The sequence below is a fragment of the Astyanax mexicanus genome, chromosome 10 (assembly GCF_023375975.1).
Source record: "Astyanax mexicanus isolate ESR-SI-001 chromosome 10, AstMex3_surface, whole genome shotgun sequence".
Taxonomy (NCBI): domain Eukaryota; kingdom Metazoa; phylum Chordata; class Actinopteri; order Characiformes; family Acestrorhamphidae; genus Astyanax; species Astyanax mexicanus.
Genome location: NC_064417.1, coordinates 17,485,276 through 17,629,454, shown reverse-complemented (window position 1 = coordinate 17,629,454; position 144,179 = coordinate 17,485,276). Strand labels below are relative to the sequence as shown.

Here is a 144,179-nt window from a genome sequence, read left to right as displayed (position 1 = left end):
CAAACTAACTGACAACATATGTTCCACTGTGTAGATTAACTGTAGTGTAAAGGTTTTGACCTTTCTATACAAACATAATAAATGAACCAATAGTAATCTAAACACTAAAACATTATGCACATTTTATATTGCAGCTCATATTAATTGCATTTTTGAATCTACACAATATGTTTAAAGCTAAATTACTAAAATAATGAAATTAGATGTTTATTGTTATTTTACAATGTTGCTTACTTTTCGCATGCATTTTTTATTCTAGCACCCCATAAAAGTATATATTAGTATTTTAAGTAACACCACTAATATAAAAAGTGCGCTTTATTAAGAACAAGGTAATCACAGAATATTTTTGTGATTAACCGGATTGTTTTAATCTCTCTCTCTCTCTCTCTCTCTCTCTCTCTCTCTCTTTATATATATATATATATATATATATATATATATATATATATATATATATATATATATATATATATATATATATAGTGTGTTTATATAGTTACAGGGTGTAGGGGGAGTAAAGCCCCCTCCTCCCCTCTCCCCGGGTTGTTTGCGGTGTTGCGGATCCGGAGCGGAAATTCCTTTCCGTTTTTGTGAATGACAAACTCATTAACTATTCATGTTCGCGGCCTGTTCCATCCGGCTCCGTTGCCGAGGCGACCAGAGCTCGGCGCTCTCCCATTGGTCGGCGCGTGTAGAATGCGGCCATTGAAACGAAACGCCCCTCGCGCCCCGAGCTCCATTCACTCTGTGCTGTCTGTCTGTGTGCAGAGGAAAACCTGCGCGCGCTGCTCACAGATCCGCTTCTAAAACCAGCGAGGCTCGCGGAGCAACATCAAAACAGAACCGCGCGCACTGAACGGAGAGTAACCCGCGTGCAGACCGCGCGCTGTGCCCGATACACTCTCCAACACCGGAGCGCGCTGCGTTATATAACGAAAGAGGCGACGTCAGCGGCGGCGGCTCCGCTCAGTGGCTGCCGCTCGAGCCATTGATAAACGCGCACGCGTTCTCGGTGCACTGCATGAATGGAGAGAAGCTGAGCGCGCGCGGGCTCGACTCGTTGACGGGGATTTCAGTCAGCAGCGTGTTCTCCCTCCTGCTGCTGCTGCTCTGGTGAACGGATCTGCTGCTGCGTTTAATGCTCAAGGCCTTGCGGCTCCGTGATCTTCGTTCGGCTCGGTAAAGGGGTTTCAGACAGACCGGAGGCGCGCGCTCGCTCGCTCCCTCTCTCTGCTCAGTCCCAATGCTCGATAAGCTCCGGCCCGCGCAGCTCGACTCGGCGATGGCGATCAGTAAGAGCGCTGAATGGCTGCGGGAGCAGCTCGAGACGCGGCGCGACGGATTGCTGGTGATGGACTGCCGCGCGCGCGAGCTCTACGACTCGTCGCACGTCGATACGGCCATCAACGTCGCCATCCCGAGCCTCATGCTGCGGCGGCTGAAGAAGGGAAACCTGCCCGTCAAGTCGCTGCTGTCCAGCGGAGAGGACCGCGAGAGGTTCGCGCGGAGGTGTAAGACCGACACCGTGGTTCTGTACGACGAGTACAGCCGGGACTGGAACGAGAATGTGGACGGAGGCTCCGTGCTCGGTTTACTGCTGAGGAGGATGAAGGACGAGGGCTGCAGGGCTTTCTACCTGGAAGGTGTGTGAGATTAAATCACAGAATCCGGCTTTAACCTTATCATCTCTTATAGTTATCATATCATAACTTTTTGTATAATGGGTAAAAATGAGCTGCAGTGGTAAGACGTTATATTTTATTTGAAAACGTAAATCTTAACCTAGTAATATAATTCATTTATATTAACATAGATTTTTGGTTTAACATTTTGTTGCTTAAAATATTCACCTTCAAAACAAATGTACACTCTATTCATAATGTAAGCGTGTTTCTGTGTTTCCGTAATCTGCCATTTAAAACATTAGTCAATAGAACATTGTGTTCTTACTCCAGTCTTAAAGCATTAGTCATTAGTTTTTAATTACTTTATGTATTTATATTTTTCAGTGTTAAAGGGACTTAATCTGCAAAAACAGGTCTTCTCATGCCTTCCCTATAATGTTTTAGTCTTTATAAAAGAAGGCATTAACCTTAGTGATAAAACCATACACTGAATTGTTAATCTTCTAGTAAAAACATTTGTCTTAACTGTTATCTTAAAAGCATGCTGAAGTCTACAGTAACACTCCTGATAAAACTTGCTTTGTTCCAGTTGAAATCTGGTGTGTTTTTTTTTTTTTATCGTGGCCTGTCTTTTTACAGCCTATGTTAGTGAAAGCATTAGGAAAGTCTCAGTGCCAGATCTGACTTTTATTAAAATTAAATTTTTGTACACTTGTACTCAGCTGTTTTTATTATTCCTAACAGGGGGCTTCAGCAAATTCCAGGCCGAGTACCCTGCACTGTGTGAGACCAACCTCGATGGCTCCTCCAGCAGCAGCTCGCCTACGGCTCAGGTGCTGGGCCTGGGAGGGCTGAGGATCAGCTCGGACTCCTCGGACATCGAGTCGGACATTGACCGTGACCCAAGCAGTGCCACAGACTCGGACGGCAGCCCGCTGTCCAACCCGCAGCCATCTTTCCCTGTGGAGATCCTGCCGCACCTGTATCTGGGCTGTGCCAAGGACTCCACAAACCTGGACATCTTGGAAGAGTTCGGCATCAAGTACATCCTCAATGTTACCCCCAACCTGCCCAATCTGTTCGAGAATGCCGGGGAATTTAAGTACAAGCAGATTCCCATATCCGACCACTGGAGTCAGAATCTCTCCCAGTTCTTCCCAGAGGCCATCAGCTTCATTGGTAAGTGTAAGATAAATACAAAGACAAGTACACGCAGTCTGATATAACATCTGCAAACTAATGTTGGGGAAGCACCTGGATTTGTTTTTAATTTGTTTTATTATGACAAAGGATATTTTTGTCCTCTGATTTACAGCAGCTCATTTCACCAGAGCACATTCGAAGGCATGGCATGTAAAAAACTTAAATGTAGCCTTTATTACACAAATGGGTCAGAAATAAAACCTAGATCTAACATTAGGAAGATCTACTAACCCAGAGCCAAGAAAAGGCACCTCTTTGTTTAAATTGTAACTAGTCAGTGTTTGAGTGGATGCCACTGTTCCTTTATATTTGCGAGTTTAGCTGAGCCTTGTGCAATTGTGGTACAAAGGCTTAGGATGAAAGAGGAGAAGGGTAGGGGGGTGGGTGTAATTTGAGCTTAACAGGAAGGAAGCAGCATTGAAAGTAATGTAGGACAGAGCAGTGTTTCTCCACACAATGGGGCCCATTTACAGGGGAATGTTGACATCCTGCTAGCCATGACAGGGTGCCCCCATGACTTCTACATTTACACACCCAAATGGTGCCATTGTCAAGTAACCTGGTGAGCGGAAGGATCATTTGATAGGCCATAATAGCCCATTTCCATGTCAGAATTCACAAAGAAAATGGAAGATTTGTTTTTTTCCCTGTCTTCTGTCATGCACTGGAGAGTCTAATGAATTCTGACACACAGCCCTCTCTCTGTCTCTCGGCAGCATGGCTAATGTAGTATTACACATTTATAAGGGCACTTTGCCTTAGCCACGCAATCTCGCAAATTATATGTAGAGGAAACTGAGTTTGTGGCTCCTCAGGTTGTTTATCTGGTCTTGCCAGATTGGTGCTTTGTTTTGTTTGTGTTGTGTGCATATGTGTTTGTATGAGCCCTGGAGGACATAAATTAATCAGCTTTCTTCTTCTTTCCTGTTCAGATGAGGCCCGAGGACAGAAGTGTGGTGTTTTGGTGCACTGTCTGGCTGGCATCAGCCGTTCGGTCACAGTGACCGTGGCCTACCTCATGCAGAAGCTTAACCTGTCTATGAACGATGCCTACGACATCGTCAAGATGAAGAAATCAAACATCTCACCCAACTTTAACTTCATGGGCCAACTCCTAGACTTTGAGCGCACACTGGGCATTCAAAGCCCCTGCGACAACCGCGCCACATCGGCCCCTTCGCAAGCGCTCTACTTCTCCACCCCCACCAACCACAACGTCTTCCAGCTGGACCCCCTTGAGTCCACGTGAGAGCAGTCCTTGCTGGTGCACCCCTCCTGGCTCCTAAAGGTGTTCAAGTGTATTGAAACATGGGTTTCTCTTTTTCGTCACCTGTCAGAGGGTTCCTGATGTTTTTGACACAGTTGGCTTGAGACAACAGCTGACGAGAGTAGCCACAACGCGGCGTGTGGTTTGGCCGAGGTGGAAACGGCAGCTGCTGTATTCTGGGACAAGAGACAGAGAGCGGGATTGCTACAGTTCTGTATCTCTCTGAGACTCTGTAAGGTAGTTCATGTTTTATATCTTCGTTTCCAAGCATGTAAAGACTGTCACAGATCAGACAGGACTGTATTGTGGAACGTCCCATACAATATGGCTGGAGTGCCAAAGAGACTTGAACTGGAAATTGACAATTACAAAGACTTTTTTAGCACTTGCACCTTCACATTTCTTGGGTGTGCTCTCCTTGTCTTCAGTGAAGACTTGCCTGTGTTGGGGATAAAACAAAAAACACCCTCATTGATGATAGCACAGTATAGTGTACTCCAGTTCATTTGCGTGGAGTCATTTTTGAATCGTTTATACATATGTATATTCAAGACATTGGTAAGCCTTGCCCTAGCCACAGTATACCTGTCGCAAAAGAGCGGCTATTGATTCTTTTTTTCCCTCCATGTTTTTTGACATCTATATAAACATGAACTGAATATTGATCAATATTATCTGAGTTTAATGCCAAAAATTTACTAGGTTTTGTGAGATCATACATGTGTATATGTATAATATATTTCTTCTTTTTTCATTGCTTTATGGATAAATTCAGCCTTTATCAGCCTTTTATTATGCACCCTTCCACACTTGGAAAGTCACCTTGTTCTCTTGCCTTAGGTCTTCTGTACATAGGAGTATTGTTGTGCATTAATCTACCTGAGCAGTCCTCCCCATAGGCTTATCAAGTCACCAGCTTTCAGTTGTTCTCTATAGGATTGAGCTATAAAAATCATCATATTCAGAAAGTATTGTTCAAAAAACTTCTGTATCTGTATGTGTTAAAGGCATACCTGAAAACCAAGTCTGTGTGAATACGGATGCATGCTCACGTTCAGTCTAGAACCAGGACGCCTTGATACTACTACTGTTTTTTATTTTGGTTTAAAATGGGGACGACGGAAGGCTGAAGTGACTGACGCTTGCTTTTTGTGCAACAATTTGAGGTTTCTGAAATGTTGACAAGGCAGGAGACATTTATATGCCTCTTCTCTTCAGGGAAATTATGTGAAATGCATTTACGCTGTCAGAGGAATGATTGAAATGGACACTGGTTTCCTCATTGCAAAGGCCTGTTCTGAAGGGGGAGGGACTACTTTTCAAAGTCCCTCACTCCAACCCTACGAATGTAAAGAGATGCTAAGTTATTAATAAATTGCTATTTTGTCTATTCAAACTTATTTATATTTCTTTTTGTCTTCTTTTTGCTCATTCAGTTAATATAAATATTATGCAAGACGTGGCTTTTAACTGCACATGGGCTCCCCCTTCAGTTAGGGATGATACATTACTTTTAAACCACTGTTTTAAACACAAATTATACTTTGAGCCCCCCCTAATGGATCTGTTATGGTTTCCACTCGTTCCATAAAATACATAATTAGAAACAAACACTGAGATCAATTCTGCTGATGCTCTTCTTCTGCCAGTCTGCTGAGTTATGACATCAAATCAGAGCAGGGGCACCTAATTCATCATGAAACAGTTCTCTTAACCAATGAAAAGAGCTGCCAGCGTTGCTATGATACGCCGGACAGAGGTGTGAGATTAAAAAAACATTTTGAGCTCGTTCTGTCGGCTAAACAGAGACGGTTAGAGAAATGCAGAGGGGAATGGAGAAATACCCACCAGTTGCTGTAATGTGTGAGAGACTAAGCGCTCTGTCTGACACACAGGTCTCTCTACACAGCAGTTGCAGCATGTCAGTTCAGCACAGTCAGCTCTCATCAGTAGCCAATCCTCAGCCTGGTTGTTTAGCTTTTTGCTCGCCAGATTAGCAGAACAGTAAGTGCTGATAGTCGTAAAGTAAACCTGGATAAAGTTGCATATTCTTTTTGTAATAGACAGGTAGGGTAGGCCTGAGAATATTACACCTGATGATCACTGTATTTGTAGTTGCAGTTCTACATAACCAAGATTCAGAACCAGTCTGCATAACCTGGCTTCGTAACCTGGCTTCGTAACCAGGCTCCATAACCAGGCTTCGTAACCTGGCTCTATAACAGTGCTCTGTAACCAGTCTGCATAACCAGGTTCCGTAACCTGGCTTCGTAACCTGGCTTCGTAACCAGGCTCTGTAGCCGGGCTTCGTAACCGGGCTTCGTAACCTGGCTCCGTAACCTGGCTCTGTAACCAGGCTCTATAACCAGGCTCCATAACCAGGCTCTGTAACCAGGCTCTGTAACCGGGCTTCGTAACCAGGCTCCATAACCAGGCTCTGTAACCAGGCTCTATAACCAGGCTCCGTAACCAGGCTCCGTAACCGGGCTCTGTAACCGGGCTTCGTAACTGAGAGAAAAATGAGAGATTGTTAATGAGAGTTCTGATATTTAAACTGAAAAAAGAATGACTTATAATGTTTAATGGTAATTTATGAACATACTAATCATACAGTTATCAATGTAATATACAGTACCGGTCAAACATTCAAACCTTCTTAATAACATGTTCTTTATTTTGTATTATTTTAATTTACTACAACTGTTGACAATATTATTCTACAAACAGTAGGAAACAATAATAAAAAAGAAGAAAACACATTAAATGAGAAGGGGTATGTCTAAACTTTTGACTGTTTACTGTATTTAAACACATTTTAAACATCTATTGTCTGTTTAAAAGCAACACAATGTGGTAAAGTAGAGACATGTGGTAAATAATATGGGTTTTGTTTAAATATGGATAATGTTTAAATTAATGTTTAAATAATAAAAGGCCCTTAACCCTGAGCTGTACAATTAATACATACACATAATTAAATGAATATGTGTTACTGCACTCAGCATAGTGACAGTATGATATGTAATTTTGGGCAGTTTACCCACTCTCTACTTATGGAGTCATTGCCTACATGCCAGTGAGACGTGCAGGCAGTGAAAACAAGCCCACAGCAGGTTGAGGCTATACTTGGTCTGTGTGTTAATCCCGTGTGAAGGGTTTCAATCCCCATCATCCTGCTGTGACAGGCTGCCCTGCTGAGGATTTGCTGGCACCCCTACCAATTTCCGGTCTTGTGGCAGCTCGAGTTCCAGCTCCCCAACACGAACAAACACAAATGTAAACATGCCGGTTGCTTCCACACACCCACACATGCTCACCAGCTGCACTCAGCAGCAGCAGTGCATGAAGAGTGTTCAGATCTCTCCGTCTATATTCATTATTTTAACCCATTCAGAATGGCCACTAGGATTTGTTGGTTATTTCCAACAAAACTGTGTTATGTCTGTAAAGACTAGAAAAACAAGAAAATAATCTATATTTATTTTTTTCTCCTTTTCTTCATAAATATTTCTATTCTCATTCACACTTTTATCTCATTTACACTCTCTCTTTATTTGTCTCTCTTACTTTCTTTTTGCATCTCTCTATCTGCGTATCTGGGAGGAAAATCATTAAACAAAGCTACTATTCTTCATAAACCACCTCCCACACAACAATAGACAAACACAGTCTGCTTAAACTAATAACACACAAATAATTACTGTATATGTTTGCATGGTTTTATTAAACACAACATTTTAACATTCACAGTGAGTAGGGAAAAAGTATGTGAATCTCTAGGCTAATGACTTTTCTAAGAGCTAAGTTGAGTCAGGATGTGATGAGATTGGATGTGTTAGTTAAAGCTGACCTGTCCTGTAAAACACAATTTTGAGTTTGCTGTTCTTAAGAAGCATTACTTGATGTGAACCATGCCTCACACAAAAGAGCTCTCAGAAGATCTACGTTCAAGAATTGTTGCTCTGGTTAAAAAAGTCTCTAAAAGCCTTGATGCTCATGTGTCCATGGCAAGACAGACGGTCTACAAATAGAAAAAGTTCAGCACTGTTGCTACTGTCTCTAGACGTGGTCGTCCTGTAAAGATGACTGCAAGAGCACAGCGCAGAATGATCAATGAGGTGAGGAAGAATCCTAGAGTGTCAGCTAAAGACTTACAGAAATCTCTGGCACATGCTAACATTTTTGTTTATAAATCTAAAATAAGGAAAACATTAAACAAGTATGAAGTTCACCACAGAGGACACCACGGAGGAAGCCACTGCTGTTCGCCAACTGAAGCTCAACAGACGATGGATAATGCAACAGGACAACGACCCAAAACATATTAGTAAATCAACAACCGAAAGGCTTCAACAGAAGAAAATACGCCTTCTGGAGAGTCCTGACCTCAACCTAATGGAGATGCTGTGGCCTCAAGACCTCAAGAGAGCGATTCCCACCAGATATCCCAAGAATATTGCTGAACTGAAAGAGAAATGATCCAGAATTCTTCCTGACCGTTTTGCAGGTCTGATCTGCAACTACAGGAAACGTTTGGTTGAGATTGTTGCTGCCAAAGGAGGGTCAACCAATTATTAAATCCAAAGATTCACTTAGATGAAGAGCACATTTAATGACAAATTAATGCAGAAATCCAAACAATCCCAAAGGTTTTACATACTTTTTCATACTTTTTATATACAATAACTATATTCATACAGTGGTATGAAAACGTTTGGACACCCCTAATAATTTTCATAATTTGGTGTGTGTGTGTGTGTGTAAGTGTGTGTAAGTGTGTGTGGGCTAAGATCATTAATAGAGCTCCATTCATCTGTCTCTACCTACACACACATGCAGGAATGTTATAGTAGAATGGTTTGAATGGTACAGAGAGCTGCTTTGTTATGAGATGTTTATTATTGCATTTCTCAGGCCTGAACTCTGCAGTCCAGCAAAACAGGCCCTTCTCTCTGTTCAGAAACTATCTATCTACACACACACTACACACATCCAAAATCTACACACACACACACACACATCCAAAATCTACACACACACTACACACATCCAAAATCTACACACACACTACACACATCCAAAATCTCCACACACACACACTACACACATCCAAAATCTACACACACACACACTACACACATCCAAAATCTACACACACACTACACACATCCAAAATCTACACACACACTACACACATCCAAAATCTCCACACACACACACTACACACACACACACATCCAAAATCTACACACACACACACACTACACACATCCAAAATCTACACACACACACACACACACTACACACATCCAAAATCTACACACACACACACACTACACACATCCAAAATCTACACACACACACACTACACACATCCAAAATCTACACACACACTACACACATCCAAAATCTATACACACAATACACACATCCAAACTCTACACACACACACACACTACACACACTCAAACTCTACACACACACACACACTACACACATCCAAAATCTACACACACACACACTACACACATCCAAAATCTATACACACAATACACACATCCAAAATCTACACACACACACACACACACTACACAAATCCAAAATCTACACACACACACACTACACACATCCAAAATCTACACACACACACACACTACACACATCCAAAATCTACACACACACACACACTACACACATCCAAAATCTACACACACACACACTACACACATCCAAAATCTACACACACACACACTACACACATCCAAAATCTATACACACAATACACACATCCAAACTCTACACACACACACACACTACACACACTCAAACTCTACACACACACACACTACACACATCCAAAATCTACACACATACACACACTACACACATCCAAAATCTATACACACAATACACACATCCAAACTCTACACACACACACACACTACACACACTCAAACTCTACACACACACACACTACACACATCCAAAATCTACACACACACACACTACACACATCCAAAATCTACACACACACACACACTACACACATCCAAAATCTACACACACACACACACTACACACATCCAAAATCTACACACACACACACTACACACATCCAAAATCTACACACACACACACTACACACATCCAAAATCTATACACACAATACACACATCCAAACTCTACACACACACACACACTACACACACTCAAACTCTACACACACACACACTACACACATCCAAAATCTACACACACACACACTACACACATCCAAAATCTACACACACACACACACTACACACATCCAAAATCTATACACACAATACACACATCCAAACTCTACACACACACACACACTACACACACTCAAACTCTACACACACACACACACTACACACATCCAAAATCTACACACACACACACTACACACATCCAAAATCTACACACACACACACACTACACACATCCAAAATCTATACACACAATACACACATCCAAACTCTACACACACACACACACTACACACACTCAAACTCTACACACACACACTACACACATACAAACTCTACACTGTACTACTGTAAAATAAACCACAATTACAAGCTTATTGTTGTTTTTTTGAGCATGAACAGCACTGCAACAAACATGCTGTATAGACTGTAAAATATGTAGATTGTTTCAGAATGTAGGAAATTATGAAGTTAAAGAGAAGAAGGAGCATACGATGGTGGGTGATGGGGAACAGGTATGGTGTGCAGTGTGTTGGGGAAGGGTAGGTGATGATGTGGGCAGTGTTGTAGGGGGAAGAGGGGCATAATGTGTCTCTACGCTGCCCAGGAACACTCATGATGGCACTGTGTGTTATGATCTCCCTTCACCTGAGCTTGTTTAGTAAGGGTTAATGCTTTATTGTGTTCCACTGCAGCTATGCCTCCAACAGCAGTACAGCACTGTAGTACAGTATAGAATACATACACAGCTCTCAGTATTGTATTGTACTGCACAGACCAGTGAGATGAGACCACAGCATATCTGCACATATTCACAGTGCAGTTATTTCACACTGACAGATCATTTCTACAGTTTAGCAGCTCAGATTAGACTGGACTCTGATCAGCAGCCTGAAAACTAGAAAAAGGGGCCTAGATCTCATTAGTGTTGGTTGTTTGTTCTTTTATTTACCATTGTCCTCTTTTCTTTTCTCATCCTTTTCTTTTTCTCCTCTGTTCCTCGCTGTTCCTAAAGATTTTTAAAGATTCTACTAAAGAGGTTTCACCTGGCTCAGCTGGGTTTCAGTAGCTGGTATATGAGTGTAGTGTTTGCAGGTCAGTGTATCATAAGTATAGGTTCCAAGTACAAAAAAGGCTTGATTCTCTTCCACAAAAAAGAAACCATGGCAAAAGTCCACAAAACCACTGGGTTAAAAGTTGAACCGTTTATTTCTCAAAAAATAGGTTGATAAAGAATTGTTTATATCCAAAGTCCTTCCAAAAGTTAACCAAAAGGAAGCTCTACAAAAAGAAAGAGGTCCAAAAACTGTTTGGCTTAACGGCTCCATCTTGTCCATTTCCAGCACACACTAAAAACTCACCCATCCCTTTCCTGTTTCTCTATAAAACTCTTAGCTCCTCCCACAGCCTCTTAATAATGTAATTACCCACAGTTATTCTATTGTACATATATGTGTAAAAACACCTTAAATTATACAAATTTACCACATCCTTCAAACTAAATTAACTGTAATTAGTGATGAACTGAAATATTACTAGTGAATAACAGTGAATAACAGAACAACCAAATAAACATTTTATATGCAAACTAAACCTAGGCTCCTACAATAAGTGTAATATAAGAATCACAGGTTGTTGAGTAGGGAATAGGGAACTGTTTGTATAAAGATGCGTTTTAAGTTGCTAACTGCTAACTTATTCTAAAGCAGAGAATGAGTTAGTAATTCCCATAATTGTGCTACAAGTACCATTTTTTGGGACTTGGCAACGACAAAAACTGTAATGTTAAGACCATAGCTGAGAGGCAGCACATCATATCAGAGACTGTATGGTCTTATATTGCTTTTTCACAGCTGCAGTGGATTTCTGTATAGATGTCCAGACTGAGTAACCTGAGAAATAGAGAGGTGTGTGTGTGTGTGTGTGTGTGTGTCTGCAGTGGCTCTCTAAAGGAACACTCCAGCTGACATGAATCATCCACTGCTGTCTCTGCTGAGCCCACGCGCCGCTTAGAACCAGAGTTAAAAATAGTCATTATCATTTAAAAAGAACTTTTAAAAATAACGTGTAGGAGAAAGAGAGAGCGAGAGAGAAAGAGAGGCTGTGAGAAAGGCCCACGCAGCCTCCAGCAGCCCTGATATTAGACCCAAATATCTATCTATCTATCTATCTATCTATCTATCTATCTATCTATCTATCTATCTATCTATCTATCTATCTATCTATCTATCTATCTATCTATCTATCTATCTATCTATCTATCTATCTATCTGTTTGTCTGTCTATTGTCACCGTCTCTCTCTCTCATTCTCTCAGGCAGACACAGGAAGTAAGGTCTCCTGAATGGCAGCTCTCCAGGAAACGATTAAAGCCTCCCATAACAGGACAGGATGTGAGACAGAGAGAGAGAGAGAGAGAGAGAGATCATCTAATTTGACGCAGTAACAGTGGAAGATTACTGAGCTTATCTGTGTGCCAGAAGGATTCACACATACTACATTTCAGCTCTTAAAATCTGTCCATTTTATTGCTGCCTTTATTGTTCCTGCTGCTGTTATCCATCTGAGAGAATTTCATGAATATGTCCTGCTCCCCCCGAACCCCCCCTCTCTCTCATTCACATTCAGACAGAAAGTGCATTCAGAGCTTTTATCAGCAGCGGCCTGTCCGTCTGCTCTCGGCTCCACAGCCTGACTCATCGCTGCCCTGCCTTGCTTTGCGGCCCTGTTGCTAAGCAATTGCTCTGAGAAAAATAAATAAACAAACAATAACACTGAATGAGTAGAAGCAAGAACATCTATAGTGACTTATATTTAGAACTAGAGCTGGCCGATATGGCAATTTTCTCAAAACTCAAACTACAGATGCCAAAGAAATGGTTCAAAAGGTTTACCTTTATTTAGATTTCACCTTTTTGAGATAGTACAGCCATGAGTCTTCTTGGGAATGATGCAACAAGTTTTTCATAACACACCTGTCATAATTGCTTAATAGTTTATATATCTTAATCATAATCTCAGAATCCGTAGATGGTCTTCATGATACTGACAAAAGATTATTAAATTTGGTGTCTATTTTTAATATTAAATATTAATTAAGTTCTTCTGGCCTAACACACACTTGCCAGTCTCCTGTCCTGAAGTTTATTGATAGTCAAAATGTCAAAATGTATATTTTTAGGGTTAAAAGGTCTCAGTGGATGCTCAGAACCCCTACAATTTCTACATTCACTTGCTTATCTCTCCTCAGATGCTCCTTCAGCAACATTTCACAAGTCTGAAGTGACTCACTCTGGCCTGTAAACAAGGCCAAACAAACACACGACAGACACAGGAAGTGCATTAGCCCTCAGTAACAAGTGTTCGTTTTCTTTCAGTACACTGATCATTGTGAAACCTAACACTGTTTAACCCTCTGCCCTTCCACATGCCACAGGCCTGAAGCCAGCGGCCTGGGTTTAGTTCTGCATGAACACACATGGCCAGGTTTTATATATCGAGATACATTTTTCCTATGTGGGTGTGTGTGTATAAAATAAAAAATAAATAGTATAAAATGAACACAGACACACAGTTGCTAGGTAGAGTACGTTTGAGACAAGCTATTAGATCAACCAATCAGAGGAAGTATAATCTGCTGCACCATTTCAACGCAGAACTGATCTTTTAAACTTCTTAATATTTAAAAGCTTTAACTGTGAATGAACTTTAGGAATGTGGAAATTATGAACTGTTCCTTGACTAGTATAGGGTGTGGTCTGGTGATGTTTCTGCAGCAGGGTTGTAAAATCTAACAATAAAGAGTAAAACAGAATTGTGGTAAAATCAGAGTATTGCTTAATTACATTAGTATTTATATGTGTTAGAAAAAAGGCAAGTCTACATCTAAACCTAATCCTAACCCTAATCCTAAACCAAGCGTTTTACTGAGTAAATTAAGTCCTCTCAGTTGGATAAAAAAGGAAAACGATGACTGTGTTGGTCCTGCAAAGTTACCATATTTATCTCTTTTTTCTACTCATACACACACTCATGCCACCATATTGCCATTCCTTTGTGTGCTGGCATTTAACAGCATAACAGCCTCACATCCTCCTTTATCTCACACACACACACACACATTCACTCACTGAGGGAATGTGGATGGCCCCTCAGTAAACTGACCAGCACCTGGCCAGGCGTGACCTTCCTCCTCTGTTGGTGAAGTGGTGTTAAATTGCTTGACCTCACATTCAACCCACTCTATATTCGACCAAGGGGAGGGGGTGGGACTTCAGACAGCTTAGATAACATCACTATAGCTCTGAGATGCTATTGTTTTTCTTGTTATTGGGAAAAGAATAGGGCTCGGGGGTTATTGCTGTCTTCAGGGGCAGTAGACCTTTGAAGGCCTTTTGGGTCAATGTCAGTACAGCAAATACCCCAGTGTTAAATCAACACTGTAAGTGCTAAACGTTTCACTACAGGTGTTTTGAAAATGGGCTTTGTATTTGTATAAAACATAAGTTAGTTCAACTTATTAAATCATCCTGTTTCTGAAAAGAGCAGTGAATTATCATTAGTCTGTATAGTTTCTGAATGAGTTAAGCTGAGGAGCATTCATAAGTCAGGATCATTGGAACACTCCATCAGCATAAATCCTCACTGTAAGCTTTAGTTTTTTTATATTTTGTAGGGAGTTTTCATGTGTTGTCTTTTCTTTAAATCTAGTTTGCTCTTGGAGTGTTTGGGACACTCTGCCCTCTAATGGATGTGGGAACACAAGGGAATGGAAAGGGCAGCTTCATATCCTGTGGGTCTAGATCAGGTTTGCCCAGTTCTGATGCTTTGTGGCTTCAGTGTTGTGCATTTAGGCATTCGTCCAGCATAGTTTGGGCATTGGTCCAAAACAGTTTAGGCCTTAGTCCAGCAGAGACAGGCCTTATTCCAACACAGTATGAGTTAAATAAACACACCTGATTCAACTCATGACTCACTTTTCAGGTTTAGTATGTGTGATTAACCAGAAAAACTGTCCCAGACTAAAGCCCAAACTGTGCTCCACCAAAGTGTGCTGCTAGTCTATGATCAAACTGTGTTGACTAAAACACAAACTGTGGCAGAATAGCCCCGGTGAAAAAAAAGTAGATTAAAGTATACTATGCATTATAATACTACAGTACTATATACTATACTATTATACTATTATACTATTATACTATAGTACAAGGGCGTAGGAGCGGGCTTGATATTGGGGGGGGAGACATTTGCTAATATGAACCAAAGCCCACCCTATAGTTTCCTAGAACAACATTTGTGGAACTATTTTTTATCACAAATAATCTTTTTTTAAATTTTATTATAAGTTAACATCCAAGAAAAGGTGACTTTACAACCTAAACATGTTACTCCACGTTACAGTTAGTGTTGTTAGAAAAGAAATATGCATGCAATGTCTGAATTATATACACATCACAAAAACTGATCAGTTATCACCTAATATTTAAAATAATATAACATATTAGGTAATAAAGTAAGTGGTGGTATGATGTGTTTAATACACTGCTGATATACATAATGATTAATTTAGTCTCCATAGGGGGCTAAAGGATTTTAACAGGTAAACTCAGTAAAGGACTGTTTATAAGATGATCAGTTCAATCTGATGGAAAACACAATTTTGGGGCAGTGATCAGGATTAAGAAACTGCTTTAAACTACCATCATTACCCAGTGTTGTACTAAATTCTAGCTATCCCCTACATCCAGCTTCTAGATAACTAGTTAGCTAAATTGATTTTCGTTCATTATAGCTCACAGTAAGTCCTGTAATCCTAAATTAATAAACACAGTTTGAAAATGAAATTAGCTAATGTGATTAGCTGATCAGGTACAGAGCAAGTTGAACATTACATATACAGTTTTTTTTTCTTTAACCTTGACTCCCAATCTAGCTAATTCCAAAGTTAAGCTAACTGACTATACAGCTACAGTTTATTAATCACAGTGGGTTTAATCTGCGGGCTGATTCAGAGACGTGTATTTTTAACCAGCTATCAGAAACATATCATCACAGTTTACATGATTAGATACCATTACCTTTCTTTTAGAAATAAAAATCCCCGTATATCCAGATCTTAAAATCAGCTGCACCAATCTCACAGCGAGGGATACATTGATACATTGTACTTTAAGTGAAATACTGTAACAGTTGTTTTTGAAAATGTTTTTAAAAATGTACTAAAGTAAATTTGGAAATAAGTATTTTAGAAGTATATTTAATTACATTAAACTAAAAGTGTACTTCATAGTAGTCTAGTAGTAGTTTTTTTAATACACTATATTGTACTTTTTAAAAAGTATGATTAAATTTTACTTTCAAACATTTGATGAAAACATAATATTAATGTACTTTTAAATATTTTAAGTACATCTATAAATTTGTTAGTATATGTACAGCATACTTAGACATTTTTCAATATGTTTTAAGTACAATTAAGTATATATTTTGTCACCAGGGAGGACTCAAACTTTGATTAATATCTAAAAAAACTAAAAGCCAGACTGTGTTGATTAAGGGTCAGACTGTGTTGATTAAGGGTCAGACTGTGTTGATTAAGGGTCAGACTGTGTTGAAGTAAGGATAACACAGCTCTTTTTACATCCGATATAATCGCAAAGCAAACTTTACAAAAATCTGTCTGCAGGACAAAGGCTTAAAGGGTAATTCAAGGCAGGTAGCAGAAGTTGGCCTATGGAGGATGTTTTTCACTGCACCTTTCACATCTACAATTTTTTTGAACCCAACTAAAAAGCCCAAATGTTCTAAAGCCGGCCCCCCTCCCATTATCTCCTGTACCTGAGAGACAGCAGTGTGAGTGACAGCTGCACTGAAACCTCCTCGGGGGAGGAGGAAGAGCTGGTGAGGAAGCACGGCAGGGTGGGGGAAATGAATTCTTTTTAGGTGGATGAGGGGGATTCCCAAACCCCTTAGTGTAAAACTATCTTAGTGGGCTTTCAATGCCCTGCTGCTCCACCCACACCACAAACCTTTACAATCTAACACTTAGATAGCCTGGCCTAAACCATTACTGTTATTTTTACCCACAGTATTAATCTGAATATTATAAACTACAGCAATAGTTTTAAATGATTTCTTTAGCATACTACTACCTTTTAAATATAAAGTATCCTGAATGATATTTAGATTATAACTTCATTTTTGAGCTTGTAGTGTTTTATAACTTTTTTAGACAACATGTAATCATTCTGAGCACATACATTTTTATTTTCACAGCTTCCAAATACATTATATACGTGATAAATTCAAATATATTAACCAGATACAAAATCATAAAATAACATATAAATTATATTTTCCTGTTTTGTGAATATTTCAGTTTGTGATCAGTAAGAAAATCCTTTGACTTATATATTAAGCCCCCAGGAGATTCACCCCAAAACTTCCTTTCTGCTTTCCTCGATTCTGCTGACCTTTATCTGTATGGTCCAGTAAGAACACTCATAGAGTTTACTATTATGTGGATCCACACAGAAACGGCAGAATCTAAGAGGGTATTGGAAAGCAGCCTGACCCACAACCTGCCCTACTGCACTCTACAAAAATTATACTTATTTTTCATTTCTAAAGTATACTTTTTAATACATGATTAATTGTTGTTTAATTTAAACATATTATTATTCTTTTTTTTTTTAGAACATCCACGCAGATGCACATCATGCTCATGGGTGCAGCAAGGAGAGAACGCGGAGACGCACACGCAACTTATATTTATTAAAAACAGGAAACAAACAAACCAATAAACCAAAAACAGGATTACTAGAACAAACAGACTGAAACGCAACAGAAATATACGACTACACATAAAAGAACTGATAAACTAACACTGAAGACACAGAAACTTAAATACACACATGTGGTGGGAAAGGAAGCAGGTAACACTTGGGGACTGGTAATGAGGGGGAGGAGCTACAAATGAGCATAGGTGGGAGCCAGAAAAGGTAGAGATACAGATGAACACAGAACCACTTGGAAGAACATTGGATTGGGGTGGAGCTACAAATGAACACAGACAGCGGCACGTGGAGGGACAAACACAGAAACGTGATCACAGAAGGGAAATAATAGGGAAACGGGGCAAGGACGTGATAAAAGCTCCCCTAAACGCGTAACTACTTCTTTCTTCCCCTCCTTCACTCCTCTATCCCGTTATTTCCCTTCGACCTCCTTTAGGCCCTATCTTAAGATGTTTTTACCTTTAACTTCTATTACTTTTGTACTATTGTAAGTCACTTTGGACAAAAGCGTCTGCCAAATGTAATGTAATGTAATGTAATGTAATGTAATTTAATGTTACACGAACAGAGACTGGAAATTGGACAGGAACTGAGATAAGACGTTGGACTGGACATTGGTCGTGAATGATGACTGGGACTGGACAAGTCTGGACGGGGGAACAGGGACCATAACATTGACAGGGACGGACACAAACACAGTAACAGGGACAGGAACTGAAACACAACTAGTACAGGGACACAGGTGAGAGCCGTGAATGCAGGTTCCGGGACGGCGGGAGCTGTGAATGCTGTCTAATTTTGTTTAAAGAATGTTTAAAGAAGATATTTTAAGTAATAAACAGATACAGAAACAGATTCACTGTGACTGTCTTACTCCTACTCCATTTCTCCTACCTTCATTTTAGTAGTTACTGTGAAGCTGCATAGAACATTTCATGTTTATCCATCTTTTACTTGTTATATTTTAGACAACTGAGCCATTACTTACTAACACACCACTACTGACTGATTAGCCAAATCAGGGGCCACTAAAATCTGTGTGTGTGAATGGGTGCTTTACTGTTGAAGTGTGTGTGCTCTCTCTCTCCGACAGAAAGCTGCTGCTAGGTTACAGCAGTGGGCTATCAATCTGCACAAAGGTTGTTGATAGGCCCCAGTGCCTGCAGACACTGAAATGGACCCAAATACACCCCCTGCCCCATTACCCTCATCCCACCTCCTGTCCCGTCACCCTCACCCCAACTTCTAGCCCGGCTGGAGAGCAGATTTCACGCTGTCTGAGGGAGGAAAGGCGAGCAGATTGGAAGTGTAGAGGAGGATGGGCTCTGTGGATGCTCTTTGAAAGGCGTTAAATGATAGTGAAATGGTGGGATTAAGTGGGACAATGAAGGGCACTAATACCCTTTTCCACACCCCCTCCTCTCTTTTTCCTCCTTCTGTTCTACTCCTCAGCTTGTGCTCCTTATCCAACCCCCACCACCCCCAGAATCTGTTTCACCCTCCAGGGGTCAGCAGAAAGCTTAATGTGAAACAATGAAGGAGTGGGATGAGGGGTATAAAGGTAAAAAACAAGAGAAGAAGAAAGTGATGTAGAGAGACTATTAATTAATAGAGAAATGATAGAAAAGGCGGAGACCATCAGCTCAGCAGATATTTTATCATAACAAAACTTTTATTTTGCATACAGTCATTTCAAACAGTCCTGAAAATGAAAAAAATATATATATATTTACTTTTTATAGATTTTAATGTATTACTAAATGTGCAGACTATCAAGGGTCCCATGTTCTGTGATGGTTGAATATTAAGTATGTGAGTGTGGTTGAGGTGGGAAATAGCATAGCCTACCCTAGGTTTTTAGGACTATAAAAAAAATAGCAAAGTTGTTTTCTTTTATAATAAAAATAAATAAATAATAAAAAAATAATAATAATAACAATAATAATAATATTAGCGCCTTTTATACAACAGACATGCAGTTCAAAATGTTATACAATACAGAGCTGAAATAAAAAAAGTTATACAGGGAATTAATTTACAAAATCCTACAGTTGAACACATAATTGTTTAAATAATTAAAAGTTATGAGATTAAATAACAAAAAACATAACCAATCATTTAATTTATTCTTATTTAAGAATAAGAATAAGAGCATTTAAAATCATACAACTAAAAAATAAGAATACACTAAAATGAATAAAATTTAATAATAAAATGAAATGAAGTAAAATTCAGTTAATTATAAGCTTGATTATAAATTAATGTTTGAAGTTTTGGTTTAAAAATGTCCACTGAAACTGCTTCTCTAATGCTTTTTGGTAGATTGTTTCACAGTTTGGGGGAGTAGGTGGAGACGTGGTTATTTATTTGGGGATTTTGGTATGTTTAGGAGGATAGTGTTAAAGATCCTGAGGGCTCTTGGAGGGATATATATTTATATGGACAGAGACTCACAAACCATGGAAAGCCTTAAATACAAGTAAATGACTGAAATAACTGAAAATCAGTTCACAGGGAGTCAGAGCAGTGGAGCTGGAACTCCTGGTTCTGGTAAGGGTCCGGCAGCAGTTCTGGATTAACTGTAGTTTCACAATTGATATTTTGTGAAGACTAATAAACAAACCATAACAATAGTCCAGTCTACTCGAATTAAAAGCATGAATCAGTCTCTTGTGGAGTTAGAAAAGGATGTATTTTGGAAATGTTTCTCAGGTAAAAGAAAGTTTTTAATATGTGGTTTAAAATTCAGGATCCAAAATTACACTCAGACTGGTTCAGGTGGATAGCCACACCAGCAGTGGAAGCAGTTAGAGAATGCCTGGTTAGAGGTCTTATAAACTTGGATGTAATGGGGAGTGGAAGGGGAGGAGCTAGTCTGAGGCAGGTGGAATAAACTGGGTGGTGAGCAGCTGATCTGTGGTGGGTGAAGAGGAAGCCTGACTTTCAGAGACCTCCATCGGTCCAGTCGGAGTCGTGGGCAGTCAATAACTCAGAGAAATGCAAAAACATAGAATTAGTTTTAACTGGATATACAGTACCAGTTAAAAGTTGGGACACACCTCTTCTCATTCTGTGTGTTCTCTTTCATTTTATGAAGTTATTAGCAACATGTGGAATTAAACAAACCATAAAATGTGTTAAACATACCAGAGTATGTTTTATACCACATTTATCTTTAAGGACAGATCTGCACACTCTCGAGTCACCTGGAGTGTGACCTTGAAGGAGTTCCTGGTAGGCGGATCAATTCAAACATCGATAATATCGCTGGTATTGGTATTGAGCAATACTCGTGTAAAAAGATCGATACTCAAGCTTTTTTTTCTGCTAAACATCAAAGTCTACTCTCTGTCTGTAAGAGTAGCCCTGCGCTGCACCCCCACTCCTCTCTCCCCTCTCTGGTATTTTTTCTGGTGCACATTGTTGCACGTGCGTCACGTGGCTCAGCGGAGCCAGCCAAACAGCCAACAGGTATATAGAGAGACACCACCTGAGTGTTTCTTTTTTATATTTTCACACTCTGTTTATTTAAGAAGAAAATAGAATTGCACTGAGGAAGAAAATTCCTTATTTTTTGTTGTTTTTCTTCGGAACAATTCTATTTGAAAAAAGAAACAAAGAAACAAAGAACTAGAAAAGATGTCTATTGAGGAGAACATTTTATTTAAATTTTGTAATGTGTCTGCTCGTTTTCTACCTAAAAATATATTTATTTTCCTAATGTTAAGGCAAACTTTGTTTTGTTACTGTTCCATTGTTTCTCAACCAAAATGTTGATTGTGATAAAGTATTTAATTTTATTCTAGATCTTTTGGATCTTTTGGATTTATAAAGCTTAAAATATTAAAAAGTATCAGTATCGGTATTGGCAATACTGCCCCTGCATTTACTTGGTATCAGATCGAAACTAAATTCCCCAGTATCGCCCACCTCTAGTTCCTGGAGATGCTGAACAAGCTCATTCCAAATCACCCTAAATTTGGAGTACAAACGATTTATTTTGTTTACTGTGTAATTCTATATGTGTTAATTGTTTTTATGTATTTATTATTAATCTACAATGTAGAAATACATAACTACAGTTTTTATTCTAGAAATACACTATAATACACTATATAAGTTCCATTAACCCTTGTGTGGTGTTCGGGTCTGTGGGATCATTTTTCATCAAATGATACTAAAAAAATATTTTTTCTAACTCAAACTCATTGGCATTGGCTCATCTTTTGTGAAAAACATATATCAAAACATATTTTCGATAAACACACACTGTACAACCCCCCCTATTTTCTATTCATATCTTGAGTTTAATTCATTTTCTTTTACATTTTATTAAAAAACGAATAAAAAAAGAGTAGTACTTTTTGAACGAAATGTAACATAAGAAAGGTGAAGGGCAAATATTAACCATGTAAGCTGTTTATATTGCTTGCAGTTTAGGTGAAGCAAGCATGTGTAAAGCATTTTAATGTAAACTTGCTTAATTTTGCTGAATTAAGTAACAAAGTAAACGAGTAACAAAAATATGAACACCACACAAGGGTTAATGTGTTTGCTTATGCTTTCACCCAAGTGGTCGTTTTTGGGCAGTCAGGGTGTTGGTAGCGGCTGGAGTCCACAGGACTGCAGGTCTGAAAGAAAAGCCTACTCAGAGGGGCTCAGGGGTCAGGGGTCAGGAGCTTCCTGAGTGATGTGAGGGGGCAGCTTTGAGCTGTAGAATGGGGGGAGCAGGACAGATAAGCATGGAATGTTCCGGGTGAATGTCCACGTGGAGCTCAGAGCACTTCGATGTGACTGTGACAATGAAGAAAAGCTTTTGAGCATCCGTCACGCTGAGCTGCTCTTAAACTTCCCAAATCCAGGCAGCTGCCACCCACTGAGACACAACGACTCAAAGTGATTCCAAATGAGACAAAAATCTCTGTGTTTACATTGATCTCTCTCTCTCTCTCTCTCTCTCTCTATGCCTACCAACACACATTCCTGCTTTTCTTGTGTAATACTATGTTGGCTAACATTATGTTTCAGAAGTATTAAACAGTGATTGTTACAAGAGGGAGGGGGTTATAATGTTGTTCATAAGAAAGTCAAATAAAAAAAAAGATTATTGAAATGTCAAATGTATTTCTATAGTGCTTTTTACAACTGATGCTGTTACAAAGCGGCTTTACAAAAATGTTGGAGAAGGACATATGATCAGACTAAACCATTAAACATACAACACCTAGTGAGTAACATAACTTTAGATAGTAGTTAACAGCTTTGGCTTTAGCTCGAAGATTTCAATATTCAATCTTTAGCTTTATTACATGCTATCTTTATGTGATGATGTGGAAAGTATATTTTCTTTTTTTAAATTCTGTTCTATTCTATATTCTGTTTTCATGCGTGTTTCCAAAACAGAATCATACTGCTAAGACATACAGGGACAAGAGCAGGTAAACACTTACAGTAAGCTTTTATCATAAAATCATTTCTAGATGATGCAGGTAGCTGGTGTGATTATTTAAGAATGATCTACTACTTTTTTAATACTTGCTAGAGCTAGTATTCTTTACGTCTTCAAAGCTTAAGGCTTAGTCCAGTGTAATAGCAAGGATTTATTAGAGTGCTGGCCCTTTAATTACATGCATCTCAGATAAGTTACTACATCTACATTGATGATGATTCAGTTGCAGTAAATTAGGACCCACCCAGGTCTTAATATCTTTCAGACAGTTAAAAATCAACTTAGTAGCTAAGGACACATATAATTGTGTTTCATCTGCATGTTGGTGGAACAAATGAAATTACATTTACTAAGCTCTGTGGCCAACAGAAAGCATATGAAGATTAAAAAGAGAGGGACCCAAATTTAAAGCCTTGGGGAATGCCACAAATAGGTTCTTTGACCAAATTTGACATAATACTGATAGACTTACTAACATTGCCTATAATTTGTAAAACATTATATTATATAGAATTTAAATTTAACTTATAACAAATCAATGAGATTAACACTAATGTACCTTAATAACATAACGACAGTGCTGTGGAGTGCTGATTACTATTAATACTGTCTAATGTGTGTGGTTAGTTTATTACAACAGAGACAAGTTCTTAAAATTTAACAAGTTCTTAGAACAGTAAACACAGCGCTGAGGAGTTAAGAATATAAACAATAAACAGGTTAAAGTTAGCTGAGCTAAAGTTACTTTGCCCGGAATACACAGACATGAACTTACTGTATTGTGTCATTTAGTCTTAGTGATGTCAATGAATTAGATCTGAGTAGTGTAAAACATAAATAAACAAAAAACAACATTTTTAATACTTTTGTTGTCATAATTATTCCACAGGTCTTTATGTTTTTCGGAAAACATCCCCTGTCCAAGAATGTGAATCTACTAACTTGGTGGTAAAAGAATGCAGTACATTTATCCAACACTGGCAGAAGTGGCAAAGTCTCTGCTGTTGAGAAGCTAAGATGCACAAATAAAGCCAATGTTTATGCCTTTAATATTGATTTAACTCAATTTCTTAAATTATTAATTATGAAATTATTACTTGTGGTATTTGTCTATTTTGTGTTTTATTTATTTCTATTTGTGTTTGCAGTGTGGAAATGTATGTTGTGAATTTAAAAATTAAACAAATTGGTAATTCATTATAAAGTGAAATTTCTTGTTTTCTCTTGTGAATTTTAAGTTGCTTTTCAGGCAAGCCAATATGTTTTATCCAATTACTCGATTAATCGAATTGATTTTTCATTAGAGTGCTCGATTACTAAAATAACCGATAGCTGCAGCCCTATATGTGTGTGTGTGGAGAGAGAGAGAGAGAACAGGTTGGAATGTGTGAGACGTTGGTGGATGTGTTATAAACACACTGCTGAAAGGTATGGCAGCTGTCTGCGTTCTGTACCACACCCTGGCCCTGGCGGGGTTCACTCAGAGGCCACTGAAGAGAGCAGCTGAACAGGCCAGGTCACACACGCTCACTCCACCTCTTCCACCTACTGAACTCTCAGAATTCTCACTCTGTTCTCAGAGGTCCTGATGCCAAAGAGCAAGTACAGATTCTTATGATGCTGCCAATGAAACATGGAAACTGCACAAATATTCAGCCTCTCGAACCCTGAAACAGAGAAGAAGTGACTCTCAGAGGTGGGAAGCACTGGAGGCCTCCTAGGCCTTTATAGAAGGACGAATGATTCTTAGACATTTACAAATACACACATAATATTATTACACTAGATATATTCCAGTGTTGGCTGGCAATAAAATATCTGAATTTAAATGGTAAGTTTGTACATGTATGTTTAAGAACACTCTATAATTAATTGGGAATTAGGCAGAACTAGGGCAATGCAATTACCACTAGCAATTTTACAAAGCAGAGGAATAATGCATGCTTTTCAAAAGCCTTCAAACTTTGATTGGCTGACGATACGTTAATATTAGTCTACACTGATCAAGTTTGCAGAGCCTAAAAAAGTGGGAAGTCTGCCTTCAGTGCTCAGACCATATGCCACACACTGCATCAGCTCTGTGTGCATGGCACTGTCCTAGAAGGAGGCTTCTTCTAAAGCTGATGCACAAGAAAGCCCACAAATAGTTGCTGAAGTAGAAGTGTTGTAGTGTTGTTGCCATGAATAGATATGATAAACTATTTGCATAAATGTGAGTACTGTGTACTGTGTGTACTGACTTTTGGGAGATACTGCACATGTTTTTTTTTAACTGACAGAATTTATTAGAGACCCAGAAGGTTTCCACATGATGTCCCAGGCATGAAGAGCTGCAGGGAATGGGCTGGGGTTTGAGGGTGTTAACAGTGGGAATGGCATGTTGCTGTTGCTGCCATCTGTTTGTTTGTTCCATATTCACTGTACCCACATCTCCAGGCCCAACTTTAAGAGATCCAGCTGCCTACAGGCTCTCACACAGTGCATTCAGAGCGGCCTTTTTAGCCACTCACGCTTCAAAAACACTTACTGTAAGTGTGCTATAATTAACAACAAGAGCAGCAACGAGAGCTCTTACTCCCAAGCTCTATTGGCACCGGGAGGTTATTTTTTATAATGAGACACATTAAAAAACACAGAGCTTTCTAAAGCTGTAAATAATTTAACCTACCACTTATACTCTCCTGAACATTCACCTACACAACAGAGGAGAGGACCATTATAACCTTCACCCAGGTCCACAGGGGTCGTGGTGGCTCTTGCATGACCCTCACGGCTGGAGTCTGACAAAACACAGCCAATAAAGCCTGCGCCTTTACTGCCACTCTGGGGAGGAAGCATGCCTGGCACCTCCTTCGTTTATTACCCTTGCATATCGTAAAAGGAAAGTTCAGTTAGCAGCAGGGGGCTGGTGGGGAGCTCATTCAGAATGGCCTTGAGGAACATGTTTACCTCGTGTGAGATCCTAATGAGCAAGAGAGCAGGCATTGTTCTTTAAATTTTACTAAGCTACCTCTAATAAAATGAGTGTTTGGGGATAATGACAGATGAGAGGAAGGAAGCAGTGCAGGCAGAACTCCAGTCTTACCAGGGGTCTTGTCGGTCTAAAACCATAACGGGTTCAATTTAATGAGGTGGAGGTAGTTAGGAGGCTGTGGAGTACAGCCATTTTGTTATTAGTCTATGGTGTTACCCTCAGGCCATTGATTGCCAGTAATCTATATTGTCTTGCAAGCAGGTTTATCTCAAGTTCTCATAGAAAATGCAGCAAGTGAAGCAATTGGACCAATTAAAGGACCAGTCAATTAATGTATTCATTACCAGTGAGATTATGTATAGTGGATAACTGGCTTGTTCATAAAAAACAATGTTGGTCATTTTATTATTTTTTTAAAGAATATTTTGCACACCTGTGTTTCCTCTAGTGGACAAGACGTTATCTGAATTATGGTGAAAAACAAAAAGATACAGTATTTAGTCAAAACTAGCTGTATCGTACATAACCAGCACATGCATGTTACACATGTTAGAAAAAAATGAATGCTTGCACAGTCATGATTAGACAGAGAAAATTAATTTAGTTTTAGTCTAGATTTAGTCAGTTTGTTATTTTTATTTTAGGAATTAGAACAACTTTGATGATCATCATGTATGTATTTGCATGAATTGTATTAAGAGTCAATGTCAAAAGTGTATATATAAACAATATAGTACAATCTAGTAGTATAACAATATAGTACTATTCTGCTGGCCTACATTGTGTTCATTTATGTGTTCATTTATGTAAAGCTTGGATGGAGCTGCCTGGCTTTTGAAAGCCTTTCTATGAAGTTATCTACTCTCTACTGTTCTTGATCAAATCTAAAGGCCACATGAAGTCTGGAGGTCTGTAGTGATTGAAAAAGTTGCTGACCATGCTCTGTAATTTGACATGTTCCACCAGTTTATGGCTGAGTTGCTGTCATTCCCAGTCACCTCCACTTTGTTTGTTTGAATATTTAATAGTGCGGAACTTTTATGGAACCAATCTGGAATTCACTGAGCTCCTCAGAGCAAGCCGTTGTTTTAAGAGGCAGTCTGCATGGCTAGGAGATCAATTATTTGGATGGGGGAGCAAATACTTTTGGTAAACTAGTGTATGTTGAACAACAATAATTATGAATTTAAAGACAATAATCACAACTATAAATAAATAAATAGGTGCCTTTTGCTTTGAGACTGATGATAGCAGCACATGAAACAAACAAGCGAATGAATGATTGACGAGCAGTGAGCTTGGTGCCTCTGTCTTCATTCAGAGTGTTATCACTAAGCAGAGGCAGAGACGATAGGGATGAGGTCACGGTGTGGCGCCAAGGAGAACTCTCAGAGCCCATCCATTTTTAAATGGCGGTTTGTCATGTCCCTGAAACTGCCTTTCTTCTCCTCTCGCATGACTGCCACTTGATTACCTGAAGTTGCCCTGCTGACATAACCCAGGGCGAACTTGATAAGAAGGCCTGAATCTGTTATTGCTATAAGAAAATCCCACTTTTAGCAACAGCTATGATCAAAGTTTTCAAATCATATAATTTACAGTTATCCAGCTGTGGATGAAAAGGTTTTTTTTTCAGCTTAAAGCAGAATTATGGCATATTTTGCACTGTGATGCGACACTGACTGTTATATAAAAAAAAGTCTGTCTATGCTACTCTGGATTTAGCAAGCTGCTAACTTCACTATATAACTTTGAAGAAGTAAGTAGGGACATTTGTGATAACCACATGAAGCTGTGTAACCACAGTCACAGTCAAATCTTTGTAAATTTTACTCTACCACATTGTTCCACATGTCTTTCACTTTCAGAAATGGTTCTGTATCTCTCAGCTCCACTAGAAATGCTGTTTAAAGACTGTCTGTTAGGTGTGGCTTAACAAAGTCACACTTGAGAGTAAGGGGAGCCCAGGAGCAAGAAATGCTAACATGAGGTTGTTTTTAATTTATTGTTTAAAAAGTTCCAAAATGTATTTTAGTGTTTTCCAGTTCAGTCGTGATGCTCATCATTTTATAGACAGCAGTGTACAATTTCCCAGATGCCTACAAAGAGCATTCAGGAAAAATCTTTGACCTTTGGACTCTTTATTCTGGTCCAGCCCTTCACTGATTAGAGGTGTAGGCCTGAAGGATTAGTTTAGTTTGAGGGAGTGAGGTTGGCAGTGCCAATGAAAGTGTTCATTCTCTGAGAACACAAACAGTGTAATCTCATTGCTGTGAACCACACCCTCGCTTACAGGTGTTGTCACGATATGCCACAGGCTAGAGCTGTGCTGACCACAACGTCAACTCAGTGCCCTCACTCACATGACTCAACATTTAATACAAACAGGATAAACAGAAGTTAGGAACCATAAAACCAGCCTGGTTAATAGAAGACAGGATTTTTTTTTTTGTTTCTTTACATTGATGAACAAATCTTAGAAATGCATGTTATAGCCTTCAAACAATTAATCAAAGCAATCAAAAAATTCTGTCTGGGCATTAAAATATAATCTTTCTCCTCCGCCGCCTGCTGCTATAAAATTTTAAATTAAATCTTTGCTCAGTCTTGTTATGGCACTCCTGGAACAGAGACGCTTACATGCTTTGCTTAAGTTTAACAGTTTAGATGTCTATGTTTATATTTAGATTATTTCTATGACTAAGCTGGAGTTATGCAACATCCCACCATCAATAAGCCTTTTTGTCACTCATCTGCTTCACTCTCACAATCTAATAGATCACTCCATGAACACTGTTTGAAAGCCCCTTCTCCACAGTGCCACTCCGTTCTGGTTTTGATACAAACTAAACATAACATCTGTTTACCACAGACACTAGCTGTCTTTGGAGAGCTGAAATTCCTCAGTCTGTGCATGTCATGGGATAAGGGAAAAAGGGCGCAGCTAAAACGGCAACTATTTTGTGTTTGCGTCCACATGACTCTCGCACAAATAAGGCAATTCATGAACTTGCAGAGAGAAGGGAAATGCATTGTGCTGCTGGCTGCAGCTGGGGTTCAGCCCTTCAGAGCAGACCAAGCCCAGCAAGGCCACATTCACTTTATCCCAGTTTAATAGCATGATGCTGATTAAGGTCACATCCAGCACAGCATTTACGCATAAAATAATTCACAAACTTAAAATGCAACTGTTTAGATATGTATGTTTTAGTTTACTCTGGACACAAACTGTGGTAAACTGTGTGTTGGTGTAAGTTTTTGAAAAAAATATTTCATACAACACACAATACTTGAGTTGAGATGTCTGAAGCAATCATGTCATTGTCATTATGAAATCAGCAAAGATTAAATTTTTTCTCTAACGGGAAAATATTTAGCCCTGTTACAGCCTGTAACCAAACCGTGACTTCAGTAAACGCTATTGTTTTGCTTTATGTGATTTACTTTTTTGTTGTGCATGTTCTTTTTAATGGAGCTGTGCTTAAGCTCAATGCTAAACCATGATGTATTATATATACTAACAGTATCTGCCCCATCCTGCCCTACAGAGCAGGGGTCAAAGCTTTTGGCCTGATGCAACAACACTTTTCCCCTCATCCCTCCCCCAACAACTCTCCCCGTCCTCCAGCGCTTTATACCCAGTTATAAAAATTCCACAGTGCTCCGGCTGGTGGTGGGCTGCTGCATGTCTGTCTTTGTAGAGGAGGTTCAGAAGGTCAGCATGGAGGGGCAGGAAGAAGCCCACACCTGATAAACAGGAGATTACACCCCGCAGGGCACGCAGGCCGCTTTCAACCTTTTCAACAAGGGAAGAGGCAGAAAGGATTTGCACTTGATGACCACACAGCGTGACACAGGATGAGCACTAGAGTGGCGCCTCTGTGCTCCTGTCTGACCGCCTCACTCTGCTTAATGAAGGTAGTTTGGAGTCAGTGAAAGGGGTTTAACAGGCTGTCTTCAATAAATGCTTTGTAATTACACTGAAAGGAGCTCTGCTGCTCCTCTTTCTGCCGGGTGCCTCTTAGTATACTTGTTCTAACTTGCTGGAGGTTTTTTTGCCGGACAGCAGGACAGAGGCCCACAGGCTGCAAGACATGTTTTGATTACGCCATGATAACAACAGACTTTTCAAATGAGACAGTCAGAACTGAGAGAGTAAATGCTGAAACTGTTGATCTACTCTTCAGTTAGATTCAAGATTCAAAGATTCAAAGAGTTTATTGTCATGTGCACAGTAAGAAACAAGTTTCCTTGTACAAAGAAATTCTTTCTTTGCCCCTCTCCAAATATGCTGCATAAAGATAAAAATAGAAAATATACAATAAAGAAAGAAATAAACTAACTAAATATAAATATTAAATTGGTGTTAAATTTACATCCAGGATGGAAATATATACATGAAATCAGTAATGGGTTATGGATATTATTTACAAGTAAGTACATGTTATCTACAGCAGTGGAATATGAAAAAAGTGCAGGTTCAGTAGTGCAATAATAATTTTATAATAATTTTATAATAAAAAGTTGTTTACAGGAGTGGAAAATACTCAATTAATTATACTTATTCACTTTATTTAAGAGTTAATTTTCTCAATCACATTTCAATCTAAAAAGCAAAAACACTTTTTATTCACTACATTTCCATCTAGCTCTTCAACATACCTGTTATAAATCTGTTGTACAATTACAACAGTCCATTGTGATGCCTAGGACTACACACTAACAGTAAACCAATATTTAAAAGCAAGATGTTTGTTTTAACAAGTAGTTGATAAAATATATTTTCAGAGCTCTGTGTATTTAACACAGCCACGTGTGTGAGTGAAAATTCTGTTGTGACTGATACATAGTTACACATTATGGCCACCTGGTGGCGCCTATCACCCATGTGTTTTAGCACATATTGGATTAAGCTACACTGTGCTACTGTTTTCTGCTAAGCAGTCACTGTGATGCTTAAGCAAATGCTGTTAATGTTCTTAATTTATGCTCTTAATTAATATTGTTCTTTAGATATTTAAAGCCTTGAGCCTTGGTCCTGATTCCTCCCCCAGGGTATTGGATGCCTGGAACTTTGTGTGATCTAACAGCTCTGATAGAAGGACACCCCATTCACTGGTGTCCCATCTGAAAAAAGAGCAATTGCATGCAGAAGAGAACACAGTGGAACTGAACTGGACCACACACTTTTTTATTTTTATTGGTATTTTATCTGTTTATCTGTTCACTCATTTGATTCTTGTAAAATGTTCGTTGCTGTACTAATAATTTCCTGATTAATACAAATATAAACCATTTAATTAAATCCAGCCATTTGTGCCTTTTTGTAACATGGTCTGAGTCACTAAAATTGTCTTTTAAAGCTCACCAGCTTTTTCACGAGCGTAGGTCTGCTCCAAAACAATAATCTGAACCACTGTAGTAGTGTTGAACCGACTACATAAATCAAGTTCTAAGAATTACCCATTATCAAAGTAATCACCTAGCAACAGCCTAGCAACCACAGCCAATATCTATATCAAAGTAACACCCTCACAACACTAGGAACAACCAACTCTTATATTATACTAACAACTTAGCAACCACCAACAACACCCTAGCACCCAACACCTACATTACAGCACTGCTGAGCTGCAATCTCTGCATTTTGTAGTTACTTAATAACTTCTTACATTTATTTAGTAAATGCTATTAAATATTATTTATTATTTAGATAATATGTAGATCATACAGTATATGATTTATGCATTTAAGGAACCATATTTGTCTACATAGTTTAGTTGGTATCATCATACTTTCAGCCTTATTTTGCCATTTTAATCTAGTATCACTTGTGGTAAAGATCAAAATACATAGTGAAATATACTGTACTATAATAAAATATAATATGAGGCATCATATGCATGCAAGTTATGAAACAATGTGAAATTGTGTTTATTGTAAAGAAAACAACACCTATTAGCTGTACCACTATATAAGCTGCAGTTTTCAAAGCATGTAAAAAACGTAGCAGCTTACAGCCCAGAAATTACGGTAGTTACTAGAAGTCACAGTAATAATAAGAAGAGAATAAGTTTGTTTTAACATCAGAGATTTAACACAACACTGAAAGATTTCAGTATTGAGGAGCTCAATTTAACTTTCCGAAGAGGAGGAGCCAAACAACCAGACGTCTGTTCTTACCATTTAGTGGAGGAGAAACCAACACCAGAACATCCTGACCAGCCTGCTGAAATGTTGGGTTAGCATAGCTGGCTGCTTATTGATCCACATCATATGACCAAAAAACATTTAATATTCTAACACAAATACAGAAAAAGAGAACTCTTGAAAGAGGGTGTGGCAGAATAAAGTGAAGAATTTAAAAGTGACTCTCTTAGTGTTTCTGCACAGTTTACCAGAAAGACATCACACTGCAAAAAATCCATTTCCAAAAACTAGATATAATGTATAAAAAAATAGATCTAAATGCTTATATTAAGCAAATAAATCTGCCAATGGGGTAAGCAATTTTTACTTGGTAAGATTTCTTAAAATAAGCAGTATTAGCTAGGCCTTTGCTTTGCACTTAGATGTCTTAAAACTAGTTAGAAAATGTGTAAAAAAAGCATTTTATACTCAATATAAGCCAAAATTTAATTTCAAAAACTAGACAAAATGTACAAAATATGAGATGTAAACACTTATATTAAGCAAAAAAATCTGCCTATGGGGTAAGCAATTTTTACGTAATATTTTTTCTTAAAATAAGCAGTATTAGCTAGGCCTTTGCTTTGCACTTAAATGTCTTAAAACTAGTAAGAAAATGTGCAATTAAAGCATTTTAAACTCAGTAAAAGCCAAAATAATTTTCCAAAAACTAGACAAAATGTATAAAATATGAGATGTAAATGCTGATATTAAGCAAAAAAAAAAAATGCCAATGAGGTAAGCAATTTTTACTTAGAAATCTTACTAGGTCTTTGCTTTGCACTTATGTCTTAAAACTAGTAAGAATATATGTAAAGAAAGCAGTTTAAACACAAAATTGTGCTTTCCCTCAAACAAGTTTTGATTGATCAGACTAAGTGATAAAACTTACTCAAATTAAACCATATAAGTGAAGTCTGCTTATCAAAGAAGAAACTGAAAATCAGAATGTTGCTGTGACTTTTTTTTAAATTAACCAACAAATGTAAAACATACATGTAAAACGTTGTCAACATTGTAATCAAAAATAAGTTGGTGTTTATATGCCACATTTTGCCTCAAAAACTAACATGAAATATGTTCTGTCTTTAAACATTAAGTAAATTTTTTGCAGATTGGACAAGTACCATAAAACTAAAAATTACAGGATACAGGAATACTAATACTGGTATCGGGCCCAACTCACATACAGGGTCATTTAAAAAAAAGTTAATATCTTTGAAAAGTTACTCATTATATAGATGTATTACACACAGAATTATCTATTTTAAGCGTTAATTTATTTTATTGTTGATTATGGCTCACAGCCAATAAAACCCCAAAAATCAGTGTTTCAGAAAATCAGAATATTATATAAGACCAATTGGTACTTTCTGCAGTGTGGGCAGTGTGCCAAGTCCTGCTGGAAAATGAAATCTGCATCTCCATAAAAGTTGTCAGCAGAGGGAAGCATGAAGTGCTGTAAGATTTTGTGGGAAAACAAAACTGCACTGACTTTAGACTTGATAATAAAACACAGTGGATCAACACCAGCAGATGACATGTCTCTCCAAACCATCACTGATCATCAGTAAATTTTACATTTTATTTGTAAATCAAGGGAGCAGAGTCTGGAGGAAGAGTGGAGAGACACAAAGTCCAAACTGCTTGAGGTCTAGTGTGAAGTTTCCACCAATCAGTGATGGTTTGGAGAGACATGTCATCTGCTGGTGTTGATTCACTGTGTTTTATCAAGTCTAAAGTCAGTGCAGTGTTTTCCCTCAAAATCTTACGCTTCCCTCTGCTGACAACTTTTATGGAGATGTAGATTTCATTTTTCAGCAGGACTTGGCACACCACCCACACTGCCAAAAGTATCAATTGGTCTTATATAATATTCTAATTTTTGGGTTTTCATTGGCTGTAAGCCAAAATCATCAACAATAAAAGAAATAAACACTTAAAATAGATCACTCTGTGTGTAATACATCTATATAATATGAGTTTCACATTTTGAACTTAACTAGTGAAATAAAGTAACTTTGTATCAAATGTTTTGTTTTTTAATTCTTACAATCTGCTGTAAAAAAAAAAAAAATAAATAAACAGTATTGGCTCATATATAATATGAGCATGTATCGCACAATTTACCACATGAACGATGGTGGCGATGCAACAGGGAGTATCAAATGTACATAATTGTACGGGTGCAGAGACAGGTTTTGGTGCATATTAATTTGCAAACTTCTTCCACTCTGCCAATGCTCTCTTGTAAGAAGCAGTGGCATCCTGCTCATGGAGCACATCACCCAACACTTCAGTTTGCAACACAGAGAGAAGTGTGGAAATGCACTTGGGATATGTGAGATGTAGTGCATAATAGTATGCCAGGACATACAGAACACCTTCGTGCAGCAGGTCTCTGGAAAACGTTGTCACTGGATTCTTCCCAAAGCTGATGACGAAGTTCTCCTCGTCAATTAGAAGCAAGGGGCTAGACAAAGGGAATCTGCTCAGAAAGGCTGCTGCATTTTCTGAGGGCTGCAAAGACAAACAACCGAAAGACACTATAAGCCACAGGCATGGACAGAACAAACTACATTCAAAACTTCAAAAGAAAACATATTTGCAAACAGGTCAGTGGGCTGCAGCAACAAATTAATTCTTTAAACTTTATACACTATATTGCCAAATCTATTCGCTAACCCATGCAAATCATTGAAGTCAGATTACAATCACTTCCACAGGTGTATAAAACCAAGCACCTACAATGGGTCAGGAGATCAGTGAATTCCAGCATGACACAGTAAGAGGATGCAGCCTGTCCTGATGTTTCCTCACTACTAAATATTCCAGTCAACTTTAAGTGGTATTTTAACACAGTGAAAATGACTGGGTAAGTTCATGTGTCATTTAGTGTGTAGCAAACGTAATAAAATTGGTTTTCATAGCTGAACAGCTGCATCCAAACCTTACATCAAAAGCAATTTAGGCCAGCAGATTATTTTAGCAGTGTAGTTTACTCAGGTCTTGATAAACTCTTGACTCTTTGGACAAAGTTCAAAAGAAACTAGGGGTGAAACGATTACTCGAGTTATTCGAGTTACTCGATTTAAAAAATTGATCGAGTAATATTCTGTGCCTCGAGTAATCATTTATTTAATTACAAAGCTCAGCGCGCAGGAAGAAGGAGAAGTGGTGGAGGTTTTAGTTTAGAAGAGGGTATTTTGAAGCGGCGAGGGAAAAGCCCCCCCCCCACCACCCCGCTCTGTGGAGACGTCATGGTCGCCCGCCGCACACACCCCCACCACAACCACCACCACCCCGCTCTGTGGAGACGCCACGGTCGCCCTCCCCACCACCACCACCACCACGCTCTGTGGAGACGTCACGGTCGCCCGCCGCACACACCCCCACCACAACCACCACCACCCCGCTCTGTGGAGACGCCACGGTCGCCCTCCCCACCACCACCACCACCACGCTCTGTGGAGACGTCACGGTCGCCTGCCGCCGCTGTCAGGGTGAGTGCTGACTGGCGTTTGGCGGTCTTTTTTGGTTTGGGTCTGTTTTTGGTCTCTAGGTTCTTGTGCTGCAAAAAACAAGCTGCTAATGGTTTACTACACACTGGGAAATATAAATCCTAAGTACAGATCTAAGCTTTCTGCCATTCGTCTTCTAGCCATAGCTAATTCAAATGATCTCTCTGACACTGGACTGGATGCAGTACTACAAAGAATACAAGAAGACTTGGTTCTGTTGTACAATGGTGTTAAAATTCAGACAATTGAGGGCGAGAGAGAAATTCATGGTGCAGTCATTTCTGTCTGTGGAGACATTTTAGCACAGCATGAACTATGTGGTTTCAAAGAGGGTGTAGGATTTGCATACAGCAAATGTAGACATTGTGAATGTACTTTTGAGGATATGCAGAACCACTTTAATGAGGATGTCTTTGTAAAAAGAGCTCTGGATATACATATTAGACAATGCAATGAAATTGAAAAGGCCAGCACAGACTTCTTAAGAAACAGTCTATCCACAACATATGGAATAAACAAAAAAAGCATGCTAATTGATTTTCCAGGTTTTGATCTTATAGAACAAACGCCACAAGATATAATGCATGTCATCCTTGAAGGCATTGCTCAGTTGGAAGTTAAATGTGTCCTTAAACATCTTGTACTTTCAGGACAAATTGATCTCGATAGCTTTAATTCAGACATTCTAGGATTTCCTTATGCTCCAACAGATGTCAGAGATAAACCATGCCCTATCACATATGCCACATTGGCATCTAATGATAACAAAATTAAGCAATCCTCAGGGCAGATGCTTGTTTTGCTTAAAATCCTGCCATTTCTGTTTAGTACTGTTGAAGGAGACCAGTTTGTTAAATTTCTTCTTGAACTGATAGAAATTGTTCAAATTATCTTTGCACCCGTTATCTCCCTTTACACTATATCAAATCTGAAAGTACTAATTGAGCAGCATTTGAAGCATATGAGAGATCTTTTTCCTGAGTTTAATATCACCCCAAAGCATCATTACTTGATCCATATTCCATCCCAAATTAAAAGTCTAGGGCCAATGGTCAGACACATGTGTATGCGGTTTGAGTCAAAACATTGTTTTTTCAAGAAGTGGGCATCAAAACTAAACTTTAAAAATGTCTGCAAATCTTTGGTTAAACACAGTCAAATAGACGAGTGTTGCCAGAACACTAATGCTTCAGACCACCCTATTTTTACCAACGAGCAGGATTTAGGACCAGTATCTGAAGTAAAGAACATGACTTATTTGCAAGAGAAATGTAGAGTTTTCATTGGTGTTGAAGGAATTGAGCATGTAGTATCTGTGAAATGGCTAATACTGAATGGCAACAAGTATATATGTCACAAGTCCTTGATTATTACTGGTGTTACTGATGATGACATGCCTGTATTTGGTCTCATACAAGATATATTTGTCCTAAATTCAACAGTTTATTGTTTTGAGATTCAGTCATACAACACAGTGTGCTTTGACAGTCATTTTTTGTCATATAAAGTAGAAGTTCCTTGCCTTGCTCAAGCAAATGAGCTGGTGACTGCAGACAGTCTTGTTGATTTCACTTCTTACTACATATTTAACAGTAACGGAAATATGTATGTTCCTTTGAAGTACTCTGTTGTTGATGTTATTGGACTTTACAAAGCGTCTAATATATAAACTTTATGGAAAAAGTATTGTGACACGTGCAAACTCAGTTTCTTCTGAAAACGTTTGTATTGGAAAGATTGTCTGCTTTGTTCTGTATTGTTTAACTGCCTCTACTGTCCAAGGAAGGCTTTCAAATGGGATTTGAAGCATTGTTGTGAGAATTTGATTGTATCAATTGACGGGAGAATTCGTGAGATCAGGATGCTGGATGATCAACCCATTTCTTTTCCAACTGTTCAGCTCATCAGAAATTTTGATTGTTCGACAGCCAAATACTGGGGGCCCACACCTGCCGTTAGTTATGTTGTCAATAGATTCATGTTTATCTGATCCAAAGGGTTGTATTCTATTGGCTTTATGCATTTATTTGATGGGGTGTCAGCTTTTGGATATGTAATATACATGATGCAGGTGTGTTCTGATGTAAAACTGGGCTGGTGAGGGCAGACAGAATCCTATCATTTCTGTACATTTTATGACCAAGACTGATGACAATAAATATTTGTTCATACCTGTCACGTGGTCCCTGTCTGTTCTCGTGTTTCTGTGTTTATTTACCTTTTCTGTGCCTGTCTCTGCTTGTGACTGTGAGTGTGTCTCCCACGTGATCTGTGTTCCTCAGTGTTTCTTGTTCTCACCTGTGTTCATTTGTTACTCCGCCCCTTAGCCCCAGGTGTTTTCTGTTTCCCGTGTGTGTGTTACACTATTTATAGTCCGTGCTCCCTTTCCCTCGTGTCGGTTCTTGTGCTTTGTTAGCCTGTTATGGTTGCGTCTCTGTGTCCCGTGTTTCTTGTTTTCAGTTTAGTTTCAGTTTATTTGTTTATTTTTGTCTTTTGTTTATTGTTTAATAAAATCTCTCGCATTTGCATCCGCTCTCCTCGTCCCTCCTTCACGCACCCTGACAGAAGAACCGACCAAACAATGGATGCAGCGAGTGGCGTCTACTTGGGTTCCAGATTGGCGATCCGCCGCACCTCCCTTTCTCGCGGCGTGTTGGAGGAGCAGCCTTCTCCTAACTCCTCAGCTAGCCGGCGCCGGAGGAGGAAAAGACGGCAGCGGCGTTCTCAGCGCTCCCGCTCGCCAGAGGAGGATCCTCTCAAGGGGGGAGCACTTTTTGGGGGGGCGCACCGTGTTGGCAGGGACGCAGGTTGTGAGGAGTCTTATTTCTGGGACTATGTAGACTTCCTCACACCTGCGTCCAGCTCGGAGGAGGAGGAGGGAGATTACCTCCCTACACCAGCCCGTCGGCCGTTGCCTCCAGGGGCAGTTCTGCCTCCCGCATGCCTTTGTCCGCCCTGGTTCCTGAGCGGTCCCGAGCCGGACTTCACCGGCGACCCAGCGCCCTCTGAGCCGATCTTCACCGGCGACCCAACGCTCTCTGAGCCGATCTTCACCGGCGACCCAGCGCTCTCCGAGCCGGTCTTCAGCGGCGACCCAGCGCTCTCCGAGCCGGTCTTCAGCGGCGACCCAGCGCTCTCCGAGCCGGACTTCAGCGGCGACCCAGCGCTCCCCGCGCCGGACTTCAGCGGCGACCCAGCGCTCCCCGCGCCGGACTTCAGCGGCGACCCAGCGCTCCCCGCGCCGGACTTCAGCGGCGACCCAGCGCCCTCCGCGCCGGACTTCACCGGCGGGCCAGCGCCCTCCGCGCCGGACTTCACCGGCGGGCCAGCGGTCACCGCGTCTATTCCTGTGCCCGTGGCTCCCGCCGCCACGCCCACTCCCAGGCCCCGCCTTTCCAGGCCTGCTCTGAGGCCCCCTGACTTTGCCCCTTGTGGTGTACCCAGGCTAGCCCCACAGACTTTTTCCAGCCCTGGGTACCCATCTATGTTTTTCGTGCCCCTGTCTCTTCCTGTCATAGTTCCTGTCTCTGTCTATGTTCCAGTCTCTGTTCCTGGTGGTTTTTCTGTTCCGGTCCCTGTCACCGTGTTTGTTTCTGTCCCTCTTACTGTTTTCATCCCGGTCCCTTTGCCCAGTAATGTCCACTCCCCGTTTTCTGCTCAGTCTCCTCTCTCGTGTTCTCTGTCCTAGTCTTGTGTTCTGTTTTTTTTTTGGTTTCCACCCTCTCCTGACCGGCTCCTGGGGGTTTGTTTTTTCGTGCCCCAGGAGTTGCGCGTTAAGGGGAGGGTTCTGTCACGTGGTCCCTGTCTGTTCTCGTGTTTCTGTGTTTATTTACCTTTTCTGTGCCTGTCTCTGCTTGTGACTGTGAGTGTGTCTCCCACGTGATCCGTGTTCCTCAGTGTTTCTTGTTCTCACCTGTGTTCATTTGTTACTCCGCCCCTTAGCCCCAGGTGTTTTCTGTTTCCCGTGTGTGTGTTACACTATTTATAGTCCGTGCTCCCTTTCCCTCGTGTCGGTTCTTGTGCTTTGTTAGCCTGTTATGGTTGCGTCTCTGTGTCCCGTGTTTCTTGTTTTCAGTTTAGTTTCAGTTTATTTGTTTATTTTTGTCTTTTGTTTATTGTTTAATAAAATCTCTCGCATTTGCATCCGCTCTCCTCGTCCCTCCTTCACGCACCCTGACAATACCACTGTAAACGATGATGCATAAAACATGACAAATAAAGACTGTTCAATGTATTTTTTCCCCCATCTCAAAATCCTTGAAGTAAGATTACATAAGTGTAGACTAGGTCTTAAATTAAGTGAAAATCACTTATTGTGTATCTTAAATTTGGATATACAAATCAGAATAAATTTGCAAATTACTTTTTGTGCTCATTTTAAGTTAAAATTACTTAAAATAAGGTGAAACTTCTAAGTAAGTCTGAATAAGATAATTGCTCTTAAAAAAAGCAAAACAATCTTACTCTTTTAATGCTTGGTAAGACAAAAAATCTTATCAGTGGAAAAAACAAGATTTATTGCTTGGAAATTAGACAATTACACTTGCTAAGATTTTGATTTTTGCAGTGCAGGGCCTGAGGAAGTGGTGAGGGTGCAGCAGGCCCAGTTCACATGACGTCTGAGGCCGGAGCTCAAGCAAACAGCACAGCTTACCCTGCTCTCAAGTTACTGAGCAAAGAATGCATTAAAGCTAAAGAGCTAAGACTGCATTAAAGACAAATTATGCAAGAATCACCTCCTCTGGAGCCGGGGGGGAGGAGGGCTGGTTGGAGAGTGTAGAGAGGAAGGAAGGAAGGGCAGGCCTGCTGAAATATAGATGAGCTGAAAACAGCCGTGCCAAAGTCAGTAAACTGCTGCTGCTTCTCTCCACATTCTTACACTGGCTCTCCAGAACGAACACACACACACACACACAGCTTCAATAAATGCTCCTGTATTAGATTGTGTTTGGTTGTATATTTTCATTTTCACACAAAAATGTTTTTTCTTTTACTTTATGACATAATTAGAACATACATTTATTTCTTTATATTTTATTTCTATATTTTTACATTCTTTGCCACTGACATTACCATGTACAGTGGCTTGCAAAATATGCATACCCCTTGAGCTTTTTTATATTTTGTCACATTACAACCACGAACATAAATATATTTCCTTGGAATTTAATATGAAAGACCAAAACAAAGTCCAGTTCAGTCAGATTAGATGGAGAGCGTTTGTGAACAGCAGTCAGTCAGCAGTCAGGCTTTATGTTTAGGGTCGTTGTCCTGCTGAAAGGTGAACCTCCGCCCCAGTTTCAAGTCCCAGACCCCAACAGGTTTTCTTCCAGGATTGCCCTGTACAGAGCATGATGCTGCCACCACCATGTTTGACAGTGGTGGTGGTGTGTTCAGAGTGATGTGCAGTGTTAATTCTCTGCCACACATAGTGTTTTAGCATGGTGGCCAATAAGTTCAATTTTGGTCCACATGTTAGCTGTTTCCCCAACATGGCTTCTGGCAAACTGCATACGGGAATTTTATGTGTTTTTTTTTAACAATGGCTTTCTTCTTGCCACTCTTCCCTAAAGACCAGATTTGTGCAGCGCACGACTAATAGTTGATCTGATTGTGGACAGATTTCTCCACGTGAGCTGTGAATCTCTGCATTTTCCCATGGGCATCCTGGCTGCATCTCTGATCAGTGCTCTCCTCGTTCAGTCTGTAAGTTTAGGTGGACGCCTTGTCTTGGTAGGTTTAAAGTTGTGCTATACTCTTTCCATTTCCGGATAATGGATTGAATAGAGCTGTGTGAGATGTTCAAAGTTTTTTATAGCCTAAGCCTGCTTTAAACGTCTATAAAACCTTATTCCTGAACTGTCTGGTGTGTTCTTTGGACTTTATGATGCTGTTTATTCCCCAATATTCTCTTAACCAACTTCTGAGGTCTTCAGGGAGCAGCTGTACCTGTTCTGAGATTAGATTACACACAGGTGGACTCTTTTTAGTCACTAGCAGTCATCAGGCAACTTCTGAATGCAACTGGTTTCACTCAGAGAACAAACTCTTCAAACACACACACACACACACACACATTATCTACAAACACACATTCTACACAAAAATCCAGACTCTACACACATAAATACGTTACAAACACACACACACACTATACACACACCCAAACTCTACACACACACAGACACACATATTCTTTACAAACACACACATTCTACACACACCCAAACTCCACACACACACACACACACACTACACACATCCAAACTCTACATGCACACACTACACATATCCAAACTCTACACACACACACAAACACACACTCTCATATGACGTACGCATTCAGCGCAGAGTATGTGGGATTAAAGACACGTGTGTATAGGCATAGGCATCCCCTGCACTGGACCTACAGTACCAGGGATTTCCCAATGGCAGGAATATACAGTCATATAAAAAAGTTGGGGCACCCCTATTAATCTTAATCATTTTTAGTTCTAAATATTTGGGTGTTTGCAACAGCCATTTCAGTTTGATATATCTAATAATTGATGGACACAGTAATATTTCAGGATTGAAATGAGGTTTATTGTACTAACAGAAAATGTGCAATATGCATTAAACCAAAATTTGACCGGTGCAAAAGTATGGGCACCCTTATCATTTTATTGATTTGAATACTCCTAACTACACTTCATAGGCAGGTGTATCCAATCATGAGAAAAGGTATTTAAGGTGGCCAATTGCAAGTTGTTCTCCTATTTGAATCTCCTCTGAAGAGTGGCATCATGGGTTCATCAAAACAACTCTCAAATGATCTAAAAACAAAGATTGTTCAACATAGTTGTTCAGGGGAAGCATACAAAAAGTTGTCTCAGAGATTTAACCTGTCAGTTTCCACTGTGAGGAACATAGTAAGGAAATGGAAGACCACAGGGACAGTTCTTGTTAAGCCCAGAAGTGGCAGGCCAAGAAAAATATCAGAAAGGCAGAGAAGAAGAATGGTGAGAACAGTCAAGGACAATCCACAGACCACCTCCAAAGAGCTGCAGCATCATCTTGCTGCAGATGGTGTCACTGTGCATTGGTCAACAATACAGCGCACTTTGCACAAGGAGAAGCTGTATGGGAGAGTGATGCGAAAGAAGCCATTTCTAAAAGCACGTCACTAACAGAGTCGCCTGAGGTGTGCAAAAGCAAAAGCACACCTCAGGCGACTGTTTGTGGTTAGCTTGCAGAAATGGCTTCTTCCACATCACCCAGATACTGCCATTGTCATCCTTTTCTACATATTTGAAAGACATCTGTTCTCCGTGTGATGCTCATATGGTGTATCGGCCTTCTCTTCCCCGATTGGCTAGGCGCAGGTTAGTCAGTCTTGAAATAGTGCATCCCATCATGCATCGCAGTATGTGGCAGTTCTCTCCATTAAAATAAATAGGATGTGTCGAGGCAAACAATGATGTTAGCAAAGTTGTTTTTCTAGGTTTCCATGAACATATAAGCTTCACTGCAAAAATACAATTCGCCTTATGTACTGGCCAAGTACTGCAATAATAAGTTTAAACAGTCTAAACAAATGGTGAGACTTGAATAGCCATTCCAATCTCTGAACTATCTATTTTCTGATACTGGATTTAATGTCATTCAATATGATGAGCAATAAATCTCTTCTGCAGGAAATGTACAACGAAATCAGGATAATCCTCTGCTGTTCTGCATGTGGATCTAACTCTTCCTCTGCAGATTAAAATTTGCAGAAGATCAAAGATAATGTCATTGACTATTTATTTTTGTCTTTTGGGTGCTGCTGTTTTCATTTAATTCCTAGAAGATTTGGGTCATTCTGACTCAATGGAGGTTTTAACTGAACTATCTGTGTTGTCAAATATTACATCATCATGTGTGTGTGTGTGTGTGTGTGTGTGTGTGTGTGTGTGTGTGTATGTGTGTGTGTGCACCTGTGTGAGCGTTTATTGTGTCAGATTTCCACTGATCTGCTGGGCAGCTGTGTAACTGCTCATTATGCAACCTGAACGGAAACATCAGGGTAAGTGATGGAGTAACAGGATCTGCTGGCGGGAGCTCAATGGGGAAACATCCTGAAAGTGGAGAGAATCAATTAATGGCCACTCCAGCAGCAGTCTACACCAGGGCATCCAGGCCTGTCCTGATTATGCCGATGTCCAGAAAGAGTTCAAACTCTAGAAGAGAGGGAGAGATAGAGTTAGTGAGTGAATAAGTAAATGAGTAAGGGAATTAACTAATGAGTTACAAGCCATAGAGAAGAGGGGCTTAACTAAAAGAGAGCGAATGAGAATTTACACAGAGAAATGAAGATAAAGAAAGCTAATAGCAGAGTTAGAGAAAGTCAGAGACAGAGAGTGAGAAAGCAAACAAGAGACTCAGAGAGATGCAGGGAAATAATTAGGGAAGAGTGAAGAGAAAGAGGCCCTTACAACAAACTGGAGAGAGAAGGAATTGTAGAAAGTAAGGGAACAAAAGTAAGTTACATGCAGAAAGAGTTAGAGAAAGAGTGTGAGAGTTAAAGAGAGAGTGAGAGGAAGAAAGAGAGAGTTGGTCATACAGCCAAGCCGAATAAAAAGGCCAACTATGACACCACCTCAGTGTGACTTATATCAGCCTGCAGAATGAGGAGGAAACAGCAACAATGAAAATACATCATGAATAAAATACAGCTACAGTCACACATATCAATATTGTAATATACTGATGAATATTTCAGAATATAACTGGGGCACATTTCCCTCCCTCTCTTTCTCATTCCTTTCATCTCTACCCCCTCTCTCTCTTTTCCAAATAATCTGACCTCATAAACAAGGGAGCAGTTTGTGAAGTCACACCACACTCTTCATTTTTAATGAAATGACTGCATCTGCACATCTTTTATGAATAAGCCTCATGTCATTTCTTGAGTCAACGTGAGTAAGCGTTTAATGACATCATGCTTTCCTGTAGCGCTTTATTTCTTGTGTGCTTGCACCGTGTGCACGAATGTGTCCTTTTCAGGTGAGATCACCGTTCTAAAAGCCGTCCATCACGCCCGATATGCTAATGCTTTGTGTTAAAACTCCCCTCATCAGTCTAAATCAAACAGGATAGAAACAGAAGCAGGCCAGCACATCAGCACTTATTTGATACCATGCTTAATGCCAAACATTGGATAGATGTGGAACTGTGTTAAATTGATGGGAATGATGGTTCTTCATTCAATACCACTGGGATTCATTGGGAATGTGCAGTATTGATCATTCAACATCCTGACCAAAATTTATTAGAAAACCTTCCCTGGACAGAAGAGACAGTTACTCCAGCAAATACTACTATTTTGTCACTTTTATAATATATATAATGTTCTTTCTTAATCAACTCATTATCCTGCTTTACGAATAAAGAACTAGAGCTAAAATGTGAGAATGTCTCTGTCTGCAGTGGAGCTGATCATCAGGCTTACTGACAGTCAATTTCTAATTTACCGATATCATCTCTCTTTTCTCCCAGTCACACACACACACACACACACACTCCAGAGCTGGGTGTGTGCAATGTTATTACTGTCTGTTCCTGAGCCATGGTGGGTGACACTTGTGAAATGTGTTAGATTAGGCTGAGAGTGTGTGAGTGTGAGGGGTTATTCTTAGTGTGGTCTCTGTGTTCCTGTCAGAAGCTGTGCTGGAAGAGCTACAGGCCCAGCAGACATACTCTCTGCACTGTGTGAAACAAACTTCAGCCTGAGAAGCTCTGGCTTTAATGTGAGTCCAGAAGCTGATCTGGGAACAGTTCATGCTTTTTTGTATTCTTAATTAATGAATGCAGTAATGCAGACAAAAAGAGTTTGATGACTGAGATTTCCATGATACCATTTTTTGTGTAAATATATATATTTTTTTATTGATCAATTCATCTTGAGCAGATTTTAAAGACCAACTGCCAGATTCACATTATATCAAGGTGAAATATAGAGATACATTTTCTTCTGACAGCTACAATATGTTTTCTAATGTTTTATTTCTTACTTCTGGTAACTTCAAGTTTATTTTTCATTTTATAAGTTGTACAAAATATTTGTTTATTTTTATTATATATGGTATTATATCAATTTTTTGTAATTTTTATGAATATTATACATGCTCTGCAGCGTAATCATTAGGCATTTGTAACTGACACCCCTCCATCTACGCTGTTTGTTCTGCTTTATACTTTAATAAAACTGCAGCAGTCATTATTGTTGTTGTTCCGTTTATTATTAAAGTTACTGTATAATAATACTGTTTCTATAAACCATGTTAAACCAACATATTAAGAAGTGGCCTGAGATATTGTGGGCTCATCCGCAGCCCCCTCCTCCTGTTCTGGGAATTGGGGGTAAAAGGGCTCACTGGGCGGCAGCTTGTCTGCTGGAGTGGATGTGTGAGAATAATATTTCACCTCTTCAGCAAACCTGCATCAAATACTCAAACATTGACCTGCCTGTCCGCTCACTGGAAAACACACCTGAGCCCTTTAACCACACGCTGCTGCTGGGACACATGACTTCTGTGGCCTTAAATCATTTTTTGTGTGGAGACTTTTGAATGGACTATATGAGCAAATGAACTGTGGCTATTGAGGTTAAACAGAGCAAGATATAAACAATATCCAGCACTGTAACTCTGAGCATTCTGTAAATAGCAGCTGGCGACTGCAGCTGTAGCTGTTCTTAATAGTTTAGAAATGACTTCCAGCTCCAAGTCGAAGCCCTCTCAATCTATCAAGTGACAAAAAAGGGTTCTTTGGAGAGAAGGCATAAGAGAACCAATTTTGGCTCCTAAAAGAACCTTCCAATAGATCCTTAAACAATGAGTGTGAAGATTTTTCACACAGAACCTCCATGTATTGTAAAAGTTCCATACATAATCTGTACGTTTTTTATTTGTGAAAATACAGATACAGTTGTTCCAAAGCCACTTCTTTGTTATTTTAGCTGTGTGCTTATGGTCATTTTCTTGTTGGAAGGTGAAACTTTGGCCCAGTCTGAGGTCCAGAGCATTTTGGTAGAGGTCTTCTTCCAGGATATCTCTGTACTTGGCCACATTCATCTTTCCTTCAACTGCAACCAGTCTTCCTTCTGGTTGAAGGTAATTTGGATCATTCTTCTATACAAAACATCTCCAGTTCAGTCAGGTTTGATGGTTTTTGAGCATAAACAGTCCGCTTTAAATCACACCACAGATTTATAATAATATTCAGGTCTAGGGACTGAGATGATCATTCCAGAACATTGTACTTGTTCCTCTGCATGAAGGCTGTAGTAGATTTTAGCAGTGTTTAGGGTCGTTGTCTTGTGGAAGTATCCAGCCCCTACGCAACTTCAACTTTCTCACTGATTCTTACAACTTGCTCTCAAGAATCTGCTGATATTTGGATGGAATCCAAATAAACCCTCAACTTTACCAAGATTCCCAGTACCTGCACTGAGCACACAGCCTCACAGCATGATGATAGACCTGTATCTAAAATTTTACTGTGGGGAGCAAGTGTTGTTTTTGAATGCTGTGTTATTTTTCCTCCATGCTTAGCGCCCTCCAAATAACTTATTCCTAAATGAAGCTGGCTTGTCTAAATGTGTTTTAGCATACCTCAAGCGACTCTGTTTGTGGCGTGTGCTCAGAAAAGGCTTCTTCTGCATTACTCTCTTATACAGCCTCTCCTTGTGTAAAGTGCGCTGAATAGTTGAACGATGCACAGTGACACCATCTGCAGCAAGATGAGGATGTAGGTCTTTGGAGCTGTTCTGTGAGTTGATTATGATTGTTCTCTCCATCCTTCTCTTTTCTTGTTCTGCCACTTCAGGTCTTAACTAGAACTGTGTCTGTGATCTTCCATTTCCTCACTTCCAGTTCCTCACAGTGGAAACTGACAGCTGAAATCTCTGAGAGAGCTTTTTTATCCTTCCTCTAAATCATGATGTTGATCAATCTTTGTTTTCAGGTCATTTGAGAGGCCCATGTTGCCACTTTTCAGAGAAGATGCAAAGAGGAGAAAAACTTGTAATTGTCACCTTAACCCTTTCTCATAATCGGATTCACCTGTGTATGTAGGTCAAGGGTCAATGAACTTACCAAACAAATGTTGTGTTCCAGTGCTTAGTACTAAAGGTCTTTAAATCAATAAAACAACAAGGGTGCCCAAATCTATGCATCTGCCTAATTTTGTTTAAAGAATTATTGCACACTTGCTGTAAATACTATAAACTTAATTTCACTTCTTAAATATTACTGTGTTTATTTTCTATATATATTTAACTGAAATTACTGATCCGAACAACCAAGGAATCAATTTATCAAAAGGAAAATGATAAATTATTAGGGGTGCCAATTCTTTTCATACCACTTTATATTTAAGAGTGTATATGCTGCTGGTGTTTATGATTTAAAATGTGATTAGGCTTGCCTACTGCAGTGCTAAGAGGAGAAGGGTGGTGTGGGCATGGGAAGAGAAACCTTTCTTGTGGAAAAAAAGAAAGAGAGGAACTGAGAGAAAAGCATGGAAGCACCCTGCAGAAAATGCGCTGGAGAGGGGATGTTAGAGGGGTGGGGATGACTGATTCATCTGCTTCCATAGGCAGTTTATTTTGGTTCACTCAAACAACAAACTCCTGGTGGGTGGGGAGGTGTGGCTAGAGGAAGCGAGTGACGTTTCGGTGATGCAAGCAGGAGTCTCCATACAGTAAAGCACCCGAAACAAAAATAGGACACAAGCTGAATTACATAAAGGGGAAACCTACGGAAACCTTCAGATTTAGCCCACTTTCAGCCTGCAGTCTTTTACCTACACTTAGCAGTGGACATCGACTGTATGAAGCACTGCCCCAGAGGCCTTAATTAACCATATGGCTGCAAAATGTATAGTTAAGCTTAATTTGCAGACACAAAGACATCAAACCATTACCATAGCAATCACACAGCAACACCTTAGCAACCAACACTTACATCACGGCAGATAAGATAGAAATATACTCTCAGTTGCTCACCTGCTGTAAATAAGTCTTCCCACCTGTTATTACCAGTGACTTGTTGAGATCAGTAAAAACATTTAAAGCATGGTCATCTTCTTGCTCTTCAATATTTCTGCTTATGCAATGAATTTTAAAATACTCTGATATGCCCAATATCAAGAGATCAGTATGTACAACCCCAATTCCAAAAGGTTGGGACACTGTGTTAAATGTAAATACATTTAAATAAAAGCTAAATGCAATTATTTGCAAATCTTACAGACAAGGTCACAATAGAACATTTGACACAAATGTTTTAAAAGTGAAACATTTTATCATTTCATGAAAAATATTAAGAAACTGATGAAAGCAACACATCCCATAAAAGTTTGGATGGAGCAATGTCAACTGTTCTTTTTACAACAGTCTGTCAATATGTGGGAAGTGATTTTTTGCTGGATATTTGCTGGAGTTTAGGGAGAGTATTGTTCTCCCATTTAGGTCTGATGGAGAATTCTAACAGCTCAACAGACCTGACTCTTTCTTGCTGGATTTTTTATTATTATTTCATGATACCCCCAAAAGTTTTCTATTGGCCTTATGGAATTTCATATCTCACCTTTGTATTGTAATATATATATATATATAATTTACCATCCCAAACTGATAACCATCAATATTTTTTTCTTCTTTCTTTTTACTTTTTTTCTCCCAATTTTGTTATGTCAATTACCCAACCCACTTGTTAGAATTTCTCCCCCTACACTAGGAGGGTGAAGACTAGCACATGCCTCCTCCGATACATGTGAGGTCATCCACCACCTCTTTTCCAACTGCTGCTGAGTAGTCAGCACACTTGGAGGAAAGAGCAGTGATCTAGTTCTTATACACCAGCTCAGATCCAGTAGGGAAAGAGCGACTAACCATCCAGGAGTAATGGCTGCTGCTGGCAAGCAGCATGATTGAGATTTGAACCAGCAATCCTTGGTTCTGAGTGTCCCTCACTCTGAGCCCCTCATTCATATTTATTTAACTGATCATCATCAGTTTGTGAGAATAAATGATATGTCTTCCAATTATACAAAGGTGAGATATGGAATTCCACAAGGCTCTATCTTAGGACCGTTATTATTTACATTATATATGCTCCCACTGGGAAAAATCATTTAAAAAACATGAAATATATTTTCATTGTTATGCGTATGACAGGCAGCTCTTCATATCAGCTAAACCTGATGACAAACTGAGACTAAAGAAATTCAAGGCTTGTGTGAAACGTGCAATCCTGGATGCCGCACAACTTCCTCCTATTAAATAGTGATAAAACAGAAGTTCTTCAATTAGGTCCCAAAACTGCTAGAAATAAATTATCAGACTTAATGCTAAATCTGGCCGACTTCTCCGTCACACCTGGTTCAGCAGCTAAAAACCTTGGAGTCATCATCCAATGTTATTAGAACAGCTTTTCTACACCTCCGTAATATTGCCAGGCTAAGAAATGCCTTATCACTGCCAAAAATCAAAAATCACTATCAAAAATGAGTACATGCCTTCACTACCTCAAAGCTAGATTATTGTTATGCGCTACTGTCAGGATGTTCCTGCAGTAACTTCAGCTAGTTCAAAATGCTGCAGCCAGGGTCCTCACTAAACACAGTCTCAATCCAAAAAACGTACTTGTTTAATCTAGCTTTTGGAAATTAACGTTTCCACTCAGATAAAGGGTGGAGATCCAGGCATTCATAGGCAGGGGTGTAGCAGCAAATTCTGGGCCCAGTACACTCTTAGTGTCAGCGGACCCCTATCCATGCCAGTACACATGAGGAAAAAAAAGTCAGGATTTTCATGGGCCCCTCTCCCTACTCGGGCCCTGGGTAGTCGGGTCCACTTTTTCCCCTGCTACCACGCCCATGGTCTTCACACTCCTAAAGAATCTCATGGACTTTCAAAGGGACTTCATTTAGGTATGTGCTGGTAGTATGATAGAATAGTGAATTTTGTACCAATTATGGCTGGTTTTTGCATTTTTGTTTTCAAAGAAAGATTTTAGTTTATTTTAAGTGACCTCTCCCAGAAAACGACTCACATTTTAATCTTACTTTTATTTTACTTGAGAATAAGAGGGGTTTGATAACTCACTGAGTGTATCTGAGGTTGTAATAATGTTGTCATTTTGTTTAATAAAAATATACTTTAACATATTTAATGCTGTTCTTGTGTTTATTCAATTTAGCCTAGTTTTAAGAATATTTTTTATGTTAGCAGCTATCCTGAAAAGTATTTTAAAAATTGTATTTTATTAAAGTTAAAAGAAACTATAATTAAGAATATGGTACCATTGGTATATATTACAAATCTCATTCATTACCTCACACACTTCTCCCTCTTACTGTCTCTTTTTTCACCTCTAAAAATGAATGCATCTGCTCATGGCTTGTGCACCATGTTTACCTATAGCATGTAATAACTGGTGGCTGTGAATAAGGACAGGTTTAGATCTTTTTGAAATGGAAGTGGGAGGCTTATGAAATGCAGCCTGTTTCCCGCCGCCCATTGATGAATACTGGGAGGGATTCTCAGCAGTTATGTAAGACATTAGTCATCCTGGCATGATTCACTTTATCTGTCTTTCTCTCTCTCTCCACACTTACTCTCTCTCTCTCTCTCTTTGTCTTTATTGCGCTCTCCTCTTAGTCTAACTCTCCGGTTCTGTGTCTTACTCCAGCTCCTGGGCTGGAGATGGGGGGTGGGGGTGTGGGGTACTGACCTTGTTTTCAGGAGTGAGTGAGGGTGTTATCTGGGTCAGGCAGGAATAGACTGGGAAAATGTCCATTCACAACTCAGGAGAGAGCGAGAAGCCAGTGTGGGTAAATGAGTGTGTGCTGAAAACATGCCCAAGACTTTACAGTTACACACAAACACTGGTACATGAGACATAATGACCCCAACATGTAACTCATGCACCAACCCCCTGAACCAGTTCTGCTAAAGTACAAGAACAAGTCCTGCTTTACACTCAAACTGCAGTTCTGAAACACACTTTTCTCAAACACTACATACAATTTCCATGAGGAGATCTCTGGTTTTCACAAGAAACACTGTTATTCAAAGTTAATTACCCTCTTATACACACTGACTCGTCACATGGCCACACCTTTCACACAGATTTACAATTAGCAATCTGAGCTTTAGGATATAAAGAGAAACAGGTGAGTTCAGCCAGATGTGAGCAGGTACACTGTAGCATCCGTCATCCAGACTTTCAGAAATGAAAATAGTTAAGAAATCTACTCTCATTGAAAAACTTCAGCACTTTATATAAATACAGTATCAATTAGTACAGAAGAACATTATTGCCTGTGGACTGTTCTGTAGGACTGTAAAAAAATAAAGTATGTTTCTATTTTTTAAAAATGTATTCATACTTCGTGCTCCCAAACAGTACAGTATTTTACTATTTGTAAATTTGATTATTTTCATGACTGGATTTGTCATGCTAGAGGATATTTCCCTGCTGCCAGTGCTTGTGATGTGGCCAGACTGAAACAGATGCAGCATAGTTTGTTTGTTTTTTACTGTAAATATGTACAGTAAAGTGTTCTGTAGTTTTGTATGTAGGCCCCTGTATGTGCACCTTTGTGTTTGCTGAGATGTACCCTGTTTACATTGTTTTTGTGGAAAACTAAAATATATATTTTTTACTGTGTATTTGTGTGTTCTGAGTATAAAAACAATATTCTAAAACATATTACAACACAATTATGCATATGGGTAAAAAAAAATAATTCAAACGAAAGTCCAAATATATATGTGGTCTTGTAATTTTTTTCTTAAAATTTACATTTATTCACTAGTTTACAGTCTCAGTGACTAAAATTGTCATATGGTGTGACATGAATGTTATTGTGTATTAAATTAAAAATGGGTATAATGTGATAATGTAAGTCAATTTATCTTGATTATTTATTAATACTATATAAAAGTACAGCATTGTTCACATGCAAATATGTTACCTTTTGCACTATTTTTCATTATTTACACACTTAAGAAGACGTTTCACTAATTCTTTCAATATACTTTAATTTTTTTGGGGAATACCTTTTTTATAAAAAATACCAAAATTTTTGTAACCTTTGCTGGAACTATTCCTCATCCGTCACATTGAAGAGTTTAGAATAAATAACCAATATCCTTGTTGTCCTATTTGTTTTTTTTTTTATTCTGAATATCACACCATATGATGGATCACACCACACGACAATCTGAATGGAAAAATCAATTAGCTGTATTTAGCGAACAAACAAACTTGGTTTGGCAAGTGACTGAAATCATTTTCAGTTACAGCAGAATCACAAAATTGTTGAACAAGTGAATTTTACTCAATGTAAAGAAGAATGTTTATAAGACATTAACTAATCCACTTACTGTATTTATTAGATGTTGACCTTTTTATTTTAATCTGTTAATTGTTAGTTACAGGAATTCTAATTTAGTAAATCATTGAATTTTTTTTTTAATATAAAGCATAATTTCTTGAAAAAACAATGATGGATCAGAAGGCTGATGATGTATTGTTAAAAACAGTGCGCCACTAAACATCATGACATACAGAAGAAGCATGTGTTTATAATATATGCTTCTACTGGTTTTGTGCTGAAGCTGAATGTTCAGCTGTGCTACAGTGAACTGAAACTGGGTCAGATTAAACTTTTCCGAGACTGAGTGAGTGAGTGAATCTGCATGAATGAGTGAGTGTTGCTGTATAAATATTACATTTGTGAATAATGTAATATAATAATGTGTTAAATGAATAAAATATTTAATAAACTGAACTATTAACTATAATACATGTGTCTAATAGAATTATTTATGTATTTAAATGCAGTTCATATCACATATTGTGTAATCATATGGTGTGACAAAAAACCCTGTCACACCATATGATGTTGTGTCACAACGTATGACGTTTCATGTACTTGACTGGTAGCATCATAAAACCATGCTCACTACAATATGACAATATAGTTTTAAAGGTAATCTGAACAAACATTTTTTTAGTTTTTTAAGCAAATAGTGCGAAAACACAAAAACAGCAGTGAGTTTTTTTTATTTTTTCCATACTTTAATCTGTTTTTAATCTGTCTTTTTAAAAATGAATATGTGAATATTCGCTACCAATCAGTGCCGAATATCCGGAGCTAAGAAAAAACGCTATTCTGGCCTTATTAAAACTCTTACATAGAATAGACTTAGCCTGCTATTATATGTAATGATATCTAGAGAAAACCTCAGGTGATCGGATACTGGATCCTCGTTACACACTTCATAAGAACAGCTATAGGGCAAAGTCAAAGCCACCAAATCGGACCATGCTGCCATCTTTCTCATGCCTAAATATAAACAAATTTTAAATATCGGTGGCATGCTGGACGGACCAATCAATCAATCAATCAACCTTAATTTTCACTCGGGAAGAAACATTGAGGGTGACCCTCATTTACAATGTTGCCGTGCTGCAGAACCATCTAGATAACGCAGACTAGGACATGTTCTGGCATAGTTCCGATGACATTAACATTTTTAGGGAAGCAGTTGTGGGCTTTGATTGGAAATTAGTGGATGATATAGTTCAGAAATCAACTGTTAAAACATTTCCCAACCAGAAGCCATTGGTGGACAAAACCATTTGAGCCTGTGAGGCTCTGACTGCTCACACCGCTGCCTACAACTTTGGACTTATCAGCGTGCACATGGAGGAATACATGAACTGCAGAAAACAGTAAAAGGGGTTAAGGAGCGCTTTGGAAGAAAACAAGAGTCACAGTTGCAGCAGACTGATTCTAGGAGCCTGTGGCAGGGACTGAAAACTATAACAGACTATAAGAGTCCACCCTGTAAACTGGGAAGTGCAGACCTATCTCTGGCGAACAAGCTGAACTCGTTCACTTAGATGCTGCAGCCAAAGTTGTCCATGGTGACACCGACACCTGCATGGCTAAAGGAGAGAAAGTCAAAAAGTCCACTTACCATTACAGAGAAAGATGTCAGAAGGGTGTTCAGTAGAGTGAATACCAGGAAGGCAAGAGGACCCGACAGAATCTGTGGTCCTGAAAGCCTGTGCAGAACAGCTTGCTCTGGTATTCACAGACATATTTAATCTCTCACTAAAACAGGGGATCGTACCATCATGCTTCAAACTGTCTGTCATCATTCCAGTAATGAAGAAATCACAGCTTGCCTGTCTCAATGACTACTGTCCAGTCGCCCTCACATCAGTTGTGATGAAGTGCTTTGAGAAACTGGTGTGAGACTTCATTACATTCATAATGCCTGACACTTTTGATCCACTTCAGTTCGCATACAGACCAACCGTTCCACTGGGGTTGCCAAAACTCATCTGCTCCACACATCACTGTGACATCTGCATGGTGGGAGTGTTAATTATGTTAAAAGGCTGTTTGTTGATTACAGCTGAGCATTCAACACTATTATTTCCTCCAAACTCCATCCTCAGTACTGAAGCCCCTCAGGGCTGTGTCCTAAGCCCTCTGCTGTACACGCTGTACATCTATGACTTTGGCCACTTCCAGCTCTACAAGTATCATCAAGTTTGCTTATGATACAGTTGAGATGGGCCTAATTTCAGGCAATGATGAGAAGGGAGAATTGGTGCCAGGATAATAATCGCATGTGGACTTCAGCAAAAAACAGCAGAGGAACTATCATCCTATCCACATTAATTGAACAGCAGTGAAAAGATTGGAAAGTTTTAAATACCTTGGTGTAAATATCTTGCAGGACTTGTCATGGGATTGTCATTTTATCACCACAGCAAAGAAAGCCCGTCAGCATCTTTCTCACCTCAGACTGCCTTCCAATGTACTACAAACTGTCTAGTCCCATTGAGAGCATCCTCACAGGCAATATCACAAACCCGGTTCGAGAACAGCGCCAAGCAGGACAGGCAGCCACTCCAGAGAGTGAGACAATCAGCAGAGTGAATCACTAGAATGGAGTTTCCTGATCTTCAAACCATCTATAAAAAGCAGTGCAGGATCCCAACAATGGACTGTTTGCTCTGTTACCTTCAGGGAAGCACTTCAGAACCCTGAAATCTAACGCAGAGAGAATGAGGAGGAGCTTCTCTCCACATGCCAGCCATGCCCTGAACATGGACAGAGGCTAGGACACAGGACACAGTTCATAATCACAGATACACATGCACAGGACTCAGGGCCGCTGCTAAGGTTTTGGAGGCCCTAAGCATAACTGGTCAGGGAGCACCCCCCCATCCCCCCCCCCCCAAAAAAAAAAAACCAAAAAAAAACACACACACACACAAACACAAAAGTTTACGCAAAATTTTACTATTTATTAAAATTACACATGTAACTGTGAATATTTAGGACACGTCATTTACACAAGCCAGCCTTAAAGGTTATGAAATTATCGTTTATATTCGTGGTGTATTTATATCAGCCTGTCAAAATCTATAGAGCTGTCTGATCCTGCTGTCATACAGACCATTTGGATAGTGCACTGACGGCATTAGTCAATATAGGCTACTCTGTTTATTAATTTTTTATTAAAGTCACTAAAAATCTTCAAACTACACTACTACTATTTGCAAACGTGCCACGTGCCTTGCAATACCCAGATTAGTTTCTAGTTAAGCGTTTAAAGTTACCAAATCAGCAAAGCCAACGTAACTAGCTCAGGCAACACCACTGAACATGAAGTAATCAAAACTATTTAAACCTTTATCATCGAAGTTACTCACCAGAAAGGGATGCATGGGCCTCATCTTTCTGCTTCTTTTTCTTCTTCTCAGCTCCAGACTCAAACCGTCGCTTCATAGTTGAATTACCATTTAGTAGCAACTTCGCGCGGTGAACTTGTCTCCTGCCAAACTCAAGTAGCGTTGCTACTTTAGTTAGGACTAAGGTTGCCAGATAAGTTACGATTTTTCATCCTATTTGTTTATTTTATTTTAAGTTTTTAACTTACACAAATATTGCACTGGACAAGTTTTTGTATAGAATGGCCACATACACTTTAAAAATGGTTAAACATGCGCAAGATTTAGCGCCTCCATGCATTTTTTGATTATTTATTTGACTGGAAAATGTCACATCTGGCAACAACCAACAGAGCAAACCGAGCCGTGCCATTTCAGGCAATAGGGGTGGGGGCATTATATTATGCACAAAAATAATAACGTGCCGCTTTTAAGTAGTAGAGTAGGTGCCCCATGCAATGTTTAAAGACAAAAAAGATGAGCGTATCATAAATAATTCACATTGGGTTTTAAATTTAATAATGTCATAATTTCAACACATTTCATTCTCAGTCAATTTGGCTCCCTGCAACTGCAAAATGGTTGAGGCCTAACGCTGGCTGCGTTGTCTGCGTATGCAGAGCGGCGGCCCTGACAGGACTTCCATTTACCACAATGTCCATGAGCACACACACCATTGACAAATGGAACAATTCTTTCTATGCACATTTCTAATAGTGTATACACAGATTATATAGTTTTATTTTACATTTCTAAGTACTTTGTTATTTGCAATTTATATTGCAAAGTTAATTCTATCTTTCTAATCTATATATTTTTATATTTATTTTATTTATTATAGTTTTTACATAGTATACTTGATTACCTTGAACCTTTATCTTTGCATTTTGCATATCTGCATTCTTGCACTAAGACCATGTAGTTTAAAGTTAAAAACTTAGATTAGTAATGTTGTGTGAGCAGACTGTCATTCAAAGCATATCCCTCTCAGTTGTACTGTGTATTACTATGTACATGACAAATAATATTTGATTTTATATTGAATTATATTATATTGAATATTGAATTTGTCCCACTCTTCTTTACAGAATTGTTTTAGATCAGCCACATTGGAGGGTTTTTGTGCATGAACAGCCTGTTTAAGATCTCACAGTATCTCAATCAGATTTTAACTAGGCCAATCCCAAACCTTTATTTTGATTTTTTTAACCCACTCAGAGGAGACTTGTTTGTGTGCTTTGGATCATTGTTCTGCTCCAGAACCCAAGTACATCTGAGCTTGATGTCACAAAGAGATGGTCAGACATTCTCTTTGCCCAGACCATCACACCATACCAACACTATGTTTTATTTTCCATATTATGTTATTTTTCTGAAATTGTGTTCACACCTTCTGGTAAAAAATAAACTGTAAATAACCCCAAACGTGTATTAAAATGTATTGAGTTTTTGTAGATTTAATAGCTTTATTCTTTTTAAAATGTATTGTTTCTAAGTTACTATGCATTTTCTAGGAACCTAAAAGCATGTTATTTAGCTTGTGAAAACGGGACTTTTATTTTGAAGGCAGCCTGGCTGGGTAAAGTGCAAACAGAAGGGTAGCAGCAGTGCTGCACAGGAACAGAGAGCTCAGCACATGCACAGTTCAGCCCCCATTTGTTGAGGCACAAGCTCCTACGATGGTTTATCTTAGTTCATTTTTTATTTGTTGGTTTGTTGAAGTTGTCTACAAGATTTTAAACAATAAAATTACGTTAAACCATCAGTAAAGACTCACGCCATTATTCTAATGAGAATGTGACATAAAATCTTATATTTGCCAGTATTTTATTAGTAATACAGAGGGAATTGTACATGACTTTACTTTGAGGTCGACAAACATGATATATTACTTATGAAGAATCAGTAACACATGCATTTACAGTCATTTTTAATTATTTTTATATAACTCATTAATTATTAAACATACACTGGGAAAAATAAGATAATACACACAAATATAAAAGCAAATTAAAGGACATGTATGCTTTAACCTCTTTGTGGTTAAAGCAATGTGACAGCCTTAGAGGCCTTGTTGCTTTAATGGCTGATAAATATGACATAACAATAAAACAATAAAGAGTATTTATTTTCTTGCTAATTAATCTTGCTGAAATGATCAGTAAGGGATTTACAGGTGTGTGTGTACCGTAGTAATAGAAGTGTCAGCATTCAGGAAAAGATGCCAGGATGGACATACAGGTGTGTGATGTATACTTAACAACAGTTTCAATAATGTAAATATATATTTTTATATGGATGATATTCAATGTTATCATTCTGTAAAATATGACAGGATGGACTAAAACAAACCAAGTGCATTAAGAAGACAGACATTTTGCATAATTATATAAGGATAGGAATGTGGGATGTCAATTGGAAACCATGTAATAATTAACATATTAATTACTGGTATATTTATATAGTGCAGAAAGACTTCATTACCCTCATCTTCATTCATTCACAGACACATTAGTAAATGGTGAATAATTTAACCTTATGGATATTAATATATGATTCATTTATTTGTTCCTGCTTAATGTATCCTTACTTACTGATGAGTTCATCCTTAATAAATGCATTCATTGATGTCATGTCATGTGCCGTTACTACAATTTGTTATCAATAAAATGTACTGTGTTATGTGAGTGTGTGTGCATTGCACTGCAGACCTGTTCTAGCTTGAAGAATCCAGATCCTGTATTATAGTGTGCTGCATTTACCACAGCAGAGGGGTGACATCATCATCCTCCTCATCCTTGGTGCTGATGAAGATGGGGGAAGGAGGGTGGAGCACCCTCTAACACACACACACACACGCCCTGCCTGTCTTCATACGCTCAGGCTGAAAGGGTGATTTCACTGCCCTCCAATGAAAGCTGGCTGAGGAAGTGAATGGGGGGTGGGGTATTATGAATGAATCAGCAGCCATCCTTAATCTCACATCTCTCTCTCTCTCTCTCTCTCTCTCTCTCACACACACACACGCACACATGCATACACGCATACGCACACATTCTTTACTCTCTATTGCTTTCTTTATTTCTTTTTTTTCCTACTTCTATCTCACTAGCCCATATATTACTCTATCTCTTTCTGTCTCTCCTTATTCACCACTGTGAGAAAGAAAGATAGAGGGAGAGAGAGAGAGAGAGATGTGGGGGCTGTTGCTGTGCAGATTATGGGCTGTAATCCTCAGGCAGAGTGTGAATGACACAGATCTGCTTTTTTCTTCCGTTTCCAAAGAGAGGCCGGATGTTTCAGGCTTGGTTATGTCATGGCAACAGCAGCCATTAATACCACCAGCAACTCATCTCTCGCTCTCTCTCTCTGTTCTTTCTCTGTGTCTCAGGCAGTGAGTAGTTGAAATCTATGTCTCAGCATCCATTGAGAAAATAGTCAAGCAGAGGGGGAGGGCAGTACTGCAGCTAGTGTGTATATGTGTGTATGTGTTGCTGTAGTACTATCTCTGTATTCCCACAATAAATACTTACACATACTTGATGTGGAAGAATCATTTTAAACTAGGCGTTGTGGTCGCCTTTCAGAGTGAATTATTCCAGGTTATTCAGTCAGAGAGAGAGAGAGAGAGAGAGAGAGAGAGAGAGACAGCGCGTTCAGTTAGAAACTTCACTTCAACTACACACTCTGGTTTTATTATGAGTGAATGAGCCCTTCTGAAGTCTCCATTGCTCTACCAGCCGCTGTGTATTTGTAGCGCAGAAAACAAGCCAAAGAGTCAATAAGTGGTGAGAGTGTACAGTTGTAGCGCAGAAAACGAGCCAAAGATTTGGTAAGTGGCAAGAGTGTACAGCTGTAGCGCAGAAAACGAGACAAAGAGTCGATAAGTGGCGAGAATGTACAGTTGTAGCGCAGAAAACAAACCAAAGAGTCGATAAGTGGCAAGAGTGTACAGTTGTAACGCAGAAAACAAACCAAAGAGTCGATAACTGGCAAGAGTGTACAGTTGTAACGGAGAAAACAAACCAAAGAGTCAATATGTGGCAAGAGTGTACAGTTGCAGCGCAGAAAACGAGCCAACAAGTTGATAAGCGGCGAGAGTGTACAGTTGTAGCGCAGAAAACTAGCCAAAGAGTCGATAAGTGGCGAGAGTGTACAGCTGTAGTGCATAAAACGAGCCAACAAGTTGATAAGCGGCGAGACAACTTAATTCAAGTAAGGACTTTATTGGTTCTCACTTCTGTACAGTGTATTTTTAGCTAAAAACTATTGGTTATGGGGAGTAGGGGGTAGCTGTAGTTGGAGGGACTCACAGTGGTTGCAAATGTTCGGTGGATCTACGTTTTTTGGAACGACGGTTCACACTATGGAAGTTAATAATGGGAAACATCTGCATTGCAGCTGCATTGTTCAGACTATATAAAATTGCTTTGGGAAACGCACCAGTTTACATGTTCCAAACTAACAAAATATAAATTAAATATGAAGATGCCATTAGATAAATATAAATATAAATAGATGCAATAGGATAAAAATAAAAAATGAACTGAAATTGGAACCATACATATTATTAAACGTATAAAACGTATAGTATTATATTTAATAAGATTAATATTATATGGGTAGTTTAAAGAACAAAGCTTCGTTGCATGTTTCTTTGGTGCCTTAAGGTATGATTAATTCAAATTGTGTGTGTGTGTGTGTGTGTGTGTGTTTGTGTAAACAATGCATCTGGGGCTGTTTAGCTGTTAAAGCTTTTACATGCACAGGCATCACCTCCACTGTACTGCAGCTCTATTCAGTCATGCAGAGGAATGAGACGAGTGGATGTGAGGCGTGCACAATAACGTGACCTCACTACACGCACTGCACACACAGCACAAGACAACATCTACAAAACATCTCCATCTCTCTTGCACAGAACCAACAGTGTTCTCAGTACTCCCCACACTACAGACATTGGGCCCAACTGTAACATGCTCAAGTTCAGTTCACCTACCGTTCGTAGTGTTCCTACTACCCACCTACATAGCATATAGTATACAATAGGCTCTGCACCTCCAATGACTAAAGCCAAATGAAAAAGAAAACCTTTAACCAACATTCACTGTAATTTCTCCACTTTCATATTCATTACACTACAGAATATAGTTGTGAGTTGGGGTCACTAGATAAAATAATGTCAGCGATGCATTGTACATTGTTTCTACTGGTAAAGACTTTATTTTTCACTATGACAATTTGATATTTTATGATATGGAGATGGGGTATTTTAATATTCATATTTATTAATCAATTAATATATTCCTCAAAAATGTATTATTATTATTATTATTATTATTATTGTCACAACTGGAAAAAACTATTTTATGAAAAAATCCAAAATGAGGAGGTTACACCAGTACATTTCTAAAGGTCTGAAAGACCTTATTCATCATAACATCATATACAATGAGTAATCGTACACTACTTCAGATTTTGTATATTTATTACCTTTTTTCAAAATTAAACCCTGTTTTTAATCAAATTCACAAGAATCAAAAGATTTAATTTAGCAGATTAGCTTCAGCCGCCTCTGAGCAAAAGTGTATATAAGTGATTGTTTGTATTGTTTTATTGTTTTGTGTGGAACCATAAAACTAAACCAGCTGAGATCTCACATCTGCTCTGGAAATCCATCACTCCCCTCTACCATCTGCTATTTAGCAAGGTTCCTCCTCACCACAACCACACACTACCACACTTTACATTATAACCTACAATCAGACAGCTGCTGCTGATCTTCAGCCCAAAGTTCTTACCTTCTCAGTGGCCACTGCTGATGGCATAATCCCAACTAGCAGTTTCCATTCGTCTGGATTACTGATGCTGGAGTATCATGTGCAGTGTAATAATGCCATCTGCTGTTCATATGAGGTAAAAATGATTTAACAGAGCAGATTCATTTCAATTCTGTGTCACAACGGCAAACAAACAGAATGTATAGCCATAAGATCATAGTCATACTGTGATTATAGTAATAACACATATGCTTTCTTGGGAACTAGGCGATAATGATCTGGTTGGAACTAATATTTAAAGTAATCTAGGGTTACCGTCTCACTGCGAGATCTTTAACCACAGAGAAGTTAAGAGCTGCAGACAGAATGTTCTAATGCTGATGTCTCAGGAACACAGTGACCTCTGATACAGATTAGATTTATTTCCCATAGTGCAGCACAGTGCACAGTAACACTTAGTTAGTCCCCACTCTGACATTTAAATAAACCCCTGCTCTGGATGTAAACACACCACACAACCACACTAAATCAACAGCAGCGACTCTGTTGCCTCAAAGTGGAGAACTTCTTACACTGTACACATGAAAACACTGTCGGAAAATCTGATTTCTTAAAGAAAAAAACAATTCTGCAAGTGTGTTCTTGAGTGGAAATAGCAAGTACTGCATGTTTCTGATATTTTTAAATTAATTTTAAACATCAGAAAGCTATACCGGACTAAAAACATGCCCCATTCAGTGCCTGTATTGAAATATATATATATATATATATATATATATTCTTTTTTAACACAGGCTGATTAAAACTAAAAGAAATTCAGACTAGAAAAGTCTTCTGCAAGGCACATACATGCTGAGATCAGAATTTGGTGCTGACAGCAAGTTTTTACAGGTCACACTGATACCGATCAGTCAATACTTGAATGCCACAGCATATCTAAATATTGCTGACCACGAGCCACCGTCATACTCACAATTTACCCATCTTCTTCTGGTGACTTCCAGCATGATGATGCAGAATGTCACAAAGCAAATTTTGTCTCAAGCTGGTTTTATAAACAGTCACCAGATCTGAATCCAGTAGAATATATTTTCGTATCTAGTTAAAAGGAAGATTTTTCTGTATGAAAATGGTGGCTCTACATGTTTCCAACATCTCCTGGAATACATATTACAGAGAACTGAAGACATCCTCACCAGTTTATTGTTGCTAAACAGAGTGAGTGTTTAGCATCTACAAATACAACTTTCTATCATTTCTTGGTTTCAGTTCAGCAGCTTATTGCTTGTCAAAACAAAAAAACAATAAAAAAACAAAATCTTTATCAAAGCTGTGGTCACTGTAGTTCCGCATGCATTACAGCTGCATAGCTCTTTACTGACACGCTTGCTCATTTTTAGCAGGGCTATGCCCCCAACTATTTCTGTTACTAGCTATTGTTAATATTCACAAAATGTACCATCGTGAGTGTCATGTGACATTTTCAGCATGTAAATCAGATTTATGTGAACCAAAAGTGCATCTATCCACATGTCAATTTGATGCATAGCTGTTGTGCAATTTTATGATCACAGCGATTCTGTCCTGCATGATATGCACCCTTCCATGTCTAAGTTAGGATGAGATTGAATGTTTTTGGTGATTTGGGTTTTTGAATGTAGGCCATCTGCAATGAATCTTCTCTTTGTTTCTCTCATTCTCAGTATGAATATCACTCACAAGCACTACTACTGCTGAAGTGTTCATTCATTTGGCCGACTACAAATTTCTATAAGGCTGATTACTCCAGATAAAACACACTGGTAACCAACCATTTTAAAGCTCTTCGAAACTGCTGTTTAAACTTCATATTACTGTAGCATCTAGATTAAATCAGTAAGTGTGGGTTAATATAGACACATTTACAGACCACAGGCTGTAAACTATGGTCAAATATATGCAGCATGTTTAATTTAAAACCACCTGTTTTAGGTGGGGGGTAAGTGCCCCCGGGTCAAAGGCTACTTGAACTGAAAAGCAAAAAAACACAAACACTTAGCTTCCCATGGGAAAATGTACACAAATTAAATGAAGTCCATATAATGTAACAGTTTGAACACTGTAACCCTCTGTTAGGTGCCTAGAGAACTAAAAATAACACTAATAAACTTGGATGGGGAGATGTGTTAAGGAAAAACATTTGCACAATACTACATTTTTAGTGTATGTATATATTTTGCACAATACTATATTTTTAGTATATGTATACACACACACACACACACACACACACACACACATATATACAGTTGTGGTCAAAAGTTTACATACACTTGTAAAAAAACATAATGTTATGGCTGTCTTGAGTTTTCAATAAGTTCTACAACTCTTATTTTTCTGTGATAGAGTGATCGGAACACATACATGTTTGTCACAAAAAACAGTCATAAAATTTGGTTCTTTCATAAATTTATTATGGGTCTGCTGAAAATGTCACCAAATCTGCTGGGTCAAAAATATACATACAGCAACAAAATTTGTAAATTTTGGTGATGTAGCGAGTTGTGTCAATCAAATTAGCTTCATGTCATGGCCTCTTCACTTCTTGTAAGTGATTCTGATTGACTACAGCTGTTGACTTCTCATGAGCCCATTTAAATAGGGCTCATTTGACCCAGTGATTAGACTCAGCTACAAAAGCTACAATGGGAAAGTCAAAGGAACTCAGTGTGGATCTGAAAAAGCGAATTATTGACTTGAACAAGTCAGGGAAGTCACTTGGAGCCATTTCAAAGCAGCTACAGGTCCCAAGAGCAACTGTGCAGACAATTATACGCAAGTATAAAGTGCATGGAACAGTTGTGTCACTGCCACGATCAGGAAGAAAACGCAAGCTATCACATGCTGCCGAGAGGAGATTGGTCAGGATGGTCAAGAGTCAACCAAGAATCACCAAGAAGCAGGTCTGCAAGGATTTGGAAGCTGATGGAACACAGGTGTCAGTCTCCACAGTCAAGCGTGTTTTACATCGCCATGGACTGAGAGGCTGCCGTGCAAGAAAGAAGCCCTTGCTCCAGAAAAGGCACCTTAAGACTCGGCTGAAGTTTGCTGCTGATCACATGGACAAAGATAAAACCTTCTGGAGGAAAGTTCTCTGGTCAGACGAAACAAAAATTGAGCTGTTTGGCCACAACACCCAGCAATATGTTTGGAGGAGAAAAGGTGAGGCCTTTAATCCCAGGAACACCATGCCTACTGTCAAGCATGGTGGTGGTAGTATTATGCTCTGGGGATGTTTTGCTGCCAGTGGAACTGGTTCTTTGCAGAAAGTAAATGGGATAATGAAGAAGGAGGATTACCTCCAAATTCTGCAGGAAAACTTAAAACCATCAGCCCGAAGGTTGGGTCTTGGGCGCAGTTGGGTGTTCCAACAAGACAATGACCCAAAACACACATCAAAAGTGGTAAAGGAATGGCTAAACCAGGCTAGAATTAAGGTTTTAGAATGGCCTTCCCAAAGTCCTGACTTAAACCCCATTGAGAACATGTGGACAGTGCTAAAGAAACGGGTTCATGCAAGAAAACCATCACATTTAGCTGAACTGCACCAATTCTGTCAAGAAGAGTGGTCAAACATTCGACCTGAAGCTTGCCAGGAGCTTGTGGATGGCTACCAAAAGCGCCTAGTTGCCGTGAAAATGGCCAAGGGACATGTAACCAAATACTAATGTTGCTGTATGTATATTTTTGACCCAGCAGATTTGGTGACATTTTCAGCAGACCCATAATAAATTTATGAAAGAACCAAATTTTATGACTGTTTTTTGTGACAAACATGTATGTGTTCCGATCACTCTATCACAGAAAAATAAGAGTTGTAGAACTTATTGAAAACTCAAGACAGCCATAACATTATGTTTTTTTACAAGTGTATGTAAACTTTTGACCACAACTGTATATATATATATATATATATATATATATATATATATATATATATATATATATATATATATATATATGTATATAAATGTTGGGCACCCCTGATCATTTTCATGTTTTTCCTTTACAAATCATTAGTTGTTCGGATCAGCAATTTCAGTTAAATATATATCACATAGAAGACGAACACAGTGATATTTGAGAAATGAAATAATGTTCATAGGATTTACAGAAAGTGTGCAGACAACAAAAATCTCTGTTAGCAATAAAACAGATGTATGTGGCTGCAGACAGATTTAAAAAATGGTTGTAATATGGGTTTATTTAAATGAATAGTTTTAAACAATTAGCAAGAAAATGAAGGAATGTTAGACGAGACAGAACCAGAGATCTTACTGTAGAAGGCTCTAATATAACTGAGAAAGCTGTATGAGATACTGTACATATATTGCGGTGCAAGTGCAAATTTTAAATGTGTTTTTCCTGTTTGTTTGTTGTTTGAAACTGAAGTTCTTATCAAGATGTGAGCCAGGCTGTTTCAGGTTGACCAGAGGTTTGCACTTTGCACTTGCATGTGATTGGATGCTAAGTTGGCTTGAGGGTTCTGGGTCAGGGGAGGATAAGATGGTTGGTGTTGTCATGTTGGACGTGCTGTAAGACGATAACATTACAAAGCTGAAATTGTATTTTTACTTGGACAAGAGATTTTTAAGTATGTTCCTGTGGTCTGAGTTTTAGGTTTAGAGCTGCAGGCTCTACTGTTGAATATTATTTGGGATGGTTAGTGCTTCTTGCAGAAGTTCTAATTTAAATATTACAGCCTGGCAATACATGTTAAGGCTTTATAGATAAATAAAGTGGATGGGTTTCTCTTTCGAATGAAGGACCACGTTAGTTTTAAATCTTTGCTGTTTTTTATTGTTTCTCTCAAGAATAAGAGATGAATCAAACTACATAAAGCTCAAGCATTCCCCATGTGCACCCTCAGTCCACTGAGCACGCGAATAGGAGGGGTTAGCCAAGCACATGACTTAGGAAAAGAAAAAAGAAACAACACAACGTTACAAGGGATTGCAGTCCGGGTGGTGATTATGCCTGGTGAAGCCACCAGTAATATGTGGCCCTAGTAACCGTGACAACAAGCCTCATGTAGCCTTCGTAAAGCTCCAGTCTTTCTCAGAACTTCTCACAGGAGTGGACATCCTCTGCCTCCTCCTCAGGCCAGGTCAGCCATGCATCTATCTCAAGAGGACCAAAAGGTGGAGATTGTGCTGAAGGGAAGAGAAGCCACAGCAGCGTCACTGAAAGTAAGTGCAGTCAGTTATTGGAGCAAATCTGCAAACTCATGCCAGCTTGCTTGAAGCACTGCTGCAAGTTAATGCAATTGTTAGATGCTTGTTGTTTTAGCATCACATGTTTTGGCAGATGCTCTCTCCACTGGCTGTGTTTGAAAAGATTTTAGAAGATAACTCTGTTGACTTTCACCCATAGTAAGCCATCTGTGACCTAATGTATGACAGTTTCAGTGTGCAAGACATTTCAGACACCTTAGAGTCATTATTACTCCTAGTAGAGAACTTAAATATACTTTTCAACTACGCTCAACAACTAACCTGCTGAATCTTTGTTATTGACACTTTTGATAAAGTAAGAAAACTGCAGTTCCAGAGTAAAAAATGTGTCTGAAGGATTTTCTAGCATTACAAATAGTGGCTCTGAGTTTCTGCTCACAAATCATTAAAATTGACTTGTTATCTATTTTTGTATTCATTATCCTGCTAGAGTGTGTAAAATACTGTGTTTGTCTAACATGAGAAGTCTCTTAGATTTAACATTAACTTGTTTTCTACCCAAGCCACCAAACATGTAAAACTCAAACAATGCTGAATGTTACCCTCTACCTGACCATACAAGTACAGGACATATGATAAAAAACACTATAATTATTGTAAAAAAAAAAATGTAATTCAAATCACATTACTGGCTTTTGTTGAGATTGTCTTTTGCTAAGCTTTAAGGAATCTCCTTTCTCTGCTCAAGAAATGATGAATAATTACAATGGATAAGTTACATTCAGATAACAGGTCTAATTTTCATACCTTAGGACTTTGGTTACATATAAGTACACAGCCTTAAGGAAATGCAGCTTAGAGTTTATTTTGGAACAAATGTAAAAGTTATCTCAGGGTCTCTGAAGGAATTTCTGCTACAGCCTGTAAAAATGTTCTTTAAGGATTCTTTAGCAATGGATCTATCAGAATTTTGGCAACTGAAGAAAACAAACCAAACAAAGAACAAAACAAGGTTCTTTAAATTGAACAAAAACATATTGTAAATGGGTCTTTAAGTAAACTTAAGTAAAAATGATTTAATAAAGGTTCACATACAGCAGTTATTTTATTCCATTGTTCATTGATTGTTTAAAGGTGTATAACTTATAAGTATTTAATCACTGGGGTAATATATAGTTAAGGCAATCAAACTGCATCAGTGTATAGTGGAAGAGTGAAAGAATCAATAAAATGATTAACTAGCTGTTAATACAAAGTCTATTACCATGGAACCAGCTCAGCAAGGTACAGAGTGACCGTGGTGCTGAGCCAGTATTTCCACAATAAAGGGGTTATGGTCAGTAGAATATTAGACTGCCTCATCTCCATCAGAATTGAATCTGGACCGGTCATCACACACATCATCTTCTGCTATGCCCTGTAAACTGGGTGCACCGAGGCGAAGAAAGATGAGTTTTGGGAGAAGCTTGACGCTCATCTGAGGGTGACCGACCCGGACCTTTACATTCTTCTTGGAGGAGACCTCAATGGTCATGTAGGATCAGAGACGGATATGTACAATGTCATGGTGTGCACGGTCTTGACGTGCGAAACGATTGCGAAGGATGCCGAATCCTGGACTGCACAGAAGTCCACAACCTAACATTGGCAAACATGCTTTTTTTTTAAGAGGAGGCCAACCCACACGACCACCTACACAAGCTGGGCCATTTGACAAGATGTCAAACTAGTGACAAATGCAAAGGTGATGCCCTCAGTGAGCGTGGCCCCTCAGTATCGCCTGCTCCTTCTCAACATGCAGATAAACCACCACCAGCTGGGGAAACCCCCAATGACCAGAACAAATCAAGTGGTGGAATATGACTGACCATAAGGAAGAAATGGCCGATGCACTAGAGACTTTTAAGGTCAACCTGGAAAAAACGTGAAGCAGATATGGAACAAAGCCATGGCAGCAGCAGGGATAGTGGGGAAAACGAAGCCAGGGCTGCCGCAAAAAGACGGCAATATCAGGACCTCTGCCACCAGCTGGACACGCAGACCAAACCAAGGCCTGCCACCGATCCAAGCAAGACATCGGCCACTTTGTGCAAATTAAAGATCCCAATGGTCAGGTCCTGCATGATCCACCAGCAATTCTCCAACATTGGTCTGATTACTAACATCATCAACCAATAATTCCCGCACCCACCAATCGCAGGTGCTAAACCCACCCTCAGGCCTCTGGAGTGAAGGGAACAGAGTTTCTCACTGTACTTTTTAACTGCACCATCACCGAGAAGAAGCCGCCCCTGGACATCCAGTGCTGGATGTCCAGAGGGGCAAGGGGGATGTCACCGAGTGTGCCAACTACCGGCTGATCCGATTGCTGCGTCATGCGATAAGGATCTTTGAGTGAAGAGTCGTCACCATCATGCCGAACCAGTGCGGCTTAGTCAAGGGTGCGGCCCCACCAACGTCATCCATGCTGCCTGGTTGCTCATGGAAAAGCACCAGGAGAAGAAGAAGATGGTGCATATGATGTTCCTGTATTAGGAAAAGGTATTTGACAGGGTCCCCCATAACTTCATCTTGTGAGCACAAGTGGAGTGGACCCAACTTCTTTACCGCAATGTCACAAGCGTAGTCCTATGCTCCACCAGAACCTTGCTGCCCTTCAACATCACTGTAGGTGTTCACCAGGGCTCAGCCCTCTCACCTCTGCTGTTCATCCTTTGCATGGACACAGCGACGGCTAACCTGCAGTCCCCACATCCCTGGATGGTCTTCTATGTCGACAATGTCTCCCTCCCGCCAAAGCTGACTCCCAGCCAGCCCTCCAATGTCAAACTCATGCATGGAAAACCCGATTGGACGAAAATGGCATGTGGTTAAACCTAAAGAAGACCAAATACCTCAAATGCGCCCCCCAAACCAACGGCAGCATCCAAATCCACAAACAGGACCTCCCGAAGGTCACCCAGTTCTAATACCTTGTCTCAATGGTTTTTGCAGGCTGCAACATGGTCCCCGATGCACAGGCCTGGGCGAATGTGGCATGGCTCAAGTGGAGACAAGTGACTGGCATCCTATGTGAAAAGAAAATGTGATGACACCTTAAGGCAAAAGTATATAAGACCTTTGTGCACCTGGTAGCGCTTTATGGTGGCCCACGTCTAAGAAACATAAACAAATCCTCCATGCAATGGAAATGAGGGTCACTCGCTGTTCAACCATGTTTCCAACGTAAGAGATGGATGAAAACAGCACTGATCACAGAAAAGATGAGGGAGACCAGACTTTGATAGTATGGTCATGACATGCACAACGACAAGGGTTTTGTCGTAAGGACCGCAATGTGCCTGGAAGTTGATGGCCGCCATCCACTGAGAAGACTGAAGAAACACTGGATGGATATGATTGCCGAGGAAGAGCAAACTTCGTCCCTGAAGATGTGTACAATCGATCCTTTTGGAAGACACGGAGCAAAGCGGACCCTGCGAACCCGCTGGGAAAGAAGAAGACATACACACATACACCTACATATGTATGTACACACACATACATATGCATACATACATACACTTGTACAAAAATAGAAAAATCATGTCTACTTAAAATAGTAGGAATGTACTGGAGATAAAATTAATGTTTTAATCATGCTAGTATCGATCTAATACCAACATATAGTATATAGTAGGAGTTTAGAGGCTGTTATTTCTGCAAAAGGAGGATCTACTAAATATTGATGTAATTTTCTGTTAGGGTGCCCAAATTTATGCACCTGCCTAATTTTGTTTAAAGAATTATTGCACACTTTCTGTAAATCCTATAGACTTCATTTCACTTCTCAAATATCACTGTGTTTATCTGGTATATGATATATTTAACTAAAATTGCTGATTCAAACAACCAATGATTTCTAAAGGAAAATCATGAAAATGATCATATATATATATATATATATATATATATATTACTCATTCCCCTATCTAGAGAGCGCTGCATTTTGTTTTGTTTTGTTTTGTCTTACTGACTGCGTGTTCACACTGTGAAGATACACCAGCAGCTCATTTCACAACACTAAATATCAATCAATCCACCTTTATTTTTACTCAGGATTACATCGAGGGAGACTCTCATTTACAATGCCGACTAGCATTTACAGTTTAAAAGGGATTTAAAATATTTAATAAGAAATGAGAAATAATAATGAATAAAATAGTAAAAAAAAAATCAAAGAATACAAATTGTAAATCAACATTTAATATATAAATATATTAGATTAAAAAATAGATAAAATAGATAAAGAAAAAAAAAATATATATATATTCGTGAAAAGAAAACAATAGGAAATTTTTAAAAGACCATAAAAAATTGGCACATGATAAAATAATTTATAAAATATTAAATGATAATAAAAGATAATAACAGTAAAATGGTGGTTATAGTGTGTTTTATACCCTTGCTTTGCTTCTTGAACTACACTTGATCTCACCTTATTTAATAAAACGTCTTTTTTTTTTTTGGACGAGACTTTAATTAATGAATTAATATATGTAAGATTTTTATTAAGTCTGTGTACTGAACATAAATATAAATCATTATGAATGATAAAAAAAAGAAATAAATAATAACATAGTTAACGAGTTGTCCCCCTGTCACAGGGGGACGTAGGGCCCTCGCACAACAGCGCAAATCGTACCGGGCCAAACCGAGAAACCGGTAGAAGTAATTTTGAGGTCTTATTGAGTGTGCCAATTTTCAAGAGTTTTCTATCCTGTTAAACACGTGAAATATCCATTTAAAATACAGGTGGCGCTATGGCGCTGTTAAAATACGTGTATTTGAAATTCTAATTCTACATCAAACAACAGCCTTAGATAAGCAGGCTGGTCAAATTTTGTGAGTTTTTCTCCGTTATAACCTCCTCAAAACACCTGGCATTACCTAGGTTTTCACCTCCTGTTTTGATGTGGGATCTCAAAAATTCAACCATCTGCCATTTCGTCCTCGTTTGAGATATCGACTATTCCTTCACAATTTATCATCAGATATGTTCAATGTTTATTTTTACCAAATACCAAGAGAATTCATCAAATTTGCTAGGAGTAGTTTGACAATGTACACAAAAAATGTGTGTAAAATGCAGATATTTCAAAATGGCCGACTTCCTGTTGGGCGGAGTCAGTCCTACCAATGCTGAAAATGTGTGTAATGATGTCTTTTGTGTTTTTGCCAAGTTTCATGAATTTTCAATAATCTGTTTTCTGACCGTGTCATGGTTTCACTTTGGTTTAGTGTTGCGTCTCTAGTGACTCAATTGCTCGCCATTGGGTCACCGTTTTACCGATCAACTAATCCTTTAGAAATTATCATCAAATATGTCTGTTGTTCATTTACAGCGAAATAAGAGGTAATCTGACAAAGACTTTAGGAGCAGTTTGAATGAGTTTGTGAAAAATGTGTAAAAATATTACAAATTCCAATATGGCCGACTTCCTGTGGGGCGGAGCTAATACAAGCCAATTGCAAATATGTGCAGGGTCATACTATCTACGATCCTACCAAAATTTGAGAAGATTAGACAAATTTTGACACATCCACAGCTAATTTATTAAACGAACCAATTAGGGGGCGCTGTAGAGTCCGCTAGCTATACATGAAAAAATTGTCAAAAAATTTGTAAAGTGTTTTTAGGTCTTATGCAATCTGTCAATTTTCAAGAGGTTTTGAGCATTCCCGTAATGTCAAATATGCATTGAAACCTAGGTGGCGCTATAGAGCCAATGAAATACGTATATATGAAATTTTAATTTCAGATCAAAGTACTGCTTAAATCAAGCAGGCCTGTAAATTTTTGAGAGTTTTCATCCTTTTTAACCTCCTCAAACACCTACCAACACCAGAATGTATTCACTTCCTGTTTTAACGGGGCATCTCAAGCAATTCAACTGTCCGCCATTTCGTCCTCGTTTAAGATATCGACTATTCCTTCGCAATTTATCATCAGGTGTGTTAGTAGTTTATTACTGACAAATATCAAGAGTATTCAACAAATTCCCTAGGAGGAGTTCGACAAAGTATGCAAAAAATGTGTGTAAAATGCACATATTTCAAAATGGCCGACTTCCTGTTGGGCGGAGTCAATCATTCCAATACTAAAAACGTGTCTTATGATGTCTCTTGTGTTTTTACCAAGTTTCATGATTTTACAATAATCTGTTTTATGACTGTGTCATGGTTTCACTTTGGTCTAGTGTTGCGTCTCCATTAAATTAATTGCCTGCCATTACGTCATCGTTTCAGCTATCGACTATTCCTTCGCAATTTATCACCATGTATGTCTGGGGACTATCCACTGACAATTTAGAGGTAATCTGACAAAGACTCTAGGAGGAGTTCGAATGAGTTTGTGAAAAATATGTAAAAATTCCACAAATTCCAAAATGGCCGACTTCCTGTTGGGCGGAGCTAATGCATTCCGATTGCTAATATGTGCAGAATCATATTGTCTATGTTTCTGTCAAAAATCGAGAATATCTGAGAATTTTTGAGAAGGCCACGGCTAATTTATTAGCCGAACCAAATAGGGGGCGCTGTAGAGTCATCTAGCTACACACGACAAAAATGACAATATATATCTAAGTCACTTCGAGGCCTTATTGAATCTGCCAATTATCAAGAGGCTGAGCGCTTTCCAAAAATGTCATACGAAATAGGTGGCGCTAGAGAGCTGATGAAACACGAATATACAAAATTTTAATTTACGGTGAAAGTTTGGCCTAAGCCAAATAGCTCTGTAAAATTTTAGGAGTTTTCAAACATCCTAACCCCTCCGAAACTCAGCGGGAAACTTTTTATTTTGCAACTTCCTGTCAAAATGGACGACTTCCTATTGGGCCAAGTGATTCTTGTTCTTTATGAAGAGGTCAATGAGTGTACCAAAGTTGGTGCACATTGGACAAACTTCATCCCAGCCAATGCCGACGTTTGGGGGCGCTATGGAGCTCCTGAACCACGCCCATGTCAATGCTCTATGGAACTTTTACATTTTCACCACGTTTGAGGCCTGTGCCAAAATACGTGAGTTTTCCCATATCAGAAATGCCTCAAAAATGAGCGAAAGGGTCAAGAAGCGTAATAATAATAATAATAATAATAATAATAATAATAATAATAATAATAAACGGACCAAAAACAATAGGGCTTTGCACCTCCGGTGCAGGCTTCGCCTGCGCCTTCGGTGCTCGGGCCCTAATAATAACATAGTTACTAGTTTATTTTATAGTTAATTCCTGTTGACTGTTGTCCTGGTTTTAATCGGTCAGTGGCGCACCTGTGTTTCCCGCCGCCAAAATAGAAACAAGCCAGAAATTTACGCACGTCACTTTCAGTCTACCACATCCATCAGCATTAATGTATTCCTAAACTCTGATGCTATTTTAACCACATGTGTGCAAGGCGTGAAAATAGACTGTTGATGGGGTGTAAGATAGCAACGCAGCCTTTCACAGGGTGTACAATAGGGCCCTTACACTTAATCTACAGACATTGCCTGAATGTGCATTTAGTTTCATGGAACACTAAAACAATAAAATTTAGTAAGTGTTTTTGCTGCCCAGGTGTTCCCTAAAACACGTTTAATAGCTACACTGTGTTTAATTCCTAGGTTTTACCTGTGAAGAATGCATTAAGTGGAGTTATATAACTTAATTTTGGGAGTTTGATCCACGCCCTTACTCCTCCCATTCTCGGACCTATATAACCCGTCACTTCCTGCGTGTGAAGACTGCATTAACAGTTCAAAAGGGATAAAGCAGCAATGCAAAAATCTGAGATTTGTCTGTTTGAGAAAAGCACTGATTTAAAAGCTGTCAGTACTTTCAGAGGAGACTGTATAGTGTACCAAAAATGACCCGCTGACCTCATACTATAAGTTTACCTGGTGTAATGGATAAATCAGATCAATAGCATATGTAAACTAAAAGGCAGCTACTCTGAAGAAGTGGGGGATCTTCTACAGTTGGGAATTTATTTCCTTCTTTCCACACTTCACTGCTGAGCATCCAGAAACAAACTGTGTTTGATTTCTGTTAAAGTGACCACTAGAGGTCAGAACTGGCCAACATTTGTCGTGGGTTGGTGCTTCACACAGAGCTTTTCAGAGTCAGCTTTATATGGTTTGCCTTTTTTGTGTCAATTATAAAATCTTACAAAAATAATATGAACATACGGTGACTGTGATAGAAGCAACAATCATAAGCCAAGGTTTTGGCTTCTCTCCTTCAGGCAACATGTAACAGCAAGGTCATATCTAGCATGTGAACATCTGGACAAACACAACAACAGTTTGGACATGGCCTGCTGTTGTGCTTCAGTGAGGCTTAAGGTTTAAAATAATAAATATCAGCTGTGTGAAGGGAATCCTACTGTGTGGTGGGCAGATCTGTGATTTCCTGCTCCAGCTTCCTGCTGTGCATTCTCTAGGTACAGTCATCTGGGCACATGATAAAAACTTGGAGCTGAAGTAATTAATGGACTTGTTCTTAATTAGTCAGGATCCAGCTGGGCCTTCAGAACATGGAGTCCATGGAGAGCAGAGTAGTTTAACTTGTTTTTGTCTAAGATACTTGCTTTTTAATTTATTAAACATTATGGAGATATTTATTTTTTAGTCATTCATTGACTGGTTCTGTAATTAATAAAAGGTAACATTTACCAACGGTTAAAAATACATATGAAACAACAAAACTGATTTTTTTCTTTTGTACAGTTTTTTTTCAGCTCTGCGAAATATGAAAGACAAATATAAAAGTGTCATTTCACCGAATAGGGGCCATTTGCTTGTTGTAACTCTTCCAAATTAAACTCAATTATTTTTCTTTTTTCAAATCTGAATTTAATAACACATATATTTAGCTATTTAAAAATGTACCAGTTAATCTCAGCCAGCTTTACTTAATCTTTTGCAAGGTTTCTAAGCTGAACATTTTTCTCAATCCTGTTACCAAAACTCATGTGACATTTAAAATTCATGTTTAAAAGCAAATCCTTTAATTTCTTTAATTTGCTCTCAAGAAAGTCTTTATTTTAAATAAATGGTTGACTGCATGTTCAAATAATTGATATGTATGACCAAAAAATCACTATACGTGCATGAACATTGTGTTTTTCTAAAATTTACAATGTCATTTTTATCTTTTCAAGAAAACCTAAACATGAAATTGATCAAATTTATTATCTTGTAATTTATTAAACAAATAGATAATTGATTAACTAAACAAAATTTCCAAAAAAGTGGTTTACACTAACGAATATTCACAATAATAAATCAATAGACCAGACAAAATTACTTTTACACTCACTCCTGTTACTGAAACTCACTCCTGTTACTTTTTATGTTATGTGTAACAGGAATAAAAGTAACAGTAATGTGTTTTTAGCATAAAATTAGCAAAAACAATGAAAAATTGCTAAATGGAGGGCACTGAATACATTTTAGAGAATTTCCAAAATTGTATATTTTAAAAATAAACAAATAAGATCTAAGAATTAATTTAGGTATCAGGACAACGTGTTGAAATTGACCTTAGTCAGTTAGAATAAAATCAAATATACAGAAAAACAAATGAGGAAACTTAGTTTTGGGCTTCCTGTGGTCTTCAGAAGAACCAGCTGATGTCACTTCCTGTTGTAGATGTGACTTGTAGAATGTTCCAAAATGTTTTGATGTGGTAATGTGTTACGGTAACAGGCATGAATAAAACCCAGGGACACAATTAAAGTGTATTTTAACTTAAATATTATGGATTTTTTAAATCAATGGACAACAAGGCAAAAAAAAAATATCTGAAGGATTTTAATTGTTATATTTCATGGTAAAGTTTATAGTTAGAGAGTGGGGACAGGTAACAAATGCTATTTTATTCAGTGTTCAATTTAGATTTTATTAATGTTTTTAATTACATATCTTACTTTTGCAATTATGCCAATGTACAAGATGCTATGCTTAGTAATATAATATATTTAAAAGTTATTTTGTGTGCACATTTATACATGGAATTTAACGAAATTACAGAAACGGCACCGATTGGGTGGATGTTGTTAACATTTTCCAGATTGTGGGATAATTTCTTTTCACTTTTTGCCAGTAGGTGGCAGTACAGCCTAAGTAGTTTTGCTTACACAACGCGTGTGTAACTGAGTACTGAACTAATAATGAAGATGCACGTGTGTGGGGGTGTGAAAGGGTGGAGGGCACGGTTTGTGAATTATCGTTCTAATACCACAAGGCTTTATTTCTTTTTTCTTTGAGCAAACGAAGAACAGACAAGTTAACACTGCATAACTGCCCCTCAGAAAGCTGACTTTTCACCTCAATCGCCATGAATCAAACTTCACGTCACTAAGCGGACCACAAACGTCTGCTTGGTGAAACATCTGTTGTCACTCTCAAAAGATGCTGATTCCGTTGGGAGATAAAGCAGAAGAGAACACGCACAGAGAACACTCTCTTAAATGCCGTCCCCTGAGACTTGAATTTCCGTGCCTGACCTCTCTGAACATGAGTCACCAGTTTCTGGTAGGCTATCATGTTTTCTCAGTGAGCAATGCTGGTCTGGATTAGCATCATATCAGTTTTTCACTGAATAACTGTTGGGTGATTGGGAATTGCATTGGTCATGCATAGTGAAGGAATGGGTGGCACAGAAACAAATAAAGAGGCCTGACTCAAAACAGAAACAGAAGGACTTGGAAAAAGAGAGAAGCAAATGACAAATATGCAGATAAGGATGAAATGGTTAAGTGACTCAGAGAAACCATCTAGGTTAATTTTGTTCAAGCTAACATGACTATTAATGTGAAAACATGATTTTGGGTGATTTTAGCACAATTTTATCCCCTGTATGTTTGAATCATTAAGAAAAGAATTCTACTTGTAGTGCTGCTTATCCTATTAATGCTGTTCATGGCATGTGTTTATTCTTTCTTATCACAGATATCAGATGGCAGCCACACCGTCATGACAGATCCCCGTTCGGACAGCTTGGAAGAGGGTCTAAACCAGAGGCCTCAAGGTGGCCTGATATACTCCATTAATGACCGGCCACCCTGGTACCTCTGTGTTCTCCTGGGTTTTCAGGTAAGCACAGGTCTTTTCTGTTGTTTGTAAAAGCCAATAGATTTCTGTAAGAGAGATTAGAACCTCCACCAGGATTGAGAGGTCAGTTTATTAAAAACACCTTCATGAAACTATTTATCATACGTTGTAAATTGTCTCCCTATCACATTACATCAGGAACTTCTCTCCACTCAGATGTCTTTTAAACCTGACCCAATACACCTGGTCCACTTAGAACCAGAAGCATCTGAATACTTGTGCAAGGTGTGTTAGATTATGGTTGGAATGAAAATCTGTGGGAGGGTTGCTTCCCAAGAATGTGGTCAGAGATATGTTTTCCAAGATCTCTCGATGAACTACTGCGGTGGCTTGGGCAGCTGGAATGCTGCTGCCGTACCTGGCGGAGATCAAAGTCAAGAATGTCTCAAAGAAAAGAAAGTTCTTGTGAAAGCGCTAAAGGCTCAAACTACACTGCAGGTCATATACTGTAGGTTAGGGCAATACTGGAACCTATCCAGCCTCATGTTCGGTGTCGAATAAAAAGGTTTTTAGATTGAGATCAGTTACTGAGAACATTTCTGACCTTAGTCACTGTCCCTGTGCTTAGTTCCAAAAGCTTCCTCATTTAATGAGTTCAGAGCCATAGCATTTACCTTAGTTGCTTAGAAATCCTTTAAGCACATTTCCCTTCATCATCTCAAAGTACATAAAGCTTCACTATTTGACTCATTATCAGTTCACTAATCGAGCCAACCGATCAGTTAATGCTGTCATATTCTTCGACTTTTCTTAGCATTTACAGTTTTTCTCAGTCATTTCGATGCATTTCTCAGATCAGAATTTATATTTGCACCACAGTGTGGGCATTTCAACACTTTGTACAAACAGCACCACATAATGGATGGGCATCTTATGCCTGTACCTCACCCACAATCATCAGAATAAAGAGTTGTTTAGTCATTGATTATAAGTAAAAATAATTATTCTGCAAGTTTTTTTGTATCTAATGAAAATGCTTTAAAATTGAAAATACTTTTAAAATGCTGCATATTGTCCCATAAATCATAAATCTGTTCTAACAGTAGAAAATTACACCATTTATGAGGTCCTGAACATACGAAACTGGACAGAATTCACATTTATGATTTTACTGTTTATACAGTAATTTATTGACAGATTATTTAGTTGTAATAGAAAAACAGACAAGACTGTCAGAACACTGCACTTTGTCAGGTTGAAGCCAGCCTCATTCAGATATATGAATTTGTCATATAGTTAATTTGTTATTAAGTGATTTGTTATATCCTAGAAGATACAAAAATCCTTTTATGAATTAGATTCATTTTAATTTGAACAGAATGCAGTTATGTTCTTTGTGAAAGTCACAACAATTGTATACAGGTCACAGTTACTGTACTGAATATCATTTAATGCCAGTCAAGCATTACATTATGACCTCCTTCTTGTTTTTACATCCATTAATCCCTTTTTTGCTTCACTGATCATATTGGAGCACTTTGTAGTTCTATAATATAGATTTTAAACACTTTCAGTGGTCTGTGTTGTGCTTGAGGAGGTTGGTCAGAGCAAGGTACACATACTGTGTGAGCAATATGTGTAGCTGCGTCTGCATGTGGCCTGCATGGAGATAAGTCATGATCACAGATACAAATCATGGATGTCTGTCTGTTTATAGGAGCTTCTACACAGTGAAAAGCTGCACATTCCAACAACTATACAAAAGAACAACAAGAAGCATCACATTTTACAATAGCATTTTACAGATGCATTTCTCAAATCAGAAATAATATTCACACCACAGTGTGGGCATTTCTCAATAGGGTTTGTACAAAATTACACATTACTGATTATGAGAGCCTGACTGCGAGAAATAAAACAGAAATCACCTTTATGATTTTACAGCTTATATAGTAATGTATTGACAGACCATGTCATATATGCACAGCTCTGGAAAAACAAAATATCCACTTCAAAATGATCAGTTTCTGAGATGAGAAAAGACAAATGGTAAAAATCATAAAACGATACAGTGCTTTCAAACCTTAAACCTTATTCATTTAGAAACAACAATGCTAATGTTTTAAGAGTTCAGGAACCTATATTTAGTGTAATGACCCTGAATTTTTATCACAGCTTCCATGCATCTTGGCAAGCTCTCCACAAGTCTTTCACACTGCTTTTGGGTGACCTTATTTCACTCCTGGCACAAAAATTCAAGCAGTTCAGCTTTGTTTGAAGGCTTGTGACCAACCTACATCTTACATGATTAAATTCTAGAGGTTTTCAGTGGGGTTATGGTCTGGAGATTGACCGTCAATTTATTTGAATGTCAGTCAGAAACCACAGGATGACATCAAGACACCTATAAAAAGAAGTGCAAATGGCAGCTGGGGTGAAGTGCATGGAAAGAACAGTTCAAAACAATCTCTTAGAAGCATTACTCACTAGAAAAAGGACTTTATTCAGTCAGAAGCAAAGTTTGCAAAATATCATAAGAACTGGACATTAGAGGACTGGAGTAAGAGCATTTTTCTGACTAGTCCAATTTTCAGCTTTGTTCAACACCTGGCCATCAAATGCCACACAGCTAGATCCATTAAGGTGTGGATAAAGGACCACCACCAGATTAAGACAGTGTTATGTCCAGCACTGTCTCTAGCCCTGAACCCCATTGAAAATCTATGAAATATAATCAAGGAGAAGATAGATGGTCACAAGCCATTAAACAAAGCTGAACTGCTTGAATTGTTGAGTGAGGAGTGGCATAAGGTCACCCAAAAGCAGTGTGAAAATTTGGTGGAGAGCATGCAGAGACAAATGAAAGCTGTGATTAAATATCTGGGTTATTCTACCAATTATTGATTCTGAACTCCTTAAATAAAACTTTAGTATTGTTGATGTTTCTAAATGAATATAAACATGTTTTCTTTGCATTATTTAAGGTTTGAAAGCACTATGTATATATACAGTGCCTTACAAAAGTATTCGGCCGCCTTAACCTTTTCAAACTTTTGCCACATTTTAGGCCTAAAACATAAAGATATGAAACTGTATTTTTGTGAAGAATCAACTACAAGTGGGACATAATTGTGAAGTGGAGTGAAATTTATTGGATTTTTTCAACATTTTTAGAAAAAAAAAAACTGAAAAGTGGGACGAGCAATATTATTCCCATTGCGTTAATACCCACCATCTTTTGCTGCGATTACAGCTGCAAGTCGCTTGGGGTTTGTCTCTATCAGGTTTGCACTTCAAGAGACTGAAATTTTTGCCCATTCTTCCTTGTAAAACAGCTGGAGCTCAGTGAGGTTGGATGGAGAGGGTTTGTGGACAGCAGTTTTCAGCTCTTTCCACAGATTCTCCATTGGATTTAGGTCTGGACTTTGACTTGGCCATTCTAACACCTGGATACATTTATTTGTGAACCATTCTATTGTAGATTTTGCTTTATGTTATGGATCGTGTAAAACAGCTTTACAGAGAAAAACAATTCCACGCCTCTTATGAGCAGCACCACAGAGATGCCAATTTTATGGTGACACAGTGGCAAGGAAAAAACTCCCTTTAAGAGGAAGAAACCTTGGAAGGAACCAAGACTCAGTCAGAGGAACCCATCCTATTCGGGTTGACCCGAAAAGCAGGCCCAAACCATGATGCTGCCACCTCCATTTTCATTTTGGGTATCGTGTGTTCAGGGTGATGAGCTGTGTTACTTTTTAGCCACACCTCAGCTATAGCTCTGTGCAGTTCATTCAGAGTGATCATGGGCCTCTTGGCTGCATCTCTGATCAGTCTTCTTCTTGTTTGAGCTGAAAGTTTTGAGGGACAGCGTAGTCTTGGTAGATTTGCATTTGTCTGATACTCCTTCCATTTCAATATGATCGCTCGCACAGTGCTCCTTGACTTGTTTAAAGCTCGGGAAATCTTTTTGTATCCAAACAGTATCTCGAACCTGCCTGGTGTGTCCCTTGGTCTTCATGATGCAAGGGGGCCGAATAGAGAGAGAGAGAGAGAGAGTGTGTGTGAGAAAGAGTCAGAGAGAGAGGAAGAGTGTGTGCAAGAGAGAGAGACATTGACAGACCGAAAGAATAAGAGAGAGACAGTGTGTGTGTGTGTGCATGTGTGTGAGAGAGAAAGAGAGTGGGAGACTAAGTGTGTGAAAGATGGAAAGAGAAAGAGCAGACAGATTTGTGCTCAAATCATATTTAATATGTAACAGAAATTGAACCTGTGTGACAAACTGAAGCATCTTTAATGAGGTAAATTGCACATATGTAGGTCATCCAGCATGTGCATGTAATTTTACTGAGGTAATTCCTTTTAAAGAGAATGGTTACTAAATGTGACATTAAGCCTGAGTAAATATGACTTGGTCCAGATTCAGTATAAAATAATGAAGCAACACACTAACAAGAGCAGTCTAAATGTTAGAAAAAAGACAGGTACCCAAGGACTCAATTTCAGCTCATCAAAATGAAACTATCCAGAGCAGAAGCTACACAAGTCATTGAGAAGCTCCAGCAGGACTCATTTTATGCTCCAGCTCCTTTCTTGGAGTAACAAACCACTGATGTAGCCAATGAGTTTTAAAAAACATGTTTAAATCCAGGCGTTATCCCATAACCATTACTGCAGTTAGGAAGTTGTTACTGACCTGTTTCGGGTACTTATTACATATGTATTTTATATACATGTGTATATATTTCCATATTGTAGCTGCGTTCCTTTTATTCACCAGCTCAGAGTTCCAGCGCTCAGATTTTAAAACATGGCGGATGGAGTGGGCAGTGTGGAGGAAATTCTGTAAAAATGAAAATACTGTTTTCCAGCATTAGCAGATTTACTGGCTAAACTAAACACATGAGCCTGATTTATGAGTACCATCATGGCAAGCTAAGCTAACCCCTGCTAGCATGCTAATCTAACCCGCTGGTGTGCTAGCAGTGTCCGGCTGTCGTACAGTGTCAAAGATTTAGTTGTTAGACAGAATCACTGTAGATTAATCTGTTACTGAGTGATTTAATGTAGTCCCTGTTAACGCTGTTACTCATTACTAACATATTATTTATTATATTATTGTGTCCAATTATCTGAATATCTACGTATTAAGTATTTCTTAACATGTAATATCTTAGCATGCCAAAAAATGTCATTTAGTGTTTTTTAAGTTAATGTTGAAGATTTAGACTTAAGAATCTAGTGTCATGGAACACATAAAATATGGTGGGTATTTCTAGCTGCACAATGATATGATGTGATGTGATGTGATGTAATGTGATGTGATGTGATATGATATGATCATCAGAGTACTAGCTATCTAGTTTAGCTTGACTATGTTTGCACAAGGGGCTACACATTGATCTTGAATGACAGGTGGGATTTGGACATTGTATGTTTTATTAGTACAATTATAATTGAATGTATGGAAATGTATGTAATGTATAGAATGTATCTCGCAGCTGTGCCACAATGTGGCACAAAGCACAGATATAACAAGCATTTTGCAATATTCACCTGGAAGAGTAGAGGGTGTGAGATATGGAAATTAATTTATTGCAATGGATATTATTATTATTATTATTATTATTATTATTGCCTGCTACATGTAAAAGAGGGTATGGAATACAGTCACTAACCATTCTAAAGCTATTATACAGATGTTACAAATTGGAAATTATTAAGAAACACACTAAAATTCATTAAAAATGAATTTCCTGAAATATAAAATGTATTATAATTCATTAAATATAAACAGTGTCATCCAAAAGTATTGGAACAGTGGGACCAATTCATTTATTTCTGGTGTATCTCGAGATTATTAACAGATTAAATATTAACTACCTTCATGCAACTCGTTCATGCCCATTAATCCTAGTTTTATTACTTTAACTTCTTGCTTAATTTCACAGAATGCTACATTCCTAAAGGTTTAGCCACCCCAGCTCTAAAGGTTTATAATTCTGAATGGTCTGTATTCACCCTCTGTTGCTTTTCCCCCGAATTCCGCTTTTTCCTTACTGGTTACAACTTTGTGCCTTTATAGTATACGCTCATAAATGTCCTCTCTGTGTAGAATAATCACCAGATTCCAGTTTAAAGGCTCGTCATAATAACAACCCATATTATCCTAGCTTGTTTTCTAACCCAGCCGTATGCCTGCTTCTTAAAGGCATTTCTAAAGTGCTCCTCAATCCACTGATAAAAGGTTGCAAATTACACTGACTATTTCACATACAATGATTTAAATTTCATGAAACAGGTTTTCTACTTCCTACACTGTGAATGAGGCAGCCTTGTAATGGTTTTACGGGTTAATGTGTTCGGGCAAATTTACAATCTACACCGTATCCTTCGATGGGTAGAAGGGTCTTATGCCTTTTTTCTGTTTTTCTTTATCATTCAAAAATAATTAAAATCTCAACAATTTTGCTCCTACTCTTCCATAGCTCCCTATCTCTAAACTAGACCTTTTAATCCTGATTCACGACCCTATTTTACCTTACAGCCATCCCATGGCGAAACAGTGTTTTAGAGATCATCAATCTAATGTTGTCAAATGCAAATTATTCCCATCACACTATACTGGTCACCTTTTCAGCCAACGCTGGTATCAAAGTCTCGTCCATCATGCTGCTTGGAAGAAAGACATCCTCAGCATACCAGTCATACATCAGGACCGACCAGAACTAATTCTGGATAGTCAGCAAGCTCTTTCATAGACCTTCTAGGTACGTTTCATCTTGTTTTTTCCTAAGAACACACTGGTGGTGAATGTACAATTAGCCTTAGATGTCTCATACGTCATTCTCAATATATATTCTTCAAAATTGAATTATAATCTTTCACTGGAACATTTCACTGACCCAGTTCAAGGGTCAGCCCATCACATATTTTTAAGCACAAGTTCACTCAATGTGTGCAATGTGAGTCATTAACAGCAGATTATTAGATGAGATTGTTGAGATAATATTATTATGAGATTGGGGAAGCAACTCACTACATGATTAATGTGTTTCTGAATACTTTCTTCCTTTTACTGCAGTAATAATTCATATGACCACCCTTACATATACTTGAGGAAGTATAATTTTAAAGACAGTGGGAGTAATGTATCCAGTAAAGACAAGATCAGAAGAATATGATCATGCTCTCAAAATCTTTTCATTACTTATTTCCCGATCTTAAATCATTTCAGCTGAGAGATAAACCAAAACTACGGTCTAGTTTAACCCCGAGCTGCAGTCCTGGGATCTGAACCCACAACCCTCCAGCTGCTTGCTCAAATCTCTTACTACTAGGCTGCCAGTCACCCAAACATTATGATACATATGAGCCAAATTGTTCTGCTTCCCAGACGAAACACTCTGGACAGGATGAATCAAATGTCCAAAACATTTTAATAAAGCCATTATAAAAAAGATATTTTTTAGAGGATTTTTTCTGGATTTGGACACACATTGGTAGTATATTAAGCAACATCCGGTCCTCTGCACTGAGATGAAACAGATTTGACATATTTCTGAGAAGAACTTTGAATGAGACAGCCAGCCTACATCTGTTTAATCCTAGTTTTGAAAAAGACAAATGTCAACACAAGATTTATTGCCTTCAGGACACTGATTTTCGGATACATTTTCAACAGAGATGAAGCCAGCTTGGATATGAGCAAATAAATCCTCAAAAACAATAGAATCATCAACATCTGATGTTTCCCAAATACTGTACACACCAAATGCTCTGACTTTGGTTGTTTTTTTGGGCTCGGCTGCTCTATAAGCTTTTGAAAATGTGCATTGTCTTCCCAGCACGGAGTCCGCTTCATGTGACCAGTGTAATGAATCAATCACTTAATGAAAACACATGCAATCATGGGACAAGTTATGGCTTGAATTAAGAAGGATTGTTTGGGTCTGATTTCACAGAATCGTGTGCACCAATGAGCATTCAGCATGTAAGGCTTAAACATACTCTAAGTAATCAGCAGACACTGAGCTTTTAGCAGTGGAGGCTACAAGACAGAGTGAAAAGTGTTGAACTAGGTCTAGACCATTAATCACCACAGAGTGAGGCCCGTACGGAAAATTGCATGTTTGTTGAACTTTTGCCAAAGGAGCAAACTTTAGCCTGTGATTAGGGTAATCTGCTCTCTTGGGGGTGTAAATGTCACAGATCCAAATCCTTTAGGAAACTGAGATTAAGTGGTTTAAATGTCATAAATCTTTTATTTGATGAATGGCCCCAGAGCTAAATGATAGGCCACTTTTGAAAAAGTTTATGTTTGGCAGCTTTTCTTTTGTAAGATAAAAATGTCCTCTAAGTATCAGAGGATAAAGGCAGACAAAGGACTCCGCTGAACTGAATACTTATGTAGTTATTGCATAAAGTACATCAAAATTAGATGAATGTTCTCAGCAGTGGAGGGGAAGAAAGAAAAAAAAAAGTAACAGGATATTGCATCTTGAAAATATTGCACATTAAGTGCAGCTGCTAAAAAGTGCAGTCAACCAAGGTCCAAAAACCCACGTTTCAAGGTTGCATGGAATTGAGTAAAATAGCAGCTCAGGTCTAAAAGAGTCTGTTTTTGAGTTTGTCATGTCTGTTCTTTATTTCATGGACCTGTTGGTTCTTCCAGAGGACAACAATGCTAGGGCACAAAAAGCTATAAAAGTTTTCAATTGAAGGAAGTAGTCAGTGTAACTGGTATAATTATGGCCAGTTTTAAGGGTTGTAGGTTCAATATTCTCCGTGGTCTGTGGGGCGCCTTGTGTGTTCTCTCATGTTCATGAGGGTTTTCACCACTTACTCCGGTTTCCTCCCACCAACCATGTGTGTTTTTGGAAGGTGGAGTGTGAGTGTGGAGAATGATTGAATAGTTGTTCTGTAGTCCTGCCTTGCGCCCAATGATACTGGTTTGGCTCCAAAGCCTCTGCAGACCCTGATCAGGAAGAAAATGTATGGAAGGTCCTCCATTTCCAATCAAATCTGAAAAATGCGTACAAGCTACTATAAATAGTCACGTGGTTTGAATCTATTTTCTAAATGTTGACATTTCTGCTTGTTTACAGAGAAATGTTCACAGTGATGGTGAATAAAACTTGACCTCCAAGGTGTTCAGTGCATCTAAAATCTATCTTATACTTAATAAAGATCATACATTGTTTTTGAATGAAATGGATATAAATGGAATGAAATGGAAATAAGTAAGCTATGTGATGTCTGAGACACTGATATACATGTTATCTTCAGTATGATTTGGATGTTTAAAAAGTGAAAAATGCAGCACAAACAAAGAAGCAAACAAGCATTTACTTGGACATTTATTTGATATTTTTATTTATTATTTATTTGAGAGTCTGAACTTAATATATTTAATGTTTTGTCTGGTAAACTTCATTTCATTTGTTAATATGCAACCATTTCAGCATTTCAGGCTTGTAAAACATCCCAAAAAACCCTGGCCAGTAAAGCATTTTTAGTCTTTTAATCCCTTTACAGAATGTTTAAAATAAGAGGAGTGATGAAATTCAGGTGTTATTTAAACCCATTATTTCTGTAAACATGTGTTAAGATGTGTAACATGGTCATCGTTGTCAAATTCTCCACAGTCTGTTTTACAGACAGCTCAGCACAGCAGGCACATATCTGGATTTAAACACATCTTCTTTTTAATAAAGATATGTAAAGTCATTTTCACGTGTTTTTTTTCAGCTGTTGTTGAATGGCAGTTCTTGATGCAGTGCCGTTTAACTTAGTATATGTACAATTAAAACAGCTGAAGAGAGTAACATAACAGTTTTGGGATTTTGGTTGTGTTTATGCAGAATTTTCTCTTGAAGGAGGGACAACAGTGTTTAAGAGAAAAATACAGAATGCCATAGTAAGGCTCCTTTAACTATGGAGAAATTTTAAACTGGTGGCATTTTCCTTAAAATACCTAAAAGGTTTGACTCCTGAAAAGCAAGTCATAATATTACAATAAGGGTATAAAACATGTTTGATTCAGTGTTCTTTGAAACAGACCTGCATATTCTTTAGTAGATTGTCATTGTGAGTCAACAAAGGCGGCATTGCTTGTTTTCTTATAAGTGTCCCCCCATGTTTGATGGGCCGTGTACTTTTTGAGAACTGGCTACAATTCAAATGGGAGCCAAAAGTAATGAATAAAGGCATAAAAAATACATCAGGTTGGGGAGGGGCAGCAAGGCTAGATCCAAACTGCTTGCCTTTTGTTCTTTTCAGTAACGTGTTATCCTGCACAAATAAACACATAGCAAAATTAAAAAGCTCTTAAAACTAAGTTGTGTATAACCTCTTCACTAAAACAATAGTACAGTGATTCCTAAAGGGAATATAGTTATTGTATTGATCAAGTAACTAGTTAATAATCAAAACAGGTGCTGGGTACGACTTTATTCCTTCTTTCCATGTATGTAAATATTTGTTGGTATATTACCAGTGTTTTCTTTGCAACAAACCAAGTAAAACTATTTGAGGCCCTAGCCAAAGGTCCCGTCACCCCCACTAATTTATGAAGCTTGTCGGGAGAAAAAGAACTATCAATTTACAGCAGATCACCCAACAGCTGTCTTTCATTTTAGCTTGTCTCTCTGGCTCAGTGGAGTAGCACTTAAGTCTTAGCTACATCTTTTTATGATCATCTGTCTGCTGGCTTGGCTTAGTCTCAGGTTGTTTTTCAACAAATGTCTGCTTGGTTTCATCCACCTTTGCTCTCTCTCTCTCACTGTCTTTTCCTAAAGCATTACATACTGGCTTTTGGTGGTATCCTGGCCATTCCTCTTATCCTCGCCGAGCCGCTGTGCATTAAGGACAACAATGCAGCCAAGGGCCAGCTAATCTCCACCATCTTCTTCGTTTCGGGCATTTGCACACTGTTGCAAACCACCATTGGAACCAGGTAGCATACTTTTTTTTGTTCACAGTAAAGGAATTTGCACAAAGGTTGTGTCAAAATTAAGATAATACCATATGTTGCATTTGATTATGAAAATATGAGTTTCAGAAGAATTCTTAGGAGCCAACACAAGATCAATCTCAAGTTTACACTCCTAACCACCATTTAATATAGAACCAAGGCGTCAAACCTCTATTACAGAACAATTAAGAGACCAAAATGACAATTTCCTTTATTTTTTCTATCTTAATAGGAGAATGTTATATGGAATTATTTTTATAGCAAATATGAACAGGAATTTAGAGCATTTATTTGCAGAAAATTAGTAATTGTGGAAATAATCAAAAAGTGATTTATGACCTTAAATAATGCTAAGAAAACAAGTTAATATTCATTTAGAAACAATACTAATGTTTGAAGAGTTTAAAAACCCATATTTGCTGGAATAACCCTGATTTTTAATCACAGCGTTCATTTGTCTTGGCCTGATTTCCACCAGTCTTTCAGCTGCTTTTGGTGACCTTATGCCACACCCGGCACAAAAATTTAAGGAGTTCAGCTTTGTTTGATGGCTTTTGATCATCCATCTTCCTCTTGATTCTATTCCAGAGGTTTTCAATGGGTTTCAGGTTGGCCTGGCTTTGCTATGACACTGTCTTGATCTATTGGTCCTTCATCCACCCCTTGATTGACCTGGCTGTGTGGCATGGAGCATTGTCCTGCTGGGGGAAAACAGTCCTCAGAGTTGGGAAACATTGCCAGAGCAAGTTTTCTTCCAGAATAATCTTGCACGTGTCAAATATCTGCTAATTATAGACTAGATTACAAATGATAGAACAGTGAGGATTCAGATAAAATGATCTACTAAAGAAGAAAGTGATGTTGCATTATCAAACATGCTTCTTTACTTCTTAAAGATTTTTACCTAAATAACATAATTTTAATAATAAAAGGTAATATATGCAGTCCTGATTTCTGCAAAACAGTCAAGGCCTCCAGTACCAGATCCAGCAAAGGAGCCCCACAAAATTGTGGATCCTCCAGCGTGCTTAACTGTAGGTAGGAGGTTCTTTTCTTCATATGCTTTAAACAAACTGTTAGGGTGCATTACCAAAAAGCTTTATTTCCGTTTCATCTGTCCACAAAACATTTTCCCAAAAGAATTGTGGTTTGTCCCTTTACTCTTTTGCAAACATGAGACTTTCCTATTTGTGTCTTTTCTTCAGCAGTGTTTTTTTCTTTGGCCCTCACCCATAAAGCTCTGCTTTACTATCCGTACCAACCACTGAAGACGTCTCTTTAATTTTCCTCCACATCCTCTGAGATTCTTGACAGTTTTTAATAACATTGCAGACTGTTGAAAAAGGGATACCAAGGAGATTACCTTTTACCCATTGGAGGTCTCGTTTTTGCTTACAGCACTGATGATGTCCTCACAAAGCTTCTTTGTCTTCAATATCATGGCATTATTCTGACAATTTATTATAGGAGATTTTCATTGTTGTGTATCATTTGCTCTTTTGTATGAAACACACGTTCTCTATAGATAAACTCTTACAGTTCATTCACTTTTTCCAGGAGAAATTCAAAATTATTATACTTAAACTTCATAAGTACCAATAATAGTGAGCAGGACTGTATAGTAAATATACCATTTAGAAGTGTCTAATTTACAGATTTTTACTGATCTTAACCTATTTAGCAGAAAGTGCCATTTTGTCCACCTATTGACAAGGCCTAGTTTAGTTTATCTATTAAATAATGTTGATTAAATCTATGGAGAAATGTTATACCTACCAAACCATATGTAGACAAAATTTTCATCTCTATAGGCAAACAAGAAAATCAGCATTAAAAAGATGTTTTGTTTTACCGTAGTAGCTGTGCAGAATGTTTCAGTACAATGGTCCAGTTGCGCTGTCTTTTTATTTTGACTGTGTCTTCCGAAGAAATGTCCAGGTACATTAGAGGTCCTGCTTCATGTCATCATTTCCACTGTAATTTAAAGCCCAAGGTGTAACATTTATCACTAACAATCAATACAAGAGTGACCTCTGCTCTCTGCCCCAGATTGCCAATCCTACAAGGAGGAACTTTCACCTTTATCACACCAACACTGGCCATCCTGTCTCTGCCTAAATGGAGGTGTCCTGAGATGGGCCAAACCGCAGTCCTCAATACTACAGCAGCATCTGCATCGCTTACAGATCCTGAGGAGGCTTGGAAAGTGCGCATGCGTGAGGTACTGCCTGCAAATTCCAATTACATACACATGTCTCTGATTTCACCATATTCACATTACGTCATCAGGAAAAGCTGCTTATTTTGTGGCCCATCATCAGTCAGAAGTTTACCTACACTCATCATTAACATGAATGCCATGAAAGCAGTGGGATTTTAATTCTTTTTCTGGGGCAGAATAAGTGACCATATACATTTTGTTTTAAATATTAAATTGTTGGATTCAACAACATACAATACAATGAAACCATCCAAAGATCTGAAAAGGATCATCAGGTCAGGTCTACCATTACCTGGAAGCTGCTGGAACTCCAGGGGCTACCAACCATGCTCTGAAAATTAACACTTTTAAGCTAAACAGGTTTTCATCTAGCCATATTAATACGGATGAAATGAATGCAGCAGAGATAGATTTGTTTCTGAACATCCCTCCATCAAGACAACTTTCTCACCTTCTCCACCTTATCCCCAACATCCTTCCAAAGAACACAGTTCCACTGCTCAATGTTGGGGGCTATATACCCATCTAATCCATACCTGGCATTAGGCATTGTACCAATATCTTCATATTTATCTGCGCCAGAGAGTCATATTCTAATGGCAATACTGCAGGGACTAGAGAAGCTGTATGAATGTTTCAGAAAACTACCTCAGACTGTTATCCTGTGCAACAAATTCATGTTTCTAAATGAAAGTTGAACATTTAATAACTGTTTAGGTCAGGTAATCCTGAAAATATCTTACTTAAATTCTTTCTGATAAGTTAGATAGCTTTATTTAACAACTGACACACACAAAGCTTCTGAACACATTTAGAAGCTTTTATTCCTTTAAACCCCTGAAAGAATCGTTGTTTTAGGAACATACTAAAAGACATTCTATCATTGAAACAATAAAACAAACGGAAGTGAATTAAATTACATTCATTGAATAAAGTGTCATATCATTAATAGTTTGTTATTGGACTAGCTGTTATCTATTTAGCTGAGGCATCTCTTATCAACTGTAATAAGAGACACTTTTTGTCTTGAGTTAAGAAATTGTTTAAATCAACAAATGGGATTTTGGACTACACTCTTCCAGTCACTAAAACATTAACTGTTGACCTTTCAGCTGACAGTTATCACCTTACTTTTAATCTTATCGCCTTGAATCACTGAATGCTGTGATTATATTGCTTTCAAATATGATAATAAACATTACTTGAAATGCAATAATTATAATAAATTATTATGTTAATATTTTTATACATTACACAGTAAATGCTAATACCTGATCCAACATGTAAATAGTGTATATATATATATATATATATATATCTTTGTGTCTTTTTGTTGCAGATCCAGGGGGCCATCCTGGTGGCGTCGGTGGTGCAGGTTGTGCTTGGGCTGTCTGGATTGGTGGGCCTGGTGTTGAAGTTCATAGGTCCACTTGCAATCGCACCCACCATCAGCCTGATCGGGCTCGCACTCTTCAAAGAGGCCGGCCAGAAGTCAGGAGCGCACTGGGGCATTTCGGCTCTGTGAGTCACTTATCCAGTTAACAGTTAACTGAAGCAGTAATGAGTCAGCTTAGCTAAAGCAGAGAAGAAAGGGCTGGAGGGCAGCATTCATGTGAAATAGCTTACTCAAGTTGTTTTTGCACTTTAAAATTAATCAGCTTTTGTCTTGAAAAAAGTCAACGTTAAGACACAGATTAATGTGTTCCAGTAAATTAATATTTGATGTCCTGTGAACTCAGTATTAAGGCAGTGAGATCGCACAGCAAGGAATTATGTCTCGGTAAGGAAAAGCTTCTTAAATCTAGTCCAATACTTTATATGAAATACTTTTCTTTATGAGAATATTACACAAATATTATGAGGGATAAAGAGAGCAAGTACAGGTGGTGTTGTAGACCCACTCAGTGTGCACTCACGAAAACAACATCCATACATTTTTAAGATTAAGCTTAGATTCACTACAACTTATAAATGACCTTGTGAATAGAGTGGGTACCAGTGCCAGAATTACAACATCAACACCAGCAAAATCTGGAGAATTACACAGTATGCCCAAATATTTGTGGATACATTCTAATGAATGCCTTTATCAAAAGATACACACATTGCTGCCACAGAATAGTTTTGCCAATAGAATAGGACTTTCTGGAGCAGATAAACCCAAACCTGTGTTTTCAGCTAGCTATATGAATAAAGATGAGATGGATGCAGCAGAGATGGATTTGTTTGGCCACAGTAACCAGAGTTTTTGTTACTGTGGTTCATCATGCAGCATGGAGGTTTGGAGCTGTGCTGGAATGATGGTGCTCCATCCAGCACTAGGTACTAAACAATTAGTTTACCATGGCAACTGCATGATAACACTTTCGTAACCACCTAGCAACATATTAGCAACACCAGAGCAACCTCCTTTTGACCCTTTAGCAACATCATAGCAACCACCTTGGATACCACTGCACCCACCTGGTAACACCTTACCAAACAGGTAGCAACGCCATAGCTAGCACCTGGCATCACCATACAACCCAAACATCTTAGCAACCACCAGGGAAAGCATAAAAACCACGTACACTTCTGTCTGCCTTTCTCTCCTTTTCCATATAGTTAATGATGTATACCTAAAGTGATTGTGATAGTGTGTTTTTCTTGTGTCCTTTATTCCTCTATGGATTCACATTTATCAGTGCTAGGGATTTAATTAGTTACAGTGTAAGCTGAACCTGTAAAACCTGTAAAAGTTTTGACAAGGTAATTCAGAGTGGTTTGAAAATACCTTATTCTACAGATACTACACAAAGCAAACAACGCCTCATATATACAGGGGTTGGACAATAAAACTGAAACACCTGTTTTTAGACCACAATAATTTATTGTCCCGACGGACAGTTCTGCAAGTCTTTAGGAAGCTGTCTGAAAGGGATGTTCAGGTGCTAACCCGATTGTATCCGGGTTAGCAACTGAACATCCCTTTCAGACAGCTTCCTCTTACAGGGTCCACAGTTAATCCTGTTGGATGTGTTTGGTCCTTCTCAGTAGTATGCTGAAATTACCCTGAATACCGTGGCTCTTGATACATCACAAAGACTTGCTCTCTTGGTCACAGATGCGCCAGAAAGACGTGCACCAACAATTTGTCCTCTTTTGAACTCTGATATGTTACTCATAATGTTGTGTGCTGCAATATTTAGAGCAGAACTGTGCTCTTACCCTGATAATTGAACCTTCACACTCTGCTCTTACTGGTGCAATGTGCAATTAATGAAGATTGGCCACCAGTAAAATGACAGGTGTTACAGTTTCATTGTCCAACCTTTGTGTGTGTATATATATATATGCAAATTAACAGTAAAACGTAACAAGGATTTCTCATTTTTAACTAAATATGTTACATCCTGAGCCAAGCTGAATTAAAAAAAAAGTGTAGTTCCAGATTTCTCCTGAATGCCCCCAGGCAACATGTGTATATGTTCAGTTCCGTCAGCAGCTCACCTGATTTACAAAATTTACCAAATCAGTTGTTGATATGATGAGAACTAGAAATAACTCTATTAAACTCAGTGATGTTACAGCTCTGCGTTTTGTAAAATTGCTGTTTGTATTTATTGTAATGCTGTTGTCTTACAGAGCTAATAAACACTTGCTTCACAAAGTTAGTTTCTTTACAATGTCCCATTTCACTATAAACCACTCTGAACTACTTTGTCAACCATTGAATTAAGCAGCAAATCAGTGAAAATTACCCTTAAAGGGTAAATGCAAGTTAATCTATTCAAGAACATTAGAGTACGGCTTGAGGGCGGCCTGCTGCCAACAAATGGCTGTTGAGTTTACCAAGCTGCATTCTGTAAAGCAACATTGTTCATCTTAAAACATGTGGCAACAGAACAAGAGACAGATAGGATGACTTCCTGTACTTCCAGTCTGGCTTGTTTCAGTACCCAGCTCTAAGCAAATGTTTAAAGGTGAATCACAGAGCAGATCTGAGACACTCTGAGACACAGCATGTAGCTGATCTGTAGCAGCACTGATTTTGCTGAGCTGAGGCAGAGGAAAAACTGCTGCAGAGCAACATTTATGCTAGTAAAACAGATTTTCTTGTTGCCTTTTTGCTTTAATTTTTGGAGTGAACGTAATAATAAGGTAACCAGGTCACACAGCCAAAAATTCTATTGTCACACAGTTAAAAAATTATAAACTATGAACTGCTACTACTAAAGGTCTAATTACTGTTTGAACAACATATTTTACACTATATCACTAATACAATCTGATAAAAATCTCATAAACAGAGCTAAAAAGGCACATACAAATATTTTTTTGGCTTGCTATAGCTACTCCACCTGCACATATCTCCACATGTGTCTGCAGATACCTGGTCAGTTACTGGCTTTAGTTTCCTTGCTCACAGAGGTGCAGGTCTTTTCCATATACACTGTCACAGTAACCACCGCGGTAACAGGGTCACGTTAGCATAGCGACTCTTAACTGTCTGGAAGAGGCTTGCTGCTTGTCTCAGTAAACTCATTAATCTTGGCTGTGTATAACTGCTGTAGGCTTTCATTAGTGTGCTTGGTGTATGTTTACATTTTGGAAGCAAAAATAAAATGATCCAAGACTGTTCCATATCAGTTATGGGGATTGGAAATAGCTCATTTTTAATTAGTTACAGAGACTTGCAAATCTCCTGAAAGACTACTTACTAATTATATCTCCTTTAAAGTAACAACTCATTGATTAATGCTCATATCAACAGATTAGCTGAAACCTCCTTTATGCTACCTACAGATCTAAATCAACACACTCCAGTATTTATGAATAGATATCAATTACACCACATGCTATAGGTAGCAACCTTAAAATCGTGATCTTCAGCATCATCCAAATACTAGAAAAGCTAAAACACAAAACATACTATATCATGTAGTAATCTTATTACCTCAAATGTTTAGAGGAGAAAACATCACTCTTTTGTTGTTTTGTTTTTATTCTACAACCGTACTTCTGGTGATATGTCATTCAGAATGATAGTGCACACATTCTTGGTTCACTGTATGTTGTGTCCCACCTCCTCGTAATTTTTTCAAATTTTTCAAAATTTTCAAATTAATACAAATTAATTTTTATTATTAATGAACACTGTGTTCTTCTTTAGGAGTTAATAGAAACACATGGTAACCCAATACTAATGACTGAGGAGTGACTGCAGATCAGTGACAGTATTATAAAGTGACCTTAAAGTGACAGTCCTTAAGTTTTTTTTTTTTTGGCCCAACCACCACCCCCCGTCTTCGGAGGACAATTAATACTTTATTTTTATTTATTTATTTTATTTATTATTATTATTATTATTATTATTATTATTATTTTATATATATATATATATTTTGTGTGGATAAAGTTGTGGGAGTTCAGGGTTGGAAGGATCGGAGTGTGAGGTACAGGAGGGGGGTACAAGAAGAAGAAAAAGAAAAGAGAAAAAAAAAACTAAACAAAAAACAAACAAACAAACAAACAAAAAAAATAATAAAATAAAATAAACATAAAATAAACAAACATACATACATACACATACTCACATATCTAACTATACATATGCTTATACATATACACACATACATAAATATACATACATATTAATACATACACATAAATACATACACACACGCACAGTTACTTCTATTCTATTGTTTTTTGCAAAAATATGTCATGTGTTACGGATTATGTCATGAAATGCCTACCACAATGGAGGCAAGAAACCGCCACCATGCCCCTGCGATCCAGAGGCAGATAGGGAAGAACCCAGTGGACCCAGACCATCCACAGCCCATTAGGAGCCCAGAAGACCCGCGGCCACACATCCCGATGGTAACCATGTGCACACCCCAGATGAGGACGGAGGAGACTCCAGACGAAGCCCCCATGGCAAAGAGCAAGAGTCCAGAGAGCCAAAGGAAGCGAGCAGCCCACCCCCCCGGCAGGCCAGCACCCCCTGCACGAGCCGAGCATGCGGCCCCCGAGATCCCAAGCACCCGGGAACAGCCCGACACCCGGCAGGCCCCCCCCGCCACGCCAAGGGGGCCCAAGCCACCCCCAGGCCACGGCCACCAAGGGGGCGGGCCAGAGACCACATTAGGGCATCCGGCCACGCACCCAGGGACCCACGGACGCCCACCCCCCCCAGGAACGGCAGTGACGATCGGCGGAGAGCAGCGTGGAGCGGTAGGGAGGGCAAAAACCCGCCCTCCGCAACCATGTCCCACAGGTGTCCATGCTCAGTCAGCCCCAAACCCAGGACCAACTGTTCACATTCACACACCCGTCACACATACATCCGTCACACATACACCCGTCGCACATGTGCACATTCACTCACAGACCAGTCACACACACACCAGTCACGCACACCAGTCACACACACAGAACATACATAAACACCTAATGCGCGCATGCGGGCACCAGTACAGAGCCAGCGGCAACCTAGGGAAGCAGCCAACCCGGCCCCGAACAACCACCCGACCCACACCCCAGGCAGGGTGCACGAAACCAGGGTGTGAGAAGACCTGACCCCCCTCCTCCCCCCACCCAGCATGTTGCAGTGATATGAATGTGTATAATGAGAAGAATGAATGAAAGCTACAGTGCTATTAAAATTGGAGGGACAGCTGTAATATGAGAACTGAATAACAGCACCCAACCACACTGCCCCCCCAAAGGCCCTCAATGTCTAAAATGCGAAATAAAATTGAGGAGCAGGGAGCACCTGCCCCCCAAAACCCTATGTGTAATATGATGTGTGTAAGCTGTATGATGAGTTTGTATGTGTAATGCGATGTTAGACTGAGTAGGAGTCGGGGAAGGGCCAGGAAAGGACCGAGGGGCAGAGGACTACCCCCCGGAGGAAGAGAGCCAACTACTGCTGGCTCACTAGGCACCCAGTTCCATACACCCAACCGCAGTACAGGGAAGGCAAGTCCAGGGTGTAGAGCGGCTACGGCCCCAGGACACCGCCGCTCTGCAAGACAGCGCCCCCATCCCCCCACACTGCAGTACAACATAAATACACACCCCACTCACATACAAAAGACAACAGATATTACACACACGCACACACACACACACACACACACACACATTTACAATAAACATCCCACTCTTTCTCATACTATTTTGAATAGATAAATTAAGTATTATAAATCTGCCTTCTGGGTCTGATATAGTATTTCTGATGGTGAAGTTTAACTTTTTGTTAATCAATATAGCTACACCTCTTTGTTTGGAGTTATAACAGGCTGAGTATGTGTGAGGAAACTGTGGAAAGGAGAATGTTTGCGCAGATGTTTTAGATACATGTGTCTCCTGTAGAAACACAATGTCAGCCTTTAAATCATTTAACCGATGGGCAATTTTTACCCTCTTTTCCCCTGAACCAGCTCCACGTACATTCCATGAGACAAACCTCAGCATGCTCATATTTGAGTTACCTGGGAAAGTCACGTGTGCTCACTAACGGTGTGTGTGTGTGTGCTCTCGCATGTAACCTGTATGACTGTGTGCTCGTGTGGTAAACATGTTGGGTGCAAAAAAACAAAAAAAAAAACAATGAGTGCTTAACATGGTAACAGTCTGCTATACTGATTGACCCGGCATTAATAAGTTATAAACAGACATATCTAATGAGCTTTTAGCAGAGAAGGAGTGAAAGAGTCAGAACAGACGTGTTTGTATACAGATCACCTGGTCAGTACAGCCATGGCGTGGTTTTCTGGTCGCGGTGAAGCTGTCCGTTCACGTAGAGTTTATCCACTGCGATGACAGCCCGAGAACCTTCCTGGATGTATTTTTTTCGGATAGGGAACAGAACTTTGCGTCGCTCCAGGATTTCTTTGGGAAACTGGTCGTTAACGCTGAAGTCCGTTCCCCTCAGCTCTCGCCCGTGGCTCTTCACCAGTTCCTTCTGTTTGAAGTGTTCAAACTTAGCCACGATGGGTCTGGATCGGTGTCCTCCGGGTCGTTTAGTTCCTATGCGGTGAACGCGAGCGAAGGTGATGGTCTTCACGGTGTCCTCTGGAAGCTTCAGGTAAGTCTGTATGAACTCCTTCACTGTTGTCTCCGGGTTTTCCTCTTGCTTCTCTGGTAATCCAGAAAACACGAGGTTGTCTCTCATGCCGCGGGCCTGGAGCTCAAGACGGTCTCTTTTATTTTTTTATTTTCCTCTGAGAGCTGGGTCATTCCCTTAGTGAGGGAGTTCACCGACTCTCTGAGGGCAGTGTTTTCCGCAGCGACTGTTTCCACCTGCTGCTGGCTGAACTCCACAGACTCCCGCAATGCCTGAAACTCCTTATGGAGAATTTCCAGAATGGAAAGGCGAGCGTCGAAACTGGACAGCTTCTTATCAATGGACTCCAGAATATCCACCATATCGCTGGAGTGAGAAGTAGCCCCAGGAGAATCTTCAGGGCGACTCCTCTTGGCGGACGGAGCTCCTTTTTTACCTGAGGGAGTCGGCGTTTTGTCTGGCTTCCCCATGACAACTCGCTCGAAACACTCGTCAATAAAAGTTTGCAGACTGTCCAGGTCCTCTTCGCCGTCCTCCAGTGCGCTTCAGGTAGTTATTATCTAACTAATATAAACTTTATAGCCTTTAAAGCTGTCTAAATCTAAGCTGGCTAAGTAATCTATACAGCTAGTGTTTAGCAATCACTGCCTCGCTGCCTTGCTCAATACTGCCGAGATTCGCGTTAAGGTCTCGCGTTACCTCAGCATCTCAGCCTCATCTCCAGATGCTTTTTTGTTGAGAATGTATAATTGCATCAAGAATGCTAAAAAGGTCTTTTAAACCATGTGAGTGCTGCAGTTCTTTTTTTCCCATTTTCTCTCCAATTTACACGGCCAATTAGCCAACCCACTCACTAGAACTCCCCCTATCACTAGTAATGCCCCAACACACCAGGAGGGTGAAGACTAGCAGATGCTTCCTCTGATACAAGTGAAGTCAGCCACCGCTACTTTTCGAGCTGCTGCTGATGCAGCATTACCAAGCAGCCAGTGCGAATGTGGTGATTTTAGTGAGGGCTGTGTTGCGCTCTCTTTTATCTCGCCAGCTCTCTTAGTTATAATTCTGTGATACTTTGGTTTAGCGATACATAAATGAACAGAGAAGGACTAATTTTTCTGTTCTGATATCTCCTTGTTAGCAGCAGCTCTTGTATCAGTACTATTAGCAGCACAGTGGATGCTCAGGTAACCAGCAAAATCTGTTATAGCCAGAAAGTCCCGGGACCTATCAGACACCCAGTTTTTAAAAGCAACATTTAAAATGTTGCAGTAATGGTCAAAGAAGAACACTGATGCCATTAAATATAATATTTTGCCCCACAATATTTTGAACACTACTACTTTCAATAAAAAATAAAAAAAAAAGATTGTTACTTATATATTATATTATATTATATATATATATATATATATATATATATATATATATATATATATATATATATATATATATTTATAAATGCTTTTTTTACGTTATTTATAATTATTCAATAATGTTAATTTACACGTGCACATAAGCCTCTGTGTTTGTGCATGCGTGCATATGTGTGCATGTGAGTGTGCGTGCTTGTCTGTGCGTGTGTGTTAGTTAATGCATGTTTGTGTCTGATCATACACATGAATTTTTGTGCACACTAATGCATGTGTTTAAGGGAGGGGTGGGAGGTTTAGGAGGCCCATCACTGAGCTCCATTTATCTGATTTCCGATGCTCTATTATGTCTAACAGTCCACTGTTTACTTAGCGTGGTTTGCATGTGTGCAGAAGCGAGATTTTCCCTTTATAATCATAAACATGCACAAGCGTGTTTTGTGGCTGGTTTTTAGCTAGACCCTAATGTCATCAAACCCACTCATGTCCTCTGAGCAATTAAACACTTTACATAACTGATGATCTGCATTTAACTGATGCATTCAAGTGCATCTGTTTTCTAATGAGTGGCATGTTTTTTATTGTTTTTTTTTTTACAATATTGCAGACAATTGTCTTTATTTTAAGTCTATTTGTTTATTGGTTTAACATCAGGACATTTTTTATGAGAGGGTGTATTAAAGAGAGAAAACCTTTTAATGCATGTTTGGTCTTTTGTCCACAGGACGGTGTGTCTCATTTTTCTGTTCTCCCAGTATTTGAGCAAGGTCAACGTGCCTCTTATTGCTTACAAGGACAAGAAATGGAAGGTCTTTCGCTACCCCCTGTTTAAGCTCTTTTCGGTAAGGAGCATGTTCCATTTCTTAATTCTGATTGAGTTTTTTTTTGACTATTTTTGGAATCTGTGGTTTCCAGTTTGAGTTCAGACCATGCAGGAGTAGAAAGTACTTACTGAAGTGTAATTGCAGTACAGGCCTCAGCACTGTCAGACTCAATCATGTGTGGACGATCAATATTGTTGACAGAAATAGGATAGTTTGGGTTCCACTGTCAGCAGATGAAGCCATTTAAACAGTAAATATGATCAGCACATAAAAGACATTGCATGTCGTACAGCATTGTTTTTTTAGTTGCACACTACCAGAGAAAAAAGGCTGATTAAAAAAAAACTCTCAGGAATTTTTTCACAGTGGCTTCATAACTGAACCCGTCTGTCAGGCTTCATAGAAGCTTTCGCTGCTCTCTGTCGACTCTTTTCTGGACTTTTGTTTGCATAAGAAATGTCGAAAAGTCTTGCACACCCGAGGTCATTTACTTGCGCTGTGCATGCCACGGTTTACATGTTAAAGATTACATTACAAAGACTAATGTTTCGCTAATGTTTTGGTTTGGACTGCAGGGCAACATACGAAAGGCTTCATTCCTCGTGTAAAAAGAGGTAATTTGCAAGTAAATAGGCACAGATTTCACAACTCTGTAGATCTCTAAAATCACTATCTGGGGATAGGGAAAAGGACAGAAAGTTCTTGTTAACTCCTTCAGATGCAAAGCAGGTAAAGGAATGCAGACAGATGGTCCTGTTTTGGCTGATGTTTTAGCCTTTTTGGCAGGCCCTGTTTGGGATGTGTGGAGCCTGGCTGGTCTGCTTCCTCCTGACGTATTTTAACGCTCTCCCCACTTCACCGGATGAGTACGGCTACAAGGCCAGGACAGACCTGAACCTGGAGGCAGTTAGCAGTGCTGCTTGGTTCCTCATGCCCTATCCAGGTGGGTGTTTACATTGGCAGATGTTCATGTCCAATTTTCTACCATACTTCACAGCTTGTGTGTAACTGAAGAGAATACAATACTCTTTAATATTATTCATGAAAGAAGGAAGCGTATTCTATTACCCAAAAAAAATATCAAGCAGAATTAATCTGGCAACCCGACTGGAACTTCTGAAAGGTGCGCGTGGGAAACAGCGTCGCGCAAAGAGAAATAAAGCAGTGTTTCTCACTATACAATTACATACTCACAGTATATAACAAACGCAAAATAAACTCCCTCAAATTCAGTATGCAAATTAAGTAAACTTGCCAAAAAAAAAAATAGAAAGCCCTAAGAAAAGGATTCAGCATATATAGCTAGTGTTACACTCTGAGCAAAGATTCTTAGTCTGCTTGCTAACTGAAGCCGGATGAACATGATGAATTGCATTCAATAATCCATATACACAATTTAAAATAACTTGCTAGCCGACATCAATTACTAGCAACATAAAACCTGTGTCTGAACTTGGCTAGTAGGAGCTAATGTTGTAAAGTTAGTTAATGGTAGTGTTGTGGGCCATGAGTACAGGGTATGTAAATGTTGGGTATTGTGGGTAAATGTAGGGTGTGTTGGCTCAGCCCAGGTATTAGTTTAAGCAGACTGTGTTTGTCTATTGTTGGGACTTGAATGAAGATGAAGATTAGAAAACATTTAGTGACTAATTCATGCAGAAACCCAAGTAATCCCAAAGGGTTCACATACTTTTTCTTGCCACTGTATGTACCTGGGGCCTTCTGACATCCTTTAACGTTTTCAAAGCATTGGCCTCTAGGGGGTGCTATACCAGAAAATCAAGCATATTTAATTGAATATGTAACCTGGCCATATATTTTTTGTTCTTTTTTATGCATTGCTGTAGCCTTACACATTCACGTTTGCAGCTTTAACAAAAGTTTATTGTTTTTCTTCAGTGGCTCATTGTGTAAAATTTTATTTTTGACTTGGTCCTTTTTTACCAATAATTTTAAAGCTGGTCTTGTCAAAATCAGAAGATTCTGTAGGTAAATAATGATCAGAAAATGTTCACTTTTTAACCATTTGTGGCACAATCACGTTGGTCAGATGGGTCTTGGCAGGGTTTTTCGAAGTGACCTTGCGAGAATTCATTAACTTTTTGTCCTATTAAGGCATATATCTATGGACACTAGGATGTTGAATATAGCCAAAGTTGTGCATTTGACCTCATTGGACCCTGTAAATTGCTGGTTGTGGCTATATTTTACAAATATATTTATTTTTTTCTTTGTATTTTCTATTTGAATGTTTTCCCCTGACTCTAATTCTTAACTCATTCTGTCTACATGGTGGTTATGCCTTTACTTCTATCAGTACACTGTTCCTGACCAATAAAAGAGCTAATTTTCCTGTATGCACCTAGATCTCTCTGAGAAATAAATATGATTAGACAGTTTTTTACTAAGCACATGTAATCCTTTTTCAAAATGAGTATAAAAAGTGCGGTAGACATTTTGGAGATTTTAAAAACAATCATCATTCAACTGAATATAAATACACACAACTATAGATAAAACTAATTGTTTGTTTGTGCACACCATTCTAATAAACACATTCAGCTACTAACACAGAGTTGCTAACACTCTCTAGTCTACTCTCTAATCTCTGTAGAGAAGCACTATTAATAAGATAGGACTATATCGGATAGTGTTTAAAATGAATATTGTGTTGGAAAATGTGGGCGGTCAGCCTAAAACGACAGACTGAGTGTTTACAATGAACCTGCATTACCATCTTCCTGTTCCAGCATTCCTCAGCAATAAAGTCTGACCTGCCCAGGAGCAGTCTTGTGAAGCTTCTTTGTATTATGGGTACTGATTAAATTAAATCACTGGTATCAATAAAGCAGGCTGTAAAAAGAACAGTGACCCATGTGACCTCTTTATGTAGGACATACTACTCTAATATGATGCTCCTGTCTTTGCCAAACCCAATTATTCTGGGTCAAAGCAATAAAATGCTGTTCACACAAAGGTGCCTCATGTGACTCACTTTTTCATAACCGATGCGTGCGACAGCTCCGGTCTGGCACAAAATCCAGGTACATTTTTTAACACTTCAGTGGAAAAATTTTTCCTGTCTTCCAGTGTCATCAAAACATTTCCTGCTTATTTACACAGCTTTAATACGATAACTGTTCTCTTTTCAGCTTGCCCACACACGCTAGCCTTGATAAATGAATTTGTGTTCACTTGCTAGTTTCTCACTCACTTCACACACAAAGGTGTGTATTTTTCTCCTCAAACGTCTAAGAACACAATAAGTGAGCTTTCTTTCAATCAGTCCTACCATCTAAAATGAATGATGTTATCAATTGTGTAAGAATGCAAAACAATCCATTAGTGAGTTCTCAGGAATAGAGAAATTGGAGAAATTGAATCCCTCTGAACTAGAGGGACTTGCTTGAGGGACACTTACACCCGTGAGAGGTTTTAGGTTACACAGCAAATTTGCCAGTGTCAAATCTACACAATTCCTTCCTGGAGCCAGGAATGTTCTTATAACTTTCTCTGTCAGATTGGACTGTCTTGAAAAAATAATGCTTTGAGTTCAGGTGAAATAGATAAAATAAAAAAAACATAATTCCTGTTAAAGGAATTAAAACAGCAGTTTATTGTATTTTTCATTCATGAGCAGCTACCCACAAATATAAATGTTTTTATTCTATGTGTGCCACATGGCTAATGTCACCAAACATATCTAAAAAAAAATCTAAATATACTGTTCCAAATGAAGTGCTGTAAACATAGTCAGTCTGCCATTGTGCAATCAGTGAGCTTAAATCATTTGCATATTAGCCCCAGAGCTTGTTGAGAAGTTATCTCAGTTGTGTTTCGTGGTTTCTGACACGGTATAACACACTGTCATCTATAAACATGGACTGGTGTTATTGTTAAAATATATCAGTTAGATTTTTTTATATCTTTATAGACAATAGTTTCTATCAACGGATCTTAGAGTTCCTTTCTTCTTAAATCACTTATACAGTTTTCAAAAAAACTCTGGCATTCACTAATGTAAACTTTTTGTAAGAACTTTTCTTAAAAAATACATTTAAGTTAAAAAAATCTATTGGTAAATGAGACCAAATGTTTCCAAAAAAGCATACTTTTATTGATTCACTATTTATTAGGTTATTTCTTTAAAGTATGTAAATTAAAATTTTAGTTAGTTTTAGTTAGTTTTAGTTTTAAAAAGTGCCTATAAAAGTTGAATGAAAAACTCTGTATTGACCTAGGCACCTAGTAGTTTATAATATTATGTTTAATTTTACTGCACTCCCCTGTAATTTCACTCTAAATAGCTGCTATTTCTGTTTGATTGGGATCAGCATCTGTGACAATAGACACATTTGTGAAGGCTGCATATATTACTCTAAGATCTAACATTAATGCTGCCATCACAGAAGCGTGCTGGTACATCTCTATACCATCTCATTCTCTGGCTTTAGAATTAGTCACTAAAACATTGTGATATAGTACATTTTGTCTTTGGTTTTGATTACATCAAAGTAAGATCTGGCATATTGATTCATTTGAAAACAATACACATTTCCCCTGTGTGAAGGTCCATGCCAAATACCTCCCACTCCACCCACGTGGCTCATGAGCGGCATCTGGGCTAAATGATGAATCATGTGGATTAGATTTTACATTGAATTATTCCTTTTGGTTTCAGATTACATCGCTGTAAATGAAACACAGAAGATGAAAATAATAGAAATAAAAATAAAAGAATGGGCATAATGCATTGTTTAAATGTGTGTTTTGGTCAGGTTTGAAGAATCGACACAAGACAAACAATTTATTTACAAAACATGCATCAGATCATGTTCTCTTGTTTCTCCAGTAAACTAACTCATGTGATAATGTTATAACTGTTTTCTCCATCTCTTCTCCTAGGACAATGGGGTCTACCCACAGTGAGCTTCTCCTCTGTTCTGGGCATGGTGGCAGGGGTGCTGGCATCCACCATGGAGTCCATCGGCGATTACTACGCCTGCGCCCGGCTCTCTGGCGCTCCCCCTCCACCCAGACACGCCATTAACCGCGGCATTGCCGTGGAGGGACTGGGATGCATCCTGGCAGCCCTGTGGGGCAGCGGCAATGGAACGACGTCATACAGCCAGAACGTCGCAGCCCTGGGCATCACCAGGGTAGGTGTGATGTTACATTAGGACACATCCTATTCAGTAATTTCATGGGTTTACACAGAAAGACACAGGAGAATGTTACTGCTGTTGTTTGATGGTTGACTCATATTCATGAACATGTTGCCAACATAAACGCCTGAGGGGGCATAGCAGGAGATAACCACCCACTCTTGTTGTGTGTTAAAAAATGTATGTGGTTCAATTCTTACAGGCTTACTGAACAATGTCACAGAGTTCCCAAACAGGTGCGTGGGAAATGTGATCCAGTACCCTAAGGGTAAATCAACAGGGGAAAGTATACTGTCGTGACAAGAGTAATCTCTTACCAGAGCCTCGGAATGAGGCTGAGATGTTGTACCCTGGTTAAAAATGAGAAGGAAGACATTTTTACAGTGCTATTAATACTATGGTGGTGGGTCACAAAGGCTTACAATTAAATAATCTTCCGTCTATCACAATGTCCTGGAACACGGCCTAAACCAGGGCCAGCAGCTGTAGACAGAGCAAGGTAGTTGCTTGGGGCCTCCACAACATAGCTCTGCATCAGTGACAGGAATAAAACAGCTTCCAATTTCTGATTGAATACCTTGTTTTGCTGCCAGTTGGCTGTTATGAAAAACTATTGGTCTTGCTGGGATGGCACCACCTCTACACATAGTTACAAATACAAAATGTAGTTATACAGTCAACAGTTAAACATATATCATGTGATTAACAGAGATTTTTTTAAATATATTTTGACTCGCCCTGTGAGCATCAGAGAGCTCTTATAATCTTGCTTTAACAACCAAGAGCAAACTAAACCAACAATTCTCATAAGAAATCAGTTCTAATAATCATCTGAGGCTAATGTGGACACTGCATTCTGACTGAAGGTAATAGTTTATTAAGTAATAATTAATATAGTGGTTTCCTAACTTTTTTTTTTCACAAGAAAATTGCATATTACATAACTGATCATTTACAAAAAAAAATCTATTTTTTTATTTCTGTAGTTTTATTAGACTCATAAAAAATGTAAAGTCATGTCAACATGTTAAAAAGAAAGGTTACAATGGGGTGTTCTATTTTATGTAAAAGGGAAGTTTTCCACTAGTAAATACAACTTTGTTGGTCAATAAAATTCATATGACAAGATTGGTATTTCCCAGTTAAAGCTTTGTTAACACTTATTTTACATTTGTTACATTGTACTTTGTATTTGTTTTTCTGCCCCAACCACACAGTCACACACTTACTATTTAAACAGCGTAGAACAATTTAAAATACTGAATTTTATGGCACATTTGATAATGGCTGGCATCCACTCTGTGTTCCAGGTTGGAAGCAGACTAGTACTTCAGACAGCTGGCCTCCTCATGGTCATCCTGGGACTTTTCGGGAAGTTCAGCGCCGTCTTTATCACCATCCCAGACCCAGTGATTGGAGGCATGTTCCTAGTCATGTTTGGAATGATTGCCGCAGTGGGAATATCAAACTTGCAGGTAAATTAAGTTGTGTGAGGCAACACCTTTGGCAAACGTGGCATTGCGGCCTCTGAGTTGTTCTCTTTCTATTTGTATCTTCACAAATTCTTTCAGGGAAGAGAAGCATTTATGGATTTGGGTCTTAGATGAGCACAACAAAGATCTGCCTCAGGTTTTGGAATCTCATATTTGTTTGTTTGGGATTTGTTTGGATTTTAATGCATTGGATGAGTCAATGCTTTTCCTAATCATCCCATCATCTCCATAACTCCTGGGCAAGTTCTGTAAGAGTGACCTGGACGTATAATTACAAAGAGGTGTTTAGAGTCACATTATTTATATTTTTGGCAGTGAGCTATGAGAAGAAACAGCACCTGAAGCATGTGCCGTTCTCCTTGAGGTATGCTTTGCATTCCTGAATGAGCCTACAATCTTGCGGGTGGGATAAACTCCACTTCTGCCAAAAGACTTATACAGTAACTCTGTAACTTTTGTCTTAGAAACATAATAAACACACCCAGAGACTCCTTAAATAGTCTTAAATTGTCATATTACAGTCTTTATGTCAAATTTGTCCAAGATCAGCAGGAGCAGAGGTGTGCAAAGACAATTAGGGTACCCCATTGAATAGCCTTAGAGTAGCACTTTGGGAACTAATTATATTAGATGTGTATTTTTCAACAATGTCAAGGCATGTCAGACCACCTCAAAAGTGTTCAAAAGGCTCAGACTCCAGAGGGTTAGCGGGCTTAAAAAATAAGGCTGGCATTTTAAAAGAGATTGATGTTAAAGATCAGGCAGCGCTTCCTGGGTTCTCCATCTCTATTTTACAGTGAAGTCGATTAAGCAAATTTGATCAAGAATTTTGGATGTTTATTTGTTCTGTCATGAAAGATCATGTCATAGCAAGTCTGATTGTTGATTATGACACATTAAACGTTCAGGCTCTGATTGTCACTGCAGAACAGGTTTTGTGCAGGTAAAAAAATAATGTCTCTGCATGTTTATGTTGTCTAGAATGAAAATACGATGGTATGATACCTTGAGATCAGATAACGCTCGAGACAGGACAGCCTTATTTTCAGAATTCCAAAGTTGCGAGTCAGATTTCAGCATTCAGTGTGCTGTGCATATTAGAAATTGTTAACCTACTACTTGTTAACCTAATACTTTATCACAAAAGAAGCATTGATAGTATTTGATAGTGCTACCATAGGTTGACATAAATACAGTAAAGCATTGTTATCTGATATAAATATCTCAAAAATAAAAGAATATGAACTGTTTGGGATTACTTGGATTTCTGCATAAATTGGTCATTAAATGTGTTCTGATCTTCATCTAAGTCACAGCAATAGACAAACACAGTCTGCTTAAACTAATACCACACACAAAATATATATATATGTTTGCATGTTTTTTTTTACACAACATGTTAAAATTCACAATCAGGGGTGGAAAAAGTATGTGAACCTCTAGGCTAATGATTTTTCTAAGAGCTAATTGAAGCCAGAATTTGATGAGATTGGATGTGTTGGTTAAAAAACACACACCAGTTTTGAGTTTGCTGTTCTTAAGAAGCATTGCTTGATGTGAAACTTGCCTCACACAAAAGAGATCTCAAAAGACCTATGTTTAAGTATTGATGACTTGCATGAAGCTGGAAAATTAAAAAAAAAAAAAGTATGTCTAAAAGTGCACGGTAAGACAGACAATCTTCAAATGAAGAAAGTTCAGCACTGTTGCTACTCTCTCTAAGACTGCAAGAGCACAGTGCAGAACGATCAATGAGGTGAGGAAGAATCCTAGAGTGTCAGCTGAAGACTTACAGAAATCTCTGGCACATGCTAAAAAATGTATTGACAAATCAAAGGAAAACATTAAACAAGAATGGAGTTGATGGGAGGACCATCAACACCATGGAGGAAGCCACTGCTATCCAAAAATTGCTCCAGAGCAGTACTGGCTAAATATACTGTGGACAGATGAAATCAAAATTAAGTTGTTTGGAAGGAACACACAAGACATTTTGCAGGAAAACTGAACACCATCTGTCTTAACAGAGAATGGATGATGCAACAGGACAACGACCCAAACCTAGAAGTAAATCAACAACCGAACGGCTTCAACAGAAGAAAATACGCCTTCTGGAGAGTCCTGACCTCAACCTAATTGAGATGCTGTTGCATCATGACCTCAAGAAAGCGATTTACACCAGATATCCCAAGAATATTGCTGAACTGAAACAGTTTTGTAAAGAGGAATGATCTCGAATTCCTCCTGACCGTTTTGCAGGTCTGATCTGCAACTACAGGAAATGTTTGGTTGAGGTTTTTGCTGCCAAAAGAGGATCAACCAGTTATTAAATCCAAAGGTTCACATACCCCCCCCCCCCTCCTTACTGGGAAAGTTAACATGTTTTGTTCAATGAAAACATGCAAACATCTCATTTTTTTGTGTGGTATTACTTTAAGCAGACTGTGCAATGACCAATTTATGCAGAAATACAAGTAAACGCAGGGGTTCACATTCCTTATCTTGTAACTGTATATACTTGTACTGGTATGTGTGCATTGACTCCATACACCCTGATTTGAAAAAGTTGTACACAACTCAGGAACACAGATGGACCTAAAGGGCCATGTTTTGAGCGTACATTCACGTTGTTTGCACCTTGGGGAACTGCAGAGTGTCACCTTTTGACCCGTCTCTCCGGAATCATGTAGTAACATTTAAAAGCTTTAAAAAAACTCCAAACTCCAAGCTGGTCCTGAGTCTCACCTTTTGACCTATTCATCCAGAATTTAATCACCTTTGTGGAACCCCTGCTTAAGGACAGGGACTTTACTGTAGCCAAAATGCTCTGTATAAAGACCCCTTAAGCATATTATTGACAACAATCTGACCCTTACTTTTCTAAGCTGACCCTTTGACCAGCCTGAAACCGGTCAGCTTGTTTGTCACCCACAGGGACATTTAGCAGTCTGAGGCCTGAGGTCTGGGGCTGAGCATAGTCACTGGTGTGTTTTGTACTCAGACAGGATTAAGTATTGTCAAAAAAACAAAGAAACACTAAACTTCCTTTCAGTTCACAACCACACACTTTGAAATACCTATCAAAATGTATATCAGTCCCAGATGACAATAGCTTGGCTCAATTTAAGTCGATTGCATTTTTATAGCAGGCATATTCCAAGATAAGTTTTACAGATACGCAGCATCAGTATCCCGTTGTTAAACAATGTGTGTATGTATACAGATCAGGGGGAGGAATACCTGGATTATAGTACACACTGTACTTATGTATTGGCAGTATCATTTTGTAATATTAATTGTAAAATGAAATACTAAGGAACATTTTCAGGAAAAAAGAATCTCATTTCTCAAATGTAAACCAGCTATATAATTTACTTGTCATTCAGTGTCTAATTCTAACAGTTCGTTTTCCGTGTGCTAATACTGGAACATTTTTCCCCCAGAAATATTTTTTAAGCTGCTGTGTTGTTAAAAGCTGGGATTACACCTAGGAATTAAGTGATTGACAGCCTTAGCTGGAACACACCATCTGTATTACAGTAGTATTATTGTCTAATCATCATCAATGTGTGCTGACTTGGTGCATTTGAATTAAGTTTTTATACTTCTGTAATAAAATACATGAACTGCACTTGTGCTATTAAAATCCAGTAAACGGTACATTACGTCCAGTACTTTAGGCTGCGCTGTAACATATGTTTTAAAATCATCAGCTTGTGTTGGGGGTGCAACGTACGTTTTGATATCCTTAGCTAAGGGGGCTGGGTGGTGGTAGGCCTGTCATTACTAGCCCACTCCTGATTTGGCGCTCCTCTGGTGCAGCGCCCCTTTGTGTCGCATAGGCTGCATAACCCCTTTTTGGGACTCCAGCAGACCTTCCCAGGAGTGACCGGCTGACTGAATTTATTGCAAAAGGGCATGGACAACTCATCCAGGAGGTCACAAAATAACCCAGGACAACATTTAAGAACACAACAACCCATCTCACATTTGCCAACAAACATCTAGATCGGGCGTATTTAATTAGAATTCAGTACGGTCCAGTTAGAGAAAATTTCTCCAGGCCAAAGTCTGACCATTGTCATTTTTAAAGCCTATTACAATAATTACATTATCAAGTTATCATACAATAAATGGAAACACCCTTAATAATTTAACTTATCAAGTCTATTAATGTGAATCTGTATGTCAACTTTGTTTAAAAATGCTATATTTATTATATTTGATGTTATTGTCTGTTATGATAGTTATATAAATTACAAATATAATTCAATATTATTATTGTCAGTATGTTTTTTTTTTAATGTAGTATTTCAATTTCTTTTTGTGAATTAGCCTTTCTCGCTTTATTCTCTGACTGCATATTCTCATTGTATATTTCGCCTGTGCGTAATCCACGCTCCCAAATCTGCACAGATCTGATTGACAGAGGAGAGCGTTTGGTGATCTTACAACACATGTGATTGGTCAGTAAGTTTACTGCGCTGCAAAGCACAGACAACTATAAAGACAAGAAAAGTTTCGCCGCTTTAAATGAACATTGTCAGAATTATATCCTTCTCAGTAGTTTATCTGTTTGGGTCCGCGATCCACCTATTAGTGACCTCTGATCTAGATGATCCCCAGAACTTTGGGTAAATATTCTGTGGACTGACGTGAAAACTAAACTAACACATAATTTTAGAAAAAGAACATCAGATTAAGTGTAAAACATGGTGGTGGTAGTGTGATGGTTTGGGGTTGCTTTGCTGTAATAGATGGAACCAGGAATTCTGCTGTTTACCAGACCTTAAGTCTGTTCAGTGAGCTCAAGCTCAGGCGCACTTGGGATCTGCAGCAGGACAATAATCCAAAGCGCACAAAAAAGTCCACCTCTGACTGGGTTAAAAAACAAAAACAACAAAATCAAGGTTTTGGAGTGGCCTAGTCAAAGTCTAATTTGTGATTCTGTGGCATGAACTTTAACAGGACGTTTATGCTTGAAAACCCTCAAATGTGGCTAAATTCAATCATAACATCCCTGAGCATCAAAGTCAAACACAGACGCGTATAAAAAGTCTGTGTAAAATGTTCCTGCTGGTAATGAACCAGCTGACCGGTTACAGGTTGAATTAAGGGTCGGCTTAGGGAAGTTAAGGTCACATTCTTGGCAATAATATGCTTAAGAGGTCTTTATACAGGGCATTTTGGCTACAGTGGAGGCCCTGTCTTTAAGTAGGGTTTTCAGAAACAAGATTAAATTTTGGATGAATAGGTCAAAAGGTGAGACTCTGAACAAGTCTGGCAAATGTTTTTTTCTTTAAAGGAATGCCAACAAATATGTTTAGTCTCTTGTCAACATCAAAAGAAAGGACATAAAACATTGTACTTTTCCAAGATGTAGCCTGAATTGTAGAAAATAGATAGTATAGTCCAATTGTGTGTCTTATGAGTTTTAAATTATTCATTTAATTAATTTATTTTTTTTATTTTTTAAACAATGCATAACAAGGCATCAGTGCACCTGGAGTCAGAGAAAAGGCATTTCTGAAAAGCAATATGACTCACTTACTGATGATAATGAACTTTATCATTGAGGGTCTCATATATTCATAACATTATATGTACATTTTTGTTTAGTTACACTGCTGTAAAATACTGTTTGCCCTTCTACAGATTATTAGAGAAGAAAAGTGTTTGCCCCTAAACGTAATACTTTGATTGTGCCACCCTTGGCACCAACAACTGCAATAGTGATAACTGGCTATGAGTCTTTCACATCTCTGTGGAGGAATTTTTGCAGAATTGTTTAAATCCACCACATTGGAGGGTTTTAGAGCATAAATGCTCACATATCTTTCAAAAAGTAAAACTTTTGTCTTGTCAGTCCATAGATTTTCCCAAAGTCCTGCAGGTTCTCAAGATGTTTGTTGGTAAATGTGAGATGGATCCTTGTTCTTTTTGGTCAGCAGTGTTTTTGCCTTGGAATTCTCCCATAGATACCATTTTCAACCAGTCCCTTTCTTATTATTGAATAAATAAACACTGACCTAAACTGAGTAAAGTGAGACCTGCAGTTATTTAAATGTTGTTCTGGGTTCTTTTGAGAGCGCCCTGGATGAGTTGTCCATGCCCTTTTGGAATAATTTCCGTGGTAACAAGTTTTCTTCATTGTGAATAATAGCTCTCTCTGTGCTCTGCTGGAGTCCCAAATCTTTAGAAATTACTTTGTTACGACTGATTTTAGTCAGATTATTTTAATTGAATTCAGATTGGGGCATAATGTGTTGCTTTTTGAAATATTGTATTATGCTTCATGTTATCAGTTCTATGTAAGTGTTTTTTTTATTCTACAGCTCTGGCAATGACTTTTTCATATAGGGCCAGGTTGGTTTGGATTTTTTTTCCTATTATAAATGAAACCATTATTTAAAAACTGCTTCATCTATTTACTCAGGTTCTATTTTTCTGATATTAAAGTTTGTTTGATAATCGGAAAAATGTAAGCACTGCATTCAGTCGAAAATTCAGAATTGTTAAAATGTTAATGCTTATTTGCAACATATTTGTGCCTACAGCACATATGTCAGAGTGATTCTTATCTATATTTTATGTATATTATTTTTACTGCTAATCCTTAACAATTCTCTTCACTACATATAATGCTGAAAATGTTGACATTTAAGTTTACAAATCATATGAATGCTGGTTAAACACAAGTTGCCAAATGGTTCAGAAGTAAAGTTCAGTTGATGTCAGTCCTACTACATCTAGTACACCTAGTACTAAACAGAAAGATCCTACCAAGATAAATCTTCTCACAAAATAAATTGGGCTTTACCATTAATTGAAAATACAAATGTGATACGTCTGCTTTATGATATATTTCAGTTAAATATATCACATAGCAGACAAACACAGTGATATTTAAAAAATGAAATGAAGTTTATAGGATTTACAGAAAGTGTGCAATAATTGTTTAAACAAAATTAGGCAGGTGTATAAATTTTGGCACCCCAACAGAAAAATAACATCAATATTTAGTAGATCCTCCTTTTGCAATAATAACAGCCTCTAAACGCTTCCTATAGCTTCCAATGTGAGTCTGGCTTCTGGTTGAAGGTAATTTGGATCATTCTTCTATACAAAACATCTCCAGTTCAGTCAGGTTTGATGGTGTCTGAGCATAAACAGCTGCTTTAAATCACACCAGACCTGCCACTTCAGCTCTTAAAAACCCCTTAAAATGCCTTTTCCTGTATACGGGCTACAGGTGTAGGTGAAACAAAACCCTTTGTCTCTACAGTAAAACAACTTATTTACATTGTGAAAATTTGAGGGTTTTGAAATCTCTTACAGGACACTTGAAAAGCTGCCTGTTCTCATTCTACTCCACTTTCTACTCCACTGATTCCAGATCAGTAACAGAATTCAACCCATTTCTGCAAGTTTGAAAATAGACGTAAAAACAAGACAAACACAACGAAACTAAAGGTTTGGAGAACATGAACTGATTGATTTGTATTCAGAAAAATATTGATTTTGAAATGAAATTCAGGAAAGAACCAGTTTTATGATTGCATTCATTATATTTTGACATTAGCAGATTTACTTAATTTTTGTATATTTTCTATTAGAATTACAATTATGCTTTTCAGTAATGTGCCTTATCAAACATGAACGCTTTTTTCTGTAATGCTTAAATAGAAATCCTCAAGATTTAGAAGTGTAGTGCCAGGCAGACGATTGTCAAAAATCCTGGCCTGTTAAGGGGTTAACGAGAACTGTGCCTGTAATCTTCTATTTCCTCACTCTGTTCCTCACAGAGGAAACTGACACCTGAAATCTCTGAGATAGCTTTTTGTTTCCTTCCTCTAAACCATGATGTTAATCAATCTTTGTTTTCAGCTCATTTGAGAGTTTTGAGGCTCCCATATTGCCACTTTTCCGAGAAGATACAAAGTGGAGGTACAATTAGCACCTTAACCCTTTCTAATAATCAGATTCACCTGTGTATGTAGGTCAAGGGTCAATGAGCTTACCAAACAAATTTTGTGTTCCAATAATTTAATTCAATTCAGTTCAATTTATTTTAGATTGCGCTTTTTACAACAAAATGTGTCACAAAGCAGCTTTACAGAGAAAAACAGGTCCACGCCTCTTATGAGCAACACCACAGAGATGCCAATTATTGTGGCGAAACTCCCTTTAAGAGGAAGAAACCTTAGGAGGAACCAAGACTCAGTCAGAGGAACCCATCCTACTCGGGTCGACCCGCTCAGCACAAACAAATAAATAACAAACAAATAACAGAACAAAACAACAGTACAGAGTAATAATGTGGAGCTGTAGCTAATGTTACAGGTATGTAAAAATGTGAAGAGCACACGATGGAGAGATATGGTTAATGTAGTAACAGGTACTAATCTATCAATGTGAAAAGATGATGAGCACATAATTAATAATGAAGAGCTATGGCTAATATAGAATTAGTAATTATTTAAATTAATAAAACAACAAGGGTAACCACATTTATGCACCTGTCTAATTTTATTTAAAGAATTATTGCACACTTTCAATAAATCCTATAAAGTTAATTTCACTTCTCAAATATCACAATAGAACTTCATCTGCTATATGATATATTTAACTGAAAATATCGGATTGCTGTTGTTAAAAGAAATGTTTGTTTTCTTGCAGTATGTGGATTTGAACTCTTCAAGGAATCTTCTGATCCTTGGGTTTTCAACCTTCAGTGGTCTTGTGTTGCCAACATGGTTTCATTCAAATCCGGACATGATAAATACAGGTAACAATTGCAATTTTTTAGTCCTGTAATACAAATTCTTTACATTATTGTGTAATCATATCTAAAGTTAAAGTTAAAAATGTATTAGTTTATGTGTAAAGAAATGGTTCAGGAAAATATTTGGAGACAAGCTTGCTCTTTTAGTATAATTGACTAGGTTTAGGGTTATTTATCTTCAAACTACACACAAAGTTTTAATTATCACTGCATGTGTCTACCTTGTCATGGCAAGCTGCACAACAGGTTAAATATTGATGATTATTGGCATTTGATGAAAACCTGTTGCAAACAAATTGAATTGTTCATGGTGACCTTGTTCTGTTTCAACAATAATTAAAAAAACATATTTGACAGGATGGACAGCTTAAATTTAGCTTATCTATATATGTCAAGAATTGCAGCAAGGAGGATGCGAGGCGGACGTAAAAGCAGGTAATTTATTTACAAACCACAAACAAAAACTGAATTAAAAACATGAAAGATACATGAACAGACAGGACTAATGAGATAAACACAGAATAAACTACAAAACAGAAAACAAAGGAACAGCAACCTGATGGCGTTGAAGACGCACAGGACCAGACAACCACACGCTGAGCACACAGCTAGGATGAGACCGGGAACTGGACAGGAGACTGGACATAGGATGAGACCGGGACTGGATGGGACTGAACATGAGACCGGACATAGGTCTAGACCAGGTACTGGACATGGGACTGGACATAGGATGAGAATGGGGACTGGACATGGGACAGGACATAGGATGAGAATGGGGACTGGACATGGGACAGGACATAGGTACAGGACTAGACCAGGTCTAGGTCTAGACCAGGTACAGGACATGGGACTGGACATAGAAAAAGACCGAGGACTGGACATGAGACTGGACATATGATGAGACCAGAGACTGGACAAAGGTCTAGGCCAGGGACTGGACATAAGACTAAACAAGAGAGAATTTGGTGCAGGAGACTAGACACAAGACAAAGACAGATAGAAAAAGGAAACATTGACGATAATTAGACAGGGGACTTTACACAGGAACGGTGAGAGGAGCTGCTGGCATTGGAGCAGGAGTGACAGGCACCACTAGCAGTGTAGCAGGAGTGGTAAATGGAGCCGCTTTCACCCCAGCAGGAGCTGTGACAGGTGCCGCTATAACTGGAGCGAAAGCAGCAACAGGAGCCGCTATCACTGGAACAGGAGCAGCGACAGGAGTCGCTAGACATGGGACTGGATGTAGGATGAGACCGGGGACTGGACATGAGACTGGACATAGGATGAGATTGGGGACTGGACATGAGACTGGACATAGGTCTAGACCAGGTACTGGACATGGGACTGGACATAGGATGAGACTGGGGACTGGACATGAGACTGGACATAGAATAAGACCGGGGACTGGACAGGGGACTGGACAAAGGAGACAGGAGCCACTATCACTGGAGCAGGACCAGTGACAGGAGTCACTATAACTGGGGCAGGATCAGCGACAGGTGCCGCTATGACAGGAGCAGGAGCGGCAACAGTAGTCGCTATCCCTGGAGCATGAGCAGCAACAGGAGTTGCTATCATTGGAGCAGGAGCGGCAAAAGGAGCCACTATTACTGTAGCAGGAGAGGAAAAAGGAGCCGCTATTGCTGGAGCTGGAATGAAAACAGGAGCCGCTATTACTGGAGCAGGAGCAGCAATAGGAGTTGCTATCACTGGAGCAGGAGCAGTAAAAGGAGCCGCTATCACTGGAGCAGGAGCGGCAAAGGGAGCCACTATCACTGCAGCAGGAGCGGACACAGGAGCCAATATCACTGGAGCAGGAGCAGCAACAGGATTTGCTATAACTGGAGCAGGAGCAGCAACAGGTGCCACTATGACTGGAGCAGGAGCGGCAACAGGAGTCGCTATCACTGGAGCAGGAGCAGCAACAGGAGTCGCTATCACTGGAGCAGGAGCAGCAACAGGAGTCGCTATCACTGGAGTAGGAGCGGCAACAGGAGTCGCTATCACTGGAGCAGGAGCAGCAACAGGAGTCGCTATCATTGGAGCAGGAGTGAAAAAAGGAGCCACTATTACTGTAGCAGGAGAGGAAAAAGGAGGCACTATCACTGGAGCAGAAGCGGTAAAAGAAGGCACTATCACTGGACCAGGAGAAGTAAATGGAGCCGCTATCACTGGAGCAGGAGCAGCGATAGGAACCACTATCACTGGACCAGTAGAAGTAAAAGAAGCCGCTATCACTAGAGCAGGAGCGGTAACAGCAGCCACTAGTACTGGAACAGAAGCAGCAATAGGAGACGCTATCACTGGAGCAGGAGCGGTAACAGGAGCCCCTATTACTGGAACAGGAGCGGAGACAGGAACCGCTATCACTGGAGCAGGAGCAGCAAAAGAAGCCGCTATTACTGGAGCAGGAGCAGTAAAAGGAGCCGCTATCACTGGAGCAGGAGCAGTAAAAGGAGCCGCTACTACTGGAGAAGGAGCAGTAAAAGGAGCCACTATCACTGGATCAGGAGTGGTAACAGGAGCCGTTATCACTGGAGCAGGAATGGTTACAGCAGCCACTAGTACTGGAGCAGAAGCAGCAAAAGGAGACGCTATCACTGGAGCAGGAGCGGCAAAAGGAGCCACTATTACTGGAGCAGGAGCGGCAAAAGGAGCCACTATTACTGGAGCAGGTGTGGTAAAACGAGCCCCTATCACTGGAGCAGGAGCGGTAACAGGAGCTGGTATCATTGGAGCAGGATCGGTAACAGGAACTACTATCACTTGAGCAGGAGCGGCGATAGGAACCACTATCACTGGAACAGGAGCGGTAACAGGACCCATTAACACGGGAGCAGGAGCAGTGACAGGAGCGGTAACAGGAACCATTATCACTGGAGCAGGAGTGGTAACTGGATCTGCTATCACTGGAGTAGAAGCGGTGGGCACCGCTAGCACTGAAGTAGGAGTGGCGATGGCACGGTAACAGCTGAGATAGCGGGAGCAAGCCATCAAACAAAGCTGAACTGCTTGAATTTTTGCACCAGGAGTGGCTTAAGGACACCCTAAAGCAGTGTGAAAGACTGGTGGAGAGCATGCAGAGACATAGGAAAGCAATTTTTTATTAGAAATTTGGGAGAAATGTCATCAGTAGTTAATAAATAAAACCACATTTTATCTAAACATATACCTACAAATAGTTAAATCAGAGAAACTGATTATTTTAAGTGGTCTCTTTTTTCAGAGCTGTATATATGTCTAGACAATATGATAAATATAAGGTAAAATTAATACTATTAATGATTTTATGTGTTTATATAGCTTGATATTTTTTTAAGAATTGAAATGTCTAAATTATAAAGCAAAACATTTTTCTTTATAAAAAGGGTGTTTAAGCACTTTCGTCATGGCAAAAAGCTCACACATTAAATAAAGCTGTATAAGTGCCAAAAAAGGGTGCTTTTTTTAGAGTAAATTATGAAAAATGTGGACACAAAAAGAACAGCATATTGATATTGACCAAGTAAATAGCCCTAATATTTTCTCTATACTGTTTATCCAGCCATGTTGGTGCAGTCTAGGACAGAGTATGAGTTACCGTGGGTGATAAAAATGAACAAAAAAGGTTTCAGCTACGCTGAAATGCTGGTTATTTTAATAGCTCACACTCACACGGTGCTATAAACCAGTGTTTCATAACCCTGGTCTGGGAGGACCCCCTGCCCTGCATATTGTAATGTTTACCCTGTTCCCAACACACCTGATCCAGCTAATCAGCCAACTACCAAGTTCTTCCTGAGCTGAAGGTAGTGTTTTAGAGCAGGAAACCACTAGAATGTTCAGGGCAGGGGGTCCTCCGGCTCCAGGGATGGAAACTGCTGCCATAAACCACATCAACAGCTCTGTGGCACCTTAATGAAGATCTGGATGCAGTTTGAACACTTTGGGAGTGTGGGTTTTGCCTTTCGTTTCTTAGTAATGTTAGCCAAATAAACTACGCCACTGTAAAAAAAAAAAGGAATCAATTTTTAAATAGCTTGTTAAAATGGTATTTTACATCAGTATGTATGCATAGATACACTCTTTTGGACTAATCATTACATACTGTTCTGCCCTAATATTGCCCTACATTGTATACTGTAAGCAAAGCATTGTTATTCAAGTATTACTGTGACAAAAATTCCCTTTTATACATTTTATATATTGTATTTGATAGTAAAGTAGTAATCACAGCCTCTGTAACTAAACAAACAGAAAGCAAAATTATTTTAGTATCTTCTAAAGCAAAGTAGTAAAGTAGTAATATTTAAAATCATCAGTGTGCAACGTTTTGGACATCTTAACAATCAAGCCCAGACCTTGATTAGCCAATCAGGCCTCAGGCATGCTATTTTGTTGTAATTGTAATTAGGAACAGCTGAGTCACATTTTTAAGCTTTATATAACCTCTGATTTCTCAAACCTTCTGTTAACACTCAGCAATAAGTTCCTCTAAGCAACTTTCTAAAGATATGAAACAGTTACGATGTTCAGAGTGGAGTATCAGCTAGACTTATCTACAGAAACACTAAGAAGTAAATGAACCAAATTATGTTGGGAACATGTAGTCCTCAATAATTGTTGAAACTTTTATAATGTTAAAGATAACATATTATTTACCACTGAATAAATACATATGATTATAAATAATTTTCCAAAGCAACCACTGGAGAAAAAAAATATATATATTTTATTTAACTGCCTATTTAGCTTTAAAATTGAGCAAACATAAATACTTTTGTGAAACTGTCATAAAAAAATAAAAACATCTGTAAAGAAAGATTGCGGTAGCAGAAGATGTTCGTCTTTAAACTTAGGCACCCAGTCAAAATGTACATTTATTATTGTGGAAAGCTTTTTGATAAACAGTAGTCACAGCTGCCTGAGCACAACCAAGGCTTACTTGGATGAAGGCCATAGAACAAATGCTTAACAGAGTCAGACACCTGAGAGATGGCTGTGTGGTCACAGCCGTGGTGATGAGAGGACCGGTGGGGTCATTTGGTGCAAGTAGTCCATGCTGCAAAGGCTTAGCTGTGTGTAGTGAGAAGCATTGTCTGGGTTCCTGAGGCCAGGACTGCTTATCTGCCAATCCTCTTTAGAAGTCTCCGTTTGACTGTAATCACCTCACTTCATTTAGGAATGAACCTTCTTTGAATAGCGTTTTCAGCATCACTACCACCTGACCTCATATTGACCTTTGGATTAACCTTTCTCCTATTGCTTGGTAAACACTTCTAAAGGTGGTGCTTTACCATAAACAAAAGTGTCCTATATTAGTGCTCTTAAGCATATTACGGGCAATCTTTTGGCGTTAACACCCTAAGCTGACACATTGAACTCCTGACCAACTGAGCTCATGTAGCACTTGTCAGATGGACAGTAATTGGCCATGGGAACATCCATAGTTTGTTACACTGGCTTTCAACAGGCGTCGTATGGCCCTGCACACCTGGCGTAATGTGTGTTTGCATGTATTGTGACTGTTGTGCGAAACCCTTGTATTTAAATTTGTGTAATTTCCACTTTTTTCACATAATGTGAATCTAAAAATTAGTACACTGTACCAAAAATTGATCAGCAGAAAGCTCTGAAAAGAAATATTGATTTTAATACTTCCCTCTGTAAAGTGGAAGATTTTTGCACTACAAAAACAGTAATTATGTGTGTGTGTGTGTGTGTGGTTTTGTGATTTATTGACGTTAGTTTATGTCTTTTTATCAGGCATAACAGAGCTGGATCAGCTCATCATGGTGCTCTTCACCACTCACATGTTCATTGGTGGCTTATTTGGTTTTGTTCTGGACAACACAATTCCAGGTAAGCCTAATATCTAATGAAAGCTGCAAAACAAACAGCAACTGTAATACCATACCTTGACCTTAAGCTCTGGCTGACCTCAAAAGAACCCCCACCCCCTCCCTTCACCCCTCAGTAGGCCACAAGACCGTTTCTACATTGTTACCTCACCATCATGTCTGGTTTTACTGATATTGAGTTAATTTTCCAAACATTGTTTAAGACCTGGCTCTGAATCATTTTCAGCAATAAATCACCATTAATTTTGAGTGCAGGCCTGGAAATCAACCAGCCAGTGAACTGCAATAGGGCTTTTTTTACTCGGAATATTTTCTTTGCATAGGAACGGACGAGGAAAGAGGGATAAAAAGCTGGAGGGAGGTGGTGCACAGTGGTAACAGGGTCTACTTCAGCGACCAATCTTGCTACCATCTGCCCTTCTGCATGAACTTTCTCCAGAGAATCAAATTTTTCCAGAAGCTTCCCTTCCTTCCACAGCTAAGGTCTCAGGATCAGGGGACGCATCTTTAAAACCTGGAGACTGATGCCTATTATGCATGATTTGTACTGTGATTTTTATTATAGGACTTCCTGTACAGACTTGTTTTTCTATAATCTCAGTGGTGCCATAGAAAAGTGTGAAAATGGTCTTTCATAAATTTAGAAATTTCAGCTTTGTAGCTGGTTTTATATTCATAGATACAAAAGTAAATATAACTGCAAATGGCAATCAGTAGGTTTAAGCACATTTAGCAGAATGAGGATCAGCGCTGAAAACCTGGTGGCCTGGAAAGATTTTCACTAAATTTGTAATCGTTCCTCACGTTTGCATTCTGTATATCAAAATTACAAAAAAAAGAGGAGTAAAAAACATATCAAAATTATTATCAAAAATTGATAGGACCAAAAGTTCCTCACTTCTGTCTTAGTAAAAACAGCCTATGAACATATGTAAAGCAGTCTTTTGAGCTTGGTTGGGATTCCCAGAGACAGAAATCACACTTTGTTTAATTCGGCCTAAGCATTCAAAGGTGAAACTGAATGTCTCTGACATGGTATTAATTTACATATTTGTATCTTTTTTACCTACAAATTTAAGATCATCAAACAAAAATCTGGAAATCCATTTTTCAACAATAATTTATATTTACAAATATGTGTGTAAAACTGTACTGAATGACAACTCCATTGATGTCAAAATATTAAACTCTGAATGAGATATACATCATATTCATAAATAGCCCCCATAGTGGCCAAATTGCTTGGTCACAGTGGTCACGCCCCTATAGCCAGGGTTGCTGTCATATTGGTGGAGAATGCGGGTTTGTGGATATTAACTCCTAAAAAGGAAAAAAAAACACCCTCAGTAACTCACTGGTTCTCTCTGGCTGGGATCCCCTGGATTGTCTGTTCGCCTTCTACCTGCCAGAGCCGCACTACAAAGGGCTCGGGGGAAGAAAAGCGGGATCTCAGCCCGAACCCCAACTGTCTGAAACATCACCACAGACCATGGAGTGGCTCCACCAGCTCTGGGAAAAGGCCAGTGAGGAGTGCCTGCAGCAGAAATGGACGCCCCACCCGTGCTTGGCTGGTGTGAATGGTGCCTCCAGCCATGGCACCGCGAGTTGGACTGCACCCACACCAGCCCATACTGCGTCTTCCCAGACGAAGAAGAGGTGCTCAGCAACCTTCTGGATGTCAGTGGCTTTGAGCACTCCAGTGCGGTCTGTGGCGCCAGGCTCCAAACACCACCCCCAAAAGTAACTTTACTTGTGCATATTAGCAAATAGTCTAGGGGAGAAGTTTGACAGTCTGACATTGGTAAAACAAAAAAAATGTCTGCAATATGCAAATTATCCTCCCGGGTCAGAGCCAAACTTAGTTTAACAGACTTGATTAAATCTTCACAGGCTCATTCAGGCTATGATTCTGAGGTGGACTACTACTTTTGATGTGAAAAGGTTCTAAGCTCTAACTGAGTTTAAAAGGACACCTTTGTAACTTGAAATTTGGATATCTTCGGCCAATCAAATTTCAGCAGACATTTGACAGACTTAAGTATACAATCATGATAAAACTTGATTGGTATGTTTAGGGTGGGGACTCTGTAATGATGAGCAAAGTTTCAAATAATTGGACTACAATACAGTTTTACGCACATATTTGTAAATACAAATTATTATTTAAGTATTGCTTGGATTTGTGTTTGATGACCCCAAATTTGGTGTTGTTGCACACAGGAGAGATTGTAGGTAAAAAATTATTTTAAAAAATGTTGACATTTGTAAAAAGTATGGCTGACATATGCAAATGAATACTTCCATGTCACAGAAACAGTTGCAAGAAACAGTATGTGAACCCTTTGGGTTTATGTGTCCTCCATGCTTATTTAAGATGTTAAGATATTGTCACATTTATAACAATAAAAAATATAGTCCTGCTAATCTACTGTTAAATGCCATGCTTCTGTCCAAACATACAGTTGTGGTCAAAAGTTTACATACACTTGTAAAAAAACATAATGTTATGGCTGTCTTGAGTTTTCAATAAGTTCTACAACTCTTATTTTTCTGTGATAGAGTGATCGGAACACATACATGTTTGTCACAAAAAACAGTCATAAAATTTGGTTCTTTCATAAATTTATTATGGGTCTGCTGAAAATGTCACCAAATCTGCTGGGTCAAAAATATACATACAGCAACATTAGTATTTGGTTACATGTCCCTTGGCCATTTTCACGGCAACTAGGCGCTTTTGGTAGCCATCCACAAGCTCCTGGCAAGCTTCAGGTCGAATGTTTGACCACTCTTCTTGACAGAATTGGTGCAGTTCAGCTAAATGTGATGGTTTTCTTGCATGAACCCGTTTCTTTAGCACTGTCCACATGTTCTCAATGGGGTTTAAGTCAGGACTTTGGGAAGGCCATTCTAAAACCTTAATTCTAGCCTGGTTTAGCCATTCCTTTACCACTTTTGATGTGTGTTTTGGGTCATTGTCTTGTTGGAACACCCAACTGCGCCCAAGACCCAACCTTCGGGCTGATGGTTTTAAGTTTTCCTGCAGAATTTGGAGGTAATCCTCCTTCTTCATTATCCCATTTACTTTCTGCAAAGAACCAGTTCCACTGGCAGCAAAACATCCCCAGAGCATAATACTACCACCACCATGCTTGACAGTAGGCATGGTGTTCCTGGGATTAAAGGCCTCACCTTTTCTCCTCCAAACATATTGCTGGGTGTTGTGGCCAAACAGCTCAATTTTTGTTTCGTCTGACCAGAGAACTTTCCTCCAGAAGGTTTTATCTTTGTCCATGTGATCAGCAGCAAACTTCAGCCGAGTCTTAAGGTGCCTTTTCTGGAGCAAGGGCTTCTTTCTTGCACGGCAGCCTCTCAGTCCATGGCGATGTAAAACACGCTTGACTGTGGAGACTGACACCTGTGTTCCATCAGCTTCCAAATCCTTGCAGACCTGCTTCTTGGTGATTCTTGGTTGACTCTTGACCATCCTGACCAATCTCCTCTCGGCAGCATGTGATAGCTTGCGTTTTCTTCCTGATCGTGGCAGTGACACAACTGTTCCATGCACTTTATACTTGCGTATAATTGTCTGCACAGTTGCTCTTGGGACCTGTAGCTGCTTTGAAATGGCTCCAAGTGACTTCCCTGACTTGTTCAAGTCAATAATTCGCTTTTTCAGATCCACACTGAGTTCCTTTGACTTTCCCATTGTAGCTTTTGTAGCTGAGTCTAATCACTGGGTCAAATGAGCCCTATTTAAATGGGCTCATGAGAAGTCAACAGCTGTAGTCAATCAGAATCACTTACAAGAAGTGAAGAGGCCATGACATGAAGCTAATTTGATTGACACAACTCGCTACATCACCAAAATTGACAAATTTTGTTGCTGTATGTATATTTTTGACCCAGCAGATTTGGTGACATTTTCAGCAGACCCATAATAAATTTATGAAAGAACCAAATTTTATGACTGTTTTTTGTGACAAACATGTATGTGTTCCGATCACTCTATCACAGAAAAATAAGAGTTGTAGAACTTATTGAAAACTCAGCCATAACATTATGTTTTTTTACAAGTGTATGTAAACTTTTGACCACAACTGTAAGATCTAGGACTCCAGTCTCCAATAGCATACTCTGTTTACAACCATTTGTCTAGTCCTTACACTTTCAACAGATTTTATATATGGAAATAAGCAAGAGTTAAGGTAAACTCCTCATGCTATAAATACAGTTCATTTCTAAAAATATTCTCAACCATAATCCATTTTAGAGGCTGAAAGAAATGTTATTCTGAAGGCTGAATTGAGGTGCAGAGGCTCCAGAACGATAACTCTGTTTAGCTAAGATTACTCTGTTTTTCAGAGGCATTTGCGTCAAAGCATCAGCAAACAGTGGGACAGGGAATGCCATGACATTTCAGCCATGCCAAATTAAGCTCGTGCCTGCTCTGATTCTGCTTAAAGGAGATTTTCCTTAAGTTTATGCAATAACATTTATTTTAGAGGCATGTGGTAATGGCTTTGGTCATGCTTATGTTGCTCCGAAATATTTGTGGCTAAATTGAAACACTAAATAAATGCAATCACAGTATGGTCTAGGGTGTGGGGGGTCCGGTAAAACACTTATTGAGCTCTAAATATAGTTCCTGACAATTGTATACGCATGACTCACAGAAAGATCTAATTACTTTACAGCATTCCTCACCAGTTAGCTTCTGTCAGCACTACACACACTACCCTGAAGTTATTTAAGCCACCTCTAATCCATACTGCAGCTCATCATAAATTAATGTTTACAGACACCTACAGTGGTATGAAAAAGTTTGGGCACCCCTGATAATTCTCATGATTTTCCTTTATAAATCATTGGGTGTTTAGGTCAGTCTAATTGTCATTAATTATTGGAACAAAAAAATTGTTTGGTAAGCTCATTGACCCATGACTACATACACAGGTAAATTCAATTTCCATGTTTTTCACACTATAAGGTGCACTTAAAATCCTTTAATTTTCCCAAACATCGTCAGTGCACCTTTTAATCCAGTGCACCTTATGTATGAATTTTACCAGTCAGGTTGTAAGGAGCAGTAAAGCCACTCCGCTGAAGTACAGCGTTATACAGAAGTTTCAGTTTAGTTCTCCAGCCCTGGGCCTGGAGTAACATTAGCGCTAGCTGCTAACCGCTATTTCCTAGTTCAGAGGTGAGTATTATTGGCCTGCAGCCTGGTCCTATCCCCGGCTAGTACTGCTGGAGCAGCATTAGCATTACCTGCTAAAAGCGCTAAGCACTAGCTCTTTAGCCTTTCAGGGGTGAGTTTTATTAAGCACTACATGCTAGCTCTTTCATCATTTAGAGGGGAGTATATCGGACTGTAGACTGAGCGTTTAACTTGTTAGTGTAGCGCTGTCGGTTGGCATTAGCCTCTAAGCACTAGTGGCTAGCCTTAGTGCTGGAGAAATTCAGGAAACTAAGCTTAATATAAATGGAAGCGCTTTACTCACCACATATAAATAGTTTTCAGGAGAGAAATCTTATAGTGTCTCTTAAAACGCACCTTATAATCCAGTGCACCTTAGACCAGATAATAGACGTTCATTGATAGTGCGCCTTATAATCTGGTGAGCCTTATAATAAGAAAAATACAGTATGAGAAAGGGTTAAGGTGTCCAATTGCAAGTTGTTCTCCTCTTTCCATCTTCTCTGAAGAGTGGCGACATAGGTGCCTTAAAACAACTCTCAAATGACCTGCAAACAAAGATTGTTCAACATCCTGGTTTAAGGGAAGGATATAAAAAAGCTCAAATCTCAGAGATTTCAGCTGTCAGTTTCCACTCTGAGGAACATAGTGAGGAAATGGAAGATCACAGAGTTCTAGTAAAGGCCCAAAGTGGCAGAACAAAAAAAAATCTCAGATAAGCAGAGGAGAAGGATGGTGAGAACAGTCATAATCAACCCACAGACCTCCAGAGCTCCAAAGACCTACAACATCATCTTGCTGCACCATTCAATTATTCAGCGCACTTTGCACAAGGAGAGGCTGAATGGGAGAGTAATGCAGAAGAAGCCTTTTCTGTTCACATGCTACAAACAGAGTCGCTTGAGGTATGCTAAAGCACATTTGGACAAGCCAGCTTTATTTTGGAATATGGTTCTGTGCACTGATGAAACTAAAATTGAGTTATTTGGAGGAAGGTTTGGAAGAAAAATAACACAGCATTCCAAAGCAACACTTGCTCCCCCCAGTAAACTTTGGTGGTGGTTCCATCATGCTCTGGGGCTGTGTGATTAGTGCAGGTACTGGGAATCTTGTTAAAGTTGAGGTTTGCATGGATTCCAGTCAATATCAGCATATTATTGAGAACAATAATATATATTTAACCTAAAATACTGATCCAAACAACCAATGATTTACAAAGAAAAATCCTGAAAATGATCAGGGGTGCCCAAACTTTTTCACTCCACTTTATACTCCAAATATAATGTTAAGACTTAAATATTCATTCACACAACAGTTTCACTCTCCTGTAAAAATAGCAACTGACAAATCTTAAAGGTCACCTTCCGTCGTTTTTTCTTTCATTTTAAAATGTCTAGTTGTGGTCTCTAGTATGAATGAATGACATGTGAGCCGTTTTTGTAAAAAAAAAAGTGCTCAGGTGTCTCTGTATAGCTCTTTTTTAATGGACTGTTTTAGGGGTGTGTCCAAAATGACCGGATTCCAGCTTTGCTCATGAATATTCATACATGCAAACAGCATGCAAATATCTCTCCTCTGATTGGCTAGGAGCACTGCGGCGCCCCTCCACCGCTCTGCCGCTCACTGCCTCCCACCTCCTAACTGATGAGCGGTGATGTTGCGTCGCTTCAGCTCCGCCTCTGGGAGTTTCTCGAGCCAAGGTGGGCTGGTCTGTGAGTTTCTGCCTACGTAGGCAGAAAGATAATTCAAAATTCACCCGTTTTTCGGAGGGGGGGAGGGGGGATTTCTTTGCTTAGCTCCTGCAGACAATGGGGGCTGCAAAACAGTTTAATGTGCAGGTGTACACATTCAACGCGGAGAGACCTACTGTATTCCACAAAAAACAAGAAAAATCGGATTTTCGCGGAAGGTGAGCTTTAATTTTCAATGGAAATAATTTCTATTGGTCCAATCATTATGAATTTTCGATACATTGGAAATAACAACTGCTAAAATCACATTGTCAAAAGCAAAATTAGAGATGAAGAGATTTTATGTAAAAGTATTTATCATGTAGTGTGTTTGACAGCTGTATAATGTATAGTTACTAAAATCCAAATTAACTTAAGTAAACACTAGTAAGTAAGAACAAGCATGAATACTTTGTTACCAAGTATATATTCATTAAGTCTGGTGTTATGATAAGTGGCAATTTTATTCGATACAATATTACCTTTGGTCTTTATTACAGGCACTTTGACAGCCAAAATGTTACGTTAATGAGGTCCTGCAATCAATGGCCCTACATTTTCTAAACACACACTGATGCCGACAGCTTGTCTTAAAGACATACAGTAGATGCCTTGGCACATCGCTAGACCGAAAATATGTGAGAGGCTACTGGATACTCCATCAACACACTCCACCCCTGTATCAATTCTATTTCAAAATCAGCTGGAATTACAGGCATATTCAAGTTGCACGTTTGCATATCTTACATATGTATATGTATAACCAGACAATTAAAACGTTATGCCTCCAAGCCGTAACGTGAGCACATTTTTGTTTTTCTGTTTGTAAGAGACGTTGGACACAATGTAAATGGCATAGTAATTTTTAATTATGTCAAGTCTGAAATAAAATTAATTAGCAAAATAAAGAAATTGATGCATATTAATTGTTTTTGGTGCATTTCAACTCCTCTCCCTACTAAATAAATGACAGTTAAGACAGTGTGGCTAAACAGAAAATACAAGGTCTGGAAAGAGACTGAAGCCAGACTCATTACCTCATTTTTTACTCACCATGGACTAAATTCTGAAGTGGATGCGGCTACCAAATGTGCCTGTTCCTGTGAGGTTCCAATAAAGTGCAGTGCATATCCTGACTTGAGATTTGTAATAAATGTTTGGTCAGTTTGATCTTGTAATTTGTTCTAGTAATACAAAGCATTAAAATGTTTTTTATCCTAATGAGGTGCTTAGACAAAACACAAAATAACATTATTATTCATGTAGCATACACTTTTTCATTGTGACTTACACAACAAGTACAACAACTGTAGAAAACATTAAAATAAAAGTTTGTGGATTAGTTTTCTTTAAATAAATAAATAAACTTCAACCATTTTATTGTATTCAGCTTCATCTTTTGGATAAAACCAAAAAGCAGAAAAGGATGGGTCAGAAAGGAAAAGCGTTTCTTAAATTTACTTGCCTTTTGTTCCATTGCAGGCAAAATGGGATAACCCAAGGGATAACATGTTGGGTCTGGTCAACTTTAATGTAAACGTTTGATATTTTTATAAACACCCATTCCTGTATAGAGGCCAGTGAGACATTCCAAAAAATTGTGACAGGGTCATGTTAGGACCATTAATGATGTCAAACATGTAATATAAACATATTTCTACCTCTACAGACCATAATATTATTGAACCATTCAAGGAATGGGAAGGAAATTGTTAGAGAAAAATAAAAACTAGTTATACTCAAATATGTGATTAAATATATCATGAATGATTAATGTTGAACCTTATATATGATTAAAATATGATTGAATTATATGTGTGATTGAACTTTTGATCTATATCTTGAACTTTATGTTTGTCTGACATTTACCGAAAAAGGAAGTTAGAAAACCCCAACTGCGGAGGAGCAGACATTAGCTGTTGAGACATAAATATCTGTAAATCCATGCTTACATTGCAGAATTAACTTATGGGAAGAGGGCTGTCCATAGGTCAACGAAGGGTCTGCAAGTATATGGACTGAGTGAACTTCTCCTTTTTTGTACCTGTAACTTCCTCTTTTTGTGGTATAAAGAACTGTCTGAAAATGTATGTAATCAGATCGAACTCACTAATTGGTGATTCGACCTCCATATGCATATGCGCCTCAATAAACGGCAAGCTGATCTGATTCCTGCGACTCTGTGGGTTATTGAGTGAATTCTTCTAACAGAAATTCGGTGTAAGGGTAAGAGCACAGGCGTAAGCTTAAAACCTGTATCTCCAATCACTCAGACGCACCCGTTAAGAACTGTCATTCAACAATAGTGGATAGAACCACATGAAAAGATTACTTTACACACCTTAATCCCCAAACAAGCTCTACAATACAGAGTTACTATATCCACTAATACCACTTACAAGTTTTAGCTTTATGTTAACCATATACAAAAGTGGTATCGACTTTTCTGGACTCTCTGGACCATTATGCAGTGGTAAGGAACATCAGACAATTAAGTATTCCAGATATTTTAGGAAAAATGGATGCCATGTGCCTAAAAAACAAAAGATAAAAGGACCATCCAGATTGTTGACAGCAACACTGTGATGTTTGGGATGGCAGCAATAATGCAGAAAACTACAAGTTCCAGAGACAACCATGTATTTTCAACACAACAGTATACAAAAGCAGATGCTGCTCACTCTATAAAGGCACTTAATTTATTCTATATGAATAAATGAATTGAAGTTAATCTGACAAAGCATTTTGATCTTCATATTGCCTGCAATAAAATAAAGTGAATGGGGAAACATTGTTTTCTAGAAAGTGAATTCCCCCATCGTTTTAATTGATTTGGGGTATTCACTTTCACATGTCTGCAAAGCATTGATTTGTTAACATGTGTTTTTTTTGTGTCATGTCTCATATTTCCTTGTACAAGAATAACACAGATTTCCGCTGAAAAGCACATTTTTTTCCACACATGACTTTCTGCTCATTTACTTGTGCATGTGCTCTCTCAGCTGATGATAGATGAGCCAGGAGGAGACGTCAGTAATATAAAATACTTTGCTTTGTTATGATACAGTCTTTTTCCCAGAAAAAGTCACTCAGGGAAAGAGGGAATATCATATTAGCTGGGGAATGCACTCTATGGAGTGACTGGGCCTTTTCTCCCCTGGAAAAGGAAAGATACGCACACGAAACTCTTACCATCAGGCTGCCTTAGCCAAATGAGGCTTAAGGTGATACAGAAGTTAGTCAAGAGACATTTTGAGCCAGGAAAAAGATAAGAAACGAAGACGTATGTTTCAAAGAAACAATTATGAAAGTTAGTTTAGCCCTCACAGGTTTGTAAATATTTTATTATACCTTTTCTGTAAGGGCTGGTGGCCAACCGAGGCATCCTCCAGGGCATCGGAGGGCGCGCCAGGCCAGCGCCGAGGGTTGATTGGCTAATTACCAACACCTGCTTTGAGCTCTTTAAAAGCAACGCCAACCAACCACTCGGCGCTGGATCTTTGAAGCTCGTGAGAGCGAATCTATGCCCGTTTTTCGAGCGAGCCTCGGCTCTTTTTCTCTTTTCTTCCCTGCTATCCCTTTGGAGAGAGCATTGATCAGCATCGCTGGCGTGCCTCTCCCGCAAAAGTATCTTCCTCTGTCCCTTTCCTCTCTCTCGAGTCTGCTGGAGATAGAGCTGTGTGCTCTCGTGTGTGTGTGTGTGTGTGTGGCAGCCGCGAAGCACGCGGTTTTGCTCACCTACACTCTCTCCCGCTGTTCCTCCCCTCTGTGGTGGAACAGCATTTAATCCATAAGCACCTCAGTTCAGTTTGTTTTCTTTGGAAGCCATTTTGTTTAGTTAATCCTTCACCTCATCTCATAAGAGGTAGCCGTAGCTTCCACGGCGAGCCTTGTTTACAATTCTCCCCTTTTCTTTCACTCACGCTAGGCGTGAGGTTTTGTTTTCCACCCGTAAAGCGGCTGCATCCCAATCCGCTCGCTGGTGCAGCGGTTAGAGCACTGGGCTGCGACTGCGACAGCCTGAGTTCGATCCCCGCGCGGAGCGGGGTTTAATAATAATAATAATTGTGTGTATATATATATATATATATATATATATATATATATATATATATATATATATAAAATATTATTATATAATATTAATATATATATTTACGATTATATATTAATTCTTCTTATTATTATTGTTATTATTATTATTATTATTATTATTATTACTTTCCTTTTTCTTGGGTTTACCTGCTTTGAGATCCACTGCTCAGCACTTGGGTTCTAAAACCTTCTGGGCTGGAGAGCTACTGCTCCCAACCCATTACATTTTCATGGAACAAGATTAAAGATATGACACTTTGATCAAATGTAGTCAGTGTGCAGGTGGTATAACGGAGTACATTTGCTGTTCCCTCAAACTAGAGTATCAATATTTTGTGTGACCACAAAATTAGAGCTTCACATGAAATCCTCTTTTACTCCTCCATGATGACATCACGGAGCTGGTGGATGTTAGAGACCTTGTGCACCTCCATCTTTTATTGAAGGATGCCTCAGAAGGTTAACAATAGGGATTAGGTCTGGAGACATGCTAGCCAGTCCATTAACTGTACCTGTGTCTTCCTCTGCAAGGTGGTTTCATCTTACAAGTGTTGTTACAAGTGTTATTATGTTGGAAAACTGCAATGCGTCCCAGTTCCTGGAGATGGGGGAACATGCTCCTCTTCAGAATGTCAAAGTAAAGGTTGGCATTCAGCTGCTCAGTTGTTTTGGCACTCCTCACCAGGGTTCCACCACACATACTGGACATCATCTAACAGGGCCATACAGAGACATTCGGAGGGGCAGGTGCTCAAAGTCGGACCCAGGGTGGGGGGTTTTGCGGTGGTGCTGGGTGAGAAGGGGGTGGGGGTGCCTTTGCACGTGCCTGCCATCTAAGCCAAACAAGTTTAGCTTGATCTTATTTAGCTGCGATGCAGATATGGATGTATGCAATGCTTAGTCTATTAGCTTAAGCCAACTTTTGGATATTCTGCTCAACATGTGGGCTCAACTTCTTTGGTCGAACCTGGGGAGGCCTGTTCTATGGTGAACCCATCCAGGCTTGACCTTGGCCATTGGTTTTAGGGTGTTAGGAATTTTCTTATAGCCTAGGCCATCTTTGTGGAGAGCAACATTTCTGTTTTTCACATCATCAGAGAGTGTTTTTGCCATTAAGTACCATGTTGAAAATTCAGTATCCAATAAGAGATACTTGTAACCAAAAAAAAAACAAATTGAACTGCCCTGCTGCCCAATCATACCCTTGTAACACTAATGAGTCACATGACATGGGGGACAGAAAAATTGTTAAATGGGCACAATTTTGTCATTTTCACCTAGGAGTGTACTCTCATTTGTCATCTGCATGATGACGTTATACACGATAGGACGTTTTTCTTTTTTTAAACAAGAATTTAAAAAGGCCAAAACTAAGGCCAAATTACTAGTTAACCTTTTTAACAAGTAAAATGGATGGCAGCTGCTGGATGGCTAGAAAGTAACAGCATTACACTTCAGCCTTCTAATCTGAATTAGACTGACAGGATGGGGCTGCATTAGCAGGTGTATCTACGTCTAACTAAGCAACAGATCTCCTGGTGAGATTCAACCCCAGTGTGCGGAACGTGAGGCATTAGGGAAAGTCTGTCTGTTCCCACCTGCCAAGAGCTTAAAGCAAACCTCAAACATGCCATTGTGCACTGATTCCATTATCACACAGACAAGTCTGAATCTGAATATAAGGATGTAAAATATTTTGAAACTAAGACCATTTAATGGTAAATTAAATAAATAAATACTATAAATAACAATACAGATTCGAAAAGGGACATTCTGCCCATCTTCATGTGGTGGTGTGTATTCCAAAACAGTCAAGCAGCACAGTACTATTTGTCTCTATGAGATGCGTTATATAATATTATTAGGTTTCCAGAGCAGCAGATGCTTGATCAGCAAACAAGCTGTATCTGAGCTGTGTCCCCCACAGATATCTCATCCATCTGACCCCATCTCTTTGCAGGAGCTCAAAGTGGCAACCAAAATGTACTTGAAATGTACAAAGCACCATAGGGCCACTCACCATCTCAGTCAACTCTGAGAGCTGAAAGTCAAGAGCTGGACCGCTGCCACGGATGCGCCTGCCTCAGGCCTTATAAGAACCTTTATCCAGCTTTAGCTCAGAGTACATAATATTGCATTATCGTCAGCGTGCCTGGACCATGCCAGCTGGTGTTTTGCATCCACAAATGGATAGGTACTGTTGTAATGGTTATGTTATCAATCAGTATATTGCCACCATCCCATTATTTATGTTTTGACTGAAAAAAAAAGTTTAAAAAAAAGTTGTAATATTATGAGAATGAAGTCAAGTCAAGTCAAGAGGCTTTTATTGTCATTACATCTGAGTACAGGTACACAGTGTAATGAAATTATGTTATATTTTGAGGGACATGTAGGCTAACTACTTTTTTTAAGAAGTGTGGAGGGAAGGGAACATTTTCTGCTTAGGGCTGCTTTGATTACCATCAGTTATCTACATTACATTACATTACATTTGGCAGACGCTTTTGTCCAAAGCGACTTACAATAATGAAGTACAAAAGTAATAGGAATTTAGATAACCCATTTTTAGATAGGGCTTAAAGGAGGTCAAAGGGAAATAAAGGGATAGAGAAGTGAAGGAGGGGAAGAAGGAAATGGGGTTAGAAGTAGTTAGTGTGTTAGAGGTGTTAGGAGAGTAAGTGCTCTTTGAAGAGCTCTGTCTTCAGGAGTTTCTTAAAGATAGTGAGAGATTCTCCTGATCTGGTAGTGGGAGGTAGTTTGTTCCACCATTGGGGAACTCTGTATGAGAACAGTCTGGATTGCTTTGTGTGAGTGTTTGGCAAAGCGAGGCGACGTTCATTGGAGGAGCGCAGAGGCCGGGAGGTAACGTAAGCCTTCAGGAGTGAGTGCAGGTAGGAAGGAGCCTGTTCTGTCATCACCTTGTAGGCGATTGTAAGAGTTTGAAATTGATGCGAGCATCAACTGGTAGCCAGTGGAGCTCAATGAGCAGCGGAGTGACATGTGCCCGTTTTGGTTGGTTGAAGACCAAACGTGCTGCTGCATTCTGGATCATTTGGAGTGGTTTTACTACGCAGGCCGGGAGGCCAGTTAGCAGGGCATTGCAGTAGTCGAGGCGTGAGATGACGACTGCTTGTACCAGGAGTTGGGTGGCCTGTTGCGTCAGAAACGGTCTAATTTTCCTGATGTTATAAAGCGCGAAGCGGCAGGATCGAGCAACTGAGGCCACATGGTGCGTGAAGGAGAGCTGGTCATCAACCATATCACCCAGATTCCTAGCAACCTTTGTCGGTGAGAGAGAGAGAGAGAGTCGATGCTTATAGAGAGGTTGTGTTTAAAAGATGGTTTTGCTGGTATGACCAGAAGTTCAGTCTTTGAGAGATTTAATTGAAGGTGATGCTCCTTCATCCAAGAGGATATGTCAGAGAGACACGACGATATCCGTGCAGAGATTGAGTTATCTTCAGGTGAGAATGACAGGTATAGCTGGGTGTCATCAGCAAAGCAATGGTAGGAAAAGCCATGTGAGTGGATAACCTGACCAAGAGAGGCAGTGTATATTGAGAAGAGAAGGGGACCCAGTACCGAACCCTGGGGAACCCCAGTGGATAGGGAGTGGGCTGAGGACAGCTGTCCTTTTGCTATGAAGACATCGCTACCAGTATCCTAGCCTACATTGGGCTTTAGTTATTTCATGAAGATATTTAACAATTTTACTTTAGTTGTTACAATCAAAGACACAGAAATACAGTCAATTACAGTCATGTATTCGGCCCCCCATTTTAGGCTTTAAGCATAAATATATGATTTTTTTATTTTTTTGTGAAGAAACAACAAGTGGGACACAATCATGAAGTGGAACGAAATTTATTGTTTATTTAATAATAAAAAAAAAAGTGGGGTGTGCAATATTATTAATCTCCCTTGCGTTAAAACTTCTCTCCTCAGTGCTGCTGGCTGGGGAATACTGCCTGTTAATGGCATCTTGTCTAGCGCCATCTTTTGCTGCGATTACAACTGCAAGTCGCTTGGGGTGTGTCTCTATCAGTTTTGCACATTAAGAGACTGAAATTTTTGCCCTTTCTTCCTTGTAAAACAGCTGGAGCTCAGTGAGGTTGGATGGAGAGCGTTTGTGAACGGCAGTTTTCAGCTCTTTCCACAGATTCTCCATTGGATTCAGGTCTGGAATTTGATTTGGCCATTCAAACACCTGGATACGTTTATTTGTGAACCATTCTATTGTAGATTTTGCTTTATGTTTTGGATCATTGTCAAATGTTTTAATGTTTTTGTATTCAAATTCTAATATAAACTGCCCATTAAAATAAACATCTTAAACAATTGTATTAATATTAGTATTTTAGACCAGCTGTTTTAATTTTATATAATGTTTTTAAAGCAGCTCTTATATGAGCCATTCATAGCACTATAGCATTTTTTGTATTATTTGTATTTTCTCATATTGTTATAACTTTATATAAAATTATATTTCTTTACATTATATTTTTGTTAAAAAATATATAAAAACACAATTCCACATTGTAGACATCATAACATTGACATTCATATTATGCTTCAGAGTATATTTGATCTTGATAGGGTTTATAAAACAAACAGACAGTCCTCCTGCATCAGTAAATTTATTTAATTACTGTATTCATGACTGGAATTGTCTGTATTTGTGTTCTGTTGGTTGCAATTACCAAACTTAAGGTAGCAGAACACCTCTGCGAAGTTGCGCCCACACTTCTAACACAGGATCTTGTTTATGGGGCCTTGTTTCTGGTTACATTGTGGTCGCTCTCTCTCTCTCTCTCCCTCTCTCTCTCTCTCTCTCTCTCTCTCTCTCCTTTTTTGTTATTTACAGCTAGCTAGCTAATATTAACTACCTAACCTAGATTAATTAAACACTGGTAACTTTAGCTAGCTAATGTCAACTACCTAACCTAGTTATATTAAACACTGGTAACTTTAGCTAGCTAATGTCAACTACCTAACCTAGTTATATTAAACACTGGTAACTTCAGCTAGCTAATGTCAACTACCTAACCTAGATATATTAAACACTGGTATCTTCAGCTAGCTGGCTAATGTCAACTACCTAACCTAGTTATATTAAACACTGGTAACTTCAGCTAGCTAATGTCAACTACATAACCTAGTTATATTAAACACTGGTAACTTCAGCTAGCTAATGTCAACTACCTAACCTAGTTATATTAAACACTGGTAACTTCAGCTTGCTAGCTAATGTCAACTACCTATATTAGCTAGCTATATTAGCTAGCTAATATCAACTAACAAACCTAGTTATATTAAACACTGGTAACTTCAGCTAGCTAGCTAATGTCAACTACCTAACCTAGTTATATTAAACACTGGTAACTTCAGCTAGCTAATGTCAACTACCTAACCTAGTTATATTAAACGCTGGTAACTTCAGCTAGCTAATGTCAACTACCTACAGTTGTGGTCAAAAGTTTACATACACTTGTAAAAAAACATAATGTTATGGCTGTCTTGAGTTTTCAATAAGTTCTACAACTCTTATTTTTCTGTGATAGAGTGATCGGAACACATACATGTTTGTCACAAAAAACAGTCATAAAATTTGGTTCTTTCATAAATTTATTATGGGTCTGCTGAAAATGTCACCAAATCTGCTGGGTCAAAAATATACATACAGCAACAAAATTTGTCAATTTTGGTGATGTAGCGAGTTGTGTCAATCAAATTAGCTTCATGTCATGGCCTCTTCACTTCTTGTAAGTGATTCTGATTGACTACAGCTGTTGACTTCTCATGAGCCCATTTAAATAGGGCTCATTTGACCCAGTGATTAGACTCAGCTACAAAAGCTACAATGGGAAAGTCAAAGGAACTCAGTGTGGATCTGAAAAAGTCAGGGAAGTCACTTGGAGCCATTTCAAAGCAGCTACAGGTCCCAAGAGCAACTGTGCAGACAATTATACGCAAGTATAAAGTGCATGGAACAGTTGTGTCACTGCCACGATCAGGAAGAAAACGCAAGCTATCACATGCTGCCGAGAGGAGATTGGTCAGGATGGTCAAGAGTCAACCAAGAATCACCAAGAAGCAGGTCTGCAAGGATTTGGAAGCTGATGGAACACAGGTGTCAGTCTCCACAGTCAAGCGTGTTTTACATCGCCATGGACTGAGAGGCTGCCGTGCAAGAAAGAAGCCCTTGCTCCAGAAAAGGCACCTTAAGACTCGGCTGAAGTTTGCTGCTGATCACATGGACAAAGATAAAACCTTCTGGAGGAAAGTTCTCTGGTCAGGCGAAACAAAAATTGAGCTGTTTGGCCACAACACCCAGCAATATGTTTGGAGGAGAAAAGGTGAGGCCTTTAATCCCAGGAACACCATGCCTACTGTCAAGCATGGTGGTGGTAGTATTATGCTCTGGGGATGTTTTGCTGCCAGTGGAACTGGTTCTTTGCAGAAAGTAAATGGGATAATGAAGAAGGAGGATTACCTCCAAATTCTGCAGGAAAACTTAAAACCATCAGCCCGAAGGTTGGGTCTTGGGCGCAGTTGGGTGTTCCAACAAGACAATGACCCAAAACACACATCAAAAGTGGTAAAGGAATGGCTAAACCAGGCTAGAATTAAGGTTTTAGAATGGCCTTCCCAAAGTCCTGACTTAAACCCCATTGAGAACATGTGGACAGTGCTAAAGAAACGGGTTCATGCAAGAAAACCATCACATTTAGCTGAACTGCACCAATTCTGTCAAGAAGAGTGGTCAAACATTCGACCTGAAGCTTGCCAGGAGCTTGTGGATGGCTACCAAAAGCGCCTAGTTGCTGTGAAAATGGCCAAGGGACATGTAACCAAATACTAATGTTGCTGTATGTATATTTTTGACCCAGCAGATTTGGTGACATTTTCAGCAGACCCATAATAAATTTATGAAAGAACCAAATTTTATGACTGTTTTTTGTGACAAACATGTATGTGTTCCGATCACTCTATCACAGAAAAATAAGAGTTGTAGAACTTATTGAAAACTCAAGACAGCCATAACATTATGTTTTTTTACAAGTGTATGTAAACTTTTGACCACAACTGTAACCTAGTTATATTAAACACTGGTATCTTCAGCTAGCTGGCTAATGTCAACTACCTAACCTAGTTATATTAAACACTGGTAACTTCAGCTAGCTAATGTCAACTACCTAACCTAGTTATGTTAAACACTGGTAACTTCAGCTAGCTAATGTCAACTACCTAACCTAGTTATATTAAACACTGGTATCTTCAGCTAGCTGGCTAATGTCAAGTACCTAACCTAGTTATATTAAACTCTGGTAACTTCAGCTAGCTAATGTCAACTACCTAACCTAGTTATATTAAACACTGGTATCTTCAGCTAGCTAATGTCAACTACCTAACCTAGTTATATTAAACACTGGTAACTTCAGCTAGCTAATGTCAACTACCTAACCAAGATATATTAAACACTGGTAACTTCAGCTAGCTGGCTAATGTCAACTACCTAACCTAGTTATATTAAACACTGGTAACTTCAGCTAGCTAATGTCAACTACCTAACCTAGTTATATTAAACACTGGTATCTTCAGCTAGCTGGCTAATGTCAACTACCTAACCTAGTTATATTAAACACTGGTAACTTCAGCTAGCTAATGTCAACTACCTAACCTAGTTATATTAAACACTGGTATCTTCAGCTAGCTGGCTAATGTCAACTACCTAACCTAGTTATATTAAACACTGGTAACTTCAGCTAGCTAATGTCAACTTTTTGTTGCTGCTGAATGCAACTATAATTATTTAAACTTTGTCATTTATCTTGTTGCAGTATTATATTCTTTTTTCAGTTTTATATAGAAAATCTCACAACATAAAGATCTGAAGGTGTATAGACACAATGATTGATGATGCAGTTACATATCTTTACATGTGTAACGCTGTGTGAAGGACGGGACGAGGAGAGCGGACGCTAATGCAAGTATCATTTATTATAGAACAGAAAACAAAACATAAACCAAACAGAAACTCAGAAACAGGAGACGAACTAACAGGCAGGATTTAACACAGCCGTGACAGACGTATACACGCACAAGAACCGACAGAAACACTAATGACAAAGATCCTTAAATATACACACAAGGCGGGAAGGAGAACAGGTAACACCTGGGGACTGACTAATGAGGGGCGGAGCTACAAATGGACACAGGTGAGTGGAAAAACACTGACAGAACACAGGGGCACGGGTCACGTGGGACAACACAGGCACGAGGACAGACAGGAAACAGGGCCAGGCGTGACAGAAGCCTCCCCCTAAACGCGCAGCTCCCGAGGCGCGTAAAAACGAACCCCGGGGGCTGGCGGCGGGGAGAGGCCGGGGACAACACGAGACGAAACCGGGGACTGAAACGGAGACAGGACAGAGGACAGAGACTGGACGAAAGACTGAGACTGGACGGGAGCCTGAGACTGGACGGGGAACTGGACGGGTGACGGAGACTGGACGGGGAACTGGACAGGAGACTGAGACTGGACGGGGAACTGGACAGGAGACTGAGACTGGACGGGGAACTGGACAGGAGACTGAGACTGGACGGGGAACTGGACAGGAGACTGAGACTGGACAGGGTTCTGGACACTAGACAGGGATGCAGACAGGACAGGACTGGACAGGGGAACAGGGACAAAAACATTAACTGGGACAGAAACTAGCACAGTGACGGGGACAGGAACTGAGACACAACTGGAAACGAGTACTGGGACGCAGACAGAAACTGGAACTAAAACAGGAACAGACACAGGTACAAACACAAACATAGACGGAAGCCCAGGGCTGGGAAAAGTCAATGTCTGAGGGGCCAGCCTGGGCAGAGTTCGAGGGGCTGGAGCAGGAGACCTCGCTGGCTTAGGGACACAGGGCCTAGGGCCAAACTTTGGTCTCGAAGCAGGTACAGAGTCAGAGGCGGACGGAGCCGCGGGTACAGGGACAGTGGGTACCACATTGGTGGCAGGCACTGCTGGTGCTGAAGCAGACACGGAGGCTTGAACAGCTGGAGCAGACACGGAGACTGGAGCAGCTTCAGCAGACACGGAGGCTTGAGCAGCTTCAGCAGACACGGAGGCTTGAGCAGCTTCAGCAGACACGGAGGCTTGAGCAGCTTCAGCAGACGCGGAGGCTTGAGCAGCTTCAGCAGACGCGGAGGCTGGTGCAGCTTCAGCAGACGCGGAGGCTGGTGCAGCTTGAGCAGGCGCGGCGGCTGGTGCAGCTTGAGCAGGCGCGGCGGC

At 39.1% G+C, this 144,179-nt stretch overlaps 2 protein-coding genes across 2 annotated transcripts; both read left to right on the top strand.

Moving 5' to 3' along the window:
• Nucleotides 1–738: 738 nt before the first annotated feature.
• On the top strand, nucleotides 739–5,498 carry dusp6 (dual specificity phosphatase 6). Its single transcript, XM_007234186.4, has 3 exons — nucleotides 739–1,646; nucleotides 2,373–2,807; nucleotides 3,764–5,498. The coding sequence occupies exons 1-3, from the start codon at nucleotides 1,247–1,249 to the stop codon at nucleotides 4,078–4,080; spliced, it is 1,152 nt and encodes a 383-aa protein (XP_007234248.1). The 5' UTR covers nucleotides 739–1,246; the 3' UTR covers nucleotides 4,081–5,498.
• Nucleotides 5,499–67,624: 62,126 nt separating this feature from the next.
• Nucleotides 67,625–126,280, top strand: si:dkey-106n21.1 (solute carrier family 23 member 2). Its single transcript, XM_022683569.2, has 12 exons — nucleotides 67,625–68,059; nucleotides 79,026–79,169; nucleotides 89,927–90,084; nucleotides 92,152–92,323; nucleotides 93,663–93,844; nucleotides 102,474–102,591; nucleotides 103,360–103,516; nucleotides 107,479–107,732; nucleotides 109,049–109,213; nucleotides 117,911–118,019; nucleotides 123,762–123,857; nucleotides 124,180–126,280. The coding sequence occupies exons 1-12, from the start codon at nucleotides 67,985–67,987 to the stop codon at nucleotides 124,365–124,367; spliced, it is 1,818 nt and encodes a 605-aa protein (XP_022539290.2). The 5' UTR covers nucleotides 67,625–67,984; the 3' UTR covers nucleotides 124,368–126,280.
• The last annotated feature ends 17,899 nt before the right edge of the window (nucleotides 126,281–144,179 follow it).

Bases quoted from the DNA above. Each gene is read 5' to 3' on its own strand.
- si:dkey-106n21.1 (XM_022683569.2), top strand. From the start codon at position 67,985: ATGCATCTATCTCAAGAGGACCAAAAGGTGGAGATTGTGCTGAAGGGA. The intron at 109,214-117,910 runs GTAAATTAAGTT...GTTTTCTTGCAG, and splicing joins TGGGAATATCAAACTTGCAG to TATGTGGATTTGAACTCTTC. The intron at 118,020-123,761 runs GTAACAATTGCA...TCTTTTTATCAG, and splicing joins TCCGGACATGATAAATACAG to GCATAACAGAGCTGGATCAG.
- dusp6 (XM_007234186.4), top strand. From the start codon at position 1,247: ATGCTCGATAAGCTCCGGCCCGCGCAGCTCGACTCGGCGATGGCGATC. The intron at 1,647-2,372 runs GTGTGTGAGATT...TATTCCTAACAG, and splicing joins CAGGGCTTTCTACCTGGAAG to GGGGCTTCAGCAAATTCCAG. The intron at 2,808-3,763 runs GTAAGTGTAAGA...TTTCCTGTTCAG, and splicing joins AGAGGCCATCAGCTTCATTG to ATGAGGCCCGAGGACAGAAG.